The following is a 144,179-nucleotide window of genomic DNA, read 5'->3' as shown; positions in this document are numbered from 1 at the left end:
TGAGTTATAAAACTGATACATGGTGAACTTTTACCACATCCATTTCTTTAAGAGCACATATCCACCCTACCTCTTAAAAAAAATTTCAATCACATAAATAATCGGTGGAATCCGGCTGAGATGCCAATTTATGCCACATACCATCTTTCTTCTTCTGCCAAACTAACTTGTCATTCTTAGAGTACTCAAAATAGAATGGAGTTGGTTCATCGGAAGGAGGATAGTTCTTTGATTTCCACTGCTTTTCTGATTTTACATAAAAAAATATGGAATTCTTTTCAGAATAAGATGCGGCTGCCTTACCCATCCTTTTTTTTAGGTCTAAAAACAAATTAGCTAAAAACCAGAATTATGAAATTTTAACATCTATAAAAAAAAAGGTTTTAAAAAGGAAACAATTCACCAAAACACAAGTCTGTATTAGCCTTCATAACCACTAGCCTCCATATCCTCACACTAGCATTCACATATCCTTAAGGAATAAAATCAGCCCAAGCAATTCTATGCCCAAACTTTACTCCGAATGTCTTCTTATTCCTTGAGGTGTCACAGTTGCGACGTATGCAATATGGATTTGTCGATCTTTAACACTTTTTCTTAAGGAAGACTGATATGCTATTTTTAATACTTCTATTAAGTGTTGTTTTTAGGACTATTACATATGAGGAACAGAAATGGGTCATCATTTCAGTTGTCATGTTTTAAGATATGTTTGTTCTTGTGTGATGGTTGATTTGAGTTGAACTTTAGAATTCAAATATGCATTGATAAAACCGTTATTTATTGTAGCAGCTCACATTCAAGGAGCTATAGAAGACCTATGGGGTTAAATACAGACACCGAATCGATCAGAATGATTTTATTCATTAAGGTAATTCACTGCCTCATAAGTGTGTGTTAATTGTCTGTCAACAACTGTGTGTTATTATTTGCCAACAAGTGCTTGTCTTAATTCCTTGTGTTTTGGTGTTTGTATGAATATTTATGACAGCCAGTTTTTACTTTGTTCTATAGCGGTTTTGGTGTTTTATTTCGTGTTCACAAACCCGCTTTTATCGAGTAAATGATTAAGCTTCAGAATAAGTAAATTTATAGTCTATAGCAAATTTTAAATTGAAAATTACGCACCTCTAGTTTACCAAATTCTTCTTTCATTGCACCTTTGTATCTAAGTACACGTCACATTTACAATCAATCACGACAAATGAGGGTTTGGTAGGAATATGATGACTTTTTCCCTGAATGAGGTGGTGTTGAGTCCATTGTTGGTACTCCATGTTGTCATTGAGGTGGTACATGTATAGACTAAGGAGCAGGTCTCTGGTTAAGGCTAGTTAGTACTTGGTAGTGAAAATATCTTCCCCAATGAAAAGAGTAATTTAATTAAAGAAGCTATATACAAGAAGACTATTTCTTTTTATATGAGAGTACTTTTGCTTATCTCTGATTGATAAGTTTTGCATGGGTTTCACATACTCTTAAATTAGAATGTCGACCCGATTAGTTGGTCGTTACCTCCTGAAACAATTTGTTAATTCGATGTAGATACATCATGAACTCATACCAAATGGACCGGCACTGATATTTGTGAACAGTGGATTGTTCAATCGACAATGTAGGAGAAGTTGAAGAAAGCATTTGTAATGTACATGTTTTAGAATTCCGGACAGCTTTGCATACAATTTTTTTTTGTTCAAATTTTTGCCAAATTTGATGATCAGCCTTGTGTCCTTATTCGATCATAAAAAATACATAATACAAAAAAATGTTCCTCTCCACTCTTGTGAGTAGAGTGAGGTGATAATATGTACAATGGATGTGGTCTTTACTCTAAAAAGAATAGATTTCCTTAAACCTTTTGTTATTTTGTTAATCAATTGCTAAAAATGTTTAAATTTTAGTGGATATTGTAGATGAACCAGAAATATTGTCTTAATTACTACGTCTAGTGCTTGTTAGACCCTGAGAATTGATCTAACTAATATTTTCTTAAGAAATGCTTCATAAGCATATTTGATATGATAGTGGTTGTATTATTCCATATTTTTTGTAATTTGTGTTTATTGCTTTGCTTTGTGTGTATGGTGACTATGGTCTAGCATCATTTTTTATTCTTTTTTATATCAATACATTTTTTACTAAGTGCGTAAATTAGCTCTTAATTTACTTACCCAAAATATTATTCATAACAATAACTATTTTCCATAATAACTGAATGTTATATTAAGTCCCTACAATAAACACATTCAAGACAAGTGGTTTCCAGAAATTTATCGGCTATGGACTTTAGTTGTTCATAATCCCAAAGGTAAAGCTGCACATTTTCAAGTATGGACACTTCTATATCTTCAAATACTCAAATTAGGAAGACTCTTCATTTATTAACAAGAAGAAGATGGTGACGAAAAAGCTTCTGCATTCACCAATGATTCAAGTTTCAAGCAATCTCCAATCTCTATTCTTTAATAGTTAGGGGCATATGAGATGTAGTAAAATGTACAAGGAAGTTGCAAGACTCGATTTTCAAGTGTTACGTAAAAGGCAACAAATCAACATCTGGAAAAGATATTAGGATTCAAATAATTTGTTGTTGCTGAAGTGACACCAACTCTTGAACAAAGTGAGAAAGAGAGTTGCCATAAAGATCTCAGCTCCTAACAAATAGTAAACTTTTGATTTTTATTTTGTATAAAATATTCTCATGAATTCTTCTGGCTCAAATATAAACTCTGAAATACATGAAAGCTCCATAGACTTTAAGAACTCAACCGCAAGTGTTCATATCACAAATCAGGTAATAATTAGTAGTTCAAACTAGGGCTAGCAATGGGACGAAAAAACAAACCAACCAATTGTATACCAACCAAACCGAGGCTGTTGATAACCGAGAAACTCGATATTAGAGAAAATTGGTATGGTATACTGAACCGAGTAGAACATTGCGGTACGGTAGTGGTACATAATTTTTTATAATACATTAATACCGTATCGTACTTAATTTCAGTACATATATGTATTTTAGCATAGATACGTATAACTTGCAAAATTTGCTATAACTTTGGTAGATGCGATTGTTTTGTTGCATAAAATTTTTTGCAGCTCTATCGAAAGTTCAATACACTCCTTCCTAAACCTAGAATGAAAATCTTCTTCCTTCTGAGAACTCCTTCCTCCTCATAATTTTATCTAACAAAACTGAATTGTTTTTTTGAAGAAAACAAAAATGAAAATTCTAAACCCATACTTTAATTAGATCTTTCTTCCTCCACTTTCTCTTTCAATTTCCTTGTTCTTTCATCTTTTTCATTCTCCTCTAGATCTCCACCTTTGCGAAAAGTTGCATATCTCAACAGGGAGGTCTCTTTTTCACCTCTATCTTTGCCTCACCTCCTTCTCTACCTTCGGCTCTTCCCATCTCATCAGATGCACACCAACCAAAGCATAGAGTTCTCAATCAAGTACTTGTTTTTACTCTGGAACTTCAGTCAACCATTACACTTATTAGTCTGAACGTTTGCAACTTCCGGTAAGTGGTTACCGACCGATACCAACTAAGATATCGGTAACTGACAAAGTCGGTAAGGGATCACTTTGGCTCGGTTGTGGTATCAAATTTGTGATATCAACAAAAGGTCGGTTGGTAGGTGGTACTAGCAAAATGCGGTTGATATTGTATCGAACCCAACCCTAGTTTAAACAACCAATTGCTCACTATCATCATCACAAGCTTTGGGGTAAGCTACCTCTAAGTTTAATTGGGGCATGTGGAGATGAAAGCATTTTTTGGGAAAGAACTGTGGCAACATATCAAAAGTAACTGTTGCAGGTAAGGTTGGGACCAGTATGGTTCGGTTTGGGATTTGGCCTATACTGTTACCGATATTTTATTCAGTTTCAGTTCAGTTCAAGATCATAAATTTCAAGCATTGATAACAAACTGAACCCATACATATTGCTTACAAATTAAACACATAAATGTGCACATTTGCATGTAGTTCTATTGCTAATGTAATTTAATATTATAAGTCGATAAAAGTGCAATGAAAATCTAAAAAGCTAATGAAAACGTTAAAATTGGATAGATTTAATATATTCGGTACGAATTATAAATATATCGAACCGAACCGTTTACAAACTTTCGGTATTAAATTCAATATGGGGCGAGGAAATTTACTGATTGGTCCCGACCTGTTGGTATTAAGTACGGGATGGTTAGTTCCAGTAACAATTTGTCTGATACCAACTCCCAATCCTAGTTGCATGTACTTTTGCAGATTGGACACAAACCTCTAACTCTATCAAAAGTAACCATTTGCAGCCCGGACACAAACCCTCCCTTTGTTGATCATATTTTGGTGCATGCATAATATTGATTGCCTATAAGTGGGGGAAAATAAAGAAAAAGTTCTATTTACGAGAAGTGTAAAAAAAAATTTGAAGTTCGACACTCTCCAATGCCTAAAACAAGGATGCTGAGATTTGTCATGAGAAGTGGTGCAAAGGGATGTGAGGCTGCTTTCTTGAGGTTATTAGGGAGTCGGAAAGCGAGAGGTGGACTAGAGCATGCACGGTAGAAAGAGTGGTACTAGGATCATGGCATGAGATTGATATGAGGACCATGACTCGAGTAAACTACTGAACATGGACGGAAAATTCTACAATGCAGACTACTCTTTGTGTGTGTGGAAAACAAAGTCTAAAAAAAAATTTTGACAAAGTTATGTAATGAGGATTACAAGATTTTAGAAGTTTGAAATTGAATCAATTTTGATCAGCATACCATGTAGATTTGCACCCTAGACAAATCCAACATAGACTTGTATAATTTTTCATATATCATCCCTTATTCTAATATACCTATACTTCAATAATTTTTTGTGCAACTCATTTTATTGTTACGGGTCAAACTCTGACTATGGGGTAAAAACAAGTGAATATAGGGCATATCCATGAAGCTGGTTGCCAAAAAAAAAAAAGTTCACTGGGGCAACTGCCATTCACTCGCCCCATATTGCGTATGTCAATGCCCCTAGGAACCCCATCAAACTTACCAGATATGTAAGAATAAAGACGAGTCTTCGGAGAGAATTCGCCATCGATGATCAATCCACCTTATCTTCGAATCAGAAATGTGTATCTGCAAATAACCAACAAGAATGCATTACATAAAGTGAATCAATTTTGCCCGACTTCTGAAACAATCACCTAGATACTAGGTAGGCTGCCACCATTCCATCTAGTTACTTTCTTCTGGCTGTGGTAGAAATACAGTATTGACTATTGAGCATTTGGGAAATACAGTAGTAATTGCTTTTTCTCGAAGATAATCTTATCATTGATAACTCAGCTTCAGAACTGAGGGTATTTGATACATGCAAATTGATTCAGTACTTCTTCAGTTCTTCCCATCTGTCAACTTCTTTACAGCGTAAAATACCACCAAGATGGAATTCCATTGCATTTTCGACAATTTTCTTGGCAAGTACGGCATAAAATATAGTGGTCTGTTCTTGCAAACACTACTCGGCTAAAAGAAGCTTCAAAGCTTAATTCCCCCAAAAAAAAAACTTCAAATTGTAAACTTCACCTGCCCCAATGACGATGATAGTCGCATTCACATTTGCTTCATCTAGAACAGTTTAAAGTTTGTGATTGCCCTTCCCGAATCATCTTGAACTTCACTGAATCATCCTGATTACATGGTCGGGATGTGACTTTCCTGCATTTAGCTCTAATCATTCTTTCGAGATTGAAGTCAGCCTCGGGTTAAACTGTGTTCCATAACCAACCTTAAAAGTCTTTTCACCAATTTTACCCCCAAACGATAATGCTACCATGGTTATAGGTAAATGTTTCTCCCTGAAATTTGGAATTGTAGCCTGATTTTTATTGCAACAGTGGTCAGAGTTGCCGGAACCATATATAATCTTGGAAAGGCACAGTGACCGGATTTATGTTGGTTATGAAAAAGGTATATTTCCCAAAGCCAAAAACTGAGGATATGAACTCAATAGAAATACAGTAAACCAGAGTACATATGAAACTAATACACTTGGAAATTAGATGAGCCAACATCTCTAACAGCACAGTAGAAGTGAAATATTCTACCACCATCTCTACCCACCCTCTCCATTATTTCTTTCCGAATGAAAAACTGAACAAACAGCACAGTTGCCTGACCCTGAAAATAAGTTCATATCAGAACACCAGACATGAAACAAAAAATAAAAATAAATTTGGATTCAGTGCACATAATCAAGTCCACAAATGTTCACATACAAGTAAGCTTTTTCAACAAAGCTTTGCTTTAAGTTCGGCTGCGACGGCATCAATGAACTCTTCTGTGTTCAAGTAGTGGTTCCTAGCAAGCCTACACCACAGGAAGCATAGATAAAATCAATGTTTCATGCATAAACAGAAAAACAGACAAGAAGTGTGCACCCACACAAACACAAAGGTTGAACAATCAATGCTTTAATAGCTACTTACTTAGGTCCATGAAGAATTAGTGCAAGATCCTTTGTCATTTTTCCAGATTCCACGGTTCCAATGCAAGCCTCTTCCAGCTTCTGAGTGAAATCCAACAATTTAGCATTGTCATCCAATTTAGCCCTGTGAATGAAACAACATTCAAATCCAATTTAATTTTTCTTAATATAGGACCTTAAAGAAGATGAGATCTCAGAGAACAAGGCTTCATAAAATACCTGTGTGCAAGCCCTCTTGTCCAAGCAAAGATAGAAGCTATGCTGTTTGTGCTAGTTTCACCACCTTTCTGGTGTACTCTATAATGCCGAGTAACTGTTCCATGGGCAGCTTCAGCTTCTATTGTCTTTCCATCTGGGCACACCTGCACCCATTAACAGCTCTAGTAAGTGAATGAAAACAAAACAAATGTACAGAAGGATGGAATGATTGATAGGTTAGAGAAAGTAAACATCCAAAACAGCTATAACATACCAGTACTGAGGTCATCAATCCAAGAGATCCAAAACCTATAATGCAACCAGAAGATAGAAACTATAAAGCTCTGTATGTCAAATGTGATGATAGAGCAACAAATTATTGCTAGTTTGTCATACAAACCTTGAGCTAAGAAATCACTTTGCACATCTCCATCATAGTTCTTGCAAGCCCAAACATAACCCCCTTCACTTTTAAGCGCATAAGCCACCATATCATCGATGAGACGATGTTCGTACCTGCCAATTCAATCATATAACATTATGAGCTGAAGGCCTCAAAATCACTCATTGGAATGAAAAAGAACTAGAAATCCTCACCATATGCCAGCAGCTTCATACTTGGATTTCCAGTGGGCTTCATACACTTCTTGAAATATGTCCTTGAATCTTAATTCATGAACAAACAAGGGTATATACTTAGAGATGGCAAGTACAATCATAGTTATTTGAAACCATCTTCATAGAGAATATACTTAGAGATGGCAAGTACAATCATAGCTATTAGAAACCAGCTTCATAGAGAATCTGCATACCTTCCATCATATTTCTTAAGAATAGTGTTTTTTGTGCTAAGATAAAGAGGCCACTTTTTCTCATAAGCTGTGTTCATAGAAGCTTCTGCAAAAGCGCGGATTGACTGCATGGGGCAAAAAAAGTTACACCACTAGACGCAAAGAAATACTACCAGAAATCAAGCAGCAGTTTTAAGGATTATCAAATCAACCTCATCAGTATTGTACATGGCAATTGCTACTCCGCCTTCTCCTGTAAAGTTGTATACTTCCAGTTCCATCTTCTCATCCTTTCCTTCTGGGACTGCAAGCATTTTCAATGTAATCAGAAATTTCTATCTCCAAGTTAGGATATACAATCTTGTAAACTATCACACAACATAGAAGTTTACCAAACAGCAATTTCAGTTTCCCAGGTCCTTTGATAACTGTATCAGTTGCTCGATATTGATCACCGAAAGCATGTCTTCCAATGCATATTGGCTTCGTCCAACCTGATATAAGCACATGTCAGTAGGGTTCCACCTCAAAGAAAAAGTAAAGACACAATATAAAATTAGAAACCTGGGATTAGACGAGGAATGTTCTTGCAAAGAATCGGTTCTCTGAAAACAGTACCTGAAGACAGCCAGCGGCCCTTGTAATTTTACCCATTAAAATTCTCAAAATATAAAAAGGTTCAATGCTTCAAGTTTACAAACCATTCAGAATATTCCTAATAGTTCCATTGGGACTCCTCCACATTTGCTTCAAGTTGAACTCCGTCATGCGAGCTTCATCTGTAACATTATGACCACAATTTTACGAACTGGTATCCTCATATTTATGCCAGTAAAGTGCGACCGAAACAAAGTTCAACAAAATTTGTAGCACAAATGGAAGTATCTACCTGGTGTGATAGTCGCGCATTTGATTGCTACATTGTACCTACAGACAAAGTGAGAGATGCATCATGAATACCAGAATATAATATACAAGTACAAAGGAACTTTACGCACTCTACTTCTATTTCAAAATTAAGAGAAATACATCATTTTTGGAGCATTGAGACAAACTCAAAGAAACGTACTTAAGAGTAGCCTCTGCACTTTCAACGGTAACTTTATCGTCAGTGGCATCACGGTGAGGAAGGCCAAGGTCAAAGTACTTGATGTCCAATTCCAAAAAGGGCAAAATAAGCTGCAAATTTAACATGGAGAAACAAAAAAAAAATGAGTAAACAAGATCTTGACTTGAAAACCATAACACATGAGGAGAAAAATACGTTCACATTAAGATCAACCCACCTTATCCTTAATTGACTTCCAGAAAATCCGAGTCATCTCATCTCCTGTACCACATAACAATAAACTCACAGCATGAGAATTGAGAACGAGAAATGTTTATCCCCAACTCATCTATGTCCAAGATCACCGAGCAGTGTTAACCCTAGCCAAAACTAGAGTGTATTTGCATCACTCTCTAAGCCTCACTAAAAATGCAGCATGACCTAAGAAATAAAAGACTCGTCTTGGATCACTCGGTACTCATTTCAAAACATTTGAACTCCGAAAGTTTACTAGTTTTCTTCACAAGATTTCAAACGAATAAATGGAATAATCATAATCACTCATTCAAGAAATTTAAATATTCAAGCTCTCCAGAAATTCCAATCAGACTCTCTTTTATTCTTCCTTTTTTTTTTGTTCAGATTCACATATCACTCCCTAACCTACAGATCTTTATTAACCAACTCAAAGATTTTAGTAACGCGAATCGGTCAATTTCAATGTATATTCACTCCGATCACATAAAATCAAGCTCAAAGCTAAACAATTGGGATTGGAAAAAACGATCCAAGAAGCTCAAAATCGTAAGGAAAGAGTATCAGAGATCGGAGGAGAGGGTGTTACCGTCCATCTCGACGATGGGGTTGGCGACCTTGATCTTGTCGAACGCCATTGCTTGATTAGGGTTTGGTCGATTTGATTGGGACAGAGGTGAGAGTGGGTCGCTGGTTATATATTGACCAATGTGTGAAGAAGCTCAGGGACGCTCCAAGTTCGTATTTATAGTGTGAGCCAATTTTTTTCTCTTTTTTCATTTCTTATTTATTATTTTCGGGCGTCCACCTACCGCACTTTATATTTTTGGAATTTATTTTCTGACAATATTAGGACGTGACTGTTGAAGCATCTCTCTCTAATTTTTCTCAGGAACTTTGTGAAAAGGAAAGTAGGGGCCTTGTGCATCTGGACTTTCAGTTGGTATAGTATAGTGAGTGGTGGTTGGATCTCGTTGATGATGAAGTTGCAGAAACATTAATGTTGACAAATCTAGTATACTTGGTACATTTGGAGGAAGATAGTCTATACCCATGACTATGAGGAGTCTCCTTGAGTCTCTAGAAAGCCACGAACGACTATGGTGGCTAAACGAATTTTTTTAGAATGATATCTAGAATTTTATTCAAAACAAAAGTAAATTACAAAGCATGGAACAATCGGTGGTGGTCTGGTGGACATAGAAACCCCACTGATTTCCCTCCTACTACAATCAGTTACGGGTTCGGTTGCGAGTACAAATCCGAGGGAGCTTATTCATGTAGCTTGTATCCTTGTACAGTGGTCCAGGAAATCCTGCACACAAATCGGGGTTTAAGGTTACGGGTCAGCGGTGCGTGATCTATGACTCTCTGAAACTTAAATTAAATTCTAAAACTAAACTCAAGTTTGTAGGTTAATGACTTAGGAATATGTTACATTTTTAGGAGGTTTCTAGCGGTTTTTAAAGGCGCATCAGGGGGAAGTGTTGCCTCCATTTTCCTGATGTGGGAAAAAGTGCTCCAATGGCAACCCCCGAGCCGGAGGCAAAGAGGTTTGGCCTACCAACTCGGTGCTCATCTTTACTAGGTTAGCTCCCACCAGCTTGGTGGCCACAACGAGGAAAGATCTCGCTGGGAATTGCCCGTTCGGAGAAGGTATTAACAGGTTCGTCATGCAAAATGACATCTATGAGCCAACTGGGCCCAATTCCTAACCACAAAAAGGCCCCTCTACATGGGCTACAACCTGAGCTGCGGAATGAGCAACACCATTAGCACTTGAGGAACATAAGTAATTTCGGACATAAGAGCTTCTTTTTTTTTAAAGAAAAATGAATAACTTCATCGGTATCAAGCCAATAATAACCAACTATTACTAGGTCAGGCTGGAGCAAACACTAATACAACATACACAAATGAGCTCATTATTTCTATTAACTACAAAGAAAAAGCAAAATCAAAGTTCGAAGAAACTAACTCAAAAAAAAAACTGAAAACCTAAGAAAGCAATAACCACACACCGAGACTAGGACTTAAAACAAAGATCCTCCAGCCTATGCCCCAAGGTGTATCGTACATATCCAAATAAAAAGTGAGACCCTAAACCTCGAGTGTAGGGATCTGAAGTCCGAACTGAATCGGATTACTCCGTGCCATTGGCACCTATTCCAGACATAGAGCTTGGACCGATTATTTCACCTAAAAATATGAAAAACTAACTTGGAAATGAAAGGTGCATAACAAAGAAAGTTGGAGCTAGCGTCCAATGAATGAGGAATTTTTAATATAATTGGATTAATCTGTTACGTGCATAATGTAAGAGACAAGACCAGACATAGAGCTTTAATCACACGAAGAACATAGATGAACTTGATTTGATCTAATCACTTATTCAAAACCGTGAATGTACGTCTCTGGTGATCTCTAAATCTATTTCAGGTAGAAAGATTCTGATAATGATTATCAAATTATCAACCAAGTGTGTTTTGTATAGTTTATGAATGACAAAGATACAATATATTAAAGAGAGTGCTAACCAAACATCAACTAATTAACAATTCACCTATCACTCAGCATCCTTTAGAATCTGAATACATTCTGCAAAAGTGAGCCTTTGAGTCTTACGCAAGTACTTCAGAGCTATACATTCCCCCCCCCCCCCCCCCCCCAGCTCGAAGTTCCTTCTCATATTCTGTTCAAATATACAAACATATTAACAAACAACCTATTAACAAGATCGAGAACTTCGGAATAGCTCTTCGTCATCTCCATCTCAAGTTCTCAACATCGAGACCAGTACGTGAACTCACATATACCTCTCAGCTCTGCAAACATAACTGATCACGAAACACCTTGAAAGCAACCACATATGGCCATCTCTGCTTGTGAAGCTGCGGCGACTGGCCAAGGCAGGCAGATTGCCTCATGTAGTTGAGTTCAAACACTGAAGCCCCACCTTCACTTGAACCATAATTTATATTGGGTCGGTAGATTCATCTAAACCCTTAGGATTATAGGAACTGCCCGAAGAAATAGTTACCACCTAGTCCTCAATTTCGAAAATCGATTCCCTGGTTGGCCAGAGTTCGCAATAGTGGCGGATCTAATGTTCAAAAGTTACTCATCTGGAAAAAAATTTGTAATGTAAACTCTTGTTAAGGTAAAAAATTAATTTTACAAACTTCTCATCACTAAGAATCAAATAAGATAAATAAATCAAATAAGATTAATCTGAATAACAGTTGAAGGTATTCTTAATATACGTTGAATTTTATCTTATCTCAATCTCTTTTTTCATTCATTTTTCTTGTGTGAAGTGATGATAGAACTTCAGCCGTGCAAAAAGAGCAATAGACGTTTTTGAAAGATGAGCCATGTAAATTGAGAAGAAGAAACAATAGAAAGTCCAAACACATGTGTGTAGTATTTATGAGGTCTGCCTTATTAGGTCACAAAGTATGGTAACTTTGAAGGAAAATGTTTTAGCGTCATAATATGATGCCAGATCCGGCGCCGCAATCAAACGCGACATGTTACGTCACCTTGTCATATCAGCAATTACAATAATCACAAAATGTAACTTTTGAATGAAAAGATAATTTTATCCTTGTTAATCAAATGGATTTAGATTATTATAAAAAATTTGTAGTTCTTTTTTATATTATTTATGTGTTCCAAAATGCTTTCAAAATATAATAAAAAAATACGATATATATAAAGTATGCTTGAAATATAAGATATATGTGTATGCGTACGGGCGAGATATATATATGTATATATGCGTGTGTGTGGTGTATATATGGTAATTGTATTAATTAATATAGTCATTAATTAATTATAAATATAAAATTAATTAAATAAGAAAGTCATGAATCTTGACATATTTGTCACTAGAAATATTACCATCGACATAATTTTATTAAATATGGTATTAATTAAGATATGTATACTCTAGGAAAAATAACATTTGTTACCTTACATATCCCCTTAAATCAATTATACCCTAATAAAATAATATTTCTTTTCCGAAAAAAACCAAAGAATCTTATTAAAAGTTTCATTTAAATATAAATGTTATAGACTTGTAGTTACCTTACATCGTCTAAAATTTAAAAATAAATATATTTTGTGCATATATATATATATATATATATATATATCGCGCGTGCACACATATATTTCAAGCATATTTTCGTAAATTATTTTTTTAATTGTATTTTAGAAGCATTATTGTGATGAAAAATAACAAATGATAAAAAAAATAAAAAAATATATTTTAATAATAATTTAGAACCGTTGGATTAACAAAGATACAATAATTTCTTCATTTAAAATGACATTTTTATATAATTTTAATTGTTGATGTGGCAATATGACGTGGCATGTCACATAGGATTGCGGCGCCGGATTTAGCGCCGTATTATGACGTCGTAGCACTCCTCAACTATGAACTAGGCTTGGGTTGTAAAACAAAAACTTGACCAGCAAATAAATATTTTTTGCTCCCTCCCCCACCCCAACATCCTCCCCTGGGTAGGTTGCAGTGTGTGTGACTCGAATGCGACTCTACAAGTGAGGTTAAAATGCTTATTTAAGAGAACTTATACATATTAATATCATTTTTGAATGAATTTTTGCACAACTTATTCACCTTCATTATTACTTTCAAAAGTCAAATAGAGAAAAAATGGCCGGTAGTCAACTTGTGATGACATGTTTATTAGGTTGTCGTCGCCTTGTGCAGCAGCCATCAGCCTGATATTAACAAACCATTTCCTTTATTTCTAATTCATTTTCAACTTGGACACATTATAGTAATGTTTGTTCTATATATATATATATATATATATATATATATATATGCAACTCTTTTCTTGCTTTCATACCCAACTCATGTACTTCCATTAAGACTCATCACTTTACATAATTCATGGAGTACATGTGGGTCTCTCTGATTCTAGTCATCACTCTGCTTGGTGGTCATACATTCACACGCTCATATTACTCTTTGACTTCAAATGGGCAGATAGAAATCCCTAAAAAGTTACCTCAACTGTTTGAGTGGATGATGGGTATCAGAAGGAAGATACATGAACCACCCAGAACTTGGACAATGTAATATTCTTGTCATTTGTCAAAATCTGCTCAGCGGATGTAGCATATTAAGCCCAGCCTCCAAAATTTTCTTCCAGCAGTCGCTGAGAGCGCCGTCGCCTAGATCCGCCTATGGTTCGCAAGCTAGTCAATTACTTGGTACGTTCTTTAAGCAAATATCATGTTCTACGCGAAGAAAATGTTCATTGTATTAGGGTTCTCATGTCGAGCCCAATGATAGGTAAAAGAGCTACCCTACGTATACAATACAACTTTGTTACATGCAATTCTACTACTTCCTGCGTGTGAAGGTTGTGAAGCGCCTATGATTGAGAACAACAATCCCTTCGATCGACATAGATAATCGACTCGCTGGTCAACTTCACGTACTGGATCACCGGATGGCTCATTGCCTTCACGACACACTGAATGGTTTGAATCGTGACTCCATCGTCCTTTCTGACCAGGATAAACACCATCTGCCCTTTCGGTGATGAAGAGAATAGTTTGGTAAGTAGGTGTGATCTATTCGATTACTCAACATTAATATCAACCATGTAAGTATCATTAGTAGTATAAAGTAAGAGGGTATCGTTCACAAACCGGGGATCCAACCAGAGCCTGAATCACAATCAAATAACAACGAATTCACAAAAAGATATAAGTTTTATAGTTTTGGATACTAAGTATAAAAACAAAAAATAAACCTAATCTAATATATACATGTGATCAACCAACCAACACACAAACAATCACTAAACCAAATCATATAAAGCCAATGAAATCAGGTTTAATTCTCCCTAAGATTCATACCGAGACATCTCACAAGCAACTAAGGTTGGATCATGCAATTAGGGTTCTCAACGGTTATCCTAAACACATAGACACTAAACTCATTCAACTATTGCTCAACACCCTTCATTGAAATCTAATCAATTAATCCTAACATGCATACTCAACGCATCAAATAAGAATCATGGCATTCATCACAAGTCTTAAATCCAACAACCTAGGTGTCATGCTATACTCAATGCAAACACAACACATAGATACTTTCGAAATCACTTCAATAACATGCATGGCAGAAATCTAAAATCATAGGACAAAAACCTAAAATTCATCATCTTTATATAACTTGAAATCATACCACAACTTCATAGATAAAGTCAAAATAGATTAACAAAAACTAAACATTGTAATCATCCAAAAACAAGAAACCTAAAATGCGAATTGAAAATAGAAGAATCATGGTTACACTTTATGCAATCTCAACGCATTATCAAAGGTAGACCGAGACTTCTAAGGGAATGGATCTCCTTCACTCAATGTGCTCGGAATAAGGGAATGGTGAAGGGTGGAATTCGGGTTTAGGATTTCTTAATGGTGAATATGTGTTTGGGCAGAGATTTGGCTAGTACTTCTGCACAAGGTTGATGATGATTCTCTCCTCAATGTCGTGCCTCTATATATAGGAGTCAAATCAGCCTTCTTGCCGTCCCAATAAGGAGATAGAATCAGAATTAGATGTAGATATCTTCTTTGATATGGACTTTGATTTTTGAACTCCAAATCCAACTTGATGTAGGAAACCAAATCTAAATGGGAGACAACCAAGGGCTGTACGGTAACTCTCCAACTTGAGCTTAGAAATGCTAGGTCGGCCTCTCTTCTCCTTATCCAACTCGGACATGATCTCCTTGTCCAATTAGGAATGCATCACGTCTCCTCTACTCCTTGTCCATATAGGGTTTGTTTTTCCTGAAAAGAATCGACATGTTAGAAATATGAAAGAATGAGAATATGAAATTAGAATCATAGCTCAATAAAGATTTCTAACACTTAGCACGATTTCATCATCAAAACTCTCATAATCAATACAAGCTCTACCTAAACATACAAATCACAAATATGAAACTAAAACAACTAAATAAGAGATAACAAATAACAAGAATATGACATATATACATTAAGAACGTCACACTTTGTGCTCCTATCAACTACCCCACACTTACACTTTGCTAGTCTCTTAGCAAAACTATAAAGGGAAATCAAAACACAAAATAAAAATCAATACAACTAAACTAATGACACAACCTATATTGCCTTTAACATTTTGTCTTAGAGATCTTCAAACTCATAGCATCAAGAATAACACTCAATCGAAATAGATATGATGAATTCAATGGTTAATAAGCATGATATTTCGTTTAACAAGTAAGACATGGCAAAAACAGAGGTGATATTAAGCTCGACATGTTCAAAACAAGTTCAAGTTCAATTGACCAGAATATGCACTCCAAATCGTTTCCTCTCAAGAACATGACGTATGCTTAAAAAATTTTCACACACAAGAGTTATAAACACATAGCGAATTCGAAAACCTCATGAAAGATACCAATTATATGCACAAATGAACCCAAACCATATGCTTACTCACGAAACAGACTCTACAGATGAAGAGCTACTCATTTTAAGAATCATGCGGTTCTTTAGAAATTGTAAGCTTAGGCTCGGCAAGGATATCATTTTTCAAGGAAAATGAATCACAAAAAAGTCATCCTCAAGACTTAACAGAGCAAGAACAAACCACCTTATGTCGTCATTCACCATCAAGGACAAGGACTAAATATCATCATGTTGGACCAATCTTTCACTGTAAACATTGTGAAAACGAACAAAACTAAAGTATAACATTGTTGAGCCTTCAACAAGTACAACACAACTCCAAATTCACAAAAACAATATGCATGCCGTGACTTCATTCATTCTTTCATTCTTTTTCGTTTTTTTTTTCTCAAACCGTGTATATAGTTTTTTTCCTTCTTCTTTTTCTCACGGCATCTTTCAATATTTTTCTTCTCCATCATACTTTTCACGGCACAAATACATCATAGCATAACCTCACACTTGAATCAAATCATCACTCTCATTTAACATCCAAAATCGGATCTGCCAAGTCTCAAAGACAAGGGTAGAGATATAACTATACTAAACAAAGCTATCAACATGTTGGTAATGAAAGAAAATGCTCAACGTAGGCTCAAAGAGGTTCATACTAAGGTGTCTCAAGCATGGCTCAAAATAGGGGTACGGATTTTTGGCTTAAATGGTGGAATCGTAAAAACATCCAAACAATCACATTCAAAATCAAAGTACATTATGACATAAAGCTTCGAAAGTTTCACAAAGTAAGTTCTAGCATTCTCTAGTTCATTGAAATTCTATGACATATGAATTGATCAAAATAGATATAATGAGGTTATATAACTAAGAAACGATAGAATAAAACTCTCCATAGAAAGGCACATACATGACTCGAAACTCACATATGTTACATGAATTCAAACAAGTAAGGAACATGCACATTCTGTACCTAAGTTTTAAAATCCTCATCTACTACATGTTCGTACAATTTCTACACATCGATTAACCATCAAATAACAATGAAGTGCATTTCAAAATCGTGATCATCTATCAACCAATCATTCAAAGATAAACTCATTCTAGACAGTTAAAGACATACCTAGGACTCAAAACAAAAACAAAACAACATAACATAATATCAAAATCGAAAAACAAAAACAGAAAAACAAAATAAAAATCGGAAATCAAAGCAAGAAAATCAAAAAACACATAGGCATTAACAATAGAATACAACGAATGATGTATACCCTACCCCATACTTAAAACTTACATTATCCTCAATGTACAGTATGAAAAGCAACGAAAATTAAATAGAGAAAAAGGGACAAGAAAACGCAAACACTCATTGATGACTCCGTCATTGGCTTAAGTTTATAGTCTACAGCTTAGACTTCCTCCAAAAAATCACTTGCTAGCCATATGTTCAAGGAGAGAAGTCTTCTAAAACTTCATAGACAAAGTCGAAATAGATTAACAAAAACCAAACATTGTAATCATCCAAATATAAGAAACCTAAAAGCCAAATTGAAAATAGAAGAATCATGGTTACACTTTATGCAATCTCAACGTATTCACAAAGGCAGACCAAGACTTCTAAGGGAATGAAGCTCCTTCACTCAATGTGCTTGGAACAAGGGAATGGTGAAGGGTGGAATTCGGGTTTAGGATTTCTTGATGGTGAGTATATGTTTGGGCATAGCTTTGGCTAGTACTTGTGCACAAGGTTGATGATGATTTTCTCCTCAAAGTCGTGCTTCTATATATAGCAGTCAAATCAGCATTCTTGTCATCCCAATAAGGAGATAGAATCAGAATTGGATGTAGATATTTTCTTTGATATGGACTTTGATTCTTGAACTCCAAATCCAACTTGATGTAGGAAACCAAATCTAAATGGGAGACAACCAAGGGCTGCACGAAAACTCTCCAACTTGAGCTTAGAAATGGTAGGCCGGTTTCTCTTCTCCTTATCCAACTTAAACATGATCTCCTTGTCCAACTAGAAATGCATCATGGCTCCTCTACTCCTTATCCATATAGGGTTTGTCTTTCCTGAAAAGAATCGACAAGTTAGAAATATGAAAGAATGAAAATAGGAAAGTAGAATCATAGCTCAATAAGAATTTCTAACACTTAGCACGATTTCATCATCAAAACTCTCATAATCGATACAAGCTCTACCTAAACATACAAATCACAAATATGAAACTAAAACAACTAAATAAGAGATAAAAAATTATGGCATATATATATATATATATATATTAAGAACGTCACACTTTGTGCTCCTATCAAGGTGTGACATTGAAGAATAAAAGAGTGAATGTGATGGACAAATTCTGATTCGGACTACTAGATTCAACTTTATTTCTTCAATTCCAATTGTTTTATTTTAATCTCTCACTATTTTTCTTTCTTGTGTTTGAGCATGATTAACACACTATGCCATCTTGACACTTACGCGACCAACTCCATTCGGTTCGTTGCCTAAGATATTCTTACGCGACGGAAATAATAATTGTCGCTTTTATTCACAAATTTGTCGCTTTAGAGGATTTTAGGCGACAAATATATAACCACGTCGCTTAAGTTAAATTTAGGCGACCAACATATGATCTTGTCGCTTAACATAAACTTAGGCGATGAACGTTTCCTTTTCCGTTGCTTAAGTTTTTAAAGCTACTTTAAGAGGATTATCTTTAAAGCAGAACTCAAAACTGGATCTGAAAAATGCCAGAGAACTGCAGCTGTGATATTTATTGTTCACATAGAGAAATTTTTGATTTAGGAGTTGAAAGTTTGTTCTTTTCTCTTCTCTCATTGAATTGAGTTAGGTTAGTATGTAATCTATATATTTCTCCATCCTTTTTACCATATTTGACGTTTATTAGAGGTTGAATTTTGTGTTTGGAAATTTAATAAACTTGAGGTTCATTGTAGAAAGCATTTTGTGATTTTGTATTAGCTTTAGTGTAAATAAGTCACTTAATTTGTGTTAAAATTAGTGTTTGGTTCATAAATATATGTTGGATTTAGTGTTGGAAGTGGGTTTATAAATTATAACTCTAAGTTTTATGTTTTGAATATGATTAATTATGTCTATGATTATGAATTTAGTTAACTAGATTTAGTGTTGGATTTCTTAATTGCTTTTAAATTTATTTAGTGTTGATTTATGTGTGAATGTGGTTTTTATGTGTTTTTATTTTGAATTTTTTTTGTATGTATTTATTAATCGGATGATATGTGTGAGTGCATCAACTCTCACAATAATTCACCGGTTTGCTTTTAGCTTAGAATTCCCGTTCGAGAATCACTTGTACTGTATTTGATTCTTGAATTGTCCTATTTTTGGACAATTTGGGAGAACATGACTTTATTGAGCAAGCTTGCACTTCATGTGGTTTCGTTTTCTGTTTTGGGTATAGATTTCGGCAAGATCTCCCTATACTGTTTCCCGAGTGCAAACTAGGTTTAGATATTTTTTGCACTTGGGGAACTGTGGGAAGATGCTGTTGAAATTTTCCCAAAACCGAAATCGAAACCCATGAAGGCAAGAAGCTTAACAAAGGAAGTGTTCTCTTGAATGGGATATGACCCTAACCGGAGGCATAAGGTGAAGATGAACATCAATAAGTATTTTGTGTATTGTATTGTTTCCTAACTTAGTGCGTTTTTATTTTTTTTTGTTATAACAGAAAAAAATGGACAAGAGTTGGATGCAATACTGCCGCACTCACCTGAAGTACCTTGAGGGGATCCACCAATTTGTCAACTGGGTCAGGGAAGATGTTTCATAGTTGTTCGTGCACTGTTTGTCATAACAATCGAGATCCGGTTGATATATTAACCTTGTGTGCCCACTTGTCTCATTACGATATGTCGCCTAATTATACAATATGGAACAAACACGGTGAAATATCAAATGAGTCGAGAATTGATGAGCTTTGAAGACAAATCCTAGAGCAAAGAGCATCTTCTAGCGGTGGTGTTGACTGATTTATATGAGGGGACTCTTGAGTCTATATGAACCCTCATGAGTTCCATCTTGATTTAGAAGTATGAATATATGCATGATGGCTAAACGATTGATTCCTTCATCTAGAAATATGAAAATGAAAAACTTGGAAATGAAAGGTACATAACAAAGTAAGTTGGAGCTAGCGTCCAACGAACTTGAAGAAAATTATTAATTGATTTAGTAATCTGTTACGTGAATGATATAAGTCTAACCCGGAGATAAGACTAAATATAGATCCTTTTATTCACACGAAGAACATAGATGAACTTGATTGCTTCTAAAATGTTGATACTTTATTTGATCTATTCACTTATAATTAGAAACTATGAGAATGTCTCTGATGATTTAGGAATCATCTATTTCAGGTACAAAGATTCAAATAATGTACAATTAAAAAGAAGCCTTCAGGCAACAAAAATTTGCTGCTCTTTTAAGCCTTCCTATATTAAAGAGGAATTACGTACCGATCTTGCTCATATTACATAGATCAAATTATATGTACATATCTATCACGCTATACACCAAAACACTAGTCTATGAATTGACAAAGATACAGTGCGCGCTAATCAAACATCAACATTCACCAATTTCCAAACACGTACAATCAAAGTTGCTTAAATATTCTCTATATATTATTTACTTTGAGGCCCAAACTGGATCCTAATTTAGCGCATGAAGTCTTAGAATTTCTTATCGAACATAATAATTAAGTCACCAACTTTGGTCAATTAGCAAAATCTTAGGTGTTTTTTTTTTTATGTTTAGATGCTACCTCTTCACTTATCAATTGCGCAACAAATAATGAACGCTAATGCAACATTCTAAGCCAACAAAAAGCCGCCACAACGACCATTAAGGCATTAACCCTATGAACAACATTCATGCAGGTGCCGATGATCACCAGCTAGTACGTCGTTTGCTCATCTGAGTTCCGAGGTAGCTAACCCTTTCGGATCAGGCGGAAATAAGGAATAGTTTGGCAGATGTGAGATGTTCTTCAAACAACACCATATTTGATATTGTCTTGATGTCAATTTCCATGTGCTTCCGCATACGTTGTGAACCTTAATTATATTATCTCCACATCTCGAAGGAAAACATCAAACGAGTTACGACTGTATTCAGGATTGTCAACACAAGGTCTGACTGTATAGAAAGGCCGTGGCAGGTTTTCCCATGTTAACCTCACTTGTAGAGTCATATTCGAGTCACAGACACTACAACCTACCCAGGGAAGGATGTTGGAGTGGGGGAGGGGGCTAAAAACATTTATCTGCTGGTCAAGTTTTTGTTTTATAACCCAAGTCTAGTTATTTTTAAATTTCAGACGATGTAAGGTAACTAAAACATTTATATTTAGATGAAACTTTTAATTGTTCCGGGAGAATTACTATTCTACCATTGTGTGTGTCTTAGCCTAATAGGTTTCCTGTTAGGAGATAGATTAGCATCTCCGTGATATATTAGGACTCTGAATTCTACGGGATTGTGGTTTTGTAATGCCTATATATAGGCCGCCATATCATTCAATAATACACAATTATTTCATCCTGAAACACGTTATCACGCACTTTACCCTAAAACCCTGAACTTTTACAGCCATAGAAATTTTTTCTCTTCTCCACCGCCGGCCGCCGTAATCTCCGGCCTCCGGCATCTTCCCGTCGGTGTTCCTCGTCGGCGCAGCCCCTGCTCGTCGTTGCTGCAGCCCCCCCGGCTGCTACCCCCGCAACCCCGCACGCTGCCCCTGCAACACCCCTGCACGCACCCCTGCAGCCCCCGCACGCAGCCCCGCATCGCAGCCCCTGCATCCCCGCACGCAGCCAGCCCCGCAGCCCAGCACGCAGATCCTGCCCTGCAGCCCCTGCGACCCCCCCTGCTGCCCCTGCACGCAGCCCCCGCAGGGTCTCTTCCGCATTCGAAATTGCTCCTCCCGCATATCTTTTTGCCCCTCAAGACCCTGCATCAAAGGATTCGAAATTGCTCCTCCCGCATATCTACGCAAGAAACGCGAACTGCACAAGCAAACTCTTCGCTCAAGAGAAGCTACTCCCGTCTTCTCTACCCTTTTGGGCCTATGGTCTGCCGAGCACAATAGCCATTTGGGCTTCATACTATATTTTCTTTTCCTTTTTCCTATTTCATTTTTTAAATGTTCATTGGCACGTTTTTATTTCTAACGATATTTCACGTGCTCGTATAGGTAAAATCATTGCTCGTCGTACTATGGTGATGACATTCATGCAGAGATGGACGATACTTTTGTCATCTACATACGATTTTGATCGTATCCTCCCAAGATTTTTATGTCATCGGACGAAGATCGAAAAAGAATTCATCCAGCCACTTCATGCATGACAATCGATTTGCAGAGCAATTTAATTATATGCGGTCTATTTGGCAGACCAACAAGTATGTTTTTCTTAAAGTTGCTGCTTTTGAATATATATATATAAATTATCGGGCAATATTAGCCTTTTTCATGTCTTCTTTCCGGCATTTCTTATAACGCCGATGAGACCAAAGAGGGATATGATTCCCCTCTTGGTCGACATTTTTCGTGTGGCGGTCTTGGGGGAGTCACATTATTATTTAAAAGGGAAGATATCGATTTCGTGTGGTCGCCAGAGTGCACCGCTGTTTTGGGTGCGATCATAAGTATCGCCGATATGCATCGATTATTTTGTGACCATATACATCACAACCCTTCTAATTTCGGTTACATACTTGACTAGTTTCGATTATTCGAAACATATACAACCCTCGTTTTCTCATTGATGCGTCGTCATCACGACGGTTATTTGAATGTTTGAGTTTTCTTAAACTCATGTCTATAAATGATAATACCAAGGTCTACGTACTTATTTATTTGGGTTGAAATTCATTACTCTGAAGCAGCACTATTTGCTGACAAAAAATCCCGAAAATAACGAATTCTATGGGACACACTTCAAGTGATTTAATGAACGTCTATGACGTTGTATTATCAGAGTTGACCTTGATGCATACTCCACATCCAAGAAACGCATGCCATTTTTGGCACCTGTATCTATTTCTTGAGGGAATTTTGGAGATGGAAAAGTAACATTCTTCCATTCTCAAGTAAGCAAACATTTTGAGCCTCAGGATAAGGCTCCGCCCGATCCGATATGCAAGATTTTGTTGCTACAGACTTTTGATTAGTCAATCTATTTTGACTATGTTTTATGCTTACTATTTTTCAAATATGACGTTGGCATTGACATGTTTCTTGCTCGACTTTAGCTTAAGTCGTCTATTGGAATTGGAAGTTTGGTTGTGTTGTATTAAATATTGGCATATTCTATAAAATTTCTCGTATTTCTTGTTTACAAGATGGACTCGTGAGAATTTTATTTTCCTTGGCTTAGTATGCATGGTCAACGTTTGCAACTCACGTGGTTTTTAAATTGGCCGCTTTTGGGATATATGAGACCCCAATAGTACTACATTGTGAATTTGGACATTAAAATTTGGAAAACAGACCTCGGAACATCAAAATTGATGTCGTTTTCCCCGGTTACTGTTCCAGCGTTTCCGGAACGTTTTGCCGGCGTATTTGCCGCCTTCTGGCCATTTTCCAGCGTTTTCGGCACTGTCATCCTTTTCCTGCCGGCGTCCCCTATCGGACCTGAAGTTCCGGCCTCCATACCGGCCGGTTTTCCGGCGATCGGTGCCGCCGTTTTCCAGTAAGTTTTTCTGACGATTTTTTCATCGCTTCTCGTCATATTTCCAGCAGTCTTTGGTGTCATGTTTTCCTAGTCAAATTTCACCCGGTTTTGAGTTATTTCGGCATGGTTTTCCGGTTAATTTTCCGGTTTTCTCCAAATCGTTTCATAGCTCAAATGATTTTATTATTATTGGTGACCACCCACACCAATTGGATGGTTTTTACCACCCAAATTGTTTGGTATTCAACTGCTCTAATACCATGTTTTTCCAACTCTTAAGTTGAAAAATGTAATTCTATGGCCATGTGATACACTCGATGAGATTGCACATTTGTTTCAATCCCCCCTCTTACAATATCCTACGGCGTATTGTCTAAAGAAGTTCACCGCGTCGTTGACTCTCTTAATCTTCATTTTGAGAATGTCCCGCCGTGAAATCAAGTGTCTTGCTAATTACGTAACCACCCACACTGTCCTACGACACATGTAGTTGTTTTACGGATCTCGTGCGGAGATTGTGTTTTATATCTTCGTGCCTTGCTAAGTTTTAAAAGGCCATATATGCCAATGATACATTTTCATCTTGATATTTGTGTTAAGAATGGAGAGGAATAAATCTGTCAGATTTCATTGACAATAGCTTTTTCGAGCTTAGACAGTAGCTTTGTTAGCCTGCAGACATAGTTTTGCTTGCCTGCAGCAGTGACTTTATGTAACTCAAGATTCTTTGAATCATGGGTTCGGTTTTACTGTCTCCTCAGTTTTGACATGATCATTTTTTGGTCATTTTGAACGAAATTTGATGATTCGAGTTCTTTGAAATTTACATGATCATCTATTTTTCATGTTCATGAAGAGATTGGAGGACCATCTCACCCGTGCTCCACACGGTGAGGCCGTGCCTATCCGTGCCATGCATGGTGAGGCCGAGCTAGCCCCTTCCGGCGGCTCCATGGCATTAAGTCCGTCGGTGGAGGCATCCCCTCCTTCACAGGAGCGTGTGATGTCTCCCGTGTTTTCTAATACCTTCATAAGAATCTATGATGCCCATCGCTCATTTTGCAAAGCTTGTTCTTTTACTAGATTTCAAGGAAGTCCTTATTTGCTAAGGCTCAAACCGAGAACATTCCATTCTTACAAAGTATTTAAGGTGACATTAGTGTACCCTATCCAACCGAATGTGGACACTTTTCGGTATTTTTATGGTATTGGTTAAGAGCATCGACACGTTGGTGACACGTCGCTTTGCTTTCCACATTGAACGCTGCATTTGCTAAGTTTTTAGCTATGATCATCATACTAAGGGCTCACCACCCTTCCCATCCTCTCAAATTTATTTGATTGGATATTGTTGGAGAGTTCACCTCCACGACTTTGATGATTTCGTTTTCCATATCTACTGGGATCGTCGTTGAACATATTATTCCTCATGTTCATTCACTGCACGATCTAGCAGAGCTCGGACTTGGTTATGGGTACTAACCTACCAATTTTTGCATGGAGATATGTAATGATGTTGCATGCAGCGACACTTATTCGTTTTAGACCCATAACTTGCCAAGCGTTTAATGCGTACCAGATGGTTACTGGATATGATCCCAATGTTCTTTTCATTAAACGCTTATTTGGTTAAAGTTGTTTATGTGCCTCTATTGTAGTTATCTCAATGGGTCTACTTGAAACGATTAAGTATTCTAGTTGGTTATGATTTATGAATCACCAACACTTGTCCGCTATTTCCAATCTACAACTGTTGATCTATATCCTGCGATATTAGCAGACGGTAACTTTGATAAGACATACTTCCCATCATTAGGGGGAGATATAGAATGCTCCCATTCCGGTTTTAATGCCAGGAATTGACGTGGTGTGGCACTATGTCTCATTAAGATCTCGCACCACTCAAAGTGAGTAAATGTGCAACGCATTATCAACCTCCAGAAAGTCAAAGATTCGATGCTCAATGACTTTACCGATATTGTGAAAGTGACGAGATCGCACATACATGATGTGATGTGCAGGTAAGGTTGGAACTCTTAGAATATGAGAGAATTTCATATGAACTGGTCGTAGCACCGTTGGAACCATCCCTGACAGTGGGAAGGAAGCCGGCGATGGCACCATCGTACGTTGTGGTGTTGTCAGCGCCCGTGGTATTGCACCACAAAACAAGGGCGGCAAACGCAAAGATGGACTAGTAAGGGTCATAACTTCGGTCTTGGCTCCTACCTAGATGAGGGGGAGATCATTATTCTCTGGAATCAAAACTAGAAAGAAGCGAGATGCGTAGGCACAAGTATTTCTCCCATCATCGAGACATATTCTCTAAACATCTGTATTAATTAAGTTTTTGTGGGACGCTACAGACTCCTTTTGTTGATGTTAGAAAAGAATAGAAATCTCACAAATTGATCGTATACAGCACGCGCGTGTGTTTAATGGATTGATCTCCCATGATTGATGATGTATTCGCTTATGCTCTTATTCCGTTGTAAAGCATCAACGATGAGCAACTTGACCGAAGTGGAAAGAATCAATACAGGCTGAACTAGACTTGTTATGTTGGTCGTTGTTCATAAGTGTAATGAGAAAGATGAAGTCATGCGATATATGCAGGACTTATTGTGCGAAGGTTGTCTCATTATCCTAGTATTGACTACGATGAGTTATATTCTCTCGTTATGGACATAATTGTTTTCCGCTACTTGATCAGTAGTAGTGTCCATGAAAACTGATTTGCAGCATATGATAGTGGTCATAAAATATCTGTAAAGGGATCTTGACACAGATATGAGAGTGCTAGAGAGACTTTAAATGCCTTCAGACCACGGAGAGCTTATGTAATCAGATTGCGACGATCAAGAGAACGTAGTACAATCGATTGCAAGAACTCATACCCATAAGTGTTCATATGAAAGCTAATTCTTGATTCTCTATTTCGTCTAAGTATAGATGATGAAGAGATTCAATGAGCTATAGATTCATCTATGTAAGTGTTGTTAGGACACTATTGTTTTCATTATGACGTGATTAACTATGCGCATATGCATTGTCATTGGACTTGCATTGCTTTTTTGACATGGGTTTAGTTCTACACTTAGTGAACCAACACAAATCCTATCCACACCAACGCCGCCAGCAGCTCCAGCAACATCACCGTACGCCTTGGTGTAGCAATCAACACTGGTAGCGTAGAGGATGCGTACGGTTCCGTCTCGGACCAAAATCAGTCATTCGTTGGTCCATTCCTCCATTCTTTTTGCGAAAGACATATTGAATGTGACAAATCAGAATCTGTCCAGTTTCATAGGTCAACTTCAACGAGACCTATAGGACAGCTCGCTCAATGAAATATGACGAAATTTGTACCGTTGGAAAGGTCTATGTGTCTATTTTTCAGGGACACTAACCATTTGTTCATAGCTTTCATATTGAGTGAGTTATAGCCGTTTTAGTAAAGTAGGACAGTTCTGTCCGGAAATTTGCAAGTCATTCAACTTCGACAGAGCACTGTGAACTGCTCAGATCGGATTAGGTTATGAACTTTATGTCATTGGAAATCCAAGGGTGTCTACTTTACAGAACATTTTACGGTTCGCTGATACCTATTTTGACAAAGAAGTTATGGCCATTTAAGTGAGTGAAGGTCATTCTATCCGAGAATTTGATTTTCATTGCAAACTCTTATTTTGAGTTGTTATGCAATCTTGTTTCCTAAGATCTAAGTTTGGCTAAGTATAGCATGTATGATCTAAGGATGTGTGGCTAGATTAATAATTAATCATTGGCCCAAAACTACGTTTGAGAAGCATGTAATGAACGTTGTATACGTTGTTCTTTGTATTCCATGATTATGACACTAATCAGGGGGAGTTGTTTTTACATAAGAGGTTTTTATTTTGCTTGACAAGGTTTTAACCGAGGCAACGATGTGTACACCGTGCAACCTAGGCATGTGACCCAAGGGGGAGTGTTCCGAGAGAATTACTATTCTACCCTTGTGTGTGTCTTAGCCTAATAGGTTTCCTGTTAGAAGATAGATTAGCATCTCCGTAATAGATTAGGACTCCAAATTCTACGGGATTGTGGTTTTGTAATGTCTATATATAGGCCTCCATATCATTCAATAATACACAATTATTTCATCTTGAAACATTAATAAGATTCTTTTGGTTTTTTCTGAACGGAAATATTCTTTTGTTATGGTATAATTGATTTAAGGGGATATGTAAGGTAACAAATGTTATTTTTCCTAGAGTATACATATCTTAATTAATACCATATTTAATACAATTATCTCGATAGTAATCTTTCTAGTGACAAATATGTCAAGATTCATAACTTTCTTATTTAATTAATTTACATTTATAATTAATTAATGACTTTATATATATCGTATATTTTTATTACATTTTAAAAGCATTTTGGAAAAAATAAATGATATAAATGATCCGTTTGATTAAAAATGATAAAATTATCTTTTCATTCAAAAGTGACATTTTGTGATTATTGTAATTGCTTATATGACAATGTGACGTGGCATGTCATGTTGGATTACAGCGCCGGATCTGGCAACATATTGTAGCGCTAAAACATTTTTCTTTATAGTTACCCTACTTTGTGATCTAATAAGGCAGACCTCATAAATACTACACACATGTGTTTAGAGTTTCTAGTGTTTCTTCTTCTCAATTTACATGGCTCCTCTTTCAAAAACGTCTATTGCTCTCTTTGCACGGCTGAAATTCTAACATCGCTTTACACAAGAAAAATGAATGAAAAAGAGATTGAGATAAAATAAAATTCAACGTATATTAAGAATACCTTCAACTGTTATTCAAATTAATCTTATTTGATTTATTTATCTTATTTGATTCTTAGTGATGAGTAGTTTGTAAAATTAATTTTTTACCTTATCAAGAGTTTACATTACGAATTTTTTTCCGCTTGGGTAACTTTTGAGCGTTAGATCCGCCACTGGTACAAACGCTCTACTTATACAATACATGCACCTTTGTGACATGCAATTCTGCATTTCTGCTTGCTGTTAAGCGCCTATGATTCGATTCTCAGGTTTGAAAACAATTCCTTCGACGTCAATAATTTACTCGCCGGTCAACTTCTAGCAAGCTTCACGTACTTGAATAACTTCATCATCTGAGAGCTCACAGACTTCACGACGTACTGAACGGTTTGAACCGTGTATCCGTCTTTTCTGACCATAATAATTAAACACCATCTTCCATTTCGGTCTGATGGTCTCTGCACACCCCTAATTACATCCTAGCCTTCTGGTCCTTGAATGCCTCAGTTAGAGCTCCAATATCAATCGTACGTAGTTTGATCTTTAAGGGTTCCAGTGAAATCGCACGTAGCCGTAGCTGGTGTTGTTAGGATGTGATAAGAATTTGATTAGAAAAGTAAGTCCTAGTTGAATTTGGTTACTCTTCCTAATTAGACATGGTTTATGTCAAAATTTATTCTGAATTGTTGTTTTCTAGTATGAAAAGGTTTTGGTTTTCCAATGACCAATTGGATTGTAATTGATGTGCCTATATGTAGGAGACATAGGTAGTAAACCAAGGTGTGACTGTCATGACTTAGTTCGTGGATGTGGTCATCAGAGCTTGTAATGTTATATTTTTCATAATGAAGAACATGTGTCTCTCGGATGACGTAGACATAAGTTTATGCCGAACCTCGTTAATCTCAGTATTCTCTTGTTACTTATCTTATGGTTTGTTTATTTTTCTATCAGTATATCCTGTAAGCCATGTTGGGAGGGATCCTAACTCCCTAACAGCTGGTGGCGAGTGGCTCGGCGGACGCTTCTTGCTTGGCCGCATGCTTTGTTGTTCTCTGGCTTATGGTTGTGCTGATCGAGCACGGTGGCTGCACTGCTGCAGGCTTAGACGTACATTCTTGAGAATTTGATGAACTTCCCTGGGACGCCCATATATCCATGGTTGTTTCAGAATCAGAAAGTACGTAAATCCTGATTTGCTCTGATTCCCATGATTTCTTTCTTCGAAATGTGTATTCGAATTCCTACCCAGTTGCTTAAGATACCACTCATGAACCAGTGAACCACAGAGAGAGTTTAGTTGGCCAATGCGTGGCAGCAATTGTAGTGAGAGAGGAACCAACAAATTAAGCACCCCCATTCACGCACCATGCTTATAGAGAATTCCAAGATCCTTATATATGGTTTGTCAAGTGGAATCGGGATGGAGGAAGCTGGTTAAGAATTCTGAGATCCTTATTTGGTACGTATGCAGTATTTGACAGGATTTTAGTACGTACGTATTATATCCTCATGCTAATAATAAAGCTTTCTTAGAGTTCAAGCAATGTATCCTAAGGCAAATATTAGGTATTTGCATCACCAAGGAACATACCACCACATTAGTTGAAAAACATTTCGACTTCCATGAAATTATTGAAATTGTGACACATTTCTGGGATAAATTAAGTGATCTTATTGTTATGAAAAAGACCATGTCTAATTTCTTTCTTCTCGATCGGGAAGTCCATAATGACCCAAAAATTCAAAGGCTTCCAAAACTTGTTGCTGGATAGACTTGCTAATCTGGCCTCAAAATAAAATTACAAATGTTTTTCTGATCAAATGTAACGACAATTCATCATATATACTGCAACAACAACAATAGAGATTAGTACCTACAACTCATCGTCGATTGATCAATTCGCATATCCTCACCATGCCTTGCGATCGATTACATGAAGAACTGGTTCACCTGTGTCGAATCCTGTTTTGGCCATGCGATTTCCAACTTTTAAGTTTTAAAAGACTGATCCTCACCGATATACAATTTTCACTTTCATTTCAATTATCGATTAATTATTTTATTTTCCAACACTTATTTAACCATGATTAAGTCTGTAGAATATATAGTTAATTAGCATGCAGTGTGTGGTAATGTACGTGCCCAGTAGTCGACACACGGCCACAAAGACGACAAAGTCAACTTGGTTTAAGTTGTGAACTCAGAAGCTTTCCCACAATTTTATTACATCCATGCATACTATCTCATTCAAAAAGAAAATAACAGTATTTATCTAAAAAAAAGCGGATAAATATTAGAAGGTACGTAATGAAATCCACTGAAGCATTAAAAAATTCAATGTGATAGTTCTATGTTCTTGCTCAGCTCCTCTAGCTTCTGCAGCCTCAACCTTTCACTCTCAGTCAGAAGCTGGTAAGCAAGAGTACAAGAAATTTGAAAATTAATTACCAAGTGATCAACAAAGGGATATGATAATTATAATTCGGGGGTGGTAAGTGGTAACAATAAATTACGAAATCGATAGCACCTGAGCTTCAAGGACTTACCTCCATCATTGTTGTTACAAGTTGAGCCTTTTCTTTGTTCTTTTCATTGAAACTATCCAGGATTTCCTTGTATTCTTTTTCCTGTTGCAATGTGCAAATAATTCCTAGCTTGTTCAATTGTATTCAGTTTTAGGTGTAGATACATATGCAATGATTTGTATTGTTGAGTGAATGATGTAGGTGTAAGTATAATCTAAGAGAAAAGAGAATGTATAGCACCTTCTTCTGGCAGCTAGGTCCCAAAAGCTTCAGATCCCGGTTAACCATGTCGATTTTCTTCCTTACATTTGCAAGTTCTTTCCTATTGGGATCTGCCATTGCTTCAAGCTCCTACGACATGGTAAATTTAAAGTAATGTTCATAATAAAACTCATGCCCGCTATGTTATCATGTAGCATTTGAGATCTTGAAACTCTCTAGCACAACATGACGTTCTGGAAGTGTAAGTGACTACTCTAACGCTAAATCATAAATCTAGCATGGTTTGATAAGTGACAGCAGTAAGATCGATAAGCTATCCTCTATAAATTATTGGGTTTTTTGAACTTACTTCCCAAATTTGTGCCAAGCGCCTAGTTTCCTCCTCAGCACGACCTAATTGGAGCTCAACTCTCTCTTTCACTTCCATCTTCTTCCTCTCAATCTCTTCTTCTCTAGCTTGGAAGGTCGTTACAGCCAGTCTCGAAGTCTCTTCGTCCTCATTATCCTCCATTGATAACCTCCCACTGCTGCCATTTCCCCCAAGGCTCTTCATTTTCTGTATTTAGTCACGATTCCAATTTCACGTCCTAGTTCCTCTTATTGTACCTTCTCAAACGTTGCTTTTGCTTCAAGTCTGTTTCTCATCCCCCTTTTCTTGTAGGACACCTCAGAGAAAGCAAGAGAAGCACAATTAAAATAGGGAAGAAAAGATCTGAAAGATGTTTAATTATGCCTCTACACATTTACACCTTTAATTATCATATAAGCTTTCCAAACATCCAACACAATAAATAAATAAATACCATAATTAGAAGTTTAGGACAATACTATTCCATCTCACTAGCTTAGAGATAGATTAGGTAAGAAAACTATTGCACACATGGCTCAACATGACTTTGAAGCAAGAGCTGGATACAATTTCTGCTTGTTACTTTACAACCATGATCATACTTTACATACACGTCCGAGAAGAACAAGCTCACAAAAGCCAATCTTGGGTTGCTCCAAACAAAAATATAGAACGCATAATCAGAGACACCCCATCTTTGCGAACAAGCTTACTTGCAAAAGTTGGGGAAAATTGCAAGCAACACAAACGCAATCAAATAGTTGAACTGAAGGCAATAGCGGGGGTTCTCATTTCAGAATTTCATGTTCTCCTCGACCAAACTCCGGCAAGAGATACTACTTTATGTAAGAATGTCAGCAGCACCTGTCAAGCTTTGCGTTTTAACAACTACGAGTTTAAGCCAAGCTGTCAATGGAAGCACAAGCACACAAGGGCATTGCAAGAAACACTTGGTCCCGTAGTCCAAATAAGATTCATACCGCCCACTTCAAGAGAATATGGTTCTTCGCATCGTTCCGGGTCTTCTGTAGTTCCCTTCAGTAAGCAATCCATGCTTTCAAGAATGATCAGTAAGTTAGTTAGTCCCATAGTTGAAATATGAATCGACTCTGAAAGTGTGGTTCTTGCCTCCCATGCTTTTACGCTCTATTGTCCCGAGACCAAAACAAAAACTACTCTCATTTGACATCAAAAAGACGAAACTTATTCGGTATACGGGCCGTGTTTATACACGGGACATCGTGACCGTTGAAACTGTTGCGTGGACAAAGCAGTAGATTCGTTATTTTATTATTTTTTAAACCCCAGTCAACGGCGTTAGGTTATGATGGGGTAAGAAAGGCAAGAGAGAAACGTGTTGTGGGTGTCGTCGAGGTTGGGTTTGAAATCGGAGATGAAGAGGAGAAGAGAAACTGGGTTGGGTGAGATTTATCCTTTCGCGGTGGAGGCGGGTTCAACACAGTGAGTTAAACTCGGTGGATGGAGAAGCGTGCCCGTTGGACGGTGAAGGTGACTTTGGCGATTGTGATCTAGGTTGAAGACTTGTGATCCAATCGCGGTAGCATGTGTATTGGCTGGGTTTAGAAATCTTTTCTTACGAAATTCTCTAGATTTTCCACCAATCCCCAATATTGGAATATTGGAAGTTGTATGGTTGAAATTCAACACATAATGCATTTGCTTCATATTTTGATTTTTGAGAACTGGGTTGCTTAGCGTAGCTCTGGCGAAACCGAACGGGGGCGAAGCATCGAAGACTCTGGCGGTGGAGGAGCCGACGAAGATTGCGTCCAACATCAACTACCATGCGAATTTCAGCCCTCAGTTCGAGCCGAAGAAATCCTACTACGCCACCGCCGAGAGCGTCTGTTACCGTCTAATCCAGATAAACCGTGTTTCATACTTTGATTTGATTTTCTCTGTCAGGTTTTTTAGGTTTTGAATTCATTTCATGGATAGTGTTTGAATGTTGTTTTTCATTATGTAGAACTGGAACGAGAATCCCAAGCAGACTTACTACTTGTCCATGGAGTATCTTCAAGGACTGAAGCTTTGAACAAGTTGGCATGAAGGAGCAGGTAATCTCAGAGTTGCACTTTCTTCAGATCGTGTTTTTTAAGGTAATGTTTTCTCCTTGAGTTATATTCTGCTGGTTGAAAATGGTGTAGCTAGTTATGGTTTGTTCCGGTGTTAGCTTTTCAAATATACACCTTTTCAGTTTTTTTGGATCAATATTCAATTCTTCACTGTTCTTGGTCGAATTGGATTATTCCTACTATTTAATTTTAATTTTAGGGTTGCATGATAACAAATTGTAAGAAATTTCCTAGTTTTGCAACGACTGCTGAACTCTAAAACTAATGGATAATTTAGTAATGCACTATAAGTTGACTAAATACTGCATGAATGACTCAGAAGTTGCATAATTGCATATTGATGTGCAGACAACACTACTGTGGTTGACTGATATAGTGACTCCCCAAAATAAACAAAGATCAAAGAACAAAGCTTTTATAGTAAAACATTTTCCTTATAGTTCTCCTTTGCAATAGACGTTTATTCATTTGTGTTTCACTGGCTAGTTGGGTGGAGAAATTGTGTTCTTCCCTAAGGGACTTGTTGATTTAGTTTGCATCACTAGTCAAAATTTCATAACTATTAATTAATGTTGCTTCCGTTAGTTCATGAGCGAAAGTGCATATATTCCAATAAAACGGTTATACATCGCAAAGAAGTTGTATGCTCACAATTGACAGAGTGCATATTTCGTATTTTGTCTCTGATACTTTAAAATCATGCAGAAATTTAGTCTATGGGAAGTAGCTTCAACTTGGCTTAAGTTGTATGCTAACTCAGTTCAACTTTGCAACACAGCAAGTATGATGCTCCTTCTGGGATCATATATAGAATCTTACACTCCTTTGCTTGTTTTAGCTTAATATGCTTTAGTCTTTACCTATATAAGTGTTATTGAAAAGGACTCATTTGCAACACATTGATCCTTGGGTATTCTCAGTAGCAGGGGGAAGTATAAATCTGTAGAAGTAATAGTAATAGGTGCAAAGGCATTGATCTAGAAGCAATGGTAATTACTGCTTATTTTGCAAGCTTTTGTGTCTCCAAAACTTGGAGTGCAATTAAGGACTTCTATATCCACTATGCATCAACGCTTTCCCTAATTGTTGTTGTTTTTCGTTTTGCATATGATTCATATTCATGCTGTAGAAAGTTTATACCACTGCTAAACCTATTAAGATTTAGCTACCCATCTTCCAATGATTTTGAGTCTGAGATTATTCCAGCAGCTGTGAGGAGCCACAATGTCCAGGTGAGAATTCACACAAAATTTTATTCCTCTTGTTTTCTTCAATGAATTTTGTCTTCCTATATATTTTGGGGAAATATTTTTACTTCCAGCTTTATTTGTTAGCCACTAATACACTGGATGCTCTTGCATATCATGCATTTTTTTTCAATGACTACTGGGAGGATATTGGAACCGTAAAATCCTTATTTGATGCCAACTTGGTCCTCACATAACAGGTTGGTAATGAACACTAGGATTTGAGAGAGTGTCAGATAATTTTGATCAAGTTTCCTTCGGTTAACTAGTATATGACTGTATAAAAAAAACTTCTACAAATTAGTATCTAAAAAAGAAAGGAAAATTGTTAGCATACAAATTCATTGTTCTTTCGTGCAGCCTCCAAAGTTTGAATTCAATGATCCAAAGACACCTTTCTACACGTCTCCAAAATTCTTACCTCCTACTAAAGTTGAAAAATGCAGGGTATGTTGGAAAGCTAAATTTCCTTAGTGATTGTAATCTGTATCTTTGTAGCTCATTGCCAGTTGATCTTTGCAAATTATGGATGCGATAATTTCGCTTGGTTGCTTCTTACAAGAATGTAGTGTTCAACACTCCATGAGTTCAGGCAAGAGAATGATAGAATAACTAGTTGCTACCTAATTTAAATGGAATTATGTTTTTCTATATGTTATGGCCTATAGGCTACTCAATTATTTTTTGTGGGCTTTAATTTTTACCAACTTGTAGTTCCATATTATATAATGACTGCATCAAATTTACTAGGCTGCATTGAAGGATTTGAAGCCAATGTTTTTGAAATAGGTCCGAGTTACATCCTACCCAATCGTTATGATGATCAGTAGCATGGCTTCGGGGGATGACTTAATACAAATATGGACCTTTTAGTCGGTAATTATGACCTTCTTAAAGAATATGAGTGAGAGAGGTACATATTTGTCTATGTGAAGCAAGAGAGGTGCATTGTTCATCTCTTACACTTTGATAGTGATATTGCATATCTGAAACTATTATCAGGTTCCTCATAATAACCTGTAAAGCTTCATGAGTTTCTGATGTATTTGTCATTATGTAATTTATGGTGTCATCTTAGGGATGTCAGTTATATCTTAGTATTCCATATATGATGATCACCAACATTATTGCATGATCAAAGGCAATTGAAGGAGGTCGTCATCTCTTTAGTTGATTTTACCAGGAAAACAAAATGCTACTAGACCTTCTCTTGGTCTTCATAGTTCATACGATCAAATCCAGAAAATTGATGAACCCAAAATCAATCTGAAAAAATATGAAATGGAATGGAATGAAACTGAACAAGAACAAGAACTTGAATGATTGAATTTTCAATCTATTACTTAAGTGAGTTTCACAATGGCCGAACACAACCTTTTATAAATAAAGAGAACTAACCATAACCACTACACACCATAAACCTGTCTAACTACAACTACACCTTATTGTCTATTGTAAAATTAACAACCACTAATCATTGTACAATTCTGAGAGAAATCAGATTGTTATGAGCCTATGATTAGAAGCAATGTGATTTCGTGGAGGAAGTGAGGAAATGAGCATTGGGAGATGTCGGTGGCCGTCTGCTCCACACATGTTCAAGAGCTTCATTTAGACTCATACAATGTCTTTTCATCAGATAAGCAAGAACAATAGTCACACTGCACGGTTAGAGATAAATAAGTCCAGCTTCATCTCAAAAAGTCCCAAATTGTAATAGTGCTTAAGTTCCAGTTATATGGAGCAATAAACATGCAAACTTTTCTCACTCATAAGTTAATTAGGGTTGGGTACAATTCAACTCTGATCTATGTTCAAATAAAGTAAGGTCAAACCAACTAACTCGTGACCTTGATCAAGGTCAGGTAAAATTACACATAAATTTTGAGTACTAAAAAAATGTTTTGTTTTCATATGATGGGGAGAAATATCAAAGGTTAAATAAAAGTTGGGCAATTGAAACTACATATTGTTTTGATTTATATCAAAGGTTTACATTTAATAAGCATCAGTTTTCAAAGTTCATAAGAATAAGAGATACTCAAGACTATATTATAAACATAAAAGGCAAATTTTGTAGAGGTCATGTATAATCATATTTCAAGGGTACACTGTTACAGAATAGGATAGTGCTTGTTAGTAAAAGTGGTATTCTGTTCATACAACTAAGATAATGTGGAAATAATAGCTTAAACAGGGCGAGACAATTACCTCCTGGATTTTCCCACAAAGCAATGAACCAACACACTACCAGATCTTTTAGCTTCTTCAATATAATTGAAACATTCATCAAATCGTTGTTTCAGGTATGTCGATTCTTTGTCCACAACTACCTCAATTTTCAAAGAGCGCCAACAAAAAGAAAAAAAAATCAAATCAGTTCCACAATCTTCTATTCTTTCAACAATCCTCAAGTATTATGATATGCAGTACATTTTGATTAAGTGAAGGCATGGGGCGTCAGTACTTATCAAGTCCGAACAAAGCTGAACAATTATTACAACTATACAAAATAAAAGGACATATCATGCAAACTGGAGTTTAGCAACCTAGAAGAAGAGTGAGTAATATAAAATTGAAAGATGACAAGCAGTGATTACCATTCAAGTTCCTTATACACAAATTCATCTGCATAAGTAGGAGCCAATGAACTAGCCACGGTCAAAATGTGAGTGATGTGCAACTTGTTAAGTTCATCTCTGTTATGTGCAGCTCCAATTAAACCCAAGAAGAGACCCTGCGAATGAAGACACCAAAAGACCCTCAACTGCTGAATATCGAGCACTATAAAAACAATTCAAAAAATCAATAATGTAAATGACTGATAAAGTCAATTTACATGATCAAAGAACCTCTTCAATCTTGCTTCCTAAGGGATTCATCCGTCGGATGTCCCTACAAAGAGTACAACAACCAAAGTGAGCGAGATTTCATATCATCATCGATTCGTTGGGACAATTAGATCGAGAGTCGTGAAATTGAAGGGATTGGAACAACTCATAATTATAACCTAATCAAACAAACACCCAAGAAGATGATTCTCTAATCAAACAAAAACCCAAGAGAGAGAGACACCTGAGAGCCCAAGAAGATGATTCTCTGGAGGAGAAGCATAGTGTCGAGCTCTTCGAATCTGGGGACGTGTGGCAGACCAGCAGCAGCATCTGCGAATTGAAAATCCCAATTGGTGGACAAGGTGGGTCTTGTGCACGACGATGAAGCCGCTTTGACCAGACCGAAGCGCCATGATGCGGGGGTGGGAGAAGAAGGCGCCGATGGAAGAACCCAGATCTGAAGAGTGAGATTCCTTCAAAAAGAAAAGAAGAGTGCGATTTTTTTTTTTAGGAAAGAAGAAGTGAGATTAAATGAAGGAGGGTTTGAAATTTACCCTCAAATTTTGGGCGGAATCAAAGACCGCCATATTTGAGAGAGAAATTCCAAATAAGAAGTGTTGCGGGGCGCTATTCAGATCGTTAGATCTCGCCCTATTTATCGGCTTAGATAGTCAATCCGCGCCATGTCTCTTTACGAAACTTATTGTATACACTGGCCGCCCATATGGGCGGGGCATCTTCACCATCCAATCCGCCGCGTGGACAAAGCGGTAGATGGTTCAAAAAATTAAAATTTTCTCCCCATTGGACGGATTTTAGACGGAGTTAGGGTAAGTTAGGGGTGATTAAAGAAAGATTTTTGAAATCTCCGAAGAGATCATTCGAACTCTCGAAGTCGTGTTTTTCAATATGGGTTTTCAAATAGGAAATTGAAGCCTGTCTAGTTTAGATCTATCCATTCGCAGTCGAGATTGACCAAGATGAGCAGATGTAGATGCTTTGAGGTCCAACAACGAAGGTGGTTTCAGGAGCGAGATCTGGGTTCAAATAGAAAGTGTTGTTAGCGGGAGCAGGGGGAGCCGATCGAAGCCGCAAATCCCAAAACCAAGTAAGTATTTGATAGGAAAATCCTGGGCTGAGTCTGCTTTTTAAACGGATCCTCAATATTGTGATTTGTGAAAAATGAATCAATTGTATTGTACAAAGATTGTCTGTGATTCATTCATAGTTTCATTGTCTAGAGTTGGTATAATTTGTTAGGGGACCAGTGCTGCCAATATTATGGTTGATATGAATTTGTTATGAAACATCGAATATTCCAGTGGGCTGGCGAAGGAACCGACAAAGATTGTGTCCAACAACAACTACCACGCGAATTTCAGCCCTCACTTCAAGTTCGAGCCGGAGCAAGCCTACTACGCCACCGCCGAGAGCATCTGATCAAGTTCACCACCACTCCACCGTTTGATTTGATTTTTACTTCGGCATGTAGGTTATAGGTATTGAACTTTTGATTGGGGGAAAGTAGTGTTTGAATATTGTTTCTGGTTGTGTAGAATTGGAACGAGACGTACCTGCATTTCCACAACAGGAATCCGAAGGAGACTTACTACTTGTTCGTGGAGTATCTTCAAGGACGAGCCTTGACCAATGCCACTGGGAAGCTTTGAACAAGCTGGCATAAGGGAGCAGATAATCTGGGAGTTTTGTAGTGGCCTTAAAATGTTCATTTTAATGTTTGTGTCGAGTTTGTGTTATTTTTAATTGTTAAACTATGCACATATGTGTTTATATATTGCATGTTGTATGGGAATGAACTGTATTGGTTCATTTGGTTGTGTAATGACTTGTTCAATGATCATGGAAGTACTTCTTTTGTAGGAAAAAGATGATGCGCTTGGGAATGGTACGTGGCCTGGGAAGGCTTGCTTTGTGCTTTCTAGACTCTATGGCGAGATTGAATAAATTTGCCGGCTTGGGGGTATGGTTTGAGGTACATATACGGGCTGTTCAAGCAACAGATTCCCAATGACGACCAGGAAGAAACTGCTGAGGATTGACCTAAGGTAACAAGGACAGTTCTGCGAAGTAGTAGCAATAGGTGCAAGTGAGTTCAGGCAAGAGAATGATAAAATAGCTATGCATTGTGTAGTTGCTACCTAATTTAATTGGAATTATGTTTTTTTATATGTTACGGCTTGTAGGCTATTCAATTATTGTATGTGATTTTTTTTATTGACTTATAGTTTGATATTATATATTGACTGCATCAAATTTACTAGGCTGCATTGAAGGATTTGAAGCCAATGTTTTTGAAATAGGTCTGAGTTACATCCTACCCAATTGTTCTGATTATCAGTAGCATGGCTTCGGGGGATGACTTAATACAAATATGGACTTTTTAGTCGGTAATTATGACCTTCTTGAATTGATTAAAGAATATGAGTGAGAGAGGTACATATTTGTCTTTGTGAAGAAATAGAGGTGCATTGTTCATCTCTTACACTTTGATAGTGATATAGCATATATGAACCATTATCAGATTCCTCATAATAACCTATAAAGCTTCATGATTTTCTGATGTACTTGTCATTATGTAATTTATGGTGTCATCTTAGGGATGTCAGTTACATCTTAGTATTCCATATATGTGCAGGATCAAAGGCAATTGAAAGAGGTCGTCATCTCATTATTTGATTTTACCAGGAAACAAAATGCTACTAGACCTTCTCTTGGTCTTCATAGTTCATACGATCAAACCCATAAAATTGATGATCCTAAAATCAATCTGAAAAAATATGAAATGGAATGGAATGAAACTGAACAAGAACAAGAACTTGAATGATTGAATTTTCAATCTATTACTTAAGTGAGTTTCACAATGGCCAAACACAACCTTTTATAAATAAAGAGAACTAACCATAACCACTACACACCATAAACCTGTCTAACCACAACTACACCTTACTATCTACTGTAAAATTAACAACCACTAATCACTGTACAATTATGAGAGAAATCAGATTGCTATGATTAGAAGAAATGTGATTTCGTGGAGGAAGTGAGGAAACCAACATTGGGAGATGCATGTAGCAGTCTGCTCCGCTCATGTTCAAGAGCTTCATTTAGACTCATACCATGTCTTTTCATCAGATAAGCAAGAACAATAGTCACACTGCACAGTTAGAGATAAATAAGCCGACCTTCATCTCAAAAAGTCCCAAATTGTAATAGTGCTTAAGTTCCAGTTATATGGAGCAATAAATAGACAAACTTTCTCACTCAGAAGTTAAATAGGGTTGGGTACAATTCAACTCTGATTTATGTTCAAATAAAGTAAGGTCAAACCAACTAACTCGTGACATTGATCAAGGTCAGGTAAAAATTACACAGAAGTTTTGAGTACTAAAAAAAGTTCTCTTTTCATATGATGAGGAGATATATCAAAGGTTAAATCAAAGTTGGACAATTGAAACTACATATTGTTCTGATTTATATCAAAGGTTTACATTTAATAATGATCTATTTTCAGAGTTCATAAGAATTAGAGATACTCAAGACTAGATATTATAAACATAAAAGGCAAATTTTGTAGAGGTCATGTATAATCATATTTCAAGAGTACACTGTTACAGAATAGGATAGTGCTTGTCATTAAAAGTGGTATTTTTTTCATACAACTAAGATAATCTGGAAATAATAGCTTAGATAGGGCGAGACAATTACCTCTTGGATTTTCCCACAAAGCAATGAACTAACACGCCACCAGATCTTTTAGCTTCTTTAATATAAGTGAAATGTTCATCAAATTGTTGTTTCAGATCTGTCGATTCTTTGTCCACAACTACCTCAATTTTCAAAGAGCGCCAAAAAAAAGAAAAAAATTTAAATGAGTTCCGCAATCTTTTATTGTCTCAAGTATTATGATATGCAGTACATTTTGATTAAGTGAATGCATGTGGGTCAGTACTTAGCAACTCCATAAATGACAACAAAGTTGAACAATTATCACAACGATACAAAACAAAATAACAGATCATGCAAACTGGAGTTCAGCAACCTAGAAAAAGAGTAGAGCAATATAAAATTGAAAGATGACAAGCAGTGATTACCATTCAAGACCTCATATACGAATTCATCTCGATAAGCAGGAGCCAATGAACTACCAACGGTCAAAATGTGAGTGATGTTCAACTTCTTAAGTCCATCTCTGTGATGTGCAGCTCCAATTGAACCCAAGAAGAGACCCTGTGAAATGAAGACACCAAAAGACCCTCAACTGCTGAATTGAGCACTATAAAAACAATTCAAAAGGTCAATAATGTAAATGACTGATAAGGTCAATTCACATGATCAAAGAACCTCTTCAATCTTGCTTCCTAAGGGATTCATCCATCAGATCCATCACTAGTCCCTACAAAGAGTACAACAACCAAAGTGAGCGAGATTTCAAATCATCATCGACTCGCTGGAATAATTAGATCGAGAGTTGTGAAATTGAAGGGATTGAAGAAGAACTCGTAATTATAACCTAATCAAACAAAAACCCATGTAATAGATTCTCTAATCAAACAAAAACCCAAGGGAGGGTGAGACTTGAGAGCCCAAGAAGATGATTCTTTGGAGGAGAAGCGTGTTGGTGGTGTCGATCTCTTCGAATATGGGGACACGTGGCGAAGCAGCAGCAGTAGCAGCAACATCTGCGAATTGAAAATCCCAATTGGTGGACAAGGTGGGTCTTGTGCACGACGATGAAGCCGCTTTGACCAGAACAACGCGCCTTGATGCGGGGGTGGGAGACGGAGGCGCCGATGGAAGAACCCAGATCTGAAGAGTGAGATTAAATGGAGGAAACGAAACTTCTGCAAATTTGAAATTTACCCAAATTTTCGGCGGAATCAAAGACCGCCAGATTTGAGAGAGAAATTTCAAATCAGAAGTGTTGTGGGGCACGATTCAGATCATTAGATATGTCCCTATCTAACGGCTTAGATAGTCAATCCACGCCATGTCTCTTTATTGGCTGAAGTGTTGTTTTGTTAAATCCATGTATTTTTGATGTTATCTTTTCGATTTTATTCTTATATTTTCACTTTCATTCAACACAAATTTCTCTTGATTATCCCTCATTCCCTCGAGCCACTTAAATAGAATGAAATTATGAAATTATTGCTTAGACTATAATGCTAAGATACATGTTGATTTAACAATTTAAAGTAACATATTTGTTTTTTCTAAATTAGTCACAATCTTAATTCAATTTTACTCATCTAATTATTTTACTTAAATTTTAAATTTAATATTAATATCATTGTCACTTAATTAGTTTTGAATAAGACGAAAGCATGCTATTTAGCTTTTTTTATTTATGACCTTCAATTGAAATTAGGGATGACAATGTGCATGGTAGGGTAAGACCGTAAGGGGATCAAAATATCATACCCATACCCAATTTCAATTACGTCAACATACCCGCCCCAATCCCCGTTAGAAAGTAATAGGTATTCCCCGTCCCTAAACCCGCTGGGGATCCGTTTCCCATGGCTCAATACCCGTTAATAATATTTTGTTATATTATATAAAAATTTATATGAGTATAGAACAAACGTAAAATCTAAAATGAAAACTAAATATCATGATGAAATTAGTTTTTTTTACATTAATCCAACTAAAACCAATACAAGTCTAGTTCAAAATAAAATTAACTACAAAAAAGTATTTATTTACATAAATATAAATTAATTAATTAATATTAAAACATATATAATATATATTTTATTCTTATTGGGTGGGAATAGGGATGGGGATGAGGATCAAAATATCAACCCCACCCGTTACCCGATTCCATATTTCGAATATAGGGGATCTGCATACCCGTTCCCCATTTTTAACCATTACACAGCCTTATTAGGGTCGAATACCCGTGAATACCGTACTCAATGGATAATATTGTCATTCCTAATTGAACTACGCTATTGACCCATTTAAAAATTTTGAAAAAGTTTTAAACGCCCACGCGACTCCATTTAGATATGTATTATGTGAATTAGGGTTGACCACATAGATCGAGACCCAAACGAATATGGAAATCGGTGAATTTCATACCGTACTCGTATTTTAGTGTGACGATCACATCCAACGGTCGGAGTTTAATTTTGAGAATATTGATCACGTGAATCACAACGTGCCCCCTAATGTTGCATACCATTTCTAGTTTGTTTTGTGAAAAAGTATATGTTTACAAATTAATTATACTACCGAAATAATATTTTCAAAAATCGACTGTGTGATATTGTCACCATTGTTTATAATGTATGTGGTAGAAAATTCATCACTTTTCGTTAATGTTTGGGTCTCGATCCATACGATTAGCTCTTTATTTCTCATTTCTTCCTAAGGGCATCTGTGTTACCCATATATAATTATCTTCAAAATTTAGATTTAGTCGATAGAGCGTGTCACTATGAGCGTGTGGTAATTTTTTTCAAAATTTTTCGGGCAAAGTGAAAAAATGGGAGCTGTTGTGTTGTCGAAAAATTGAGAGAGAAAGAGTGAGTGGGCTGACAAGCTTAAGAGATGAGAGAAGAGAGTTGGGTTAATCGATTGGGCTCGGGTCTTCAATTTTAAAAGAGGAAAGAGCTGGGCTTGGGGTTTCTCAGAGCCAAATAGGCATAATTCATCTCTTTAAATCAATAAAAAAGAAATTGGAAAACATTCTCAAAAACGTCATATATAGATTTGAGTTTCGGAATACAATCGATCGACACCAGCCGATGTGATCGGTATATATATGTACACACCCCGTAAAAATTTCATTTGATTTAGATGTCGTTGGACCGTCTGATGCATCGGTCAACAATAATATCATGTTAATATCCATATTTGACCGCATTTGACCGCAACTCCCACTTTAGGGGTTTCGCGAGGCGACACCACATGTTGTATGGAAAAAATAGGCCGTTTCAAGTGTACAGTCTGCGGCCATCCGGTCCCTTCCAGGCACATCGTCCCCTTCAGGAGGGTTGAAGGTGGTTTAGCGTTTGTTGAATAGTCCGACGGCCGAACGAGTCCGTATTGGGACCAAATTTTTACATGTCACCCATGTAATAGGAAGGGAAGCATCGACTGGCCCCGATCATTGACCTCTCTTCCGTAATTGAAAAGTATTTCAAGATCTCCCAATTTCTTATTAAGCAAGCTATTTAGGTTAGTAAATATTAGGTCACACCCTGGGACTCGTGATCCCGACGGCCGGATATGGTCGATCGGCACCAGGCGATATGTTCAGTATATCTACTAAGGATATCCGGTGAAATTTCGTAGGATTTGAATGTCGTTGGACCGTCCGATGCATCAGTCAACGGTAATATCATGTTAATATTCATATTTGACCACGGCCTCCGCTTAAGTGGTTCGGTGAGGTGACGCCGCACGTTGTACTGGAAAAAATAGGCTGTTTTAAATGTTCTGGGCACGCCCCTCCGCCCCACTCTGAGCACATCGCCCCCCTTAGGGGGGTGTAGGGTAATTTAGCGTTGACCGTATAGTTAGACGACCGAACGAGTCCCGATTGGGACCAAATTTTTATACGTCGCCCATGTAATAGGAAGGAAGGCATCGAATGGGCCCGATCGTTGACCTCTCTCCCGTAATTGAAAAGTATTTCAAGATCCCCCAATTTATTATTAAGCAAGCTATTTAGGTTAGTAAATATTCGGTCACACCTTGAGACTCATGATCCCGACGGCCGGATACGGTTGATCGGCACCAGCTGATACTTTCAGTATATATACTAAGGATATCCGGTGAAATTTCGTAGGATTTGAATGTCGTTGGACTGTCCGATGCATCAGTTAACGGTAATATCATGTTAATATCCATATTTGACCGTATTTGACCGCGGCCTCCACTTAAGGGGTTCCGTGAGGCGATGCTGCACATTGTACTGGAAAAAATAGGTCGTTCTAAATGTGCTCGGCACGCCCCTTTGCTCCCCTCTGAGCACGTCGCCCCCCTTAGGGGAGTTTAGGGTAGTTTAGCATTGACCGAATAGTCCGACGGCCGAACGAGTCCCGATTGAGACCAAATTTTTACATGTCGCCGACATGAAAGGCAGGGAGGCATCGACTGGGCCCGATCGTTGACCTCTCTTCCGTAATTGAAAAGTATTTCAAGATCCCCCAATTGATTATTAAGCAAGCTATTTATGTTAGTAAATATTAGGTCACACCCTGGGACTCGTGATCCCGACGGCCGGATACAGTCGATCGGCACCAGGCGATATGTTCAGTATATCTACTAAGGATATCCGGTGAAATTTCGTAGGATTTGAATGTCGTTGGACCGTCCGATGCATCAGTCAACGGTAATATCATGTTAATATTCATATTTGACCACGGCCTCCGCTTAAGTGGTTCGGTGAGGTGACGCCGCACGTTGTACTGGAAAAAATAGGCTGTTTTAAATGTTCTGGGCACGCCCCTTCGCCCCACTCTGAGCACGTCGCGCCCCTTAGGGGGTGTAGGGTAATTTAGCGTTAACCGTATAGTCAGACGACCGAACGAGTCCCGATTGGGACCAAATTTTTATACGTCGCCCACGTAATAGGAAGGAAGGCATCGAATGGGCCCGATCATTGACCTCTCTCCCGTAATTGAAAAGTATTTCAAGATCCCCCAATTTCTTATTAAGCAAGTTATTTAAGTTGGTAAATATTAGGTCACACCGTGGGACTCGTGATCCTGACGGCCGGATACCCCAATCGACACTAGCCGATATGTTCAGTATATATATTAAGGATATTCGGTGAAATTTCGTAGGATTTGGATGTTGTTGGACTGTCCGATGCATAAGTCAACGATAATATCATGTTAATATGCAAATTTGACCGTATTTGACTGTGACCTCCGCTTAAGGGGTTCCGCGAGGCGACGTCACACGTTGTACTTGAAAAAATAGGTTGTTCTAAATGTTCTGGGCACGCCCCTCCGCCCCACTCTGAGCACGTCGCCCCCCCTTAGGGGGGTGTAAGGTAATTTAGCGTTGACCGAATAGTCAGACGACCGAATGAGTCCCGATTGGGACCAAATTTTTACACGTCGCCCACGTAATAGGAAGGAAGGCATCGACTGGGGCCGATCGTTGATCTCTCTTCCGTAATTGAAAAGTATTTCAAGATCCCCCAATTTCTTATTAAGCAAGCTATTTAAGTTGGTAAATATTAGGTCACACTGTGGGACTCGTGATCCCGACGGCCGGATACCCCAATCGACACTAGCCGATATATTCAGTATATGTATTAAGGATATTCGGTGAAATTTCGTAGGATTTGGATGTTGTTGGACCTGCCGATGCATAAGTCAACGGTAATATCATGTTAATATGCAAATTTGACAGTTTTTGACTGCGGCCTCCGCTTAAGGGGTTCCGCGAGGCGACGTCGCACGTTGTACTGGAAAAAATAGGGCGTTATAAATGTGCTGGGCACACACCTCTGCCCCCCTATGAGCACGTCGACCCCCTTAGGGGGGTTTAGGGTAGTTTAGCGTTGACCGAATAGTCCGAAGGCGGAATGAGTCCCGATTGGGACCAAATTTTTACACGTTACACATTTTCTGCGCTTATGGCGATGTGTAGTTTAATATCGACTTATTAATTAGTCCTAATAATATTAACTTTTACAGTTTGTTTTGTAGAAATGTATATGTTTACAACTAACTATACTACCGAAATAAAATTTGAAAAAAATAAACCATAGGATATCGTTGTTGTAGTGTACTATAACTGCGGTAGAAATTTCACTAGTTTTCACTTACTTGGGTTGTTGATCACCGAAGTGGCCATGAATACATCATAACCTTTATAGGCATTATTCAGACAAGAGGGTTATCTGGTGCCTATTGTGTGAATTTCCCTTTCAGACAACATTGTTTTGTTTCATTAGTTGTTTGATACTCTGATTTCCCTCACACAACCGGGGGTTACCTACTTGTACCGTTGCATGACTCATAAGAAAGTACTGATTTTCCTATTTGAGATTTTGGTGTGTGATAGTCATTTCTTCAATTTTTGTATTATTAATACAAATGATTTGATTTTATGATCTTCTTATCAAATGAGTAATCAAATCATACTATAAACCCCTTATTAAAAAGGAGCATTCTGACATCATTATAGTGTACGTACATGCCTATCTACTTCGGTACATGCCTATCTACACATATTGTCCTAAATTCATGTCTCTTGTGAAGCCTTCATTGATGGTTGGAATTTTTTTTAATCAAGTCTTTAGCATCTTAGCTTTCATGGCCTTAGTATCTTGCAATCCTTCTTCAATCCATCCTTAGCTCGTGTAATTTGCAACGTGAACAAATAAAATCTTAATACCATTGGACAGAAATGACATATGAAAGCTTAAGTTAAACTGAACTACGAGCATTCATATTTTTGAGTTCATTCACTACTCTAGTTTCCAATAACATGGTTGTTGCACAGATACGAAACAAAGAACATAAAATACACAAAGCATTGAATATAGCCTATCCTAATGTGACAAAGAAAGGTGCATAAAGACTTGCATACATTTGAAATCATCTCATTCCACCATCTACCATTTACTAACAATAAATAGAACCTTTTCCTTGAGCCTATTGATGGTCTGCATAAACATTCAAGGAATTGCATTAGTAAAGACTAAAGAGTAGCATAGATTTTGAGGCTACATATATGTGGAAGAAAAGTAAACATGGAAAAATTAATGCATATATAGTGATATACCATGAGCAATGGTCAAAAGAAGCAAGAAATGCAACAAAGAAAATGACAATCACAAATGGCATTTGAAAGCTATATATATATCTTGAACTCTTGAAGTACATGTGATACTTGAGTATATTGTAACTGCTCTAGATGTAAAGAGGGGGCATATCCATGGCAAGGTATATAAATGCGAACTCTGTCAGATAAGTGAGGCAAATACATATATATACATTACATAATGACAAGTACATCGGAAAGTCATGAAAATCTACATGTTATTATGAGGAACAACCTGATAATGGTTCAAATATGCAATCTCACTATCAAAGTGTGAGAAAAATGCACCTCTCTTGTTTCACAGCGACAAAAATGTATCTCTCTTGCTCATATTCTTCAATCAATTCAAGAATATCAAAGTCCCCTGTGTAGTGACAGTCCCGGGGTGCCACGAACCTTGAAACCCTTCTTCCTCACTTGCAAAATTTAAGAACATTAAATTGTAATGAAGAGAGAAACTCTTTCTCTTTACTGTAAATACATGAATGTTCCTCTTCTTATGCTTTTGCTTCTGATATTGCTACTTTTTTGTCACCTATCTCAAAGTAGGAAAACACCATATATATAAATGCTTTACCAGGATTCATTTACCCCTTGACATGATCATCACCTCCGTACCAGTGGTGATGCAAGAAAACAACATATAGTACATACTACATATGATACAAGCTACATATATATATATATGCTATCATGCCAAGCTGGTTTTGATTTCTTTGTTCCCTAATATGATTGGCTATGATCCTATTCTATCATGCTATAAAACTATCTCACCTTTCCTTGCAATATTACATATACAAGCAATATATTATTGTTGTATTCTGTGTATGTTTTGTTACTTGTGAGATCAAATCTGAGCTATAATTTGCGTCACCACCTACATGGCATGCTACATTGGCCTCTATCAGGAGAATCAGTGGGGACTTTACATTAATAACTTGTCTTCGTGGGTATTGGCATGGGTAGCAATAGAATTTTATAGTCTCAATATATATAGTAAAGTTACTTTTCTCTACTTATATGAGAATAAGAAACAATGATAATAACATGGGTAGCATTTTATAGTCTCAGTTTCCTTTCAGGCCTCAAAGCATTCAAAGACTCAATATGCAATGCTTCTGGGAAGAAACTAATATATATATATATGTATGACACATGAAAAACCACATTCACAAGCTCCAGAAAGACTATACAAACCCAAGTAAACCAAACATAACTTTCACCGAACAAGCAGCCTACTATCCCCTACAGTACCGATACATAGAATTCACAACTTGAGTAATACGAAATCTTACTCTTTTTTTTCTCCTGATAAAGAATTAGTTAGTCACATAATTTGGATCCAATTACAACATAGGCAAAACACAAAATACGAAATCTCCGGTAAGGGTTATTGACAAAACATAACACAATTCTCAAACCCAGATCTCAGGGAAGAAAAAAAAGTCTATTATCAATTAATTAAAAAAACAGAAGATGGGGAGGAAGAAACTAACAACTCAAAAAGATTTGGATTTTGATTCCAAAATTGGAATACCATGCTCCTAAAGTCCCAAATCAGCCCCCTCTTTTTGTTGGAATTAATCATCCTAACATCACCTCCGCCACCATGGTACCGGCATAACCACCTCCACCACCCTCCACCTCCACCACCCGAATCTCCAAATTAGCGTCCCCTCCGCCAATCTCCTCCTCAACTTATCCCTTACATTCGCTGAGATGCCGAGCTCTTCCGGTTATCCTCGACGGCCAAAGCGGCAGCATCTTCTAAGTCGCCTCCACTCAACCACCACCTTGATTCAATCATCTCGCCAAAGGGAGCGAAGGTCCATTCACCAAAATCTCAAGGGCTTAGAGAAGAGTAAATTAAGGAGGTAAGAGGGAAGAAATTTTGCTTGATGGGAGTTTGGGTGTCGGGGGTGGGAGTCTCGGAGGAGATTCCTCAGATTTATAAATCTCCAGTTTTCCACTTGAGTTGGGGTGATATTACTATGGGTAAAAGCAAAATTAACCTAATTTGACCTAATGACTAACAACCTTTTTTTTTTCCGTTTCCTCACATTTTAACTGACACGTCCCTTTTTTTGACCCGTGTATACACACGGGCCATGTATGGAATAGGCTCTCGTCTCTTTATTGGTTGATGTGTTGTTTTGTTAAATCCATTTATCTGTTATGTTTTCTTTTCGTTTTTGTTCTTATATTTTCACTTTCATTCAACATAAATTTCTCTTGATTATCCCTCATTCCCTTGAGCCACTTAAATGGAATGAAATTATTAAATTATTACATAGACTATAATGCTAAGATACATATTGATTTAATAATTTAAAATAACATATTTTTTTCTAAATTAGTCGCAATCTTAATTCAATTTTACTCATCTAATTATTATACTTAAATTTCAAATTTAATATTAATATCAGTGTCACTTAATTAGTCTTGAAGAAGACGAAAGCATGTTGCTTAGTCTTTTTTATTTTGTGACCTTCAATTGAAATACAGTATCAATACTATATATATACATAGAGGAAAACTTGAGTTTTCAATCAGAAAAGTGGGCTTTCAGATTAATTAACACACCATTGAATGTCAAAATGTATGTATATTACAGTACACTGTTAAAATTTAGGATGGAACGCTTTGACCCCTGCCCTTCAAAAATATGTTTCCGCGACGGATAGGGGGTCGGTATAGAGAATTGACCATCCAATATCAATTCTTGGTTAGATCGATGTAGATATCAACGTTTAATACAATTCTATTGTAAATGAACGAAGATTAAAAGTTTCCTTATTCGTCGATTCATATATTATTAATAAGCTAAATAATCGAAGTAACTATATATGTATTCCCTAATTAGATTTAGAAAATTGATTATTGAATATCGATCCCTAATTAGATCGATTTAGATATCAAGATTTAATATAATTATCTAGTAAAAGAACAAAGGTTTAAAGTTGTTTTCATATTCATCGATACATATATTATTAAGTAAAATCATTTTTTTTAACTAAGGCTACATATTTTGGGTAAGTTCGTCAGCTCAACCTAATTCAACTATTCAAGCGATGAGATAAAAAGTCGTCGCCTCAATCTAACATTGAAGTGACGAAACCCAAAGTTCGTCGCTTAAACGTAATTGAGGTGACGAAAAAACATTATTCCGTCTCCCGAGTGATTGAGGGGACGAAGCCTAATTCCGTCACCGGAACGTAATTCAGGGGACGAAAAAACATTCTTTCGTCGCCCGAGTGTAAATCCGACCTTCAAAAAAAATTCCAAAAATGACCACGGTCTCATGATAAGTTGTTATACTAACGCATGTAGAAAATCTTAAATAGTTTTAACGGTGCACACGGCTCTATATAGGTAGGTATTGTGTTAATTATGGTTCACCACGTGGATCAAGACCCGAACGGATACGGAAATCGGTGAATTTTGTACCGTACCCGTATTTTAGTATGACGATCACATCCAACAGTCAGAGTTTAATTTTAATAATATTAATCACATGAATCACAAAGTGCCTACTAATGTGGTATAACCTTTATAGTTTATTTTATGGAAATGTATATGATTACAAACTAACTACACTCCCGAAAACAAAATTGGAAACATCAACCATAGGATATCGTTCCCATAGTGTCTTATAGCTGTGGTAGAAAATTCATCAATTTTCGCTAACGTTTGGGTATCGATCCAGACGATTAGATATTTATTTGTCATTTCTTTCTAAGGACCGATGTATCACCCATATATAATTATCCATAAAATTTAGCATGAGTCGATATAGCACGTCACTAAGAGTGTGTGGTAATATTTTTTGAAATTGTTCGGGCAATTGAACTATTTTTAAAGAGTTTTTAAGGTTTTGAAATCAATTGAAAAATAAATCAGAAAATATATGGACAAATAAATGGCCTTAGACGCGTCACGTGTTATATCTTTGACTTTTTATCTTTTTCAAATGAGTTGAAATTTTCTTACAATCATAATAAATAGGTCAGGCGATCAAAAAAATTACAAAAATTACCACGTTCTTGTGACATGCGCTCTATTGACTCATTTAAAATTTTTGAAAAAGTTTTAAACGCGTACGCTACTCCATTTGGAGAGGTATTATGTCAATTAGGGACCGCATAGATCGAGACCTGAACGAATACGAAAAGCGGTGAATTTCTTACCATACCCATACTTAAGTGTGACGATCACATCCAACGGTCGGGGTTTCATTTTGAAAATATTAATCACGTGAATCACAACATGTCTACTAATGTAGCATAACGTTTATAGTTTGTTTTGTGAAAATATATATGTTTACCTAACTATACTACCGAAATATTATTTTGAAAAATCAACCTTTCGATATCGTCGCCATAGTTTACAATATATGTGGTAGAAAATTCATCAGTTTTCGTTCACGTATGGGTCTCGATCCACACTTTACTCTTTTTTCTCATTTCTTCCTAAAGGCGTATGTGTTACCCGTATATAATTATCCGCAAAATTTAGCTTTATTCAATGGAGCGCGTCACTGTGAATGCGTGGTAATGTTTTTCAAAAATTTTCGAGCATTTGAACTATTTTTAAATAGTTTTTAAGGATTCAAAATCAACTGAAAAATAAAAAAAATAAAATAAGTGGACAAATAACTGGCCTCAGACGCGCCACATGTCATATTTTTGACTTTTTAAATGATCTGAAATGTTCTTGTAATTGTAATAAATAGCTCAGTTGCTCAAAAACTTCTACAAACATTACCACGTTCTCGTGATATGCCGCTCTATTGACACATATAAAAAATTTATAAAAAAATTAAATGCCCATGCGACTCTATTTAGAGAGATTATGTTTGGGACTCGATCCACTCAATCAACCCATTATGTCCTAACATCTCATCAATGGCAACCATGTTACGTGGGTACAAATATCCCTAAATTCAAAATGGCTGCCTAGAGCGCATCCACATGAAAGCGCGTTAATTTTCAGAGACCATTTTGGACACCAAGACCATTTTTAAAAGTTTTTTGAAATTCTGAAATCATTTAACAAATGAAAAGATAATAAAGCAACACGTTTCGGCCTGAAAAACCACCACGTGTCCTAATTAACAAGTAAAATCTTTTTAAAAATAATATATAAAATTTGAAACTCTTAAATAAAAATAAAAAATTCTGAAAAAAAAGGTTTTTAACCCTAACCTTAATCTCTAAACCATAAATCTAAACTCTAAACCCAATAAATATAATTAAAAAACTAAAATCAGTACCGAGCCCAATCTCAATACTACCCATCATTCATCATCCAAATCCAATATCCTAACTAATTTTTACATAAATAAATGGATACATGTAGCGTCAAAAACACAACACGTGTCCATATATGGATTTAAAATTAAATTTTTATATTCTGAAATTTTCTAAAAAGTATAAAATAACTCCAACGACAATAAAAATCTCCATATATTACCACATTCTCATGGTAGTATGCTCTACACACCTATGTAAAAGTTTGGAGACATTTGTAACCGCGACATAATGCTCCCTTAGAAATGTAGATGGGTCCAAATGTTTAACAATATTGATCTAGACCCAAAAGACAACACATATATGTGAGTTTCGTGCCATATCCATATTTTAGTGTGACGATCACATCCTACAGCCAAAGTTTCATTTTATAATTTTTAGTCACGTGAATCAGAACATGCATACAAATCTAGCATAACCTTTATATTTTGTTTTGTTGAAATATATATGTTTACAATCTAACTCTACTGCCGAAATAAATTTGAAAAAAAATTAACCGTAGGATTTGTCGCTATAGTGTACTATAACTATGGTATAAAATTCATCAGTTTTCAATAACATTTGAGTCTCGATCCATACGATTAACTATTTATTTCTCATTTATTCTTAAGGGTGGTTGCATTACCCGAATTTAATTGTATTCAAAATTTTACATGAGTAGATAGAGCGCATCACTAAGAGCACGTAGTAATTTTCGCGAAATTTGTTGGGCAACTGAGCTATTTTTAAAGAGCTTTTAAAGTTGCAAAATTAATTGAAAAATCAAACATAAATGAGGTGTATAAATAAGTGGTCACAGACACGCCATGTGTCCCTTTTTTTTACTTTTATTTATTTTCATATGACCTAAAATCTTCTAAAATCATCAAAAAAACTCCATTGCTAAAACAATTCTCCAACAATTATGGTGATTTCGTGATACTATCCTCTATCGATGCATGTAAAAATTTTGAAATAATTTTAACTGCGCAAACGGCTACATTTGGAGAGGTATTATGTTAATTAGGGTTGACCGTGTCAAACTATACCCAAACCAAGATGAAAATTGGTGAATTTTGTACCGTAACCATATTTTAGTGTGGCAATCACATCCAACTGTTGGAGTTTCATTTTGTGAATTTTAGTCACATTAATCAGAACATTCCTACTAATGTGCAATAACCATAATAGTTTGTTTTTTTGGAAATGTATGTGTTTACAATCTAACTAAACTGCTGAAATAAAATTTGAAAAAAAAAACAGCAATAAGATATCATCGCAATAGTGTAATATAGCTGTAGTATAAAATTCATCAGTTTTCGATAACATTTGGGTCAAGATCTACCCAATTAACTATTTATTTCTCATCTCTTTCTAAGGGCGGCTACGTTACCCAAATATAATTATATGCAAAATTTTACATGAGCAGATATAGAGCATCACTAAAAGTGTGTACTAATTTTCGCAGTTTATGATCTATTTTTAAAGAGCTTTTAAAGTTACAAAATCAATTGAAAAATCAAATAGAAATGAGGTGTACAAATTAGTGGTAATACGCTCACAACGTGTCCTTTATGTGACTTTTATTTATTTTTATATGGCCTGAAATCTTCTAAAAATCATCAAAAATAGCTCCATTGCTCGAAAAATTCTCCAAACATAATTGCGATTTCGTGATAATCCCCTATGTCGATGCATGTAAAAAATTTGAAATAATTTTAACCGCGCACAGGGCTCCATTTGGAGAGGTATTATGTTAATTAGGGTTGACCGGGACAAATGAGACACGAATGAATATGAAAATTGGTGAATTTTGTACTGTAGCCATATTTCAGTGTGACTATCATATCCAACTGTTAGAGTTTTTCATTTTGTGAATTTTAATCACGTGAATCAGAACATGCCCACTAATGTGTTATAACCATTATAGTTTGTTTTCTAGAAATGTATATGTTTACAATCTAATTATACTGCCGAAAAGTTTTTGAAAAAATCAACCGTAGGATATTGTCGCCATAGTGTACTATAGCTGTGGTAGCAAATTCATCAATTTTCGGTAATGTTTAAGTCTCGATCCACATGATTAACTCTTTATTTCTCATTTCTTCCTAAAAGCGGCCGCGTTACTCGAATATAATTATATGCAAAATTTTACATGAGTTGATAGAGCGCATCGCAAAAAGCGTGTACTAATTTTCGCGGAATGTTTCGGGCATCTGAGCTATTTTTAAAGACCTTTTAAATTTGCAAAATTAATTGAAAAATCAAATATAAATGAGGTGTACAAATTAGTGGTCATAGGCGTGCCACGTATCCTTTATGTGACTTTTATTTATTTTTATATGGCCTGAAATCTTCTAAAAATCATAAAAATAGTTAAATTGCTCGAAACATTCTCCAAACATTATGGCGATTTCGTGATAATCCCCTCTATCGACGTATATAAAAAAATTTAAATAATTTTAACTGCGCACAAGAGTCCTTTTAGAGAGGTATTATGTTAATTAGGGTTGACCGTGTCAAACGAGACCCAAACGAAGACGAAAATTGGTGAATTTTGTACCGTAGCGATGACTATCACATCCAATGGTTGGAGTTTTATTTTGTGAAGTTTAGTCACGTGAATCAGAACATGCTCACTAATGTGCCATAACCATTATAGTTTGTTTTCTGGAAATGTATGTTTACAATCTAATTATACAGCTGAAATAAAATTTGAAAAAATCAACCGTATGATATCGTCGCATAGTATACTATAGCGGTTGCATTACCCGAATATAATTATATGTACAATTAATGTGCCATAACCATCATTAAGAGCGCGTACTAATTTTCACGAAATTTTCCGGGCATCTGAGCTATTTTGAAAATGCATTTAAAACTTGCAACATCAATTGAAAAATTAAATAGAAATGAGGTGTACAAATTGGTGGTCATAAGCGTGCCATGTGTAATTTCTTTGAATTTTATTTATTTTCATATGGTCTGAAATCTTTTAAAAATCATCAAAAATAGTTGAATTGTTCGAAAAATTCTCCGAAAATTATGTTATTTAGGGTTGACTATGTACACGTTTATGCATCAATAATTTTTAACTATGCACACGGCTCCGTTTAGAGAGATATTATGTTAATTAGGGTTAATCGTGTCAATCAAAACCTGAACGAATACATAAATTAATGAATTTTATACCGTAACCATATTTAAAGGTGACAATCACATCTAATAGTTAGAGTTTGATTTTTTAAGTTTAGTCACGTGAATCAAAACATACCTACTAATGTGGCATAAGATAAAATATAAATTTGTGAAAATGTATAAATTTACAAACTATTTATTTCATTTTCAATAGATATTTATTTCATTTTCAATAAAAATTACTTTAGAATCAGAGAAATCCATTATGGTCACCCATTCACATCCTGGTCTTTATACTTTCGGAAAATATTATTTAATATATTTTCTTGAATTTTATTTTGCAAATATAATAAGTCAGATTAAAATCCATTATAAAAAAACAAATTTTCAAAGATGGTTTGGGTATTGAGGCCCAATAGGTAGGTAAACCCAAACCAAAGACCCAGCCTCATCTTTTTTTGGTTCTGCACCCAATCATCCCTGCCCCCTATGAAATGCATCGCCGCCGATCTCGTTCGACGATCATCTTCCAGAAGGCCACCCCTGATCAGCTCCCCTTCGCGTCCGGATCTTCCTATTGGGTCCCACCTCAGCCATTGATGCTCGTTGTTAACTACTTAGTCAGCAGATTGGCCGACATGCTCTCCGATGAGAAGTCCCTCTCCGTTGCCACCAACCATGGCTGGCCCTGTTCAAGCTTTTCATCAATGGTATGGTTTCAAAATCGACCCCTTCAATATTCTAGTGCTCATGGCACCGAAATCGGTGTACTTGAGCTCGATCTTCGGTGGCACGAGGAGCTTCTCAATCAGGATTTTTAATTGGGTGAGGAAATCTTCGAGTGCTATTTTGATGGGGGATTTTGGTAGCAGATGGGCTCTGAGATTGAGAGGGGTGGATTTGGCAATTTGGGGGAGGAGAAGAAGATGGAGATTGGAGAGCATAGTGTCACATCCCGCCAACTTAAGCCAAATTTTACCTTGAGCATTCTAGACGGATCCGGAACATAGCGGAACACTTTGGAAGATCATAGAAGATCCTAAAAGGCGTTAGAAGTCTCAAGAAGCCTTGGGACATTTCCGGATATCTCTAGAACCTTGGAGAGGCTAGGTGAACTAGACCACTCAAGAATTCTCTAGAACACTCAAGGTTCCTCTTAGAGTTATGTAGAATTGTATAGAACTCTCTAAAGTCATCTACATTGTACATAGTCCTAGAAATCTCTAGAACTAGCCAAGTAGGATGAGGATGCCTATAAATAGCAAAGTACCCCTCTCATTTGCTCCATCAAGCAAGAAGCAAGCTATTAAGCATACTTGTAAGTTCTTTCTTGTTCAATATAAGTTCTCTTTCAAGATACTCTTCTTTGCCTTTCAATTGTTCTAGCAGAGCGTTTGCAAGAGTAAGGCTGACGTAGCATAAGGGAGTTTCTAAGGCCGCACGAGTTGCATAGCGAAAGAAGTAAGCTCGTGACAGTTGGTATGAGAGCCGAAGTTCGATCAAGAGGCTAGCTCGACACAATGGCAAAGAATGGCAATCATGTTAGTAGTGTTTCCGACGACACGCAAGAGAAGGGTCATGAAGAACTTGTCAACCCGACAGTTCCAAAGAAGGAACGAGTGAAGGACATGTTAGCTGCAATCAACTCACGACTAGCTCAAGTGAAAGAGAGCATGAGTGGCATGGGAGCCCAGGTGGAAGACTTGGAGGCGGAGGAAGCCGCAATCCACACTGCGATCAAGGGCATGATGCTCAAGCTAGAGGAGTCATTGCGGGAGAGATTGACAAGGTTCGCGAGGAGTTCATGGGGCAACTCGCCCGGATGCGTGAGGTGCAAGAAAGGGAGCACAATAGCATGCTTGCACGCATAGAGGAGATGCAGGCAGATTTTGCACGCATGGAGGTAATGCAGGCAAATCTTGCCCTATGCAAGCGCGCACTAGCCGCGGGGGTTAGCACCAGCAGCAGCGTAGAGACCAAGTGGATCGAGGTGCCAAAGCCAAAGAGCTTCGGAGGCATACGCAACGCTCGAGAAGTATACAACTTCTTATGGGGGCTAGATCAATACTTTGGGGCCATAGGCATCATAGAGGAGGATGCCAAGATAAAGACCGCGACTCTTTATCTCACTGACACCGCCATGTTGTGGTGGAGGAGAAGGCGAGGAGATGTCGAAAGAGATATATGCACCATCTCTACCTTTGATGACTTTGTTAAAGAACTCAAGAAGCAATTTTATCCCGAGAATGCCGAGGATGAGGCAAAAGCTCGCTTGCGAAGGCTCAAGCACACCGGGCCTATTCGTGAATATGTTAGAGAATTCACTAACTTGGTGCTTGAGATCCCTGACTTATCCGACAAGGATGCTCTCTTTAACTTCATGGATGGTCTCCAATCATGGGCCAAGACGGAACTAAGGCGACATGGAGTGCAAGACCTTGCTAGCGCCATAGCCGTGGCCGAGGACTTAGTTGATTTCTCAAGTACAAGGGAGTCCACCAAGCCAAAAGAGAAAAAGAGCAACTATGCAAAAGGTGGGGGAGACAAAGTCCAACGCAAGGAGGAGCCACGCCGAGAGAGCTACTCGGTAAGATTCAAGGATATAGGTAAACAACGGGACATGCGGAGCTGGGACATGCCTAATGACAACAAGTGTTTGTTATGCAATGGTCCGCATTGGGCTAGGCATTTCCCACAAAGGAGAGCTCTAAGCGCACTCCTAGGAAGTCATCAAGGCGAGAGTGAAGCTGAGGGTGGCAATGGAGGTGCACACTTGGGATCTTTGCAGGTGCTTAATGCTATCCGCTCAACACCTAAGGTCCAAGCCAAAGGTTTGCTCTACACGGACATCACCATATGTGGGAAGCCAACAACGGCGATGCTCGACACGGGGGCAACTCACAACTTTATTTCCGTTGAAGAGGCACACAAGCTTGGACTTAAGGCAACAAATGGAGGAGGTTCCATTAAGGCGGTTAACTCACTTGCCCGCCCAATACAAGGAGTAGCTCGAGGAGTCAAAACAAGCGTGGGAGCTTGGTGTGGGAACCTAGACTTCTCGGTTGTACCGATGGATGACTACAAGGTAGTCTTGGGGTTGGAGTTTCACGATCAAGTCAAGGCATTCCCGGTGCCATTCGTCAATAGCCTATGCATAATGGATGGCGAAAGATCGTGCGTGGTGCCAACAACCCGAAGAGCAAAGCAATACATCAAGCTATTGTCGGCATTACAATTCAAGAAAGGCATCAAGAGGAACGAGGAGAGCTACTTGGCCATCCTTAATGAGTTCGATGACGAGGAGCCAAGGCCTCAAGATGACATGCCCAAGGAGGTAGCAGCAGTTCTTGAGGAGTTCAAGGATGTATCACCCGCGGAGCTGCCGAAGAAACTACCCCCAAGGAGAGAGATCGACCATGAAATCGAGTTGGAACCAGGGACAAAACCACCCGCCATGGGTGCATACCGCATAGCGCCACCGGAGTTAGTGGAGCTAAGGAAGCAATTGTAGGAACTTTTGGACGCGGGGTTCATTAGACCTTCAAAAGCCCCGTTCGGTGCCCCGGTATTGTTCCAAAAAAAGAAGGATGGATCTCTACGCATGTGCATCGACTATAAGGCGCTCAACAAGATCACGGTAAAAAACAAGTACCATATCCCTCTCATTGCCGATCTCTTTGATCAATTGGGTTATGCACGCTACTTCTCCAAGTTAGACCTTCGTTCGGGGTACTACCAAGTGCGCATTGCGGAGGGAGATGAGCCGAAGACCGCATGCATCACAAGGTATGGATCTTATGAATTCTTGGTCATGCCTTTCGGTCTAACTAATGCACCGGTGACATTTTGCACCTTGATGAACAAATTGTTCCACCCCTACTTGGATCTGTTTGTGGTCGTCTACTTGGACGACATAGTGGTGTATAGCAAGACCATGCGGGAGCATGTGGAGCATTTGCGGGAAGTGTTTAAGGTATTGAGGGAAAACCAGCTATACATCAAGATGGATAAATGCTCATTCGCCAAGCCGGAGGTGTCGTTCTTGGGGCACAAGATCAAGGACGGCAAGCTTATGATGGAGGATTGCAAGGTGCATTCCATCCAAGAATGGGAACCACCCACCAACATACATGACTTAAGATCTTTTCTTGGGCTAGTTAACTATTATCGCCGCTTTATCAAGGGATACTCGGCGAGGGCTGCACCATTAACTGACCTTCTCAAGAAGAACAAGGCATGGGAATGGACATCGGAGTGTCAAGAAGCCTTTGAAGACTTGAAGAAGGCGATATGCGAGGAGCCCGTACTTAGCCTACCCGACCATGCCAAGCTAAATGAGGTGCACACTGATGCTTCCGACTTTGCCATTGGCGGAGTACTAATACAAGAGGGACATCCAATTGCTTATGAGAGTCGGAAGCTTAATGACACGGAGCGGCACTATACCGTGCAATAGAAGGAGATGACTGCCGTCATCCCTTGCCTTCGAGTGTGGCGACATTACTTGCCCGGGAAAGCGAACGTGGTGGCGGATGCATTAAGCCACAAGGCGGAGTTTGCATGCATCTCTCAAGTCACTAGCCCATTGCTAAGCAAGATCAAGGAGGAACTAAGGGTAGACCCTCAAGCACAAAGTCTCATTACCTTAGTAAAGGAAGGTAAAACTCGGAGGTTTTGGCTAGACGACGACCTTCTCTACACAAGAGACCGCCGCATCTACGTACCGAAGTGGGGCAGCTTACGAAGGGAGTTAACCAAGGAATGCCACGATTCCAAATGGGCCGGCCACCCAGGTATGAAATGCACACTTGCCTTGTTAAAGTCCATGTATTATTGGCATAAGATGCGAGACGGGGTCGAAGAGTATGTGCGGACATGTCTAGTTTGCCAACAAAACAAAGTAGTCCAGCAGCAGCCGGGGGGCTTGCTTGACCCCTTACCCATACCGGAGAGACCGTGGGAGAGTGTCTCTATGGATTTCATCACTTGCCTACCGAAGTCCGAGCTGTTTGGGAGCATCATTGTGGTGGTGGACAGATTTAGCAAGTATGCAACTTTCATGGCCGCATCAACCGACTGCACAGCGGAGGAGACAGTAAGGCTATTCCTACGCAATGTAGTTAAGCTTTGGGGAGTTCCAAGAAACATTGTCAGCGATAGAGACCCGCGCTTAACAGGGAGATTTTGGACGAAGCTGTTCAAGATGTTGGGGTCAGACTTGAACTTTTCAACAAGCTTCCATCCACAAAGTGACGGTCAAACGGAGCGCGTCAATGCACTCTTGGAGCTATATTTACGGCACTACGTGAGTGCCAATCAAAAGGATTGGGCCAAGCTTCTAGATGTGGCGCAGTTTTCCTACAACCTGCAACAAAGCGAGGCCACCAACAAAAGTCATTTTGAGATTGTGTTGGGACAGCAGCCTACAACCCCTCTATCCCTTACCACTCGCTATGAAGGAAAGAGTCCAGCCGCGTTCAAGTTTGCCAAGTCATAGCATGAGCAAGCAGAGTTAGCTCGAGCGGCATTGCACAAGACTGCCAAGAGGATGAAGAAGTGGGTGGACAAAAAGAGGAGGCATGTCGAGTTCAAGGAAGGTGACCTTGTACTTGTGAAACTCTTGCCGCAGCAGTTCAAGGCATTTAGGAAGGTGCACAAGGGCTTGATCCGCAGGTATGAAGGACCGTTTGAGGTAATCAAGCGCATAGGCAAAGTTTCATATAAGCTTAACCTCCCGCCCAAGTTAAAGATACATCTGGTCTTCCATGTGAGTATGTTAAAGCCTTACAATGGCACCTACAGCAGTGATCACCAACTTCGACAAGGAAGTCAATGAAGTACTCGCAGATCAGGTCATTCGACGTCGAGGCGTGCCAAGTTACAAAGAGTACCTCATCAAGTGGAGAGGTCTGCCCGATACGGAAGCAAGCTGGGAGTTCGAGGATACGCTTTGGCAGTTCAAGGACAAGATCCAGCAATACAACGAGGCGCGATGAGGGTATCGTGGGATTTGGTGGGGGAGAATGTCACATCCCGCCAACTTAAGCCAAATTTTACCTTGAGCATTCTAGACGGATCCGGAACATAGCGGAACACTTTGGAAGATCATAGAAGATCCTAGAAGGCGTTAGAAGTCTCAAGAAGCCTTGGGACATTTTCGGATATCTCTAGAACCTTGGAGAGGCTAGGTGAACTAGACCACTCAAGAATTCTCTAGAACACTCAAGGTTCCTCTTAGAGTTATGTAGAATTGTATAGAACTCTCTAGAGTCATCTACATTGTACATAGTCCTAGAAATCTCTAGAACTAGCCAAGTAGGATGAGGATGCCTATAAATAGCAAGGCACTCCTCTCATTTGCTCCATCAAACAAGAAGCAAGCTATCAAGCATACTTGTAAGTTCTTTCTTGTTCAATATAAGTTCTCTTTCAAGATACTCTTCTTTGCTTTTCAATTGTTCTAGCAGGGCGTTTGCAAGAGTAAGGCTGCCTTAGCATAAGGGAATTGCTAAGGCCGCACGAGTTGCATAGCGAAAAAAGTAAGCTCGTAACAATAGGGTCAAGGGAGAGGACAAGAAGAAACGTTCACCCACCTTTAAAGAAACATCACAATGGTAAAACGCTAAGTAACCATCCACTAACGGGATCAGTTTTCCCCGTCTCTCCACTTGTTATGTGACACCTCAGCTTTTTTGACCCGTGTATTTACACGGCCAGTGTACCAAATAAGATCTCAAAAAGAGGGCACACACGTGCCGACTTGCCTATCTCAGTAATAGCAGCTACACAAAACAATTTAGTTCTCAAAGGAATGAAACAACAGTTACAAGGACATCAAATTAGAGCCAACCTGTCTCAAGTATGAAGACTGAAATAAATAATATTATTTTCACAGAATATGTGAAACAAGAACATATCATAAGCAAAAACTATCTTTTACATTCCTCGAGGAAGAATTGTATCTCACAGGATTATGTATTGCAAATTACAAGCACTTAGAAAATGCCACTGCTGCATATATATCTTACGAAGGCAGACGAACACGAAATCTGAGAGCAGACGGTAATTGATGATAACACGTCTGCTGAAAGCCAAATTGGGATAATCAAAATGGTCGAGGAATTGAGGGGAAAAAATCACAAGAGCAACACACTGTTGTCGTTCAAACCAAATTCAGGATGCTAGGCTATAGTATAAACACTTGGCACAAAGTGAAGACAGAATCAGGGTACAAATGGAATATCTTTGAAGTATTCATGCTCAAGAGCACTCCTGGCTGTAATCCTTTTGCTGGGATCCAAGCAAAGCATTTTCTGAAACATAAGAGACGAGATGCCTTCAATTTAAGGATTTTGTATATGAAAAGTCCAACCAAGTCCACAAAATACTAGAAGAAATTAACTATGTGCAAATGTAATTTGGTCAACAAGAATCACCGATAGATACTACATCCTGCTCTATCTAAGCCCATAAAACTCTTTTTCTTGCTTTCTAAAATATAGAATTTCACCAAAGAAGTGGGAGCTTATCTCAGGAACAAGGAGAAAAGGATATTTACAACAGAACAATATATAAATTCTCAAGGATTATGGACCTATCATCTCATCTTCCAGTGGAAGCTGAAGAACTCCCAATGGACCAGAAAAAAAAAGAACTTAGTGAGACTGACCCAGGATACATGTAGACCCGCTATTAAATCACAGAAGTAGTGTTTGTAAGCAACTTACACAAAGAAGATCGACACCAGCTGATTCAAGATTCGGAACTTGAATTGCCAAGTCCTACAAAGTAAAGGATGTTTCATGCACTGTTTCACTAACATAAAAAATAAATGAGAATTTACAATGGGAGTAGATAACAAATAAAGTATAATACCTTAGAAGGCCACTTAGGAAAAGAAGATTTAAAGTCAGGCATACTACTCACTCCAGGCCACGTATCCTCATTTGGAGTACCCAAGATTCTTCAGATAAAAAGCAACAGTGTAAGAATGATAGCATAAATTACAGATCCCGCTGCATGTCTTCCAAAAAAACGGAAAAAGAGAAGAAAAAAAAGGGAAGAAAATCACAGAGCTTGGGAATATTTCACCTAAATATCTTGAACAATTCATCAATCTCAGAATCCCCTGGAAATAAAGGCTTTTGGTTTATCATCTCAGCAAATATACAACCCACAGACCAGACATCAACTGGTGTAGAGTAATGGCGGGATCCAAGCAATATCTCCGGTGCTCTGTACCAGAGGGTCACCACCTACACAGATCGTCAATCATACATAAAATATTCCTAGAAATGCTATGAGGAGTGAACATGTATTGTTTAGTTTTCCCTGATTCACAAGTGGTACAGACAGATAAGAACTGTGTCGTCATAGGCGAACACATAACTAAGTCCAGAACTCTACATGCATTGTATTTTTTTGTTCTTTCCTTAATGCATCTCTTCTTAAAACAACAGTATAAAGTACTATACTATAAAGCATACTACTACCTTCAATAATTGTTTGTTACCAACAAACAACTACGTCTCAATTAGAAATTACCAAAATTATATTGATCACACAGCTATCTATCTGCATAATAAATTAAATGTATGAATCACATCTAAAACAACAAAAGGCCCTGTATTTGGTCAATTATTGAGACATCAAGCTTCCAGGTGGTACCAACCTTCTGTGTGAGTTTTTTGTTTCTTCATAAAATAGCTGTGTATTTATTATTGGTACAAGCTGCAACTTATGTTGTACTCTTTTTCATTGCTATTGATTAGATATAAGAGGAATGCTATGGCAAAAACTGAATATCAAGACCTAGTAGAGAGATAGTCAGACCTCGTGAGTAAATGTCCTAACAGGAATACCAAATGCTCGGGCCAGTCCGAAATCTGCAAGTTTGAGTGCATTAGTACGACGATCTATCAGCAGATTTTGGGGTTTCAGATCTCGGTGAAGAACTCTATGAGAATGACAATAAGCAATGCCTCGGAGAATCTGATAAAGGAACAGCTGCAGAAAGGGGACATGACTGAATGACATTCTGTTGTATGTAGTATTGCAATAGCATATTATCAGAATGGGGATAAACTATATCACAAAGATACACTAGATAAAAGGTGACAGCAGTAACAATAGAAGTAAGCATAACAATCAATCACCAATCACAATATTTCATTTGGTCCTCCGGACTAAGCATAAGGTACACACTGAGATAAATGACAATAATGAAATCACACAGCCAGATGAAAATTCTCCAGCTGATAGAGCATGAGTTTAAAAGCATCACCCCTACAATGATTCTAACCTCTCATAACATATTCACAAGGAGAACAATCAAGAAATTGCCTTCATCTGACATGTAATACTAATATCCCTAAACTGATGTCACACAACTACGAATTCTACGGTATAAGTCTCTAGCATAACTACTTCACTTCATTTTTCATCTTCATTCATTTCTCATAGTCAAACTATTCCATAACTTCACTTGTATACACATTTATTCACTTTGCAAACCACCCAACTACAAAGCAAACTGACATTTCAGCCAAATCATCGGCAGTGGAATTCAGCCTAGCTCACAAAACAGTCACACAGCAGAGAAAGCAATGCCATACTTTGATTTGGCGACGATCCTTTGCGAAATCAGGAGTAGAATCCATATGTTTCTTCAGATCCAAGTCCAGGTACTCAAACACAAGATACAACCGCTTCTCGCTGTGCACCACATCCTGTAACCTGTCACACGAATCCCCACCGCAAATAAAACACGACTACAAACTCCAAACAATGCACCTTAAAAACAACAAACAACGACAAGCTCAAACAGGAACTCATCGGAATCGAAATGCCCAAAGTGTGATAATACCTGACAATGTTGCCGTGCTGCATTTCTTTGAGGAGAGAAATCTCACGAATGGCGGTGCTAGGGACGCCCTCGTCTTCCTGCTCCAACCGAATCTTCTTCAGGGCTATCGTCTCATTCGTGACCCGATCACGCGCCTTGTACACCACTCCATACGTCCCTTCCCCAATCTTCTCTACTTTCTCGTACTTCAACCAAATCAATCAATCAATCAAATTTCATCGCAGAATCAGATACAGATTAAAAGATGAACAAGAAGAAGGAAAAGCTTGGGATTGAAATCAGAGAGACTAACCTGGTCCATTGTGAAACCCTGAGACGAGCAAAAATGGAGCAGTCAATATAGCATTTCTGGCTATACCCTAAATTCGCGTAAACTGAAAAAAAAAAAAATATATATATATATATATATATATACATAAAGCAGAGACAGACAGACAGAGAGTCGCTCCCAGTTTTCTCGTAGATTTTCCGTCACTAACAATTGCGGGTTTACTCGCCACACTGTAAATTTCTCTCTCTTGTAAGTTGTTAAATAGTGTTTAACTGTTTACCCATGACAAAGGAGGCCTCGATAATCATAAGTGACATTTGCTCTCTAAACTAAACAACAAATGTCACTTTTTTTTTGTATTGTAGCAGAAAATCATATGAGAAATTTTATATACACTCCACTAATCTCTTAATACAATTAATTTTCGTCCAAATTGGTTGGAGATGATAGTGTATAACATAAAGGGTGCGTATTAAGATATTAAGATATTAGTGGAGTACATCATGTAGTTCATTAGTTCAAAACAACAACATTTGAATCATCATATTTCAACTTTACACATGAATATAGAAAAACTAGATTTTAAAAACAGAATGTGGTTCTTACATTAGTGCATGATAGAATCAATTATGAGTTGGCTAGACTCTCAGGTCGAAGCTCCTCTTCCATAGGAGTATAGTACCAAGGCTGTTGTACTGTGTGTGAGGGTAGTGCGTAGCAATTGATCCATATATCCACCTTTGTCCTTGCACCTTCTTCTCCCTCTCACACGTCCTAATATTATGGCGCAAATCAATCAGCGATCTCCAATTTGTTTGCTTCAATATCTTGGCGCAACTCAGAAATTTCAAATTTCTTTGCTTCGATCAATATCATGGTGCAATCTAGCAATCTCCAAGTTCTTTGTTTTAAATCCAGGCGTAACTCAGCAATCTCCGAGTATTTGGCTTCAATATGCTGGCCCAACTTAGCAATCACCAACTTTTTTGCTTCAATCTGATCTTCCATTTTAGCTCTTGCTATGACAATCCCAATAGTATTTGATACAAACCTGGGAAGATAAAAGTTGTTGACAAGCTACTCATGCTTTGTATTGCTCATTAGTTCCCCATCACCTCTGTCAAGATGGTGATCGATCCTAGATGATAGAGATTGGAGAATGTAACATTCAATTCCCTCTTTTGCTTCTTCGATGAACCTTTAATTTCAAGAATATATGGTACATCTTCATTATCCCCCCTACACATCATTATACCAATGCATATGGGGAGAGTCCATTAATCTTTGCACAATTTTTCAAGAACATTGTCGATATGCGAAAACACATGGCAGCCTCACGTGAGAGAGTCAACCCATAATGATTCAAACCTCTGAGATCTTCATCTGAATCACTACAACAATAATAGTCATTTCTAAGGGAGCCCTTTGGTTTAAAAAAAACTACTTTTCCCCTTGGAAAAAGTTATTTCTGATGGTTAGTTTCCTTCGGTGGTCGTCAGAAAGTCTTTTTCTAACCAACCCTCAGAAAAATAACTATTTTCGACAACTGATCTTGGTCGGAAGTAACTTTTTAATGGTCAGAAATTGTGACTTCTCAATGACCAGAAATATTATATCTGACAGAAATTGATGTTGGAAATAACTCAATTGGTTGACATAAAAAATGGGTTCACAACCAATTCACTTTTCTCCTAATTGTTTTTCTCTGACAAGTAGCAAGGGATCACAATTGTTTTTTTTTTCCTCCCATTCAATTGAATTGTCAACTTTCTCTTGTAAAATATAGTTGAGTGTCTCTTTGGAGTAGCATTGTTTAGCTTGAGCCCAAGAGAGTCATTCAAATGTACACTCCTCAAGGCTTTGAGGAAAACAATATACATGGTCGATCGGGACAAGATCCATCTCATCTAGCTTGACATGCTTGACATCAGGAACAAATCCATGTGGATGATTGAACCCACTTTCAACACATTGCACCATTAATGTAGGGGGAATTCCCGAGAACCCTATAATGTCTTCATCATAGCCACACCTCCGATCCAATATGAATGTTGCAACTTCATTTGTTGATCGAACATCAATTTTTGAACCTTTTTTCAACCCCACCCCTGTCTGTGGTGCCATTACATACTTGTTAGGATTGTTGGCAGCAAATGGCTCTTCATCACAAGGCTTGAATACAGAATATAGGAATTGGAAGATGGCATTGTAGTCCTTCATCTACCAAGCTAATCAATTGAAGCAAACCAAGAGAGATATCAACTTCTCTTGGAATAAGTAGTTTCAACAATGGAGGTTGGGGCGCTGGAGAAGACGCTAACCCCTTTTCTTTGTCTGAGAGACTAAAGGATGGAACAACGAACAAGGGGATAAAAGACTACTGATGAGTATTTTTGTTAAATGACATTCAGATGAGGAGTAATTTTTTCAATTTTAATAGTGATTCTAATTAAAGTTAATATATAAATACATGTTGAGCCAATTTTTTTTAATAATACAAATAATTCAATTTTTTAAAATAAAAGATTTAACACAATAGATTAACACTTTGTAAATAACATATTCAAAACTTTAAAAGATAATAAAGTCAACACAAACAAGGCATTTAGGGTAGTCCTTTTGGCTGATAAAAAGATGTATATGTTTCTTAAAAAAAAAACTCTTGAAAAACAAAATACTATACTGTTGGTGTAGATTTTAAGTTGTTTGTGAAGCCGAATTTGATGATGGTAGTGATTTGATGGATGTTATTATCAGTTAGTTGAATGTGGGTATACTTATAAGACTCATTAAATCTGATCGTTTTAACGGAGATTTACCCAAGTTATGGTTCAACAAGTTAAGTAGTAAATGATAAAAGCGGATAGAAGTGAGCAGCTGGTTGATGCAAGTAGAGGAGCATGTCAAGCTTAATATTAATGACAAAGAGGAGCTTGAGAAGATATGGAAAGCTGCCTAGTTTTCAGATACTGTGATGAAATAACTTATGATTCCTCAAGTTAACCAAGTCCTGAAAATGGGGAGAAACTTTATCATTCTTCTTTGAGTAAAAATACAATTAATGCTATGAATTAGTGCTCAGATTGGTTTACCTTGTATGTATACTATAGTAACATGACATGTTGATCATTTTTATTCGATAATTGTTTTTATAATAACTACTGTAGCTAATATGCTCGCATATTGACTATAAATTGTAGAAAATTATGCGTAATTAATTGTTTAGCGTAACACCAATATCAATTTAAATTCAATTTTTGCCCATAATCTATTTGAGGAAATCTCATCCAGGATCATTAGGTGTTATATATGAGGTGATGGTCCTAACTAATGAAATGTTGGCACACGTGCAATTTTTTTCCAACACTTGAGCGAATCAATAATGCCTGCTAGAGTTTTTGGCTTTGATTCATCAAGTTCGCCTGCGTTGATATAGCCTTTCCATTTCAATAGCAAAGAATATGGTATCAAGTAATAGTTACACCCCTGAGAAAGAGGAACTGCAGCTAATGTATCCTTGTGGGCTTGGAGGAGGGAAGTTTTGTACAAATGGTGAGAGTAACAAAAGTACACATTAGACGATCGGTACAAAGATAGTCATAAATGAACCTAAGTTTACTATTGTAGAGGAAATCGATTTTAGAAAAATGGATTTTTTTAGTTATAAAACAAACACATCAAACATGTTCTTACCGTGGTGTGTGAAATTCTGGGATTTCCTGGCGTGTGGCCCGAATCTCACAAGAATGGCTCCTCTGTGATTCCACCTGAGAAGTAGTAGCAACGTTTTTGCCTTAGGGATGAGTGGTTGGTTGCATTAGTTGGGTAACAATATATAGAGTGTGAGAAATTCAAACCCCTCATTTCTTACAAGCTCTAGCTAGCTACCTTACCTAATTTCATTTACTCTAGTACCAAAAAAGGGCACACTGAGATGCAGTCAAAACTCACTTAATATATCATTTACCTTGTTGTTAACCTCCTCAATATGTCCAATCCTTTATATTGTGCAGCGTTTGTTCTTCGTCTTCATGCTCATATTAATTCTCAATTCTTTTATCCATTTTGTTTACTTGATCTTCTCCTCCAATCTTTCATTTAACTTATAAATTATTAATATGAATTATAAAATATGGGTTTTTTGTATTTACACTGGGCATGTTATTCACGTTCAACACTTGAAATCCATATTGGAATCATGTTATAGAAGAGGAAGTTTCAAGCACAAGGGAAATAAGAGAGAGATCGAGCTCAAATTCCTCAAATACATTTGAATAAGATTATTAATATATATATATATATATGCATATCTTGTGATAAGGTATTAATGCAAAAATGAGGACTAAAGCTTAGCACCTACTATTAATTCAGTAACATGGATTTCTTAAGCTATATATACTAATCTCACTTTCCCATAAATATATGTTAAGCTAGATTCATATATATACACAAATGTTTTTTAAAAAAACAAGCCACTAAACCCAAATTATAATTTGTTGGTATATATTAGTTCTACTGAGGTATGAAGATGAGATGATTTAAGAATTTATGAGAATGGATAAACAACCGTTAACTCGATCCTTAAGTGATGTATGAACAAATTACCACATGTCATAGATTTATTGGTCGGGAGTTGGGACCATCACCTTAGTATTGGTCCCAAATCAGGTAATAATTTCTCACTTTATTGGACCAACTCCAGTGATATAGTCTTTTGTCAGATAGAGGCCCAAGAACTATAAAAGAGTAAAAAGACAACTCAAGCACAACTCCAACCCATCTGCTATATGCCTATATCCATGTGTCTCCACATGTAATTGACCTTGGCTGAGACGCTATCAAATTTGACATCCCCATAGATTTTGTTTTTCACCTCTTCACACACACACACACTCTCTCTCTCGCTCTCTCTCTCTCCCAAAATTTCACCTATCTCTTCATGTCCTCACTCTCTCACACCCAAAATTTCCAGAAATAAGAACCCCCAATCCCCCTTCAAACTCTCTCATCGATATTAAATAATCAAGACCACTTTCTCTCTTCAAATCTTTCTGGTTGAATATAGAACCTAATTCTTCTGATCATCTTTACATGTTGCTAATGAGGAACTCTGGAGACTGGCCAAATCATCTTTAGATGAAGAAGAAATCGAAAAAGCCGATTATTGTTGTAGAAGAACTGCAATAGAATGAGAGGAGAACACGTCGGGTGCCCTTAATTCTCTCTCTCTCTCTCTCTCTCTCCCCCCCCCCCCCTTTTCTATATGATATTAGGGCAAAATAGTATATACGATATGATCTACCTTCATTTTTGGGTCATTAATGATATTGAGACTAAGTTGGTATCTTAAGAGGTGAAAGGTGGTTGTTTCTTAATCAAGTTTTGATGTTATGTGATTAATATGATATTGTTTTCTTCATATATATATATATATATATTTGTTATTTAGATCTGGGTTGATGTGTTTTATTCGTCTTAGGATTTTCGTATGGTTATTTTCAATTCATCAATTCGTTTAGTAATGAGATTCTAGACACGTTTGGAACTTGGGACTATGATAGCTAGGCTTAATTTCTACCTGTGTTCAGCTCTCCTCAAGCCAAGCTTATTCTACAATAAGAAAAATAAGAAAAACCCATGTTTGAGAGCAACTTGATTATGATAACAATTAACTTAGTTTTTGTGCTTTAAACATGTTTGGGAGCAACTCTTAATTGGGCTTCAATAGCAACAAAGTTTTTGGGGTCACTGTGTAAGCCGAGTTTTTTCCCTTTTTGGGATTCCTCTGGCATGCTCAGCATAGCCCCATGTGTCACCAAACATGGGTTATGTTTATCTAAGGAAATAAAACAATATAATAAGGATAATCCAACATTCCAAACATCCCTTCTGTATCTGTTGCAATTTTGGATAATTTAGAATTACAATTGGGTTAGGTATATGTTGCCATTTTGAAATTATGTTGGCCCATACACAATTATGTTGATTAAACCAAAAGACCCAAAACCTTTTGTGGTTGAGCATAATTGAATTTGAAGTGTTTTAGGTGCACATTCATGTCTGATGTAAGCAATGAACTCATATTTCAACTTATGAGTTGTTACTCATGTTAAGATGCACTCGATTGTAATTGATTAACAACTAGTCTTTTTCATATGTTTTTAAAAACATATACAATACTTGTATTGCTTTACATGCCATGTTGATGACTTGCTCATATGAATAACATGCTGAGAAGTTTGGTGGAGTAGGCACTTACTGAATTAACATTCTTATGAGTGTTGGAAGTCCATTGAATGATATTTATAACTTACAGAAGCCAATATACTTCTTTAAGTTGCAGCAACTATTTTCTGTAGCCTATGTACCAATTTGCTAACACGTGAAATTTAGTTGTGTTGATTTCTATTTTTAAGTTATTATTATAACTTGTAAGATCGTAGCCTTTGTTAGTTTTGGTTTTTGTTCCTTGTGTTTAGATTATGTTTCATGTTTTTGTTCAAGCTGTTAGTTTTGTTACAGCTACTATATGTATGAAGTTGTATGATGAAATGTAATATTTACAATAGCAGCCCAATTGAATTCATATGTTGTTTTTACTTATTTACATTTCTAAATGATTGTTTAATGCTTGGTAAATATTTAAATTTGACATCTTCATTGGAAATGGATTAGTCAAATTAGAAAAATAAAAAAATTTGTTTTTTTTTGTTTTGTTTTTGTTTTGTATCTTATGTATGCCTTTAACTATCTACGATGAGTTGATCTTTGAACGATTGGTTGATAGATGATCACAAGATTGGAAAATTGAACTCAATTGCTATTTAATGGTTAATTGATGTGTAGAAATTGTACGAACATGTAGTAGATGAGGATTTTGAAACTTAGGTACAAAATGAGCATGTTCCTTACATGTTTGAATTCATGTAACCTTTGTGAGTTTCGTGCCATATATGTGCCTTTCTTTGGAGTGTTTTATTCTATCGTTTCTTGGCTATATAACCTCATTATATCTATTTTGATCAATTCATATGCCATATAATTGCAATGAACTAGAGAATGCTAGAACTTACTTCGTGAAACTTTCAAAACTTTTATCATAATATACTCTGATTTTGAAAAGGATTGTTGGATTTTTTTAGGATTCCACCACTTTATGCCAAATAGCCGTATCCTTATTATGAGCCTTGTTTGAGACACCTTAGTATGAACCCCTTTGAGTCTACGTTAAACCTTTTCTTTTCATTACCAACATGTTAATATCTTTGCTCAGTATAGTTATATCTCTACCCTTGTCTTTGAGGCTTGGTAGAGCCGATTTCTTGGTGTTAATGTGGAGTGATGATTCGATTCAAGTGTGGGGTTATGCTATGTATGTATGCCGTGTGAAAAGAATGAGAAAAAAATAAAAAGATGCCGTGAGAAGAAAAAGAGAAAAATACATGGACACGGCTTGAAAAATATATATATAAAGAAGTTACGGCATAGCTATGTTTGATATGAATTTGGAGTTGTGATGTATTTGTTGAAGGCTCAATAATGTTGTACTTTAGCCTTTGTTCGTTTTCACAATGTTTAGAGTGAAGAATGGGTCCAACATGATAAAATTTGCCCTTGTTTTATGGAGTATGACGACATAAGGTGGATGATTTTTACTCTGCTAAGTCTTGAGGATGACCTTTGTGATTCCTTTTACCTAAAAAATGATATCTTTACCGAGCCTAAGCCTACCTTTTATAAAGATCCACATGATTCTTAAAATGAGTAGCTCTTGATCTGTGGAGTTTGTTTCATGAGTAAGCATATGGTTTTGGTTCATTTGTGCATATGATTGGTATCTTCATGAGGTTTTCGAATTCACACTGTGTTCATAACTCTTATGTGTGAAAAGCTTTTAAGCATATGTCATGTTTTTGAGAGAAAATATTCGCAGTGCATATCCCTTGTGAGTTGAATTTTGAACTTGTTTTGAACATATTGAGCTTAATATCACCTATGTTTCTGCTATGTCTTACTTGGTATGCGAGATCTCATGTTTATTAACCATTGAATTCACTTTATCTATTTCGATTGAGTGTTATTCTTGATGCTATGAGTTTGAAGATTTCTGAGACAAAATGTTGAAGGCATTATAGTTGAGTTGTTAGTTTAGTTGTATTGATTTTTGTTTTATGTTTTGGTTTCCTTTTCTAGTGTTTCCTAAGGACTAGCAAAGCTTAAGTGTGAGGTTGTTGATAGGAGCACAAAGTGTGACGTTCTTAATGCGTTTATGCCATATTCTTACTCTTTGTTACCTCTTATTAGTATGTTTTAATTTCTTTTGTATGAATAATTGTCTAGGTAGAGCTTATATCGATTATGAGTGAATTGATGATGAAATCGTGCTAAGTGTTAAGAATCCTTGTTGAGATATGATTCCTTGTTGAGATATGATTCCTTGTTCGAGTATGATTCATCATTTCCTATTTCTTTATTTCTAACATACTTATTCTTATTAGGAAATACAAATCCATGTTGGAGAAAGAAAGCAATCCTAGTTTCACAAGGAAAGAGAAGAAGATATGCACTTAAAAGCCCAATCCATACAAGAATCAAAATGCTGTCAAGATTCGTAGTCCAACTTCAACGGGCTCCCCTGGATAGCTCCGATCAAATTATAAGACACACCCTATATAGATAGAAATTTGTGTGAGTCTAGATTCTGCAGGATTTGGAATCAAATCAATATCTTATTCCTACAGGGAGATATGACCGAATCATTACTCGGAGGTCCAGTGAACTCGGCGGAATTATCTCAGCCATTGATTTGCTTTTGATCCAAGGGTCACGGGGGATCTTGAGACCTTGTTTCTCCTACATATAGAGCAAAAATCTATATCAGAATCACCATAAATTTCTGCACCAAAGAATGTCAAAGAAGACATGCAACAAATTAAATGAGAAGATGTAAGAAAGTCAAAGAAGGCATATGGCAAATTAATGAGAAGAGATAAGAAAAATCAAACATGGCTGCAACAATTAAGACTCTTGCTGCCTCTCTAATTCAAAGGAAAAAATTTGTGCAAAAGAAATCAGCATTAAAGGAGGAATACGATATGCAATCAATGTCCAATCCTTATAGAAATCACAATTATGGCAGTGCAGATCATCCAACTTTGACGGGCTCTCCTGGACAGCTCACAATGATTTAGAAAATGCATGATATATGGGTGAAAATATATGAGAGTCTATTTTCAAATTCCGTTGGAATTAGCTCAATATCTATTTTCTAAAGAAAGTTATGGCCAGAACAAGGCACAAAGGTCAAATCCGCCTAATTGAGAAAATCTAAGAAACCTCAACCAATTTGGTTTCAAATTTGTGGACTTTGTGGCCAGCCTCCCTTGGGTTTCTTCCTCTATATATAACACCTAATTTCCACAGAAAAACATCATCAACCTTGCACACAAGTATAGCCAAAACTTTGCCCAAACACTTTCATTCACCAAGAACCATAGAATCCAAATTCACCACCATTCACCATATTTTCTGTCTAAAGCTTGGGAGCCTAGGATACCATACTCTTGAAGATTTCGTGCTACCTTTGTAAAGAACCTTGGGAGGAGAATTATAAAGTGCAATCTATGATCTTTATGTTTAGTTTTCGGGTTTTTATGTTCTTGTTCTTGGATGATTTCTGTTTAGGTTTTGTTAAAGTTATTTTTATTCTTGTCTATGAGATATTTGTAACTTTCGAAAACATGATGGATTAAGGTTTTCGATTTTTATTCAATGATTTTAGGTTTTATGCCATGAGTTTCTATTTATTTATTTAAATGATTTTCTGTGTGTTCTTACTTATGTGTGTGATTGATACCCGGAAGTTGACGTTGCATGTGTAATAATCCAAAGTTATAAAATTTTTGATACTTAGGAGTTGATTAATTGTTTGTTCTTTGTCACCTTCACCGATTATTGCCTAGGTTCGGTTAGGTTTGTGCTTTTGAATATGTTAATTTTTTTATGTGACTGGGATTGCATGATGGGTTAGTATGTTAGATTTCAAATGACGCTGGGGCTGAGTTCGAATGTGTTAAAGTGTCATTGAGTTAGGAATTTTGGGAGGAACTTAACTACATAACCGATTTTAGGATATAATGAACCTTACGACATGAACTTAAATGAGAGTAGATTTCGTTACCTTTGTTCTAATGTTATTTGTTTGGTAATTGCTTATGTGTTGGTTGGTTGATCACATGTATATATTAGTTTATGTTTATTTTATGTTTAATCCAAAATATATCTCAAATCTTTTAAACTCTTATGAATTTGTTGTTAAATGTTTGTGATTCTTTACCTTGGTTGGATCCCCGGTTTGTGAACAATACCTCTTGCTTTATACTACTAACAATGCTTACAGGGTTAATATTGATCTCGAGTAATCGAACAGATCACTAACGGGAGCGAAAGGGTGAGTAAACCTCACGTTAAGCTAGTTACCCATGACGGTAACTAGGCGTATTTAGTATGCGTTGATTATTTGTATGTCGTGAGATTAGTATATATATATATACGTTTAAGTGATAATGAGATCGTGCATATAATTCCATTGTTTATATGTTGTTGTATTTTATTTGTTGCTTTGAGATATTGTGCACATTTTGTTGGATTATATTTATTGTGGAGGATGGGACCGAGAGGAAATAAAATGTGCATCTCGATAAATTGGAGGTTTTTGGAGGATAATTGTATAGTTGAAGTGTATGTGTGTTTTGTTTGGTCGGAAGGGAAAAAAATATACCTTCCGGTATATTGATGTTTGAATCCAATGGTGTGAGTAGTGTTGATGTTATGCTTGTGTGGTTTCGCCAAGTGGCAAGTGGTGAGTGTCAAGGTGTTTTGCCTTTAGCGGCGGCCTTAATGGTAAAGTGTTTGTGTGTGTGAGTGAGTCTCGCATAGTAGCGGCCCAATGTTGGATTTTTTTACATTATGTTAGTGTTGATGTACCTGTTAGCAGGGTTCTTAATCCACCAACCTTAAAATCATTCTAAAAATATAATTGTTTTGAAAATATATGGACTTGATCGTCAACGGTCCATGGATAAGTAAAAATGGAATTTTAGTAAAATGGTTTGAAAGGTTGTTAGATAGGAGGGCCATGTTAAAGGTAAGTTGTTTTATAGTATTTGTTATTTGTGGTAGTGAGGGTGTTGACATAGTCTCAGGGCCATTAACCTACTAAATCTTGATAAATATGTTTTGTTTTCAAAATATATGGACTTGATTGACTACGGTCCATGGGTAAGTAAAACATAATTTTATTGTTATGGATTTTAAAAGGGTTAATGGTTAAGGACTATGTTAAATGATTGTGATGTATGATTCTTATTTCTTAGATTTAACTGTTTGATAAGTGATTTCCTGAACTATACTATTATGTAGGAATCACTAATTGTTCTTATGTGCAGTGTAATCTCTTGAACTAAGTTATTATGCAGGGATTACACTTTTCTTATCTTATTTCTTGTGATGTGATTTCCTGAAGTACGCTTTCCTGCATGATTCACTATTTTGTTTTCTTGTATGTTCTTTATGGTGTGAGTGTGTATTATGGGTTGACGTTGTATGTGTGAGTCTTGTGGTGACTATTCTGGGGAGTGACTTCGGGTTGCCATAACCTCAGGAATAGCTTTGTGTGTTGCTTGAGTGTTGACTATACTGGGGAGTGACTTCGGGTTGCCGTAACCTCAGTAATAACTTTGTGTGTTGCTTGAGTGTTGACTATACTGTGGAGTGACTTCGGATTTCCGTAACCTCATATATAGATTAGAGTGAGTCGATTGGTTGTTGATTATACTGGGGAGTGACTTCAGGTTGCCGTAACCTCAGGTTTAGATTAGAGTGAGTGGTTTGGTCGTTTGTCTATTATGAGGAGTGAATTCGGGTTACCGTAACCTCAAGAGTAGAGTTGTGTGTGTGGGAAGTGATTACCGTAGTGTGGTGTGTACATATATCATGCGTGGATTGATATATATTGTACATGTTGTTTGTGGTGTGCATATATGTCATGCGTGGATTGATATATATTATACGTGTTGTTTGTGGTGTGCATATATGTCATGCGTGGATTGATATATATTATACGTGTTGTTTGTGGTGTGCATATATGTCATGCGTGGATTGATATATATTGTACGTGTTGTTTGTGGTGTGCATATATGTCATGCGTGGATTGATATATATTGTACGTGTTGTTTGTGTGCATATATGTCATGCGTGGATTGATATATATTGTACGTGTTGTTTGTGGTGTGCATATATGTCATGCGTGGATTGATATATATTGTACGTGTTGTTTGTGTGCATATATGTCATGCGTGGATTGATATATATTGTACGTGTTGTTTGTGTGCATATATGTCATGCGTGGATTGATATATATTGTACGTGTTGTTTGTGTGCATATATGTCATGCGTGGATTGATATATATTGTACGTGTTGTTTGTGTGCATATATATCATGCGTGGATTGATATATATTGTACATGTTATTTGTGGTGTGCATATATATCATGCGTAGATTGATATAAATTGTATGTGATGTTTGTGGTGTGTGTATCATGCGTGGATTGATATATTACATGTACTATTGAGTATCATTTAGGATGATGATAGTGGTATTGAGCAGAGTTTGTATGTTCTTCTGTTTGTGTTTTGTTGTGTTTGTTGTTTGTTGTTTATCTGTTGAGTAGTTATATTCAGTTTACTTATACCAGTTGTGAAACTGACCGGGTTTGTGTTTACAATCCCGGTCTACCAATCAATGATGCAGGGAATAGTACCGCAGCTTGTGTGTAGTTGCAGTTGGTAAGTCGAGCAGCTGTCAACAGCGTGCTGTTTGATTCAGTTCTTTAGTTTTGGTGAGTCTCGAGTGAATCCTACAACTGTAATTTATACTTAATTGTAAACAATGCGTTTGGATTCAAGTTGTAACTGAGTTTGTTATTTAAACTCAAGATCGATATTCAACAGCTGTATTGTAATTTCAATTACATTGAGATTATTGTAGAGTGTTAGCATTCTAAATTTTGAAAATTACTGTTCAGAATTTAGGATCACTACACACCATGAGGATGAGTAACCAATACCTGAAACCTCTAATGTTTGATTGCTTGCTGGTTTCTACCCTCTTTTATTTATTTTACTGGACCAATGCCTATTTTGCTTAGATATGTTGGATTAGTATTATTTTAAGACTTATTGACAAAAGATGTTTTTATTGAACTCATTTTGTCAATATAAATGAGTTCAATAAAAACATCTTTTGATGTAGGTATAAATAAAGAAATGTTTCACTCGACATTTTGGTCATTAAATTTTTGATAATTTCATTTTGATCATCTAACTATACTGACATATACATTGGTCATTCTATTTATTTCCACCATTTTCTTTATCAACTTGAAAGGTAGTTTTGAGATTAATGCAATCAAACTGACATTTTCTTCTTTTCCTTTAGCACAACCGTTTAATCATTGTCTAATTAGAAAGACAAATATGATCTTACATACTAGGACTTAACTTTCAATTAACACATAATATTGATAAAATGACCCCAATGTGAATTACGGGTAGGCTAGTTAGATGACCAAACTAAAGTTTTAAAAAATTTGATGACCAACTCACCAAATATCTATCAAAGCATACTTTGATCTAAAGAAATATCAAATTAGCGTTTCATTTATTCCGATGGACTCGTCTCTCCCTCGTCCCGACCGAGCTTCCCTATAGTTAGTTAGTTACAGTGATTTTGTGACTGCGCCAGACTAAACAAAAACAGTAAAAAAGAGTAGAAAGAAAATAATTTACCCAGGTAGAGCAGCTCGACCTTTAGCCCTGAGACGCAACAACGCAAGCATGACGTTATACACGGCGTCACACTGCTTCCCGACTCCTCTGTCGTTCCAGTCTCGCCGTCGCTGCTCTCTCCCACAAGGCCGGTGGAGAGCAGCAATGGCCCTGAGAGGGGTGAAGGTCCGGTCCGAGCTCCAGGTCAACGTGAACGGCGCTCTCGACTCCGACCCGCTCTTCCTCGACCGCCAGAAAGCACTGGAGGCCGCCATGAACGACATCAACTCCTCCTTCGGCAAAGGAAGCGTCACCCGATTAGGCAGCGCCGGCGGAGCCTTGGTGTAATGGGCTGTCTGCTTCTTTCAATGTGTTTTTAGGGTTTGCCAGTAGTGTTGTTGATTCGTGGTGTGTTGCAGCGAAACATTTCCCAGTGGTTGCTTGACTCTGGACCTTGCATTGGGCGGTGGGCTTCCGAAGGGGAGAATCGTAGAGGTGTGTTCTCCATGAACCTGCATTATTTGAGTTTTGGGATGTGTTCATGTTTATTTAAAGTGGATTATCTTAATCAAATTGTAAATTAGCTTAAAGTGAATGAGTACAATTGACTGGCAATGTGCTCGACATCACTGGGAATTATGTGGGTGATTAGAAAGAGCTAGTGCAAGGCCTTCTCTAGTGTTAAGACAAACTACCCCTGAATGCAAAAGCCAATTGAAAGGATTTTGGATGATAGAGGACATGTCCAAAGTAGTCTCGTTGAAAGAATAGGCGTAATGGGGCCCTATATTACTAAATTCCAGACATACGGGTGCATGATCATTCTTCGACATGTAATAAGTCATGGTGGGCAGATATTCCAATTCATGGATGGGAAGGATTTAACGGGGATTAAGTCTTTTCTTTACCAATTTAAGCCAGAGTATTTAATATAAACAAAATGTATTGATTCCAATTTGGAATATTTAAATCATCCGATGAATGCTACGGGTGTTAATGTTTTTCTAGAAGGCGGTTGAAACTTGGTATAATCATAGGTATCCTTTCTCTTTTGCTGTCAATTTGCAAATCAGTTGGACAAAACTTGGGAGTATTGTCCCAAGGAAGTGTTCCTCCTTTTTAATCATCCAAAGTTTGCAAATTCTTGTTTTCCTGTGTCACTTTGCTATAAGAGTTTGAACTCAAAACACCAATGGAGTCTGTGCGTTTCTTAGAAACAGCTTAGCGCTCTTCATACTTAGATTAGGTAGTTTCTTCAACAAACGGCTGATGTCTATGCTTGTATTCATTACCAGATATTTGGTCCAGAAAGTAGTGGAAAGACAACTCTGGCACTCCATGCAATCGCAGAGGTGCAGGTACTTGTATTTCATTTGACTCATAGTTTATGGTAGATTAAGTATCGCTTCTTCAAGATGGGTTTGTGCTGGAACCAAAGTTCAGCTGTGTAATGGTAATATGCAGAGACTTGGAGGAAATGCTATGCTTGTTGATGCAGAACATGCCTTTGATCCAGCATATTCCAAAGCATTGGGAGTAGATGTAGAAAACCTGATTGTCTGCCAGCCTGATCATGGAGAAATGGCACTTGAGAGTAAGATACCTTTTATCATGTGCATATTCTGTGGGAACAATGTAGGTATTTTGGAAGTAATAGGACGTACTAATAGATTTCTATCACCTCAGTTGCAGATCGTATGTGCAGATCTGGTGCCATTGATCTTATATGTGTTGATTCTGTCTCGGCCCTCACTCCACGAGCAGAGATTGAAGTAACAATTTTTTTTTCTGCCGGTAGTTTTTAATGTCAGATATGTCATTTTGCATGTAAGTAAAATGACTTTCTGATCTTCTACATAGGGTGAGATTGGAATGCAGCAAATGGGTTTGCAAGCACGCCTTATGAGCCAAGCTTTGCGCAAAATGTCAGGAAATGCATCAAAAGCTGGATGTACTCTCATATTCTTGAATCAAATAAGATACAAGGTAGTTTTTGTCAGCATCATTTTTATGAATTTTTTTTTTGCCAATCTTACACTTTGGATTAGTTGCTGAGTTTGAGTGCCTGGATCTAGCCACTTGTAGCTGTGCCATAAATTTCAGATATACATGATACATAGTAAGATCCATTGCAATCATTTAGATTGCGTGTCTAGATCCAAGAAGTTGAACTCAAGTATATCTATGTATGGTGGCAATTGTTATGATAGGATCCATGGTAATATATTTCCCTTAATAATGATTCCGAAGTACTTCGAACTTCCAAAATTGCCAAAATTGAACGATGCTAACATTCATTTTGCAAGATTGGTGTGTATTATGGGAATCCATAAGTGACATCCGGAGGAATTGCATTAAAGTTTTTTGCATCAGTTCGCCTGGAAATACGATCTACAGGGAAAATAAAATCTGTAAGAACTAAGCACAAGCCAGTTCTCATGCATTGATTATTCTATAGTTTAATGAATTTATTTTGTTTTGATCTCTTTTCCATTTTGAGGCTTTGAGCTATGCTATTTTCTCTCTGAGTATTCTTTTCTATTCTGATTAGGTAAAAGGAGACGAGGAAATTGGAGTTCGGGTCCGTGTACGGGTGCAAAAGAGTAAGGTACTTCTTGAAACATCTGAATACATTCTGCCTCTTTGAGGGGTCTTCAATTTTTAATTGATAGTAAAGCAATACAGTGATACACAGTCTTGGTGAAAACTTTTAACTGGTAAGAAGCTTGTATATAGTTGATCAACTGTAGTGCCATTCTTAAATGTTAATGTCTTATATCACGAAAATCTTTTTACTGCATCTACCCACTGGTCTAACAGCAGTTTTGACCATGAAGAAAAACATTGATCTAACAGTCAATAATCACTCACTCACACTTGTGTTTCTTGCTGAACCGGATTTTTGGGAAAAGCCAATTGCTTCTTCAGATTTCTGAGAACTGCTTTTATTTTTTTGAAATTTTGAAATTTTTTTATCAACTGATTATCTGATCTAGATATTTGGCGAAATGTAGTAAATATTCATAGATCCATTTAATCACGTCTATAATTATATTAGTAGTCAAGATTTGTTACACTTATAATTGATGCTGCTCATGGGCTGAGAGATCCTTATCCTAAGAAGTTGCTGTAGGTTTCGAGGCCATACAAACAAGCTGAATTTGAAATTGTGTTTGGAGAGGGAGTAAGTAAATTGGTAAGTATTACCACATATTAGACATTCCCCTCTCAAAGGTGTAAAGAACATTCCTTTTTGACTCTTCTTTTTCTTTAGGGTTGCATTTTGGATTGTGCTGAAATGATGGATGTAGTAGTGAAGAAGGGATCTTGGTATAGCTTCGGCAACCACAGGTTTGTATCTGATCTTCTATTTTCATCTTCAAATTCTTAAATGCTGGCCATCAGCAATGAAGTGCCGAGCATCTGTAATTTGTTTTAGTCTAAAGTTGGAGCGGAGTTTTACTTGATTTAATAATTTATTAATGATTGGAAACAAAACTTAATTAATAAAATGATATATTTTACAGCATTGTCGTTAGAATCCTGGATTTAGCTCTACAGACTAATATAACTTGAATAAAAAAATCAATATAACTGTTCCTCTTCCATCTGTGTTTATGCAGTTGAACTGCCTCTTTACGGTGAAATTAGAAATTAATTAGTAATGGTCTCGTCAGAAACTCAGAATCCTAGGCTACTCTATGAACTAGTAAGCTTGAATAAGGAAATCAATGATTTCGCTTCCATCTGTGGATAAAATTGAACCAGCTCCTTTCTCCTAGCTTCCTCAAATGATTCTTTTGTATCATTCCATCACTCCAGCTAAAGAACTGTCAATGAGAAAGAGGGTGAAGTCTAAATTGTGTGGTTTTCAATTTCATTCTCTGTTATTTTTTTCTTTTTTCTTCTGCAATGAATGAATGATATTATGGTAGTATGTGATGTGAAAGGACTATATATTCTCCCTGCAAACAGAGAATATGATTAGAATTCAAGCTTTTGTTCGTCGGACTTTCTCAATAAAGTATTGTCTCTGTAACTGTCTTAAACTCTTTTTCTATCAACTGTACAACTGCTGCAGCTAACTAGTGGTATTTCTTGTATTAAAAAGGTTGGGACAAGGAAGAGATAAATCATTGCAGTACTTGAGGGAGAACCCTGTTCTTCTTGATGAGATAGAGCAGGTATGGAACACTGATAGCTACAATGAACTTTTGATTTCTTGTATTGAACTTAATGCACTTTTCTTCTTCTCCACACTAAATCAATCATATTTATCTGCTTTCTTTTGCAATTATAGTGGTCAACACCTGCTTTGTTGTTTGGATGGTTATTCTTTTACTTTCGCAAAAATTTCACTAACCAAATGGTGTTATATTCATTCACATTGTTGAATTGTCTGGATGTTTTGGGGTCTTCTAATCTTTTTTGTTCGTGGTTTGCTTTGACTCGACTCTATGGATTAGAATTTAAGCTAACAGTTAATATATCAGAACAATTATAAATGGAAAGTAACCAATACCCTGCTTGCCGCCATCAGAAAAACATATTTACTAGTGGTTCTGGCTGTTACTTACGATAAGTTGGTTGACCCAGAAATGTAGAATGGGATTGAGGAAGGAATTGTGAATGAGTCTGCTTTTTTGTTTTATCTTTTTTTTTTTTTTGTAACCTAGAGTTGAGTAGATGAGGCTTAAGGAATCGTAGTGGTGGTACTGGAAAACCAATATGTTCCTGATGGAGTAAGGTGATGGCTAAAATTTGTTGAAGGTAGACAAATGACAGCTAACCTAAACAAAGTTAAGAGTTTTTTGTTCAAAGAGGAAAGATTTTGGAGTAATCAAGGGGATTTGAAGGTAGACAAATGATAGATCTCCTAAACAAAGTTAAAGAGTAACTTTTTATTATGAGATAAAATTTTGCTAGTCCCTTTAGCATGCTGTCATTGAGAATAATTAGGAACGGCTGCAAATGGCTGGATTCCAATATTGTTCAAGCAGATTTTATCGATAGATAAACGATGCAATCAAGAAAATGGGACAAGGTGAAACAGAAAATTGAAATGTTTCATCAAAAGCAATTTTGATTCATACAAACCACTGTAAGGAAACAAAGCCAAGACAATTGCTGCCTTCCAGTCTAACAGATTCTAAGAAAGACCATAGTCTTTCGATATGGTGGAACATGCACCCAAAAGTGCTGACCACCATATTACTCTCCCAAATCTTCCCCACCCTGCACCCATGTAGTCTTGAGAAATCCTAGTAACGATTTTCAATTCAGAGCACCTGAATATTGTGATCAGCATTCAGCTGAAGTATATAAAAAGCTAGCTCACAAGAAATTAAGTTCTTCTGGTGTTGCCATTTTATAGCGGAAAATTGAGAAAGCGTCATGTTCTGAGATTGGTGGGGTAATAGCTTCTTGCCACTCATATCTATGTTTTTATAGATTATAACTGTATTGGGGGTATACCACTGCTAGGATCTGTACAGAGAGTTCTATAAATTTCAGCTGGACTTTTCTTTAAATAGGGGTTTGAACTTGGGACTTGGATCTCATATAGATCAATTAGGAGGATATTGGGCATTGGCCTAATTTCTTGCTAGTCTATCTCTAAGGTGTTGACGGGATCGCATCATTCCATATTCTGTAATTTGGAAGCCAAAAATCCCTCATAAAGTTTGAGTTTTTTTTTTTCTGGTTATTGCACATGCAAAGGTTGATATACTAGTCCTTCGGTTTGAAGGAGAAGGATTGTACCCAGTGGTGTGCAATGTTCAAAGAAAGGCTGAAAGTACATATCATCATTAGGTAATGCAATTTGAGCTGTTATCTTGTACCTGATTTTGTGACTTAGTGCGAAAGATACAATTGTGTTGGATCATATGAGCATCTTTATGGCCTTCAATTTCTTCTTTGTTTGCATAATTTCTTACATTTGCCATTCTGCTGTTCTTCTGCTTGGTGTTTCTTTTTTTTTTTTGGTGCTAGTGCTTTTGTTTCTAGTGGAGTTCTCATAGATGTCATGTCCACTTTTGGTTGGTGGTCAGCAAATTTGGAATTGTATCATGGAATTGTAGCTGTTATACATTTTTCTATTGAAGACTTTCTCATAAAATACTAGAACGTTCGTACTTATATACTACAGATAACTAGGGAGTAAGGAGCGTTGCCAGTACCCACTGGTATCCTATGAGTAGGGACTAGACTTCTAAAGTACAGAAAATTGTTTTTGCATACTTGCACTTGGGTGCTCTTTACTGGGATTATGAACTGACCTCTGTTACCTATTAGGTGGTCAATGCTATGAAGTGTGAACATAATACGGTGTTTTTTTTTTTGGGGTAGAGAGCTGATGAACTTCTGAAATGCACCTGCAGATTGTTCGTTCCGCAATGACTGATGCAACTGGACAGGTAGACTCATTGCATACAAGAAGCTTGCCTGTAACACATCAGATTGAAGATGATTTCGAAGGTGTCTAATGAGTGGAAACAGATTTTGGTTGCATCACTGTTTTCTACACTCGATCAAGGCAGATACAGTGCCAGGGATTGCAAAGAAGCAGCAGCAATTGGAAGCTCCATGGTGCATCGATGTTTGCCCAGTTGACATGATTGTCTACCTCCAAATTAGATTGTGGGTATTTAAAGGAAATGAGTTTATGGGAATAGAGTTGCTTTGTATTGACAGACTCGCTAGTATTATTCTCATCTAGGATGTAACTTCGTGATTGGAAATTTGAAAGTAATCAAAACACTAAATTAAAAAAAAAAAAAAAACCCTTCGACTAGTGCGAAGAAGACTAAAAAGTTTGTATGCGTTATTCTTGGGGTCTAACCTTGATCTCGATTTTTGGGGGTATTAGTTATTGTTTAAAAATATGCAAAAATTTAATAGATCTCATCAATCAGATAAAAAATTGTTGAGGTGAAGCTATGGAAAGTATTCCAAAATATTTAATTATGGGCTTCTTATAAAAAAAAGTCTATATTGACAAATGAAATGAGAAAAAAGTCATGAAAGATTTCAAAATTAGAAAAAAATCGAATTGCTAAAAGCTTAAAGCGTTGCCCTTGAATTTCATGATATTTACACGCTGCCACTGATTTTTATTATTTCACGAAAAAAACATACATGAGCTTCAAATCCTGACCGAGCCTCGGCGACCAAGGCGGGGAGGTGGATGAGATATGCCCGGCGTCATCTTCTTCTTCGGTAACACAGCTAAAGCACTAGTCGTCAACACCTTTGTGCGTGTAAACAGTATGAACCAATCGATATTTGGACCTTCTTCTGTCTGAGCTCTTATTTGAAAGAAGTATAAGAGCTCCTCCCATCCGAAATAAACAATTTGAAACGAGCTTTGAATGATAGTTGACAATCAAGATTCCAATGTCCTTGGGTTTTACAGATGTCCTGGCAAAAAGCTCGTCAATGGCACCATACATCAGTGCCTCAGTTTCTTTCCTGGCTTCTTTCATTGAGGGATTCGGAGGAATGTTGAGTACAGCCTCTGGAAGATATGTTGAATCACCAAGCCCGGATCTCTCAAGGATCCTTCTCTAGAACTGTAGATTCTCTTATGTGAACGAACCAGTCATCGTAAATTGACCCATAAAAATCTTTTTCGTACATTTTCGAGTTTCTCCTCTGTGAACGAAATTTTTTGTTGTGATAGGTAGTGTGACTGGTGACAGCAGCTGTGATAGGTAGTGTGACAGCGGGTGTGACATCATTTGTGATAGGATCTGTGACAGGATGTTTGATAGGTATGTTTGACTAGTGCTTAAAGCGTTGCCCTTGAAATTCATGATATTTACACGCTGCCACTGATTTTTATTATTTCACGAAAAAAACATACATGAGCTTCAAATCCTGACCGAGCCTCGACGACCAAGGCGGGGAGGTGGATGAGATATGCCCGGCGTCATCTTCTTCGTGGGTAACACAGCTAAAGCACTAGTCGTCAACACCTTTGTGCCTGTGAACAGTATGAACCAATCGATATTTGGACCTTCTTCTGTCTGAGCTCTTGTTTGAAAGAAGTATAACAGCTCCTCCCATCCGATATAAACAATTTGAAACGAGCTTTGAATGATAGTTGACAATCAAGATTCCAATGTCCTTGGGTTTTACAGATGTCCTGGCAAAAAGCTCGTCAATGGCACCATACATCAGTGCCTCAGTTTCTTTCCTGGCTTCTTTCATTGAGGGATTCGGAGGAATGTTGAATACAGCCTCTGGAAGATATGTTGAATCACCAAGCCCGGATCTCTCAAGGACCCTTCTCTAGAACTGTAGATTCTCTTATGTGAACGAACCAGTCATCGTAAATTGACCCATAAAAATCTTTTTCGTACATTTTCGAGTTTCTCCTCTGTGAACGAAATTTTTTGTTGTGATAGGTAGTGTGACTGGTGACAGCAGCTGTGATAGGTAGTGTGACAGCGGGTGTGACATCATTTGTGATAGGATCTGTGACAGGATGTTTGATAGGTATGTTTGACTAGTGCTTAAAGCGTTGCCCTTGAAATTCATGATATTTACACGCTGCCACTGATTTTTATTATTTCACGAAAAAAACATACATGAGCTTCAAATCCTGACCGAGCCTCGACGACCAAGGCGGGGAGGTGGATGAGATATGCCCGGCGTCATCTTCTTCGTGGGTAACACAGCTAAAGCACTAGTCGTCAACACCTTTGTGCCTGTGAACAGTATGAACCAATCGATATTTGGACCTTCTTCTGTCTGAGCTCTTGTTTGAAAGAAGTATAACAGCTCCTCCCATCCGATATAAACAATTTGAAACGAGCTTTGAATGATAGTTGACAATCAAGATTCCAATGTCCTTGGGTTTTACAGATGTCCTGGCAAAAAGCTCGTCAATGGCACCATACATCAGTGCCTCAGTTTCTTTCCTGGCTTCTTTCATTGAGGGATTCGGAGGAATGTTGAATACAGCCTCTGGAAGATATGTTGAATCACCAAGCCCGGATCTCTCAAGGACCCTTCTCTAGAACTGTAGATTCTCTTATGTGAACGAACCAGTCAATCTAAATTGACCCATAAAAATCTTTTTCGTACATTTTCGAGTTTCTCCTATGTGGACGAATTTTTTTGTTGTGATAGGCAGTGTGACTGGTGACAGCAGCTGTGATAGGTAGTGTGACAGTGGGTGTGACATCATTTGTGATAGGATATGTGACAGGATGTTTGATAGGTATGTTTGACTAGTGCTTAAAGCGTTGCCCTTGAATTTCATGATATTTACACGCTGCCACTGATTTTTATTATTTCACGAAAAAAACATACATGAGCTTCAAATCCTGACCGAGCCTCGGCAACCAAGGCGGGGAGGTGGATGAGATATGCCCGGCGTCATCTTCTTCTTGGGTAACACAGCTAAAGCACTAGTCGTCAACACCTTTGTGCGTGTGAACAGTATGAACCAATCGATATTTGGACCTTCTTCTGTCTGAGCTCTTGTTTGAAAGAAGTATAACAGCTCCTCCCATCCGAAATAAACAATTTGAAACGAGCTTTGAATGATAGTTGACAATCAAGATTCCAATGTCCTTGGGTTTTACAGATGTCCTGGCAAAAAGCTCGTCAATGGCACCATACATCAGTGCCTCAGTTTCTTTCCTGGCTTCTTTCATTGAGGGATTCGGAGGAATGTTGAGTACAACCTCTGGAAGATATGTTGAATCACCAAGCCCGGATCTCTCAAGGATCCTTCTCTAGAACTGTAGATTCTCTTATGTGAACGAACCAGTCATCGTAAATTGACCCATAAAAATCTTTTTCGTACATTTTCGAGTTTCTCCTCTGTGAACGAAATTTTTTATTGTGATAGGTAGTGTGACTGGTGACAGCAGCTGTGATAGGTAGTGTGACAGCGGGTGTGACATCATTTGTGATAGGATCTGTGACAGGATGTTTGATAGGTAGTGTGACAGCGGGTGTGCCAGGTAGTGTGATAGCGGCTGTAATAGGTAGTGTGACGACATGTGTGATAGTGGTGTGATAGCAAGTCTGACAATTAGTGTAAATAGATATTGTGATAGTGGATGTGATAGCGGTTGTGACAGTAGGTGTGATAGTTGAGAGATACTGTGACAGTGTCTGTGACAATGGTTATGACATGAGGTGTGACATGCCTAGAGGAAATGTGGAAATATGCGAAATTTTGTTAAAATTCAAATGAGATTGGAATAAGTATGATCAGAATGAAGAGAATAGCTACAATTAGGGAACCTTGAGCTTCGGTTTCGCCGGAATTACTTGGAGCACCTCCATCGATGGCGACAACCCTTTGCTATGGTTGTTGCGCCTTGTACGGTTGGCTGATTCGGTGTGGGTAATATATCAAATGAAAGAGGGGAGTGAGATCTTTCTAACGGTCTTAATTTCGTCAAAATCTATCGTCGGACGAAAAAGTTATGGTCGAAATTAGAAAACAAAAAGAAAAAAAAGAAGAAAAAGAGTGAGAAATGGAAAAACAGTCCCTACAATATTTTTTAAGTGATTTGTTTTCTAATTTTGTTAACATTTTTTTAATTTTCACTTAAATGTGATGACTTTTTTATAATTAATTCATAAGTAGTGACTTTTTCTAATATAAGTTGGGAGATAGTACCTTTTTATAATTTGCCCTTTAATATTATTTGGAATAGACTATTTCAGTTGCAAGCTAAAAGTTCAACCATGTTGCAATGAAAGTTTTTTCATGACTTGAATTCGAGGGCAAATTCTTTCCAAGGAAAGGAGTCTAATGCAGCAGTATCCAAAAAGAAACAAGACTGCTTCATTGTATAGAAGTTTATTCCCATTTATTGTTGTTTTAAGTCTTTACATTCTTGCTGGTTTCTCATTTATATAGGCTTTCATTAGAATTAAAATTACTGGGTTGTTGTAGGAGAATCATCTCATATTCATACTTGGTGTATCTTGTCCTAATTAGTATAGCCTAGTTAGATAAGGAATGTTATCTTTTCCCTGATTCATCAGGATGTTTGTTGTAATGCCTATATATAAGGCTCTATACTATCAATAAAATCATAGTTATTTCTCTCGAATTCATTCTACTGTTTCACGTTATCAAGCACGTAGCTCTAGCCTTAAAAACCCTAGGCCAAGAACCCGAAAAAAAAAACATAAACCCTAGTTTTTTTTCCCGACCGGCTGCACCTTCTCCTAGAGCCGCCGGCCTCCTCCCTACCCCCCCTGTTCGGCCACTGCCTCTCGGTGGCCCAACCCCTTTGCCGTCGCACCAAGTTGAAGACCAAGCTTCAAGATTGTTGCCGAGCCAAGGAAAGGAAAAGAAGAGAAGAAGAAAAAGAAAATTTAAGATTTTTGCAATTCAAGGTAAATTTATAAATTAAAGTTCCTTCTTTGAATGAAATTTACTTTGATGGGATTTTTGTTTTGCATCAGGGACTTTCAAACTCCATTTTCTTGTCAACCTGATTCTTCTACTTCTCGGGTGATACACATGGATATGACTCCCCTGGTATCGAGTTTTAGGAGCGGCTTGGAGTGCCGCTGTTACCATTCGGAGTTGCCGCTGTTACATGTGAAAAAAAGGGAAGAACAATAAAAATTTCGATCGTGGCAGTCATAGCCGCAAATTCACATTGATTTGACTTGCACAATTGTTCTAAAATAGTTTTATTAAATCAAACTTGTTTCGTTAATTCGAATTTAACATCTTCAATGTTTTTCTTGTAGATACCTGAAAATACACGAACAAAGTTTGACATCCTAGATTCTCATGGAACTGAGTATCATCGATGGGTGTCCGACGTGCAAATCACGTTCATCAGAAAGATGTTTACTGCTACCATCAACCCTCCAAAAGAAAAAGCGAACCAACCATCTGATGAGGTGAAAGCCCAGGCCTTCATGTTTCTCAGGCGCCATATGGACACGGTGCTCAACAAACAGTGCCTCAAGTATACAAATTCGAGTGTTCTTCGGGAAGCTCTCAAGGAACGGTTTGATAATGTGCATGACACACAGTTGCCAATTCTTTTGGCGGAATGGAGATATGTTCATCTACTGGATTTTGCCAAGGTTCATGATTACCATCAGGTGATGTTAAATCTCCAGGCATACTTAAATGTGTGTGGCAAGGAGAAAACTGACGATGACATGATCGAGAAGACCCTAGAGACTTTCCCAAAATCTGCGAGTGAAATAGCTCACCAATATCGCCTTGATTATGAGGCCAAAATAATAAAGAGTTTTGGAGATTTGATGAACCTTCTCAAGAAGAAGGAACGTCATCATGAGATCATTCTCAACAACAACAACCTAAGACCTGCAGGGACGAAAAGAGTTCCGGAATCTCATCAGACAGGTAAGGGAAAAAGTTGTAAAGAAAAATCAATTGATCGATCTACACCGTATCAAACTAGAGGAAACAGAGGGCCTCGTCGCAACATGACTTGGACTAGGGATGGCGCCACCGATGGCCCCCTAACCCTCGAGGCCATGATGCCTCCCGTCCCCCCAAATCTGACAACTCGGCCAAGGTTCCAAATCCGAACCTTCCATGCTACAAGTGTTGTTCAACTAAGCACTTCCATAAGCAATGTCATACTCCCAAGGTGATTGGTCGCACTCACAAGCAGTGCAAGCAATACTTGTCCAATGAAAGCAACTATGTTGAAGATGTGGAAATGTCTGATGCTAATGTTACCATCAAGCACAAAGTTAAAAGACTTTCAGACAAAGCCGTTCCTGAGGCTCTTTCCAATCCTGATTTTGAATAAGATCCATGTCGATTGATTGTTGTTATATTGCTTATTTTATTTAAGCCTTTAAGTTTGATTTGTAATGGCAGTATCGCCTTAATAAGACTTTTTCAAGTCAAGTGTTTATTTTTTAAGAACAATGTTGATGTACGATTATTTTGGCAATTAATAAAAGTTTCGTTTTTGGTTCTTTGTTATAAGAATGTATACAAGTGTTACTTTGTCTTCCTTAAAGCATGAATGGTTTGGAATCTATAAACGGAAGGATTCATATAACTAAATTTCACCAATTTTTGGTGATAATTGAGAATTAATGGTTAGACAATTGAACAAACACATGAGACTTAGGGGGAATGTCAAACTATAACAGGTTCACGAGCTACGGCCTTGGAAATTCACCAAGATGTTCCGTCCGCCATCCGGTTTACCCCCGCAAGACGTTTAAAACTGTATGGCTGGACCTACACGGCCCCCGCATAGCCACCCCACATACCTGCACGACCCCTGCACGGCAACCATGCAACCCCGCCATGGCCATGCGACCCTGCAGTGCTACGTTTTGTCTTTTGCCGATCATAGTTACTTGATTCAATGGCAACGTGCTTACTCTTTGGCACACATATGTTTCTCATGTGATTTCTCTAAGTATCTATGATATATTTATGCACATTTAAGAGATCACAACTTGTATGGGTGGGCACGGGACGGGATGGGACGGGACGAGGCTCATCCCACGTACCGTCCCACTCTTTTGAATCGGGACGGGACGAAGGTTTTTAAGAATGCATCCCACTCGGGATTAATCCCAGTTGGGATGGGACGGGATCGAGACGGGACGGGACAAATTCCACCTTCCTATGAAGCTAAATAAAAACCTATATTTTTACTTTTTATAACAAAGTAACATTCAATAATGAAATTTTAACAAAAAAAATTCATATTATGTTCAAAATATTATAATTTACCATTATTATTTCAGTTGATATAATTTTGGAGTTATTAAGAACATAAATTAGTTTCATTTTGATATAAATATATAAGAATTTTTAAGTTTTCATTAAATGTGGGACGGGACGGGACGAAGCGGGATATAAATTATTCGTCCCACGTCTCATCCCACTATTATGAAATGAGACGGGATTGGGACGAGACGAACGTTTTTAGACCTCCTTCCCGTTCCGTCCCTATGAATTTCGGGACGGGATAGGGATTTCCGTTTTTTATGCCCACCCCTAACAACTTGTTTTAACCCTTTATATTATCGTTTTCTCTTCTCTTAGAGAACATTCGCCTTGTCTTTTTGAAGACTAATTATGTTTTACAATTTACTTGTAGATGTCAACCGGCGAGATATAATGCTTAGCAAATTGCGGGGACGACCCACACATTGTTGCAGGATAAGCAACTCTTTACACAATTTGTGCCTTACAAATCCTCTGTGACTTGTTTCATTGGGACTCACCAATTGATCCAAGGGCGTGGTATAGCACAGTTCTTGCTACCTAATGGTACTCCCATCATAGTTAAAGATGCACTTTATGCACCAGAGGGGAACTGAACCTTGGTCAGTTTTAAGGATATTCGTGTCAACGATTATCACCTGAACACCAAAGTTATTAATGGAAAGGAGTATCTCTGTGATACCTCTTGTTATGGACGTCACCGTCGCACCCGAGAGATGTTTGAACGTGTTAGTAGTGGGTTGTAATTTACCAATGAGATACTCTTTACACTAGGTGCAATTGAATCCAATGCAGTTAGCAAGTATTTTTGTGATTCTGATGCTTACAAGCTATGGCATAATCGTCTAGGTCATCCTAGACGTGATATGATGATTCGTATATTAAAAACTTCACACGGTCATCCATTTTTCAAAGCCAACAGGTATGTGGGAACCCCACAAGCCGTGAATGATGCTAGCACGGCCGTGGCACCTGTGTTTGTCCATGGCTCAGCCTCTCGGCCTGCCAAGGCTTTTCCACGGTCCTCTTAGGCCGTGATGGAGCCCACTGAGTTATGCGATGCCTTTTGCGCGATCTCTAATGCCCATAAATCATTTTGTAAAGTTTTTGCATTCGCAAAGATGCAGGCAAAGGCTTCCTTTGCAGTTGATAATACACAGAACATTTCATTCTTACAAAGGATCCAAGGTGATATATGTGGACCAATACATCCATAATGCGGACCATTTTGATACTTTATGGTTCTGGTAGTTGCATCGACACGCTTGTTACATGTCGATCTATTGTCCACACGCAATGCTGCATTTCCGAAGCTCCTTGTTCAAATAATTAAACTCAGGGCTCACCACCCTGACTATCCAATTAAGTCTATTAGACTCGATAATGTGAGAGAATTCACTTCGAAGACATTTGATGATTATTGCATGTCCATCGAGATTGATGTTTAACATCATGTACCCCACATTCATTCTCAGAACGGACTGGCAGAAGCGACAATTAAGCGGTTACAGCTTATAGCTCAGGCTTTAATTATGCATTGTAACTTTTCCATAACTGCTTGGGGATATGCAATCTTGCATGCAGGTGTACTTATTCATTTCAGACCCACCGCCAAACAACCTGTTAGTGCATACCAATTGGTAGCTGGATATGAGCCTGACATTTCACATTTACGCACGTTTGGTTGTGCAGTTTATGTGCCTATTACGCCTCCATTGCGTAATAAAATGGGTCCACAGAGACGAATAACAATTTATGTTGGATATAACTCTCCAATGATTATCCGCTACATTGACCCTCAGACAGGATCTCTCTTTACTGCTAGATTTGCATTGTTACTTCGATGAGACACACTTCCCGCATTTAAGGGGACATAAGAACATATATGTTTAAGATGAATTGATGTGGAATACCTCCACTATGTCTCATTGAGATCCCCGCACATCTCATCCTGAGATTGAAGTGCAACGTATTTTGTAGTTACATAACGTGGCAGATTCGATGCCTGACGCCTTTACGGATATTGCAAAAGTGACGAGATCAAGTATACCTGCTGCAAACTGTCCTGCGAGGTTAGAAATCCCGAACTTCGGGCAAGATGCCGCCGTGCCGGGGCAAGGCTCGGCCGAGCCTACCCTAGGTGGAGGCACGGCGACGGTCACGGCTCCTCCCAAGAAGAGGGAACAAGAACATGACTTATTTTTTTAAAATTTATATTAATAAAATAAATAACTGAATTTATATAATTCTTATATATGATAAGGTATAATGTATAGAAGAGTGTGTTGTAATAGTTTATAGTTATATATATATATATATATATATATATATATATATATGATGTAAAGCCACATTACTGGTAACATGTTTCATGTAGACAATTATTAACAACCAAAATAGGAAAGCAGAAATCTGAATAAGAAAAGTTTCAAATATAAGTTTCTACTAATATCTCAATACACATTCCTTTCTTAGGGAGTTTTTACATTATGTTGTTATTCATAACATGTACAACTTGGTAGCTATATGTAACACCATATGGTTTTGATGTAATCTAGATAACTTGGGTTGAACATGTGGAAATTGATGATAAGACACAAACTCATCGACTCTATAGAGATCTTGTTTGTGGTAACAATGCATATGGAGCACAAAGATGGATTGCTACTCTCGAAAGAATGTGTCAAAGATTTGATACCTCAATTAATGAAAATTCATCTCACAGTTAATTTGACACAAATAAGTTATCATTAATCAGGTTAAATTGTTTATATATGAAGTAGACTATGATACTAACAGGAAAATTCAAATATCTCATGTTATAAAAGGATTAAAAGCATATATCATGTCTTCCAAAATTTATAATAGTTTTGAATTTTAATCATGATATTTCATCATGTTATATAGATTTTTGTATGCCTGAAGGCAAGAGTAGCATATTGAAGCCTCTCCCACATGATGGTCAAGAGCTTTTGTGGAATGTTGAGCATGTCTAGAAAACTTGATTTCCCACAACTAACATAAGTGAATAATATCGGGGTCCGAATTAACATTCGTGAAACCAACGAACATGGCGAGCCCAGTGCATGGTTGTCATTGCTACTAATTCTGCATGGCTTCCTCTACACTTCTAAAATATTTTCAACTTCTTGGCAAATGAAAAAACAAGAGAGCATGTACACTTAGCAGATAACTGTTTACAAATACACACATGTGCAGACATTTATAAGAACTATTCATCATGATATACTTACAGGATTTTTTAATGTATCTTTTATAAAAGTACTTAAGTAATAAATCCAATTTTATTTTCTTTTTTCACCTAGTGGGATGTCCTTTCTGATAAAAATCAAATGAGGGAGATTGCATGCATTCCAACGGGAACAGATCCAAGGAATTGCATATCTATTATTCGGGTTATCTATTTTTTTTTTACTTTCATTTCTTATCTTATAGATTCATTTAACAAGAAATATTAGAGAAACAACTCCTAATCATATAGCATATACTTGATATGAAAATTTAAATAAAAAAATTTAGCCATTTATTATTAATACACTATATTTTATTTTTAACACACCCCTTGTGCTCTTTTGTTTGCATATATACTACCCAAACTGTCTTTCTAATTTAAGACTTAGGGTGTGTATAATCATATATCAAAAGGTGTACTATGCATAGTGTTCAAACAAAAAAAACTACATGATGTGTGTTAATAACAAAATAGGATATTTCCAAAAAAACAAAAAAACAAAATAGGATGTGCTAATAACAATCCCCAAGATTCATACTATCAAAACACAAGATTATATAAAATAATAATAATATGAATTGTTAACAACTTAACATACACATCAAAATTGGCTGAAATTGTCAATTTTACCTCTTAAACTTGACAACAATTGCTGACTTGGGCCCTCCATTAACTACATTAAGTTTAATGATTGCCATTCAATTTTCACATCACATATCATACACGTGAGAGGTAATATTGTCTTGTTGCATTTATTTCTATTGAATAATAGAAAAAAATAAAAATTTACAAGAAAGAAAATTTGGTTTGAGGAGAAACGAAACGAGAATAATAATTACATGGTGGAACACAAAGACCAATTTATTATTGATAATGAGACATTTATATTAACATTACATACATAGAGAGTATCTTGACGAATCAAATATTCATATATATATATATATGGGGGATCCAGAGTGGACGTCCGCAAACCAAGAAAAAGTGTGAACATCGCCTCACAGAGCTTCAAGCCAATGCCGATGGCAGCTCCGATTCCGTCCTCATAGACCTTAAACTTCTCAGACGTCATCACTATCAATGACAGGCCCCGCCCCAAAATGTACCCTAATATCGAGGCAGATCGTACGAGGACCACTGTCAAAGGAGATATACCGAAAATTTCGGCATAGTCTCCCATGAAAGTAGCTAACCTTACCGACACAAAAGACACTCTCAATATCTCAAATCCAACCTCAAAACCTGGATCCACCATACTCCCCAAAATTTCCAACTCCATAATCACAATTCAAAAATATAATTCAAAAAGTATGATGAAGTATGCAATGTTCGTTACCTAATATCATTGGACCCCTAGAGCTCGTAACTCATCTTATTCCTCAACCGCCCACCTCACTAAGACGACGAGGTCACTAACAATTATACAATATTCTAAAAATATCGTAACTGTGTAAATTATATTTAAAACACGTCCCTTCGGAAATCAAACACGAGACCATCCAACGCTTGATGGGTTACCCGTCCTCTCCTTTCTAAGCCTATTTCGGGAGTCTACTAGTACATCACATCTCTTCTAGTGACTCGGTAACATCGATACTGCTGCCCCTCTCTTCTGATTCCATACTCTCACTGCATTGTCGGTTCATCCCCTCTCTTCTCAGTTCTACCCACTAACCTCAAAGGATCTGCCGTAAGCCCCATAACATAACCCCAAATCTCACTCGTAAACAAATATACAACCATAATGCCAGAACCGACATAATAACGCATAACAGCTCATTCATCAACATAGATAAGTTAACCGATGTCTAATTTAAAATAAACGTGGCTACACACAAACCTTAGTCGGGTTGCCTACATACCCTTTTGAAAAGGGACCAAGCCATTTGTAGTTCAACAATTCACCAACCCAAACACTCCAACATACTGAAACCACAGAACCCACAACCACCAACTATCGAGGATAAATGTCAGTATCACGAACCCTCACATTTACCACAAACCTACAACATTCACCATAACAATGTAAACCTTATAACCATTCTGATTCGTATGACAAAAACACAACATCACAACCAACACACATAATTAATATCATAACCATCACCCATCAAACACACCAACCCACATCCATTATCAATCAAGATAATCACATAACAACAAACATTAAATGAAAACAATGTTTAGGTCAATAACACATTATTCCTACAAATAATTATGTAGATTAACAACATCATACAATAATCTAATTCTTCGATTAAGATGTCGATAAGTTCGTATTGACGAATGCTACTCATTGGAGTAACTCATTGCTCTAAAAACTACCTCACAAATGATTACCAAACTTCACCATCACAATATAAATGACATTTCTAACAACTTTCTAGTTCACAACAAATTCCAAATCCAAGCCGAAACAGTCCAATTCATGAAGAACACAAAATCGACACTATTCACAAACCCTATAATTAGAATTTCTTGATTTGAGTACTTATACTTCGATTTGGCTCAATTCCTTTGAAGAGATTGTCAACGACGCTGAGACAAGAAAAACCTCTCAAGAAATTCCGGCCATGGCGGTAGGAGGAGAGAGCTTTGACTGAAAAAGGGTACGGCAGTGGCGAAACTTTCGGGCGGCACCGCTCCTTCACGACGGCGAGACAAGTGCTGCCACCAACCCAGAAATGTAGGGGATTGAATCACCTTTCATTTGGGACTAGTGCACCGCCCTAGCTCGGCATGACAGGGGCGAAATCGGTGGAGGAAGGCGATGGGGTCGGGGGCTCAGGATGAACAGTGGCGGGAAGGAATTTGAATTTCTGAAAAATTTGATTTTCTCTCTTAAAAACACCCTATTTATACTAAATTTCCAAAATACCCAAATACGCTTTTTGATTCATAACGTTTACATACGAACTCCGATTTGGGTGTGTCGTGTGTCTACAAATTCGTATCGACGAGCCTGACAATTTTCGTGAACGAAGTTTTCTCGAAAAACTTACGTCTCAAAAAGTCAACTTTTAGACTCGTCACACTTAGTACGACTCTCGATCCGAGTAAAAAGATCAATGTAAAATTGTAAAGAATTGTAAAAGATTCGGGATATAACAATCAAGGTGAAGGCCAACATGAGATAGATGGATGGTATAGCTAGGAAGTTTACCGGAAAACTTCAAGCACTTTCGGGTGAACTTCGAGCTCGTTGATGAAGAGTCCACGGGCAAGAAAAAGGTAAGACTGGAGGTCTAGTGCAACAGTAGCAAACCATTGACGCCATCGACGCCGGCTTGAAGCTCTATGAGGCAACGTTCAGATGTTTTCTTGGTTGTAGACGTTTGCTCTGGATCCCCTTTATATATATATATATATATATCAATAAAAGTATAATCTACTCTAATAAGGAAACATAATCAGACTAAGGTCTAGTTTTAGAAACAAGTAAATAACACATGCATCGCACGGGTATAAAACTAGTAAATATAATGACAAGACTAAAATTATATGGAAAACAATAAATTTAATGAAGGGGTGCGAATCAGCAATTCTTGCTAAGTTTAGGCTACAAAATAACCTAATTGCAAATTGATGATGTAAACTGAAAATTATGGCCAATGTAAATTGACAATGTTTCCTATAAATGTATGTGTCATTCAACGCTTTATATATTAAGCTTATATTTAGGTTATTTTAAAATCAAATAAATTGTTAATTTTTTGGAATGGTTTTCATGAAGCAGCCTTTTGCACCAACTGAGAGTAATATGCTTCTTTTACAAGAAAGTTATATAGACCTTGAAGGGTCTATGATTATCTATGCTCATGTTGAGGTAGCTATTATCAATATCGCATTGAGCAATGAGGCCTACTCTTCCAATATTCCTGTACTTCCATCAGGGTTTATTATCTCGCATGATGGTCGTCATGATAATATTTACTTCTTACGGTGGCATTTCAAATATTAGTTCCCTTCCCTTCACCATCACAAGTGCTGAACGTCGAGTATGTCGCAGATGTCAATACCCTTTTTAGTCTGACTATTCAAAAAATAAAAGATGCTCTCAACTTCACTGACTTAGATTAAAGGGTCATTGTTTTGTACTTGTGGATTTTATGTGAAACAAATTATCCTATTTTGAGTGACATTTATTCAAAAATAAACCTTTGCTATGTAGGAGATGAGTAAAAAACAATTTTTTGTGACAATATCTTTAATTATTTTGTGACTAATTTTCTAATTTTGTCATATTGTATCTTTGGTTTTGATAATTTAAAACTAGGATATAACACGCCCGTCGGGTGTGGGAATTGAAATGCAGATTAATGGATAAGTTAATGCTGATTAGTGGGTATGTGAGAACTAGGAAGTTACTACAGATTTCACTTTATTTATTTATTTATTATTATTTAGTTTAGATTTAATAATTTACCTTATTATCCCTTAAAAAATAAACATATATTTTAATTAATATATTATGTATAGACATATACGTGTTTTCCTATATATTTTGGTTGACAAAGTGTGTTCTGATTATAAGAATATAGATAATATTCTTTAGTTCATTTATTTGACACGTCCTTTTTCTTTTTCAATTGATTAATTTAGTGTGTAGGAAATTTGGAATAAACCTTATGTAGGTATGTGAAGTAGAAGCTGCTGGCTTGTCCTGATTGCATATTAGGCCCTTCCGACCCTATCTGTTTATTTTTTTTATTTCTTATGTTTCCTGTAAAAGAAAAGAAGTAGAAGTTGCTGGCTATCAATTAATATTAACCATAGCATACTAAGTATTAATTTTTTTTATCAAAAAACTCGCACAATCTTACATATGTCAGTGAGGTTTGAACCTATGATCTTAACATTGTTAGTTGAGCTACTTAACCAAACAAATTGGTCACAGCTCACCGACGTGTGAGTATTATTCTAGTATTGCTGGGACTTTAAAAATAAACGGTAAATTTCTCTAGTGTTATTTGAAGTGAAAACCCTTGGACACTTTGGCACCCAAATGAATAAAGAGGAAACTTTGGTTTCTTCTCTGTATGGTCTTATAGTACTTTGCTAAGTTTGTTGTTCAAATTGATCATGTGGCACACATATGCTCTTACTGGTTAACCTCATTCATGTAACTTTATCAAAGTTAAGCTTACTCATCCAATTTAATTCGATGGAGGTCAACTTTCTAGAATTATTCCTATGGTATTTGAAGTGAAGACCCTTTGACACTTTGGCATCCAATGGAATACCAAGGAAACCTTGGTACTCCATCTCATCCAATCTGACTTGATGGAGGTCGAAGTTTTTAGAATTCGGTCCAATCGGCCATGGAAATCCAGATCGACCCAAGATTGATGCATTAGTATCTAACTTTTATTTTGAGTTTTTGGACGCTCTGAAAGTTTTAATTTGTTTTGGTAATATTGAGGTAAGAGTCAGATTTGATTAATACTTTCCAATATGTGTAATTGCTAGGTTTGGTGGAGAACTAGAGATCACAAATCAAAGCTTTACAGGTATCCTCTAAGGGGGGTGGATTGTGACGCCAAGCTAGCAAGCAAGTAGATCGCACTCGAATCCCACATCGCCCGTGAGAGAGTGAAAACTGTGCTTATATAAACAGGGTCTGTGGGGTGCTCCCTCAAGAATAAAACTATGTGGGCATGTGGGCCAAAAAACAGACAATTTCCTCAGCTGGGCTTAGCTGTCACAGTTACTCATCATGAATCTTCTGTAACCCAATTCCTACAAACCTCTCTTTACCTAGATTAAAAAAAAAAGAGGGTCTGAAATCATTTCATGCGAGAAAAGGACGAGATGGAGTACTATAATTGTGTTTTCTGATCTTTTTAGTTCACGGGTAAAGACCCCCTCCCCCTAACAAAGGAGTATCCCTTCCTTTTATTAGGTCGATTAGAAAAATTAGAATTGACGAATTTTTGGATACATAAGTTCAACGAATCGATGTGAGAGCATCTCCTCGAAGTCTCTGGATCCTTTTTCTCTTGTTCTCCCTTCCTATTTTGTATTTATTTAATTAGGATCCAACTTTCAATTAACACTCTTGGCAAAAAAATAGTGTTGACTAGTACATGTATTTCCCGGAATAACTCAATTACACATGTTATGTGAAGATAGAAAATATAGCGGACGGTCTTAACCGCAAAATTCTTCTCCCGGGTATATATTTTGATTTCTCATGACCTCTTGATCTTTCTTTTGTAAATAAAGTTGTGATAATTACTTATCACAGATTTAATAGGGCTTTTGCTATTGGGACATCCAAAATTTCTCATTTGACCTCCATGTATTTAAATTATTGAATTACATATATATTATTTTGTAAAATGACAATTCAGGACAATATATCTATAAAAGAGATATTATAATTATATCCTATAGAGTTTTGAATTCAATAATGATAGACTTCCTGATTTATTACTTTCCTAATCAATTTTTATTTTTCCAATGAATCCACATATTAGATTGAATTTTACGGGGAGTGAAATTTGCACTCCAAAAATTACAATTCATACTCCCTCTCTTACTTTATACTTTGAAATGCAAAAAATACCCTTGCTCAAGCTGCAAAAGCAGATCATGTTGTCTGTCATCACTGTACCCGCCACATTCCTCACCCTCAAGGCTTCAATGGATATCACCCTTCATATTAAATCCCAAGATATAAAGAAGTGGTTTTGTAATTATTTTGATCAATTGGGTGATCAAAACTCCATCACATGATACCACAATACCCATACACACATCCTTACAGAGGATTGTCATCTTCAGGATGCATCACTATAGTAGATTTGGACACTAAGGACATAGAATTCTCAATTTTGTGTTGATCAATTTGAAGATTAAGATGAGTTCAGCAAAGGAAATATGGAGAAGTTCCCACAAGATATTGATACCCTGGAAATTGTATAATTGAGCGAATTTGTATCACGTTTTCATGATGAAAGACTATAAAACTCAAGGGCTGCATTGGAGGCAACCCATTTCAACTGTATATGTGGAGGAGTCGTCTACGGGAGTTTGAATTTTCTAATCCCTTCACTCTTATGGTTGAATTGTATATGTGTTGATATGTGATATTATTCTATGCTTGTGAATTACATGCTTATTATTGAGGACAATGTAATTTTCTAAGTGTGGGGTAGGATTGCAAGTTCATTGATTGTTTGTGTCATGATATAAAAAAAATCCAAAAAAAATGAATTAAAAAAATTTATTGCTTTATTGAGTCTTAGGATGCCCCTAAAGTCTAGGATGATTATGTCTCTAAAATACATAGATGATGGTTTTGCATTTCATACGAATTGAATTGTAAGTTTCATTGATGATGTGGATTTGGTATGAACATGTGAGATTTAGATTGATTGATTATGATATAAATGTTTTGGTCAGTTTAAAGTCCATAACAACCTGTGAGTTTTCGAGCCTTTATTTACTTTCTTCATGAGATGTAATTTGAAATTTCGTGGTTGTTCATAAACCTCACTATTCTTTACATATTCAATAACTATGTATCATAGCTTTTAATGGACTCTATAATTTACTAGAACTCACTTTTGTGATTGTTGAAACTTTTAAGTCATAAAATGTTCTGATTTTGAAAATGATTTATGGTTCATTTCTAGGAATACCACCACTTTAGCCAAACAACCATGTATCCCTATATGTGCCATGTTTGAGACCCCTTAGTTGAACCACATTTGAGCCTATATTGAGCCTTTTATTCATCACCTATGTTATCTCCATGCTTAGTATAGTTACATCTACCTTCTCCTATAGATTTGGCAGAATTCTTATTGAGATGATGTTGTGATGATACATGAAATAAGTGTGGGGTGGAAGACATTTGAAAAAAAATTCAACAAGCTTTTAAGCAAGCATTGCTGAAAAAAAAAACAAGAAAAAGAAAAAAAAAAGAGAATGATGAACTCGGCAAGAAAAGAAAAAATGTTATGTTATATTCCTTTTGTGATTTGGAGTTGAGTTGTAATTGAAGGTCTAAAAATTTTTACTTGACCTTTGTCTATGTTCACTTTGTAGTTATAATGATGATTATGCCCAACTTGTTATATTCTGCCCCTGATGGTGTGTGGTGTCATAAGGATGATGTTTACTCTGCTAAGTCTATAGGATTACTTTTGTGATTCCTTGATATTCCATGCCTTTAGCTACGCCTAAACATTTACCATATCTAATGATCCTAATGATTCTTAAAATGAGCAAATCTTGGTTTGTGGAGATGATCACAAGAGTTGAGCATATGGTTTTGGTCCATTTATGCACTTAGTTGTTAAATGAGGTTTTCCTATGTTATTCACAAAGTGCCTTCATTTGTTGAAATATGTAAGTTATTTGATGCCTTAATATCCTTTCTCTTGCATATACTTATGTGTGAATGATAACCATGAATCTGAGTGAAAAGAAGAGAGTATGCCTTGTGAGGAGGATTGGATTGACTAAACATGTTAAATGTTTATTATCTTGTATCTGACTAATTCATACTATGAAGCATGTTTATGAAACTTGGAATTTATGTGCTTACATTCAAATGCTTGAAAACTATGTGTTTTAAGATTCTGAGACAATCATTTAGGGGCAATAGTGTCTCATTTAGTTTTGTTTTGCTAAGGGACTAGCAAAAACCAAGTGTGGGGTAGTTAATAGGAGCACTTTGTGCGACGTTCTTAACATGTTTTTACCTCAATTTGTACTTTTCTTAGACCTTATTGTTGTACTATTGAGTCATTGAGTCGTAGTAAGAGTCTTGAGCAGTATTAGATGCATTTTTGTACTTACATGAGTTAAAACGCATAATTAATTTAGAGTCCTAGTTTGACTAGGAATCCTTGTTAGGTTTTGAAACTAATTATCTCTTACTTATGATTTTATTTTCTTATTTTTAAATTGGATTGAAGAGATAATTAAAGAAAAAAAGATGGAGCCAAGTCATGCAACAATTAAATAGAAGATGATCATTAAAGGCATAAAACATGGCATGTTTTAGAGAATAAAACATGGCATGTTTTAGGGATTAAAGCATACCATGTTTTAGGGAGTAAAACTTTCTATGATTTAAGGGATTAAAGCATGACATTATTATAGGAAGAAAGAATTAATTTCAAACCCTCCATCTTTCCTCTATATATACATGGCTTCACCTCAAAAATATGATAACTTCTCATTAGCATTCAAGAGCCAAAACTCTACCAAAACACCACCATAAACTTCACTCACAAATTAGCCAAGTCGTCCACCCAAAAACCATCATCATCTCCACCAAGTTTCACCATTGAAGACACACCTTCAAGGTTCCTACAACGTGTGATTCTCGCAACTCATCTCCATGGCTTCGTCTATTTGTGTTAATCTACAATTCTTTGTCTATGAAGATTGTAAGTTGTTGTTTATGTGGAAATATTGGTTTTGTATTTGTTTTAAAATTTTTAGATTGTATTTGATATTTTTTTGAGACTATGTCGAATCTATGTTCTTATAATTAATGAGTTTGTATTTCTATTGTTGTGTTCTAATCATCTTTCTCATACTTTTAGATAATTTTCAGATATGTGCATATGAATTTAGTGGTTGGATGCAATCCTTAAGATTGTGTTTGAGTGCTAGATTCATCAACCATATTGACACAAATCGAATCATGCCATAAGTAGGTTCGGTTTGTGTTGATTAAAAGTGGTAAAAATTCTGGAAATTTGCATGTGAAACCATGGTGGGTGACGCCACACATGAAACATGTCTCTAATAAAGATTTGGTGCTTAAATGTAATCTTGTTTGATTTCTACTCTAAGTGTTATTGAATTTGATTGCATGCAAATTTAGATTAGGCCCTAAGTCAATCTAAATGTTAATTGAAATCTTGCATGATTAGATGATCCCCTAAGGCTCTAATTGTATTGGTGTCTAAAAAGTATGTAATTGGTCGAATTAGAATGCATGATAGGTTCGAACTTGTAATTATGTGGTGTAATGGTAAATTTGGTTTAAGTTTGTTAAAGAGAAGTCGATCATGTAAATAATAATTTAGGTTTTATTTTAGTAGTTAATAATCAATCTCAAACCCCCAATTATTTGTTAACACTAAACGTTTAGAGTTCCATTCAATTTCCCGGACTGAACGATCCCTGCTTATTCTATACTAACAATGATGTTTTACAGGGTTTATTATAGACGTTTTAATAAAACGCTCTATCAACTTGTAAATCTTTATTTTGGTTATATGTAATTTTCTTTTTTGATGAAGCTAAAACCCCCAAAATTTATCGGAGCTTATTCGATCCACGGTCTGTGGAGCTTCACAGCATAAAATCACCACACATGTTTCACACGCGTAATTTGTTAAAAGCCACACATGGCACATACGCCCTCAAAATTACCATCATCTTGTCCCTCTTTCATCATTATGTGGAAGAAAAAGATGGAAACATCTTCATGTTCATTCATCCCAATCCCTTAATTATTAGTCTCCCTCTTTCAACTGTCTTCTTCTTCTTGTTTCTTCTTTGTGCTTCAGCTCTGTGCGGATTCCATAATTGGAGATTGAAGTCCAAACTGGCTTGGCGCTTGGAGAAACTCGACGTCGCCGTCTTTGAAGTTGCCTAGTTGGGCTGCTATTTTTATAGTTGAACAAAGACATGGATCGGTGGAAGATGAGATTCTCACTTCAAAAACCTCAAATACAAGCCGTCTTTTTCCCAAATCGAATTTGAGACAGTGTTGAACAATCAGATGATTTCCAGCGAAACTTGGGCTTTTGCGAGCTTCTTTGAATTCCTTTCGGTAACCTTGGCTTTGTATCTTCATACCTTACTTAACCAAGCCTTCGATTTCACCGATTTGGAAATAACCCAATTTTCCTTTTTGTGTTCTTCACCACCATCGTGTCGCCCCTCGTTGACTTTCATTATCTCGGTGAGGTTCAGAACTCCTTCACCTCTGGGTAATCTCTCATTCCTTCTCAGGGGAGATTGCTGCAGGTTTTACGAACTCCCAAGATCAACCATGTAATAATACCCTATTAGAACTTTGCAAATTAAGTCTATCAATCCCACGCGCATCAAAGTCTTTTACCTTTTTTTACTAATTTCAACTGAAACAACCAATAACCGCCACGTGTCTTTTACCTGGTGCGACCCTCCACGGCCATGGGAGAATAATTTTTGAAAAATTCATATATATTACAACTTTTCAAAAATTGTTAAATAAATAGAGTTGTGTAGACCGTTAGACGAGCTAGAAACAAGTAGCCAATATTCAAAATATCAGTATCGGGGGATATATCATTTTTTTTTGAAAAAAAATGAGATATCGGATATATCGGGGATATTAGAAAAAAAATATCGTTTCTCTTCCGAAATTATTTATTTATTTATTATTGAATTACATACAAACAAATACAATTATTAATTTTATCTAGTACTCAAAAGAGACTCTAAGTGCTTGACAAGATGCATGTTGGTCGATAAAACTACAATACTATGCCCAAGACATATGAGCCATATAATACAAATTGTAATGGTTAACATGATAGTCATATATCTCTTTTGAGCTACTAACAATTTCTCCGAGAATGAGATAGTAAGGATGAACCCAACTCGATAATTGATCATAAACGTCTTCAAACTTACCATAATTGTAAATAAGATGACCAGATTGATAGTCGACCTCATGTGATTTGCTTGACATCCTAATGTGCTCTATGCCTAAACTGATAGAATCAAAACTTAAGGCAACTGAATTAACATCAGATGAAATACTTTGATCATCAATAACTCCTCTTGTCCTCCTACCGCACATATTTTGTTGTTGCGCACCGTGACTCTCATCTTGGGTAGCATGATCAAAATTACTTTCACAAGTAAACTTCTCAAATCCTCCACCTACATAAGATTGTCCATATTCAAACCTTGTATCTCCACCATCTTGTCGACTTCAACCACCACCACCACCATCACTATCTGAACTATCTGGAGTTGCTACACCGCTCCACACACTAGTATTATCAGAATCATTTCCCGAGTCTCTAACTTAATCAGATAATACTTTATTTACATCAGTTCTAAAATTAGTTGCATTTTCTATAACATGTGGATGAAGGTTGTCATTTTCATCATCGAGATGTAGAAGCATAATCCAATCATGAAGAGGATCAATGACATTTTGAAGTGGTTCACATACAAGCCATATAATACAAAAATTGTAATGGTTAACATGATAGTCATATATCTCTTTTGAGCTACTAACATAGATATATCGTTTAAAAAAATAGAAATATCAAATAATGTATCAAAAATATCGGAAAAATTTGGTATCTTGCGAGTAGCAGAATACCTGGTGGCAAAATGGCATATATATATTATTGGCCATCCGGAATTCTCAATAGACCGCGGGCTCCACAGGGGAAGGAAGCACACAGTTCAGATACTTAAATGAGGTGTTGTCCTTGGCGTAAAATAGGCGCGACTCTTTTACCTTTTTCTTTCCCCCCAGATCAAGGATTCATAAACCACGTGTCATATTCCCCTGAATATTCGTTTTTTATTAATTTTCCCTTATTTCTTTGTCTTTCTTTTTTTTTTTTCAAAAAAGAAAAGAAAAAGAAAAACGAAAAAGACAAATTCCTCCAAATCTCGCGGTCACTCTCTCTTCCTTTGAGCTTCACTCAACTCGGCTATATATATATAGTGAACCGCATCGCGTTATCTCAGTTATCTCTTCTCTCTCTGATCTCTCATTTCACCTCTCTCCTTCTCTCTAGAAATCTCTGAAGAACAAGAAGCTCAGCAATGGCCGCAGTCGCCACTGATCCGATCTCCAAGCTCAAATCCGAGGTCGCCGCTCTCAGCCAGATCAGGTAATCTATCTCTCTCCAATGTATCTCTCTTCGTTTCAGTTCTTCGCTCTGATCTGACGACGAGTTTCGTTTGATTGATTCTGTTGTGTGCGCCGCAGCGAGAATGAGAAGAACGGATTCATCAACCTCGTCTCTCGCTATCTCAGGTAAAAGTTGAAATCACCAACTCTCTTAAATTTTGGTTTGGTTTGAGAAATGTGAATCTGAATTGTGATCGGAATCTGTGTGGCAGTGGAACGGAAGCGACGCATGTGGATTGGAGCAAGATTCAGACTCCTACGGAGGAGGTTGTGGTTCCTTACGACACCTTGGCGCCTACTCCCGAAGGTGGTGATGGATCATCATCATATCGTTTTTGCGAGGTTTCGATTTGTATGCTTATGATTGTGCTTGATCCATGCAGATCCTGCTGAAACCAAGAAGCTTCTGGACAAGCTTGTTGTGTTAAAGCTTAATGGAGGCCTCGGAACAACTATGGGATGTACTGGTCCAAAGTAAGCATTGCTATCTCTATTTGTTTGAGTATCAGTCTTCAAGGTGGCAATGATTTTTTTTATATAATTTTGATTTGTTAAGAATCATTTTTCTGCTTAAAATGTTGAGATTTGGATATTGTGATCGTTGAGGTGATCCATGGTCGCTCTCCTTTGCTTCTTGATGCTATTTTTAGTTTTGGAATATACCTGCGCAGAGAAATCGATCTTAAAAAGATCAAATTTGGTGTTATGATTAACTCTGCGATAGAGCTTAGGATTAGTTTGATCATCTGTTTTTCTCCATTTTGTGTACAGGACTAATTTATATGGGGCTCGCTTCATTTTGCTATTTTTGAAAGATTGCGGTGTTGTTTACTGTCTGAAGTTCTAACGCGGCTAAAATTTGATCCACTGTCAAGTGCGGCGATATTAAATTTTTAATCTACACTGATTTAACTCGATGAGGTTCAGACTTGGCAAAAACTGGGTTCTGTCTTAAATTAAAGGCTACACTTTTTTAATATTAGATCCACAAAAACGTGAACAAATGTTGAACATGGATTCATTGGATCTTGTTTGGATTCGTTCTCTTGTTCTTTCGTGGATTCATGAGACATGAATGACTGTAGTGTATACTATTATATATATATATATTTATATAATCTAGTTAGATTTAAGATCTGTCTTGTCTGCATTGCACTTGACCCAGCCTTCTAATTAGTCTTGTTACTACTTCAATGATATTAACTTCACTTCTTCTGGCTTGCAGGTCAGTCATTGAAGTTCGAAATGGGTTGACATTTCTTGACTTGATTGTCATCCAAATTGAGGTTTTCTTCCTCTCTCTCTCTCTCTCTCTCCCCTTTATCTACCTCTACCTTCTTTGTCATATCAGCTTACCCTGCCTCTATGTTCAGACTCTCAATAACAAATATGGGTGCAATGTTCCTCTGCTTTTAATGAACTCATTCAACACTCATGACGATACATTTAAGGTTTGAGAATTTATGCCATGTTGTTAATTAAATTTTATTTGTATTTTACTAAAAAAAAAACTGCTTCTTGTTTCCATTAGATTGTTGAGAGATACACCAAGTCAAATGTTCAGATTCATACCTTTAACCAGGTCTGTAGACCCTTTCTTGATCCTTGCTTTGTTGAATTTTTTTTTTCATTGCATAATACAATGAACCTTAATGTCAAATATTTTTGGATATGCAGAGTCAGTATCCTCGTTTGGTTGTTGAGAATAATTCACCACTTCCATCTAAAGGTCAGACCGGCAAGGATGGATGGTAAAGTCTAATTTTCACCATCAATTATGCATAAGGCTCTTCCAACATACTTCTGAGTATTGATTATAGAATGCATTTTCATAGGTATTGAATGTTTCAGAAATAGTTAGTGACCTTTTTTAAGGCTCAATTGAGGAAATTAGTAATAGAACCAAAGGAGTTTCATTCATGCTCCTTCCATCATCTTCCAAACTTATGTTGCAATATTCATACTTCTAATAAACAGGACAGGTGATGTGTGACCTTGATGTTATATCATCATGACCGTGTTTTATGTGTGCTTGCTTATGCTAGATGAAGCTTTACCCTGTTTCATAGATACTTTTTGGAATAATATCTTTAGGATCATTGTTACAATACGCAGTCTGCTATTGTTTGTCATAAGATTTTGTTTAGTTGAAGAATTCCTTAGCATGCATTTTGCCTTAAATACTGGATGTTCGATTTCATTTGCAACTGTTAATAGTTCCTTTTTGATGTTAGCTCTCAAATGATTATTTTTATCTGTGTATTGGTACCCGACTTCAGTAATTCAGTTCTTACCTTTCAAGAATGGCACGTTGTGAATGTTGCATTGTTTTGGTTGTCAGTTGATTACATAAAATTTCTCAAGTCTTTTGTACTAGGAATCCACATTTATTTTTTATGACATGCAATATGACGTCCCTTTATTCTCATGATCAATACATATAGGTATCCTCCCGGCCATGGTGATGTGTTCCCATCCTTAAGAAACAGTGGTAAACTGGATATGTTATTGTCGCAGGTTGGTGCCCTGTTCCTTTTTTCTGAACTCTTTTCTTAGTTTCTTTTGTTGACACCTCAGGTATAACTCCTTCCTGTGTTAAAATGTCCTTTTTTACAGGGCAAGGAGTATGTCTTTATTTCCAACTCAGACAACTTGGGTGCTGTAGTGGACTTGAGTATCCTTTTTTTTTTTTGTTACTGAAAATTATACTCTCTCCTGAGGCATGTGATTAACTTTTGATGCAGCAGCAATTAAAGGAAAAAAATTATTAAATATTGGAATATAAAGTGAAGCGGCTGATTTAGGTCGTTTGCGGTTTAGGATAAATTATTGTCCCGTTTACTACTATACTACATTAGCAAAGAAATCATTTAGAAGTTTTATCCTTGACTGGATGCAATAGAAATATTGAATCATTTGGTCGAGAAAAAGAATGAGTACTGCATGGAGGTACTATTGGAAGTTCCTTTTGTCACCTCATTCATATGCTTTATACAATTTAAACTCAAAAGCCTACATATATTTCTTATTTATTCAGGTGACACCGAAAACATTGGCCGATGTGAAGGGTGGCACTTTAATCTCTTATGAGGGAAGGACTCAGGTATAAGCTGCACATTTATTCCTAAAGTACCTTTCTTTATAAGTTGTTTTGTTTTCATTTGTTGAAAAATATCTTTTTTTTTAGGCTCAAATATGGATTTTTTTTCTTAAATGATGGTAATCAGTATTTATTTTATTCTATGGTTTCTACTTTCTATGTTGTTTACTAAGTGTTATGATCAATTTCTGATAGAAGTTAACACTTTGATTTGAGACCAATGTTGCTCAGGCTTGGTTCACGTGGGCTGATTTGTCATATTAAAGGTTTACATAACTTCAGGGGAAACAGTTTGTTAGAATGACCCTTTGCAATAAATAAACCACATTCTGAATAGTTCTCATGACAATAGATACAAATAGACTAAGTCAACAAAAAAATATAATACATCGAGTATGAATACAAGTATTACAGTGCGCTGAGCTGTTTCAAGGTTTAGATTCGCTTTTTACAGTTTCAAAGTTTGATTTGTGTTTCCCCTTATTGCTGAAAATGATAGTAGGCCTTTATACTTGAGCTTATTTTGTTCCAAAGAAATAATGTTGCGAATTTTGACTGCGCTTGACATTTTTCTGGTTTCTGATGTTCTCATGCAGCTCCTGGAAATTGCTCAAGTTCCTGATCAACATGTAAGTCCTATTTCCATTCTTCCTCCTATTCCCTCCAAATTTATTTCATTTGTTATCTCAATGTGGATAGTTGCCGCATATTACTTAGCTAGATTTCTGATTCGTTGTAGGCTAGGAACACTATGTAGTGGAGTCGGATGTAAACTCTAGCAATTGTATGCTATAATGATTTAGATATTATTTTGATGGCACATCTATGTAAAATTACATTTTATTTGATTTGGTTTTTTTCCTTATTTTTTCATCAATCAAAAGAAACTAGTTAACTTCATTTTAGATTATGACCTTATCACAAACAAAATTGACATTCACTCTCTCTCACACACACACGTGTATTTTGTATGTACCCAAATGGGTTGACATAATATATAGCACATGTCATTATTAAAGATGTAATGTAATGAGAGAACAACAACGTGACTTTTAAGGTTGATCGGGGTAGAGTTTGCTTGGGCTCTTTTTTTTCCTTATTGTTTTGAAGACAGCCAGTTTGCAAAAGCTGTTGTCATTTGTTACTTGTTGATTTTCTTCTTGATGCTCTAGAGTTTGTTTTTCATCCCATATATTTTAATTTATTTTTCTCTTATTGTGTCACTTTAGTTTGAGTTTATATTAAGTTTATGCAATATATTGTCACCTGGCATTGCTCAAAACAAGCAGTGTTATTGACAAGTTCACAACCTACTCATTTCGTGAGTTTATTACTGATATCTGAATGGTTTCTTGGCGACAGGTCAATGAGTTCAAGTCAATAGAGAAGTTCAAAATTTTCAACACAAATAATTTGTAAGTCACGTTACACATTATCCTGGTACTGTTGTAAACATTTAATGATTGAATTCTAACAACTATCAGTACAGGTGGGTGAACTTGAGCGCGATTAAACGTCTTGTGGAAGCTGATGCACTTAAGATGGAGATTATCCCAAACCCAAAGGTATGCGTTGGACACTTACATCTATTGCCTCTTGGGTGGTGGCAAGCAATGCAGCTTGCATTGCGGGAGTTTCCTGCCCCTCTTTACTAAGCCTCCTTGAAACAATACGGGTTCATTGATTTTTTTTTCTGCTTATTTATTTTTATCTTATGTATCATTTATTTACTGATGTAGGAAGTGGAAGGAATCAAAGTTATGCAACTTGAAACTGCAGCGGGTGCAGCAATCAGGGTATCTAACATACACAACACCTCACTAATGTGCTTGATTTTGTTTTATCGTCAGAATATTTTTTCTTTGATGTTTAGCGTTAATACTATTGCTGTTATAACCAGTTCTTCAATCATGCTATTGGTATCAATGTGCCCCGATCTCGATTCCTCCCTGTGAAGGCATCTTCAGATTTGCTTCTTGTCCAGGTAGCCTTCTTGTCTTGAACTAGTTGTAGGATCTTTGTAATAATAGACGCTTTTCTAAACTATCCTTTTGACCTTCTTTGCAGTCTGACCTCTATAATGTACAAGATGGGTCTGTTACCCGTAACCCAGCAAGGAAAAATCCTGAAAATCCTTCTATTGAATTGGGGCCTGAGTTTAAGAAGGTAAATGTTTAAATTATGTGATCTGATGCCTGTTTGATGCCAGATAATTACGGTGTTCTTCTCGTTCCTTATAGGTCGCCAATTTCTTGAGTCGCTTCAAGTCAATCCCCAGCATTCTTGAGCTGGATAGCCTTAAGGTGTCTGGTGATGTGTGGTTCGGTGCTGGTGTTGTTCTCAAGGTATGCATGTCACTGGAGTTGCACATCTTTCAAATTAGTGTTGTTATCAGTGTCTTGTGGGTTGGCTCACCAAGTATAACCTTCTTATGTTGAACACAGTTTATTCATGTTGATAGTCCTGCTACAAATTTCTCTAGCAGATTTCCATTTGTGAAGCCAATGAATTGAATCTGGAAACACTCTTAGTTCACTAGTAATTATTGCAGGCTTTACATATGTTGTATTATTGTACTGCAATTGTTTTTGCTCATATTGTATTCTTTTGTACAGTCTGGTAATACCGTCTTACCATTTTGGTTTTTTATCTAATGAAGGGCAAAGTAACTATCACAGCGAAACCGGGGGTGAAGTTGGAAATTCCTGATAAAGCTGTCTTGGAGAACAAGGTAAAACAACAAACCATATAGACTCTTGTTTTGCTATGTTTATGTTTGTTTTTCACTGCCTTAAGTTTGCTAATTGTACCTGTCCAGGATATTAATGGTCCTGAGGATCTCTGAGTTACTTGCCATGAAATATACGGGAGGACTTGTTGAAGTTGTCGAGATACATGGTCATAGGCCATGCTTGTCTAGTATGATAGGATAATAAATGTGTTTTTGTGCTGTTTTGCCTTATGCTGCGCCTGAGGTTGATATACTTTGCAGCGTGCCATGGTTAATCCTTTTGTGTATGAATGAACAATGCCAAAGGTACAGCGTGAAGTTTTTGTTATATATTGCGGGCTCTTCCATTATTTTTCTCTTTTCATTTTAATCAGTGTCTCGATGCGACAGTTGATAGATGCCCTAGCCTTGTAGGGACTTTTCATAGATAAGGATTGATGCATGTCGCGAGCTTCAAAAAGTAAAATTTTACAATATTTCCCAGTAGAATGTAGAGCAAGTAAATTTCAGATGCTGTCCTTTTGGGGACCTGTTTCCTGCTCATTTCCCTTTAAGATTACGTAGTTGCACACTCACAAGTCACACCACACAAACACTAGGTTGAATCTTTGGTCTTATTATTCCCAGTTAACAGACTTGGACATATGACTTCATTTGGTCCTTGATTTCGGAGAATTTCTTGGTTTCTCTCCAATTAGGTTCCTCTCGGGTTGGTGCCACATTGATGACCTCGCAAGTCGAGGACCTGATGACAATAGAAACCTCAATGGTGCAGGTCCTGGTACTTCCGAGGCTCCAGACTGGCAAAGTGGCAAACCAGTCGACTACGAGACTGCCGTTCTTATCTCACGATCCAAGAAATAGAGAACAAAGACGCTCCATTCATCTGGTGTGCCTCATATATACGTTGCGAACTTGATTGGGTAGGGTAGGAGTAGATGTCGTATTCATATCATAATCTTTCTGTGGGATTTGGAGTTGAAATCAATTGGTCCATGCAAAATTCAACACATTCTTACTAGCTGTAAATGCTACTGCATTGTTGGTCTGTGTTCTGAGCATCATCTCCTGTTTGTGGACATCACCCTCCTTCCTGGTCAGGTATAGGTATACACTTGTTTAGCTTAAAGTATAAAACAATGAAATTAACCTTTTTGTTTACAACAAATTGTCATTTCTTAAATGCTCAACTCCATACGCCATTTCTCGTTTGATACGTTGTGTTAGGTGACTGAAAAATCTAGAGACGAAGGTGAGGTGATGAATGGTGAACGGTTCCGCATACTAGTAGTAAATCTACAATTTTTCTCAGTAGTGTGTGGAAGTGTGGAACAAGTCAAATTCAGATTCAGATTGTTTTGGAACCAAAACACTTGGGACCTGTCTCCTGCTCATTTCCCTTAGACTGGTTCTTTGGGAATTGTTGGGATTGCATCATAGGTTCTAAGGTTCCTTACCTATATAGGAGCCTCAAAATGCAACCGGAAAACCAGTCGACTACTACGTACGTACCTTGTTTATAGAAAATACAGATATTCCTACAAGCATTCGCACTAAAACTCAAATGGCACTGCATTGCTTCAGAAATTGGAACTACTCCTACTGGCATAAGGTTGGTTTTACTTGGTTGTGGCATGACGGGTGTTTTCCGATTACCATGAAACCATCACAGATTTTTTGAGAACCATTAACAGTTTTTTCCCCCTCATTTAGTCTTAATGAAATTGTGTGTTAGCATTTCATATAGAGAACTTCTATTCATACTTCTAAAAATGGTATTTAGACCTTCTTACTTAGTGAACATCAATTTTGCTTTTATAGATACTTAAAATACTATTTAGACCTCCATAGTTTTCCTAAAATGCCCAATATCTAATTTGGTATATTAAATCAGACTACTATCAATTAATTTCTTTCCTACTCTATTTCAAATTCATTTATTATATACAACTCGGAAAATGTATAATAATCATACAAACTATCTTCTCAAATTAATTCACTTTTTCACTTGTTTTCTAAATTCATGAAAAAATTGGTAGACTAACTTTTTCATTCACTAATATATATATATATATATATACTCACCAAGAATTAACATCAACGTATATAAAATATTCTAACCTCTAATGAACGAATTTTGTTCTTTGACTAAAATCAAAGTTTATGAGAATTTTTTTAGATAATCATATAGTTTTTACATTAAATCGTCTACATTCAATTTGATGTTAATCATCTACATTTAATTTTTGACTTATGATGTTTACCAAAAAAGAAGGTAATCAATTAAATCATTTTATACAATTTGATATCCCATTTTGGGATTTTTCTAGCAAATAAATATAAATGATAATTATCTACATTGTAGTTTAGAATAGATAAGTTAATAATTATTTTTTGGTAATTTCATACGCATTGACTAAGTCAAAACTATATAGGAAAAAAATAGGGGTCTAAGTACCATTTTGAGAGGTATGAATAGAAACTCCCTTTCATATATCCAGTTCCACATGGAAAGAAAAGTTTATAAGCGCTTTAAATCAAGACTTATCTCATTTGCATCTCATTCTATCAACAACCACGTACTAAAAACTAATTGCTTGAAATGATGCAAGTTAAAACTTAGAACAAGCATATGCAAAGAATGATAATTAAAGTCGGTAGAAATTCAACATACAAAGGAAATATTTCATGCAACAACAGTATATTGAATCACACTGACAGGAGCCAAAGTCTCCATGTAATAATCACCATCATCTAAAACTAGACAACCCTTCGTTGAATCTCAAAGGTGCAATTTTCTTTTCCTTCTTCTCCTTATTCCATCTTTAGGTGATTGTGTTCCCTCTCTTCATGTTCATGCTGATCTTCTTTGCTGAGAGCCAAGACATACAAGTAAAAGTTATGTAGACCAAGCGCCCTAATATTTACCAAATTAAGATCAACAGGGTACCTGACAAACCAGCCAGAGTAATCTCTTGCCATTCCCATCACATCAAATTGAGTGTTACTGTGGCTATATATGTCAATCAAATACAAATGGCCACTAGACTCTCCAAAATATCTACAAATGTACTCCGGAAACGAGTCATCATCTCTTTCAAAGGTTGAAATATGACCAGCTACTCCCATACATTCTTCACTTATTTCATAGTAGAGCAACAAATGGTAATCCGTTACCGATTTTCCACCTTCATAGCTGATTCCCCACTTGATGAGTCTGGCATCCAATGAATTGCATCATTACAGTATACCCCTTTTTCATGGTACTGCTAATGCCAAAGCAGAACTTGTCCAGACAGTTTCTTGAGGCAAAAGAATGCTCTAGCTAGAAGGTTCCAAGTTCGAGTCTCCGATGAATATATCTCTATACGCTCGTTAGTGAGGGAGACCACCTTGTAATGACTTGATTTGGAAGGGTCAAAAGTCAAATCATAACGTACAATGTATAGATCCTGCCCTTCGGATAAGAAAGAGCCAAGAATTGAATAGTAAAGTATTACTTGCTCGGTTTGGTTTCTTGGAAATGATCACAAACTTGAGATTAGGTTTCTCCCATTTGTCTGAGAACCCATCATTGGTACTTCAAGTCCTACCCAACTTGAAAAGGTTAACCCTTTGGCAGGCTTATGATGCAAAGCAAATCGGGAAAGAGTTCTGCACTGCTGGTGGGTTTCCCAAGCTTTAGGTTCTCATAATTGCTTCTCATGTTCATGAGGAGTGGACAGAACTCGAAGAGGGAGCACCACCTAGCTTGAAGTATCTCCACTTCCACAGTTGTCTGCGGCTTACCATGTTACCTGAAGGTTTGCAATCCCTCACCACACTGAAGCAATTGCATTTGCTGCCTCTGCTGGATTATCATGCAGAACCGTTGAAACCTGATGGTGGAAAGGAGTATTACAAAATTAGGCACATTCCAGAGATATCATACATCACCAACTCTATGGTACAAAATTATGTGAAAACTGGGTAAAAGAGGAAAAGCCATGATGCAGGGATGAATTTCTTGACATGTCATTGAAATACAATTTCACAAGTGGAGTTTTTATTTTTGTAATGTATGCAGAAAAAAAAAAGTTAAAACCTTTTAAGATAAGCCTTTGAGGAACCATATTGATGTTGTTAACTTATAACAATGATTTTCATGTCTTTACATATCAATGATACCTACCCACATACCCTAATCACTGGATTGCAAATATACATCAAATTTAAGCAGATGGTCCCTTAATATTATGTTGAACTCCCTACTAAGTACTAACCCTCACTCACAGTAACCAATCAATCAGATTCATCAACTTAGTTATCATTCTTTATGAATCACCATAAGCGCTGCATATAAGCCAGAAGGTAAAGCAAGCAGTATAATAATGATCTAAATAAATTGTTACGAAGATGTCAATTAAATGTCAATAAATTATTAGAAAGTTGTCATTCAACAGCGTATCAGATTAGAGTGGCAATGATATCTTCTTGTTCCTAGCACAAGATAGAGTGTTAAAAATACAAAGGAAGATATACCTTTAGTCCAGCAAAGCCCAGTTGTCTTTCTCAATTGGCCTTCTGTTATGTAATCCCTTACCTTCTTTGAATCATCCCACCTTCCATCAGCAGCATATATATTCGAAAGCATGACTCTGTAAGAAGTTTTTTCCGAATTACTTTCAAAGAGCTTCTGAGCTATAATTTCTGCCAGCTCAGTATCCCCATAGGCATCACAGCCTGATAAAAGGGCTCCCCAAATGCCACTGTCCACTGGTTCTGGCAAGGACGAAATCAGATTGTAAGCCTCATGCAAACTGCCCTCCATCCCAAGAAGCTTCACCAGATGAACATAATGCTCTGCTCTAGCATTTATGCCAAACTCTTCTCTCATTTTTCTGAAAATTTCTCGGCCATCTTTGACAAGCCCGGAATGGCAGCATGCCGAAAGGAGAGCAGAGAAAGTAGCTTCATCAGGTACTAATCCGTTTTTCAGTATCTCATTGAACATCCTAAATGCCTCAGCGGCAAGTCCATGCAAACCAAGACCCAATATTAACGTATTGTATGAAACAATATTCTTCTCTGGCATAGCCTCAAAAACACGAGTTCCCATTCCCATGAAACCGCACTTTGAATACATGGCTATGAGAGCAGAGGAAATCATCACATCTGATACAAGTCCTCGACGAAGGACATAAGCATGTATTTCACTACCCGGCCCTACATTTGCTATCTGAGAAGCAGCAGCCAACACACTGGCAATCAAAATAGGATCTGCTCTGTTGCCTTCCATGTTCAAATACTTGAAGAAGGACAAAGCCTTTCCATAATCTCCAGACTGAGAGTACCCGGTTATCAAAGAAGACCAAGTAACTAAATCAGGCTCAAACAAACCACTAAAAACTTTATGTGCAGAGTCCATACACCTGCATCTTGAATACATGCTCACGAGTACGCTACACACATGATCATTATAATCCAAACTACATTTCAAACAAAGACCATGTATTCCTTGGCCAACACTTAACAAGCTTGAATGTTTCAAACCCGAAAGCAACCCAACAAATGTATATCCATCAAGCACTACCTCCATGCGTCTCATCATACTAAATAGCTCCAGCCCTTTATCCCAAAACCCAAAATTCCCACAACTCAAAATCATAGAATTCCACATCACCAAGTCTGGCTGTGGTGTCACATAAAACACCCTACTTGCTTCATCAACAAGACCCAATTTTGAATAAGCAGAAACAAGTGAACTACTACAAAAGGAATCCAATCCCAACCCAGAAACTGTAACTCCACAGTGCACAAGCTTCAGTCCATTTATATCATAGCTGTCGGAGCAGGCACGAATAAGACAGGCATAAGTGAAGTTATCAGGCTTGGTTTCACTTCTAACCATCCTATTAAACAGAGAAGATGCATGCTCAAATCTGTGAGCTTGAGCGTAGGCTCGAATAATGGAGTTCCAGAGATAAACACTTGGGCTGGGACTTGCGTCGAACACCTTACGTGCATAGTGAAGGGCACCACTGGCCGCATAGTATCTGACTAGTCTAGTTGCGTAAAATGGGTCATGCGAAAGATGGGTCCTGATGATCAAAGCATGCAGTTGTTTGGTTCTTGATAGAGATTGGTAAACCTTGGACAGTTCCAAACAAAGCAGTTGGAACTGAAATAACATCGAAGCTCTAATTAGAGGCTTGGAGCTTGGGTTGTGACTTGTGACCAAGACGCAAACTTGAGACGTAAGCTAACTTGGAGCTTCAAATTGACACATGGGTTATGACCAAGAAGAAAACTTGAGGAGGGAGTTGTCTGCCGTGACTGGTTTAGAAAATTTGGTAACGATGAAATCGCTGTTGAGAAGCTTTGATGATCAGATTTGTGACAGTGGTTTTTCTTTTCTTTCTTTATAACATCATGATCAGTCGGACAAAGCGTCAATGCTGGATGAAGCAATTGAGTACTTGAAATCACTTCAGTGTTGCAAGTACAGGTATGATGTGTTTTATTTTCAAGTACCTTTTCACATGAACAATTGTTGGTCAAGTAAAACTGTGAGTGCAAATCAATGGAGCCACCGTATTTAGTGTGGCTACGGGTATTGCAGAACATTACCTACAACAATAAGTTACGAATAAATCTTTATCATTCCAATGGTGTCTTTGATTCAATTTTTGTCATTAAATTCTACATAATTCCTTATGTAGCAGAAATAATTTTTTAAAGAAGATCTAATTTCAGAAATCTATGTAAGAATTGTTTCTCTAATTTTTACATTAGATTTTTTTTTTAAAATAGATCTTTTACATAAGGAATTATTCCAATGTAATACTCATTGGTCTGAACTCTTGTCACCAGAAATGGCGTTATTCTGGTGTGCTAATCAGTCCTTCTCTCCCTTTCTTATTTTCTCTTAGTTCCTTAGGATTTCCCTTTTGTATTAAATTCTCAATCTTCATTGGCAGTGGTTGATATTATCCGGTCTTGTCAGCTCAAATAGATAGCACAAAATCCTACTTGTGATTTCCTTATATTTAATGGTTGATGCGTTTCAATAACATGCTATTGCTGATGTTGAGAAGGCGATAATAGATTCCTTAGACAAGCAATATGCATATGTACTAGCTCCTTTGAAGGAAAATTTGGCACCAAAGAAGTTTAGCCTTAAATATGTTCAGAAACTTGCCATCCGATCTGTGTGCCCATTTAAGACATTAAACCTTAAGGTGGGAAATAATCTAAATTCAGACATAGAAATTCTTCAAGCTATACATGCAGTCCACCCTAATTGCTCTTTTAACTTCGATGCTAATGAAGGGTATATGACTATACGTCCAATGAAGCTACCAACTTCTTGAGAAATTATATGCTAAATGATACAATCTAAAACCCACGTTGCCATTGAGCAGAAGTGCTCTGCATGACTCAAAATAGAGATTTTTTTTTCATAAAATTAAAATTATAGTGGTGCTGAAATTTTTTCTTTTCCTTTTCTGCTTACAGAGGTGGGAGTGAGGCCAGTGCTCTTTGAACAGCCAGTTCATAGAGATGATTGGGAAGGTCTTGGATATGTCACTCGTATCACTAGAGAGAGATATGTCGAAGTATAGTTGATGTTAAGAAAATAGCAGAAGAAAATCTTGCTAATGTCATTAACATAAAACTTACTAAAGTTGAGGTTATTGGTGCCCTTGAAATCATTGAGGTTGCAAGAGCATCAGGATTGGATTTGATGATTGGTGGTGTGGTTGAGACTAGACTTGCCATGGGCTTTTCTAGCTACCTGGCTGCTGGCCGTGGGTGCTTTAAGTAGGTACTGTATGTAAAAAATTGATACCGATTGAAGTTCTTTGAAGTGAAGTTTTCACTCTCTAATTCTCTATCTCTTGAATCTATTAGTAAGTATCAGTATTTCCTTGTAGGTTTATTGATATGGATACACCCCTATCGCTGTCAGAAGATCCTGTTCTGAAGGGTATGAAGGTATTTGATTTTTACATAAACACTCTGTTCGATGAAGGTTTTGGCTATATAATGAAACTTGAAAGCAATTTATCATATCAGTACTTTTCATAATGATTGTGCTATAAGTTTTTTTCTCATCCTTTTGGCTAGTTGTTTTTTTAAATGATTGGAACTACTTGAATTCAACTAGACATCCTAGTTATTCTACCAATGCAAACTTATTTGCTGATATGAAGAATCTGACTGTTTGACGAACATTTTCAACTCCCCACTGCATATAATATAAATTAATAATTCATTGCGACTGAGGACATGGTGGATAGAGCAGCGGAGCTTTTTTAATCCAGTTGTTTGGCAGCGGCTGTGTTTCATATATGTTCGATACGATGCCAAGACGGCAATGACTAATTTTTTGAGACGGAAGGACCTTCGCTAAGATCAATGTGTTATGATGTTAAACGCGTAGATTCATGGATAAGATTATATATAGCCACTATGCCAATAATGTCTATATACGACACATATCAGACAACATATTTCGGGTTAAGTGTTGTCCGGAAGTTTGGAGTAACATATATTTTTGTATATGTCGTTTCAATAGTAAATGTATATACAAGAATATATATATATATATATATATATATATATATATATATATATATATTTGAGGCCCTATGCAACCGCACGTTTGGCACACCCTCCGAGCTGCCCAAACCATTATTGGTACAGGGGGTAGTTGAGACGGAGGGTTTGAGCAATGTGACAGCATAGTGTTGTTTTTGTTTTCTGTTCATTTTTCCTATTTTCGGTGAGGCTTGTGAGAGATGAAAACAGTACATCTTTACATTCGTGTAATTATGTTTATGTTTACAATTTATAATCCAAGTGGTTTGATAAACTTGGTAAAGATATTCAGTTGTTGTAATATAATTTCATTTATTGAAGTTATATCTGAGTATTAGCACCATTAAATTTGATTTTTTTACTATTCAGAATTTAGGAATGTTACACTTATAAGAGAAAATGGCAACATTCAGAAGAGAAGGCGGAGATGAAGATGACAAACGAAATCCTAGGAGCAGGAGATCGGAACCTCAAAGTCTTTGGAACAGATACAAAAAAGGAGACAAGACTGCTAGACCTCTACATGACGGGCCAGGTTACCAATTCATTGTGTCTTATGAAGCAGCTGCATGGGCTCTGGCTAAGCCTAAAGACAAGATTCAACTAGGGGGTTGGGATCAAAAGTCCGAGAAAGGTACTGAAGGTTGTGATGAAGAAGAAAAACATGGAAAAGAATAGTTGTTGTGTCCCAAGAATACAACCTTAACTGATCGGTCTCAGGGTAAAAGACCAGCTAGCCTGTCTCAAACGGCAGACGGTAAAGACTTATCAAGTCCGTTAAAAGCTGCTATTTTGCCAAAAAACATAATAACCCTTTGTAGGGGAAAAATAGTTGAAGTCATTGGAAAGAAAAACGTTTATGGCTATCCTTTGAAGATATTCAAAGAACCAGCTTTCAAGCATAAGATCGTTATGGATAATGTTCTACAAGCTTTCTATGAGAAAGACGAAAAACATCTGTTAAAAAGTCTCAATGCCCTGACAAAAGAATTGTATTGTGTCCATGCAAAAAAAAAAGAAAAAGGAAAAACAATTCGAAAGGAAGGCGGGGCAATGATCAAGTATGTGGAAGGTTCTGAAAACGTGCGAGCTCCTATTTCAGCTCTAAAGGAATTAGCTTGTGGGAATTTCATTATAAAATCGGAGACGGTAAAATGCTTCCTTCAACCTTTCCAATAGTTTATGGCTCATATTATGAGAGATATCTTGTAGATGTTCAAGCCGAACACCCTCAGAAGCAGAAGCTATGGCTCATTGAGAATGGATTTGTACACAATCTTTGGACTAAGTCAAACGAAGACCTGGAGGGTTTTCCAGAAATCATAAATCAGGCAATAAAGAACATTCGTCCAGATGGATGCATTTTAAGACTAAAATTTATTTCTACCCCTCATGAATGGAAAGTGTTGGATGGACGCAGAAGTTACATTTCTCCATATTATTATGTGAGAATTATCCAGAGTCCAATCAAGAGTTCAAAAGATTCAGGAAAAAATGGTACCTCAACAATAGCATTTCGTGGATGAAAGCCATGGTCATTATGTGCATTAAAAACATGGTTCGAAGGGATTATGAATCTAGTCTTTTAGCTAGTGGAGAAAAAATCATAGTCGCATGCTACAATCATCCTCCACCAAATGCCTGTGATTTATTCTCTGTCATCATGAGAAATGAAATATATGGAACTCCAAAAACCACTGCATGGCTAAAGCGAGTAGAGAAAGATAAAGGATACCAGATTCCTTATCCCTATGACTCAGATCTGGATGAAAAGGAACACACATAGCAAGAAAGTGACCATAAAAGCCAAGATTCTTTGGCAAATTATGACTGAGCAGATGAAGAATATTACAATGTCACAAACTTGATGGAAAAGTAAGAGCTGCCGATGCATCCAAACAAGGAACGTGAACTGCCGACTCATCCAAATAATAAAAACATCTCTTTCTGCTTTTGTGAAATAGTTTGCCGATGCATAATGACAACCAACTTTAGAAAAAGAGAAGATTCTTTGTGGTTCATTTTCGAAAAGCGAGTTCGGTTTGATGCCTAGAATCTGAGCTCTATATAAAAAGTAGGAACTTCTTTGGGAAGGTAGAAGTTGGAAGGGAGAAAAATCAGAAGATTGTGGCAGTCTCAGAAAGAAAGAGTGTCATTCTACTAAGTGTTCTGAGAATAAGAGAGTATAGATAGCTTGAGTGTGAGTGTGTTTAATAATTGTGTGAAATATCATTCTGCTGTATAAAATCTGGTGTGGAGTGCATTTTTCAAGTAAGTTTGTATTTTTATTATGAGTAGCTAACCTAAGAGGAAGACTCTGAGTTTTTATATTTGTATTTATGTTGAATAAATAAACTCTATTTGGTGCCCTAAAATCTGTAATAAAAATATTTAGTTTTATTTGAAATATTCTATTCTTGCATATGAGTATTTGTATTTTTTATCTGTGTTTATTCTATTTGATTGGAACTCAATTTTTTGCTTTCTAGGACAGTAGTGATTCCACCAAAAAGTAATTGTTTAGACAATGAGGTCGATTAGATGAAAATTATTGGCATGTTGAAAATTAGTTCCTAAAAATACAAAAATAAGTTCTAATAATGTTTTATTATCTAGATTTTTCATTTTTATCACTATTTAATTTTACTGTTCGATACTATTCATAGTCAACGCATAGAATTTTCTCATTTTTATCACTATATATTTTGACCGTGAATGTTCATTACTGTTCATTACTGCATACAATAGAGCGCTATATATAGAATTTTCCCGACGAAGACCATCTTCTTCTATAAAGCAGAAACAGTAAAGCAGTAAAGATGGTGATTCAAAGGAATCGGAGGCCGAAGGTCTATGGGTTCCATGCATTTGGGGAACCCGGTTAACCATTGGGTCCGTTCCGCGATAACATTCGTCGGTTTCTTGCACAAGGCGCAGAGCTACTCCGTTCGGGGCATGCCCGTCTGGTGTACTCTTCTTCTTCACGACGAAGACCGCAGCCTTGTTCTTCCTCTCTACACCATTGAAGAGAATGTGGCGGAATCTGATAACCCTCTCTGTGATCATTCCCATTGCACTAGTATTTCTTCCTCCCCTTGTTCTATTTTGACGTTTAGGGTTTTGCATAGTTGGTTCTTTAATTTACTACAATTTATCTGTTAGGTAAATCAAGAAAGATTGTTCCTTTTCCTTTAATGGTGGCCGGTTGCCTTTAATTTTCAGTTCACTTTGGCAACTTTTTCTGTTTTGTGAGTTGTTCTGTGTGAATTGCTTCTGCTATGTTGATGGGGCTTCTGTAATAGTCGGGTTCTGAAGAATGTTTGTTGAAGAACATATCCAAGAAACTAAGCTAATATGAGCAAGATGATAGAACAGGACCGTAGGGAATAATAGTAGTCACTAATGGTTGGTTATCGATTCTGTATCATAGCAAAATAAGAGTTCTTTTGCCATTCATCTGTAGAAATCTGTTCGTTGAGTAAGATGTCACTAACATGACATATCATTATTGTTCTTTAGGTTATTGTAACCATTTTGTTTCGAAGAGAAAGTACCACATGATAATCCAAATGGAGAATAACTGGAATAAGCCTTTGGATAATGGTGTCTTTGAGAATTCAACCCATCTCTTACATGTGATGATTCACTGTAATGGGATTGCTCATTTTCTGTGCATCAATGGACTTGAAGGTGGTTCTAAGCATCTTTGTGGCAGTGAGCTCATGGACTTATTGGACCGGATTTGTGTGAATCTTCGAATTGGGTAATAGAAGAAATACTTATCTCATCTCCTGCTGTTATATTAATGCAAGCTGAATCATTATGTAATATCTTTTGCAGGAAAATTACAGTCTAAGATGTCACAAAGAAGCGGTCCATGGAACTTCGCCCGCTCCATGGAGTTGCTTATAGGCATCCATGGTTTGGTAGATGGGGTTACAAATTTTTCCATGGAAGCTGTGGGGTAACAGAGCAAATTTACACTTTATCAACTAAGATTCTCAGCTCACTAGAACTTGAAAACATATTACATGATTTCAGGGACATGGACCAATTTGAAGAGCTGAAAAAAAAATTGTCCATTGGTACAGGAGTTTGAGTGACACAGTGTTGGTGACCCTTAAAGATCTTATCCGATTTATGCTTACTGTCACAGCTCCCTTCTCTTCATATGGAGTATCCCTACTTCCTAACGAAAAGCTTGCAGATGTGGTGGAGAATGCAAACCCTGTAATCAGAGAATCTCTCAAGATCAAACCTCTGATGAGTGAGAAGTCTTCAGAACTGTTTGCAGCCGTTGTTTCTCATATAGATGGCAGTATTGAGGATGGGGAGAAAGTGTCTGAACCTGAAAAGAGATACTTTCTCCACCCCCTCCACCAGCAGCCTCAGTTCCTGGAACTGATGTCTATGGTGATATTCTTTTCCTGTATGAGCAGGTACTGCTGCACGATCCAAAACATGGATCGGTTAACTGGGCTGCAGAAGCAATCCTGGACACAAAACACTTGGTTAAAGATTTTTTCTTTAATGATGTTATATCTCAATCTGGGGCTGTGGACAATGATGGTGAAAGGAAGGTGGCCGATACTAAACATCAGCATACATGCTGCTCGGGAATGGAAGATAGTGAGGAAGTCCAACATCTGAATACAAGGTAGTATTAAGTGTAAAAAAAATCTTTCTTTCATCTCCTGGAATGGAATATGAGGTTGTTATGATGCAATTGTTTATCATGTTTTGCAGGAAAATCAACGTTGACGATCTAGAGGAACGAGAACATGGGTCAACAAATATAATCCTTCGTTTACCTGGTGGGATGATTGTAGGCGCTGCTGATACATGGAGCAGCCGGACTTTGCCCCTTTTTCCTGGTCAAAAGGAAGAGATAGTGCTAGTAAGTACGTCCCTAATGTGACATGGTTTTTATTTTTGTGTCTTTTTTGTTTTGTTGTGGAGAATATCAATTTTTTTTAAAAAAAATTTCAGCCAGTGAAGAACGAGATAAATTGCGGTTTTTTGGGGCTGTGGTTGCGACAATGACTGGGCTTATCAAAGAGTGTACTGGTATTTGGGAAAGAATTGGCGAATACTTGGTAGACAACCCAGGGAAAGGATCTGTGTCTGAAATCTCTGATGCAGCATATGAGTATGTCTGCTCACTTAAAAAAGGGAGTTCTGAAATGTTTATAGCGTCAATTGAACAGCGGGGTTAGTGACAATTCGATTTAACTACTTATAATATGATTCTTTTGTTTACTGGTTATAAATTGGTGATTAAATTCAACACTTTGCTTTAGGTTCTTGTTGCTTATGTCTTAGAGAATGAGAATAAGGCAGATTTTCGTCTTAAGAAGTTGAAGATTTTGAAAGAAGACGAATTGTTTTATGTCATTGGCTCTGGAGCCGAATATGGTTGAAGTGAACTGATAAAATGGGACAAATGATCAGCAGTGGATGGTTTGGAGTGCACCTTACGTGCACTTCTCGTTGCAGCTCTCAAATGTAGATACAATGGAGGAAAGCTCTACGTCTATATCTGGGATACAACAACGAATACTTTCAAATTGGAATATGAGATCGGCATGATGGATTGCTACAGAATAAACTTCAACTATTGTAAAGCGGACCATGACCAAAACATTTTTGTTTTGTACTCAGGATAATATACAAGAAAGTGACATACGGTAATTATTTTTAACATTTTTAAGATATTGCACCATCTCATTGGTATTTATCTTTTAATAAAGGTTCCCTATAAAAAGTAATTACCTTCCGTATTGAAGTAACTTGCCTCTTATGTTACTCTAGGGGTTGATTTATGTTGCTTGTATTATAATTTTGGATAATAATTTTGTTGCCTCTGCATATTTATCTCAGATCCATACCAGATGTCGTCCATCATGGGCATCCTTTAGCAAAGACAAGATCTGGCCTGCTCATCCGAATCCTGAGTTTCACAGACACCAGGGCAAGAAACAACTTCTTTATTGGCTCAAATTGGTGCAGGGAACTGCCAGGCAGATTTTACAGATATGGGTCCTCAGTTCTTGAGGAGAATTATAAGCATTTCGAATGAATGTCATATAAAAGAGTTAATGGTCAGATCATTTTCATGAGTAAGCCATCTCTGGATTTTTTGAATTCTTTTGAAACTACACTGGTGACAGAACCAGGTCTTTTTCCTGTAAATCTCCTATGTTGGCCGTAGTTGTCTTTGCAAGACAGTAGGGAGAGCCAAGGAGAGTCATTGTATTGTACCTGATTCACAGTATTAATTGAATTCTGTTCATTTTGGTTTTCAACTGTTCAAGATTATGTTTCAAACACTGAAGTTTCACATCTTTCAAATATTTTTTGTTATCAGTGTCATGTGGGTTGGCTCATCATGTATTACCTTCTCATGTCAAACACAGTTTATTTATGTCGAGTGTACTGCTACATATTTCTCTAGCAGATTTCCAATTTGCGGCTGATGAATTGAAATTGGAAGCACCATATGTTCACTAGTAACTATTGCAGGCCTTACATGTGCTGTATTGTACCGCATATTTTTGCGCATTATGCATTGTTCTGTACAGTCTAGTAATACTGTCTTACCTTATTGGTTTTTATTTAATGATGGGAAAAGTAACTATCACCGCGAAACACGGGGTGAAGTTGGAAATTACTGATAAAGCAATCCTGGAGAACAAGGGAAAACAACATATCCTATACCTATAATCCACTTGTGTGTTGCCATTTGTCTTCTTTTTTTTTTCACTTCTTTATGTTTTGCTAATTGTAGTTGTCCAAGATATCAATGGTCCTGAGGAGATCTAAGTTTCTTGCAGTGAAATATACTGGAGTGGAGGACATGTTGAAGTTGAGAACCATGGTCATAGACCATGCTTTGTCTAGTATGACAGGATTTTTTTTTTGGTGCAATAGTATGATAGGATTATAAATGTGTGTTTTTGCTGTTTTGCCTTTTGCTGCGCCCGAGGATATACTTAGCAGCGTGCCATGGTTAATCGTTTTGTGTATGAATGAACATTGTTACCCATGGTGGCAGTTGTAACCTCACTTGTGCAGATTGAGTTCTTAGGCTCCTTAACGGTAGTATGAAAAGGTGTGGGTGGTTTGTTTGTTTGTTTGTTTTTTTCTCATTTTGGTTTCCATGTTGGTTGTCTGGTTCTGATTGAATATTTTGTTGTCTTGCAGGGTTTTTGGCTTTGGCTGGCTGTGGTAATTCGAGGTTTCTCTCAGGTATTTTGTTGTCAGCTTCTCTCACTAAATGAGTTGTTTGGTTGTTTTCTATTCTGCTATCAGTTGAAATTTCACTCTAGGAACAAATATTTGGATTATTGTGAAGGCATGTACCTTGCTATGATATGATTGATACTGGATTTTAATTGCATGTGTTCTGATTGTTTTTTAGATATGTTTTCTCGATTTCTATGATTTCATTGCAAGGGTTCCTTCTAAACTGACGTTAATCTGAGTTCATGCTTTTATTTGTAAATGTTCTTAGTTTGAAACTTGAATGACGACTCCAGTGGTTCATCCTCCCATTGACATTGAGTGGGTTTGGTTCTGTCACACAATCCGGTGAGCTAAGTTTGATTAAAAAGCTTTGATTTTGTTGAATTTGGGTGTTTCTGAAGTCTAATTTTGATGATTTGGGTTCTAATTTGGTTCCTGTCTCTGATATAATGATATAATGGTAATGCTATATATCATCATGACCATGTTTTATGTGTGCTTGCTTATGCTAGATGAAGCTTTACCCTGTTTCATACATACCTTTTGGAATAATAGCTTTTGGATCATTGTTATGATATGCAGTCTGCTATTATTTATCATAAGATTTTGTTTAGTTGAAAAGTTCCTTAGCATGCATTTTGCCTTAAATACTGGATGTGCTATTTACATTTGCAATTGTTAATAGTTCCTTTTTGATATTAGCTCTCAAATGATTTTTAAACATCTATGTATTGGTACGCTACTTCAGTAATTCAGTTCTTTACCTTTCAAGAATGGCATTTGTGGATGTTTGATTGTTTTGATTGTCTGGTTGATTAGATAAAATTTCTTAAGTCTTGTGTACTAGGAATCCAGATTTATCTTTTATGACATTCGATATGACGTCTCTTTAGTCTCATGATCAATGTACGTACATATAGATATCCTCCCGGCCATGGTGATATGTTCCCATCCTTAAGAAACTGTGGTAAACTGGATATGATATTACCACAGGTTGGTTCCCTGATCCTTTTTGCCTAACTCTTTTCTTAGTTTCTTTTGCAGACACCTTAGGTATAACTTCTTCCTGTGTTAAAATGTCCTTTTGTACAGGGCATGGACTATGTCTCTATTTCCAACTCGGACAACTTGGGTGCTATTGTGGACTTGAGTATCCTTTTTGTTTTTGGCTACTAACAATTATACCCTCTCCTGAAGCTTGTAATTAACTTGTGATGCAGCAGCAATTAAAGGAAAACAATGATTAAAAATATTGGAATATAAAGTGAAGTGGTTGATTTAGGTCGTTTGCTGTTAAGGATAGATTATTGTCCCGTTTACTACTATACCATATGAGCAGAGAAGTCATTCAGAGGTATTATCCTTGGCTGGATGCAATAGAAATTTTGAATCATTTGGTGCCGAAAAAGAACAAGTTCTGCATGGAGGTACAAAAAATACCATTGGAATAGTACCTTTTGTCGCTTCATTCATATGCTTTATAAAATTTAAACTCCAAAGCCTACTTATATTTCTTACTTATTCAGGTGACACCGAAAACATTGGCCGATGTGAAGGGTGGCACTTTAATCTCTTTTGAGGGAAGGGTTTTCATAGACAAGGATTGATGCATGTCGTGAGCTGAAAGTAAATTTACAACATTTCCCAGTAGTATTTGGAGCAAGTAAATGTCAGATGCTGATCCTTTTGGAACCAAAAACACTTTGGGACCTGATTCCTTTAAGACTACAACTACGTACACTTACTGACTTACACCATACACAGTCGCTATGTTAAATTGGGCATATGACCTCGTTTGGTCTATAGCCATGGAAACATCTTTGGTGTGTTTTGGAGAACTCTGTCTCTCTCCAATTAGGTTCCTCTCGGGTCAGGAACCTCTTTCGGTGCCCACATTGATGACCTCGTAGGTTCAAGTCGAGGACCTGATGGGAATAGCAACCTCAATGGTGCAGGTCCAAGTACAAATAAGATCAAATAGCAACTGTGCATTGGCAAAGTGGCAAACCAGTCGACTACCTACTTTTGTTTGTTAAATTACTGATATTCCTACAGGCTACAGGCATTTGAAATAGAACTGAGTACGGCAGTCTCCTATCTTATCTCACCTCATCTTCCGTATATTGTATCATGTATAATTTGCGGGATATGGAATTGAATCAATACGTCCATAGAAGTGAAATATATTTTTACTGGCAGCAGCGTTTACAGTATTATGGTTACAGGGGTGTCTTCCGATTACCAAGAAACCATCACAGATTTTTTTGAGAACCATACAGTCTTTTTCCTCATTTTTGTCTTGATGAAATTGTGTGTTGCATTCCAGTCCACACGGAAAGAAAAGTTCAGAAGCAGCGCGCGCTTGAAATCTAGACTAATCTCATTTGCATCTATGGACATAATATTCGATCAACAACCACGTACTACAAACTAAATGCTTGAAATGATGCAAATTAAAACTTAATTATAACAAGCATATATGCACAGAATGATAAAAGTCAATAGAAATTCAAAATACAAAGGAAATAATTCATGCAACATCTGTATATTGGATTACATGACAGGAGCTAAAGTCTCCATGTAATAGTCACCACCATCTAAAACTAGAGAACCTTTCGTGGAAATCTCAAATGTCCTATTTCTTTTCCTTCTTCTCCTTTTTCCATCTTCAGGTGATATGATTTTTTGATAACGAGAAATGAACAACACTCTGTGTTCCCTCTCTTCATGTTGATGTTGATCTTCATCTTTGCTGAGAGCCAAGACATACAAGTAAGAGTTATGTAGACCAAGCGCCCTAATATTCACCCGATTAAGGTCAACATGGTACCTGACAAACCAGCCAGAATAATCTCTTGCCATTCCCATCACATCAAATTGAGTCTCACTGTGGCTATATATGTCAATCAAGTACAAATGGCCACTAGATTCTCCAAAATATCTACAAATGTACCGCGGTAACAATTCATCATCTATTTCAAAGGTTGAAATATGACCAGCTACTCCCATACATTCTTCACTTAAGTGATAGTAGAGCAACAAATGGCCATCCGTTACCGATTTTCCACCTTCATAGCCGATTCCCCAACTTGATGAGTCTGGCATCCAATGAATTGCGCCATTACAGTATACCCCTTTTTCCATGGTACTGCTAATGCCAAAGCAGAACTTGTCCAGACAGTTTCTTGAGACAAAAGAATGCTCTAGAAACTTCCAAGTTCGAGTCTCCGATGAATATATCTTTATATGCGTGTAACTAAAGCAGACCACCTTGTAATGACTTGATTTGGAAGGATCAAAAGCCAAAGCATAAGGTATTAAGTGTCCGACCGTGCCCTCCGGAGAAGAAAGAGCAAAAGACTTGATGAGTTGTGGGATTGATAACATAGATGGGATCATGTGTTGGTTCATGTCCAAACTTGAAAAACGTCTGTCTCCGAACGCAGAGGAAGAGACCATTGCACGACTGAATAACCTTCAATCCCAAACCAAGGAGAGCTTTGAAGGGATTACCAGACAGATTACCATGAGTACCAAGACGAATTGAGTCAAAGAATTTTTCATCATCGATATTGCAGCGGAAGAAGAAAGCAGAGATGTTGGGGTTTGGATTTTGAAGGGTATGGCGGTGACAGAATTTAGGATCGGTGATTAGAGAGTACCAATGCTTGGAGACACACTTGAAACGGACCAGTGATCGAGCTGGTACCAAAACAAGGATATCTTCCATATTTACTATGTTTTCTGCCGCTGAGCAAATTGGCCTCTGCATGACTTTCCGGTGAAGGCAGTTTATTTAATTTATTCTTCTACCAGAATATATAACTATACTCCCTTTTAAACTCGATTTACAGTTACGATTAACAGCAACCATTTGTAGGGGAAGAGAATTCGGGAGTGTGTATTTCATTACTAATAGGGTATTCCAGTCTATAGATTATGAGGAATCCTATTCAAATTAGGATAAACAAACCTGTTCCAGTCTGGTTGGCGCGGTGTGAAATTCACTGGGCAAATACCAAATCCTTGTGCCCGGTGGCTTGGAACAAGGGTGGGGTCAGGCGTTGAGGATTGAGGTCATGCGTTTAAATCTTCATTTCAAGAAAAAAACAAAGATGCAGATGATTACATGGATTCTACCAAAAAAGTGGGTACTATAGCTTGTGAAATACCACTACGCTACCGGTCGGCAACTCAATTTCATCTCTTGAGCTCTGATCTCTATCTTTTAGCTCCATTTTCGATCTCGCATGGATATCTTCGAGGTGTCGTGTGGACCTTTTGTAGATAATGTTGTGATCGTCAGAAATTAAATCGACAATGTGGATTGTGTACTTGGGCTGGGATAGTGCAACATTGATAGGTGCAAGTCGAGGACCTTATGGCAATAGAAACCTTACTGGTGCAGGTTCTAGGAGTTTTAAGGTTCCTTAGCTATTAGAGTCAAAAATGCAACCCGCAAACTAGTAGACTACGCACCTTATTTCAGTTATTTGTTGTAATAACTCGATTTTTCGGAACGATTTATTGGATTGATTTTAAATTTATAAGTTTGTGAAATTCTTTAAACGTGATGTCTCGCGTTGCGACGTCGGAAGTCGAAAACGGAGACGTTATCGGAACGTTTATTTAGAAAAACGTTACGTTTCCGCGACGTGAGATTCGACTTTTGTTCCGTCGTTCATTTGTGAAAACTTCCTTCACGGAAGTTGTAGAGCTCGTCGATACGAGTTTATGGACACATCACGCGTTTGAATCGGACGTCGGACGTGAAAGTTATTAACGACGTAAGTTAGTTTCCGATTTAGAAAAGAGTATAAAATGAAACTTTTCTGAAGTAGGGTTTCCATTTTCGGAAACCCACTTCTTCACTCATCCCCGCGCCTCCCTCCTTCTCTCTCTCTCTTCCCCCGACTCTCTCTCCCTCCGAAAAACGCACCACCGGCGATCTCGCCATCCAGCCCTCCGTGGCTTGCACCGCCTCGCTCTACAGCCTCGCGAGGCCTTCTTCACCAAACTCCAACCTCGGCGCACCTCCCCCTCGCTGCCGGGAAGCCTGCGTGGTGACCCAAAGCTCGTGCGTTCCTCCGCCGTGCCCTCCGCCGACTCCGTGCTCAAGGCAAGCTCGCCTCCTCTCACCTCTGGAGCCTTCCACGACAAGGGGTGAGCCTCGATTCACCGCATGCCCTCGCCTTTGCACGAATCGACGTCGCCGGCCTCTCAAGCATCACCGACGACGAATCGAAGACTCCAACGTACGATCTAGGTATGAATTGAATTGTTGTGATGTTGATGTGTGATTTTTGATGGATTTGGGTTTGATTGGTGGCGAAATCGGAGGAGGAGGAGGGGGGGGGGAGGTACCGCCCCTTAGGGCGGCGTGTGTGAGAACATGAATAGGCTTGGAGGTGGCCTTGGGCCGTGTAGGGGTGGAGGAGGAAGAAAAGGAGAGGATTTGGGCGGCGGTGGCGTGCTACGCGCCGGTGTTATGCTTAACATGTGGGCCCCATGCGCTGCCACAGTGAGTGGCGCGTGAGCGCCACGCGCGGGCTGCCGGAGGTGGCGCCTGTACCCCACGCGCCGCCACGTGCAGCGGTGCGTGAACAATGTTTCTGAAACAATAAATTTGTAAATTTATTTTTACGTGCGGTAAATGTAAAAGTGATTTACGTACGGTAAATGTAAATTTATTTTACATATGATAAATGTAAATGTAAAATTACATTCAGTAAATGTAAAAGTAATTTCGGAAGGGTAAATCGGTAATTATTATTGACTGAAACAGTATTTACTTTTAAATAGTATGTATACGTACATAAATATGTAAATAGTATGTACACGTACATAAATACGTAATTAATATGTATTTGTACAGTAATACATGAATGTCGGCGGCGTACTAAATGAGAGGTAACAGAGGTGTATCAGCACTCATGAGTACCCGTATTATAAATGCATTTGGGTAAACAGAGGGGTTGCCCAATTCTCATGAGTACATATATTTTCACATTATTAGACAACCAGATGGGCCGTCTAATTTGTCATGAGTGCATTTATATTTGTTGATTTGTGGATTTTCGTATATATTGATATGCGAGTGGTATTTGTTATTTTACTCATACGAGCTGTAAAGCTTACCGGGTTTGTGTTTACAATCCTGGTGCACCTATTCGATGGTGTAGGGGATAATTCTGCAGGTGTCGATTAGTGGAAATCGAAGGACAACTCTGAAGATTTGAAGTCGTTTATTTTCCATATTTTGGTGAGAACTTTGTGTGGATTTATGTGAGGATTTTTGTGTGGATTTATGTGAGGATTTATACATTTTCATTTGTTATAATATTGAATTATAAATTGGTTTTGTAATAATCAGTTTGACTGAGTTGTATTTTTGAACTCAGAGATGATCTGCTGTAGCATTTAAAATGATTTCGATTCATTGAGATTGTTTTAATGATTTTCATGACTTCGAAATTTGAGTTTCATGCTCGAAATTTTGGGGTCGTGACATTTGTTAAATACGTACATATTCGTTTTTTTATTGAACTAGCATGACAAAAGCTGAAAGGTGGAAGGGGAGAAATTGTTGGTGATTAGGGTGGAGATGGTTGCATAAGCGAAAGAATTTCAAACGAAAATAAGTTCTGCAAGATGGAGTTGAGTTCCTAGCTCTAGCTGCTCTACGAATTTCGTTACTCTAAGGCCTCGTTTGCTATTCGAAAATGACAATAGTTCCTTTGTAATTCTCATGGGAATGGAACTTAAATAGAAAGTGAAGTTTTCTTTTCGGTGTTTGGTAAATCAATGGAAGTTAGCATGAAAAAAAAATGTAACTAATTCAAAAAATAATACAGTGAGTAATGAATGCAAGGAATTGAGGAGGGAAGTTTGTTCCATAGATTCATAGAATGAAGTATTTTAATTTCCCTCATATTTTCCCCTCATTTAGGAAAGTAATTCCTTTCGTTGTGCATACCAAACATTAGAAATGAATGATAAAATGGCATAGCCCTCCCAGTCACTTTGTTAAATTAAACTTTGATTGTTCTGTACGTTTGAATGATAATGCTGGTGGTGGTTTTGTCATCCGTGATGATCAAGGTTGTCCTCTTCTTGCTTCTACTAAACGTTTAGGAAAAACTATTGTCCTCTTGGCTGAAACTTTGGGTTTACGCGCTGGTCTCTTTGCATGGTTATACAAGAATTCAGGTTGAAGGTGATTCTAAGATCCTCATTGACTCTATCAGCAATGATATTAGAAGACTAGCCGACCAATTTATCTCTATTAGTTTCACTCACATATGGCGTGAAGCAAATTTTCTTGCTCATTTAATTGAAAGTTTAGGTCACTCACCGGGCAGAATATGCTCTTTTTCCCTTCTTCCGGGGCTTTTAATTTTGACTTACATGGTTTAAATTGTTTTAGAAGTTTCTCTATGTAATTTTGTTGTTGTTCCGGGAGAATTACTATTCTACTCTTGTGTGTGTCTTAGCCTAATAAGTTTCCTGTTAGGAGATAGATTAGCATCTCCGTAATAGATTAGGACTCCGAATCCTACGGGATTGTGGTTTTGTAATGCCTATATATAGGCCCCCATATCATTCAATAATACACAATTATTTCATCCTGAAACACGTTATCAGCACGTTGCTCTAAAACCCTGAACTTTTAGAGCCCTATTTTTTTTTCTCTCCCTCTCTCCTCCGCCGGCCGCCGTCGATTCCAAGCTCCGGCATCTCCTCGCCGGCGCACCTCCTGCAGCTGCCGCATCGCTGCCGCCGCAACGCACGCAGCCCCTGCACGCTGCCCCCGCAGCCCCGCGCGCAGCCCCTGCACGCTGCCCCCGCAGCCCCGCGCGCTGCCCCTGCACGCTGCCCCCGCAGCCCCGCACGCTGCCCTGCCCTGCAGCCCCTGCGACCCCCCCCCCTGCTGCCCCTGCACGCAGCCTCCGCAGCCCCGCAGGGTATCCTCCGCATTCGCTCCGCAAAAACATCTTTTTGCCCCGACAAACCCCGCATCAGAGGATTCAAAATTGCTCCTCCCGCATATATACGCAATGAACGCGAACTGCACAAGCAAACTCTTCGCTCAAGAGAAGCTACTCCCGTCTTCTCTACCCATTTGGGCCTTTAAACTATTTCTCTTTTTTCCTTTTTCTTTTCCTATTGCTTATTAAATCATTTATTTGCACGTTTTCGTTTTCTAACTCTGTTTCGCGTGCTTGCATAGGAAAAGTGATTACTCGTCGTACTATGGTGATGACATTCATGCCGAGATGGACGATACTTTTGCCATCTACATACGATTCCGATCGTATCCTCCCACGATTTTTATGTCATCGGACGAAGATCGAAAAGGAATTCAACAAGCAACTTCATGCATGACGATCGATTTGCAGAGCAATTTACTTATATGCGGTCTATTTGGCAGACCAACAAGTATGTTTTTCTTAGAGTTGCTGCTTTTGAACATATATATATAAATTATCGGGCGCTATTAGCCTTTTTCATGTCTTCTTTTCCGGCCTTTCTTATAACGCCGATGAGACCAAAGAGGGATATGATTCCCCTCTTGGTCGACGTTTTTCGTGTGACGGTCCTGGGGGTGTCACGTTATTATTTAAAAAGGAAGATATCGATTTCGTGTGGTCGCCTGAGTGCACCGCTGTTTTGGGTGCGATCATGAGAATCGCCGATATGCATCGATTATTTTGTGACCATATACATCACAACCCTTCTAATTCCGGTTACATACTTGAATATTTCGATTATTCGAAACCTATACAACCCTCGTTTCTTATGGATGCGTCGCCATCGCGACTGTTATTTGAATGTTTGAGTTTTCTTAAACTCATGTCTATAAACGATAATCCCAAGGTCTACGTACTCATTTATTTGAGTTGATTCATTACTCTGATGCAGCACTATTTGCTGACAAAAGATCTCAAAAATAAAGAATTCTATGGGACACACTTAAAGTGATTTAATGAACGTCTATGACGTTGTATTATCATAGTTGACATTGATGCATACTCCACATCCAAGAAACGCATGCCCTTTTTGGCACCTGTATCTATTTCTTGAGGGAATTTTGGAGATGGAAAAGTAACATTCTTCCATTCTCAAGTAAGCAAACATTTTTGAGCCTCAGGCTAAGGCTCCGCCCAATCCGATATGCAAGATTTTGTTGCTACGGACTTTTGATTAGTCAATCTATTTTGACTATGTTTTCTGCTTACTATTTTTCAAGTATGACGTTGGCATTGCCATGATTATTGCTCGACTTTAGCTTAAGTCGTCTATTGGAATTGGAAGCTTGTTTGTGTTGTATTAAATATTGGCATATTCTATAAAATTTCTCGTATTTCTTGTTTACAAGATTGACTCGTGAGAATTTTATTTGCCTTGGCTTAGCATGCATGGTCAACGTTTGCAACTCACGTGGTTTTTAAATTGGCCGCTTTTGGGTTACATGGGACCCCAATAGCACTACATTGTGATTTTGGACCTTAAAATTTGGAAAACGGACCTCAGAACGTCAAAATTGACGTCGTTTTTCCCGGTTACTGTTCCGGCGTTTCCGGAACGTTTTCCGGCGTATTCGCTGCTTTCCGACCATTTTCCGGCGTTTCCGGCACCACCATCCGGTTCCGGACGGCGTTCCCTGTCGGACCTGAAGTTACGGCCTCCATACCGGCCAGCTCCGGCCGCCGCCGGCCAGTTTTCCGGCAATCGGTGCCGCCGACTTCCGACGAGTTTGTCCGACGATTTTTTTTCCGTCGTTTCTCGTCATGTTTTCCGCATATTTCAGCAGTTCTTGCTGCCACATTTTCCCAGTCTAAATTTCACCCGGTTTTGAGTTATATTGACATGGTTTTCCGGTTAATTTTCCAGTTTTCTCCAACTCGTTTCATAGCTCAAATGATTTTATTATTATTGGTGACCACCGGCACCAAATGGAAGGTTTTCCACCGTAATTGTTTGGTATTCAACTGCTCTAATACCATGTTTTTCCAACTCTTAAGTTGAAGAATGTAGTTCTATTGCCATGTGATACATTCGATGGGATTGTCATTTGTTTCAATCCCCTCTCTTACAATATCCTACGGCGTATTGTGTAGAGAAGTTCACCGCGTCATTGACTCTCTAAATCTTCATTTTGAGAATGTCCTGCCGTGAAATCGAGTGTCTTGCTAATTGCGTAACCACCCACACTGTCCTACGGCGCAGGTAGTTGTTTTACGGATCTCGTGCGGAGATTATGTTCTATATCTTCGTGCCTTACTAAGTTTTAAAGGCCATACATGCCAATGATGGAATTTCATCTTGATATTTGTGTTAAGAATGAAGAGGAATAAATCTGTCAGATTTCATTGACAGTATCTTTTTCAAGCTTCGACAGTAGCTTTGTTAGCCTACAGACATAGTTTTGCTTGGATGCAGCAGTAGCTTTATGTAACTCAAGATTCTTTGAATCATGGGTTCGGTTTTACTGTCTTCTCGGTTTTGACATGATCGTTTTTTGGTCATTTTGAATAAGATATGATGATTCGAGTTCTTTGAAATTCACATTATCATCTATTTTTCATGTTCATGAAGCGATTGGAGGACTACCTCACCCATGCTCCACACGGTGAGGCCGAGCCTATCCGTGCCATGCACGGTGAGGCCGAGCCTACCTATTTAGGCGGCTCCATGGCATTAAGGCCGTCGGTGGCGGCATCCCCTCCTTCACAGGAGCTTGTGATGCCTCCCGTGTCTTCTAATGCCTCCATGACAATCTCTGATGCCAATCGCTCATTTTGCAAATCTTGTTCTTTTGCTAGATTTCAAAGAAGTCCTTATTTGCTAAGGCTCCAACCGAGAACATTCCATTCTTACAAAGTATTTAAGGTGACATTAGTGGACCTTATCCAACCGAATACGGACATTTTTCGATATTTTTATGGTATAGGTTAAGAGCATCGACGCGTTGGTCACACGTCGCTTTGCTTTCCACAAGAAACGCTGCATTCGCTAAAGTTTTTAGCTATGATCATCATACTAAGGGCTCACCACCCTTCCCATCCTCTCAAATCTATTTGATTGGATACCGTTGGAGAGTTCACCTCCACGACTTTGATGATTTCGTTTTGCATATCTACTGGGATCGTCATTGAACATATTATTCCTCATGTTCATTCACTGCACGATCTAGTAGAGCTCGGACTTGGTTATGGGTACTAACCTGCCGATTTTTGCATGGGGATATGTAATGATGTTGCATGCAGTGACACTTATTCGTTTCAGACCCACAACTTGCCAAGCGTTTAGTGCGTACCAGATGGTCACTGGATACGGTCCC

At 37.3% G+C, this 144,179-nt stretch overlaps 9 protein-coding genes and 1 pseudogene across 10 annotated transcripts; 4 read left to right on the top strand and 6 right to left on the bottom strand.

Moving 5' to 3' along the window:
• Window positions 1–5,909: 5,909 nt before the first annotated feature.
• On the bottom strand, window positions 5,910–9,511 carry LOC126786703 (isocitrate dehydrogenase [NADP]). Its single transcript, XM_050512612.1, has 16 exons — window positions 9,370–9,511; window positions 8,764–8,807; window positions 8,547–8,656; window positions 8,367–8,404; window positions 8,179–8,256; window positions 8,042–8,095; window positions 7,870–7,971; window positions 7,690–7,781; window positions 7,499–7,602; window positions 7,284–7,352; window positions 7,087–7,202; window positions 6,961–6,995; window positions 6,708–6,850; window positions 6,490–6,612; window positions 6,280–6,370; window positions 5,910–6,181 (listed from the first exon to the last, which is right to left on the bottom strand). The coding sequence occupies exons 1-15, from the start codon at window positions 9,416–9,418 to the stop codon at window positions 6,292–6,294; spliced, it is 1,236 nt and encodes a 411-aa protein (XP_050368569.1). The 5' UTR covers window positions 9,419–9,511; the 3' UTR covers window positions 5,910–6,181; window positions 6,280–6,291.
• Window positions 9,512–31,055: 21,544 nt separating this feature from the next.
• LOC126803534 (uncharacterized) lies at window positions 31,056–32,116 on the bottom strand. Its single transcript, XM_050531327.1, has 4 exons — window positions 31,913–32,116; window positions 31,582–31,692; window positions 31,363–31,443; window positions 31,056–31,225 (listed from the first exon to the last, which is right to left on the bottom strand). Exons 1-4 carry the CDS (start codon window positions 32,114–32,116, stop codon window positions 31,151–31,153), a joined length of 471 nt encoding a protein of 156 aa, XP_050387284.1. The 3' UTR covers window positions 31,056–31,150.
• Window positions 32,117–41,059: 8,943 nt separating this feature from the next.
• LOC126803525 (dual specificity protein phosphatase 1B-like) lies at window positions 41,060–43,631 on the bottom strand. The gene is made up of 5 exons (XM_050531320.1): window positions 43,562–43,631; window positions 42,788–42,916; window positions 42,202–42,363; window positions 41,816–41,933; window positions 41,060–41,264 (listed from the first exon to the last, which is right to left on the bottom strand). The coding sequence occupies exons 1-5, from the start codon at window positions 43,629–43,631 to the stop codon at window positions 41,123–41,125; spliced, it is 621 nt and encodes a 206-aa protein (XP_050387277.1). The 3' UTR covers window positions 41,060–41,122.
• Window positions 43,632–64,169: 20,538 nt separating this feature from the next.
• On the bottom strand, window positions 64,170–67,624 carry LOC126786748 (cell division control protein 2 homolog). The gene is made up of 8 exons (XM_050512671.1): window positions 67,488–67,624; window positions 67,196–67,380; window positions 66,945–67,065; window positions 66,163–66,336; window positions 65,422–65,585; window positions 65,206–65,293; window positions 65,058–65,111; window positions 64,170–64,643 (listed from the first exon to the last, which is right to left on the bottom strand). Exons 1-8 carry the CDS (start codon window positions 67,494–67,496, stop codon window positions 64,554–64,556), a joined length of 885 nt encoding a protein of 294 aa, XP_050368628.1. The 5' UTR covers window positions 67,497–67,624; the 3' UTR covers window positions 64,170–64,553.
• Window positions 67,625–81,295: 13,671 nt separating this feature from the next.
• On the top strand, window positions 81,296–88,044 carry LOC126786711 (DNA repair protein recA homolog 1, chloroplastic). The gene is given in 12 exon segments (XM_050512625.1): window positions 81,296–81,637; window positions 81,713–81,788; window positions 82,589–82,651; window positions 82,758–82,887; window positions 82,980–83,065; window positions 83,154–83,279; window positions 83,600–83,704; window positions 83,845–83,901; window positions 84,427–84,489; window positions 84,568–84,644; window positions 85,405–85,477; window positions 87,677–88,044. Coding segments are annotated over 12 exon segments (1,236 nt in total). The 5' UTR covers window positions 81,296–81,362; the 3' UTR covers window positions 87,782–88,044.
• Window positions 88,045–88,531: 487 nt separating this feature from the next.
• On the bottom strand, window positions 88,532–90,234 carry LOC126803510 (3-ketoacyl-CoA synthase 11-like). Its single transcript, XM_050531308.1, has 5 exons — window positions 90,102–90,234; window positions 89,907–90,007; window positions 89,375–89,588; window positions 89,180–89,280; window positions 88,532–88,861 (listed from the first exon to the last, which is right to left on the bottom strand). The coding sequence occupies exons 1-5, from the start codon at window positions 90,232–90,234 to the stop codon at window positions 88,532–88,534; spliced, it is 879 nt and encodes a 292-aa protein (XP_050387265.1).
• A 6,789-nt stretch (window positions 90,235–97,023) lies between these two features.
• On the top strand, window positions 97,024–102,355 carry LOC126803504 (homeobox-leucine zipper protein HDG8-like). Its single transcript, XM_050531302.1, is given in 7 exon segments — window positions 97,024–97,179; window positions 97,581–97,746; window positions 97,806–97,869; window positions 97,968–98,106; window positions 98,349–98,438; window positions 102,012–102,201; window positions 102,204–102,355. Coding segments are annotated over 7 exon segments (957 nt in total).
• An 8,643-nt stretch (window positions 102,356–110,998) lies between these two features.
• On the top strand, window positions 110,999–117,357 carry LOC126786655 (UTP--glucose-1-phosphate uridylyltransferase). The gene is made up of 21 exons (XM_050512549.1): window positions 110,999–111,156; window positions 111,255–111,302; window positions 111,389–111,483; window positions 111,560–111,650; window positions 112,402–112,462; window positions 112,550–112,627; window positions 112,708–112,758; window positions 112,854–112,927; window positions 113,621–113,693; window positions 113,793–113,850; window positions 114,079–114,125; window positions 114,214–114,279; window positions 114,873–114,905; window positions 115,639–115,691; window positions 115,766–115,841; window positions 116,016–116,072; window positions 116,177–116,260; window positions 116,344–116,442; window positions 116,517–116,621; window positions 116,936–117,007; window positions 117,095–117,357. Exons 1-21 carry the CDS (start codon window positions 111,089–111,091, stop codon window positions 117,119–117,121), a joined length of 1,416 nt encoding a protein of 471 aa, XP_050368506.1. The 5' UTR covers window positions 110,999–111,088; the 3' UTR covers window positions 117,122–117,357.
• A 2,175-nt stretch (window positions 117,358–119,532) lies between these two features.
• Window positions 119,533–123,388, bottom strand: LOC126786610 (putative pentatricopeptide repeat-containing protein At1g64310). Of its 2 annotated transcripts, XR_007671205.1 has the most exons (3): window positions 121,529–123,388; window positions 119,958–120,885; window positions 119,533–119,879 (listed from the first exon to the last, which is right to left on the bottom strand). XR_007671205.1 is itself a non-coding variant. In XM_050512479.1 (2 exons), the coding sequence occupies exons 1-2, from the start codon at window positions 123,177–123,179 to the stop codon at window positions 120,866–120,868; spliced, it is 1,671 nt and encodes a 556-aa protein (XP_050368436.1). In that variant the 5' UTR covers window positions 123,180–123,388; the 3' UTR covers window positions 119,533–120,865. The 2 variants fall into 2 exon arrangements, 1 of the variants encoding a protein (XP_050368436.1); XM_050512479.1 differs by having other exon boundaries at window positions 119,533–120,885.
• A 4,990-nt stretch (window positions 123,389–128,378) lies between these two features.
• On the top strand, window positions 128,379–131,819 carry LOC126786695 (PHD finger protein MALE MEIOCYTE DEATH 1-like; annotated as a pseudogene).
• The last annotated feature ends 12,360 nt before the right edge of the window (window positions 131,820–144,179 follow it).

Source organism: Argentina anserina, chromosome 1 (assembly GCF_933775445.1).
Source record: "Argentina anserina chromosome 1, drPotAnse1.1, whole genome shotgun sequence".
Lineage (NCBI taxonomy): Eukaryota > Viridiplantae > Streptophyta > Magnoliopsida > Rosales > Rosaceae > Argentina > Argentina anserina.
This window is presented reverse-complemented; position numbering and strand designations above follow the sequence as displayed.

What these genes read in the sequence shown, in the direction of transcription:
- LOC126786703 (XM_050512612.1), bottom strand. Translation starts at nt 9,418, where the DNA reads ATGGCGTTCGACAAGATCAAGGTCGCCAACCCCATCGTCGAGATGGAC. An exon ending in ATGCGCGACTATCACACCAG is followed by an intron (nt 8,257 to 8,366) that starts GTAGATACTTCC and finishes ATAATGTTACAG; the next exon opens with ATGAAGCTCGCATGACGGAG. An exon ending in TATGAAGCTGCTGGCATATG is followed by an intron (nt 7,203 to 7,283) that starts GTGAGGATTTCT and finishes TTGAATTGGCAG; the next exon opens with GTACGAACATCGTCTCATCG.
- LOC126786610 (XM_050512479.1), bottom strand. Translation starts at nt 123,179, where the DNA reads ATGTTATTTCAGTTCCAACTGCTTTGTTTGGAACTGTCCAAGGTTTAC. An exon ending in TGGGCTTTGCTGGACTAAAG is followed by an intron (nt 120,886 to 121,528) that starts GTATATCTTCCT and finishes TTCCACCATCAG; the next exon opens with GTTTCAACGGTTCTGCATGA.
- LOC126803525 (XM_050531320.1), bottom strand. Translation starts at nt 43,631, where the DNA reads ATGGGAAACGGATCCCCAGCGGGTTTAGGGACGGGGAATACCTATTAC. An exon ending in TCTAACGGGGATTGGGGCGG is followed by an intron (nt 42,917 to 43,561) that starts GTATGTTGACGT and finishes CTCACTCTTCAG; the next exon opens with ATCTGGGTTCTTCCATCGGC. An exon ending in TTTGTGGGAAAATCCAAGAG is followed by an intron (nt 41,265 to 41,815) that starts GTAATTGTCTCG and finishes CTAACTGTGCAG; the next exon opens with TGTGACTATTGTTCTTGCTT.
- LOC126803534 (XM_050531327.1), bottom strand. Translation starts at nt 32,116, where the DNA reads ATGAAGAGCCTTGGGGGAAATGGCAGCAGTGGGAGGTTATCAATGGAG. An exon ending in GACCTAGCTGCCAGAAGAAG is followed by an intron (nt 31,444 to 31,581) that starts GTGCTATACATT and finishes ACATTGCAACAG; the next exon opens with GAAAAAGAATACAAGGAAAT. An exon ending in TTGTAACAACAATGATGGAG is followed by an intron (nt 31,226 to 31,362) that starts GTAAGTCCTTGA and finishes CTTGCTTACCAG; the next exon opens with CTTCTGACTGAGAGTGAAAG.
- LOC126803510 (XM_050531308.1), bottom strand. Translation starts at nt 90,234, where the DNA reads ATGAAAGAAGCCAGGAAAGAAACTGAGGCACTGATGTATGGTGCCATT. An exon ending in GCCTTGGTCGTCGAGGCTCG is followed by an intron (nt 89,589 to 89,906) that starts GTCAGGATTTGA and finishes CTACAGTTCTAG; the next exon opens with AGAAGGGTCCTTGAGAGATC. An exon ending in TTCAAAGCTCGTTTCAAATT is followed by an intron (nt 89,281 to 89,374) that starts GTTTATATCGGA and finishes TACTGTTCACAG; the next exon opens with GCACAAAGGTGTTGACGACT.
- LOC126786748 (XM_050512671.1), bottom strand. An exon ending in CAGCACGGCAACATTGTCAG is followed by an intron (nt 67,066 to 67,195) that starts GTATTATCACAC and finishes TTCGTGTGACAG; the next exon opens with GTTACAGGATGTGGTGCACA. An exon ending in GAATTGTTCAAGATATTTAG is followed by an intron (nt 65,294 to 65,421) that starts GTGAAATATTCC and finishes TTTTATCTGAAG; the next exon opens with AATCTTGGGTACTCCAAATG.
- LOC126786655 (XM_050512549.1), top strand. Translation starts at nt 111,089, where the DNA reads ATGGCCGCAGTCGCCACTGATCCGATCTCCAAGCTCAAATCCGAGGTC. An exon ending in CTCAAGTTCCTGATCAACAT is followed by an intron (nt 114,906 to 115,638) that starts GTAAGTCCTATT and finishes TCTTGGCGACAG; the next exon opens with GTCAATGAGTTCAAGTCAAT. An exon ending in ATTTTCAACACAAATAATTT is followed by an intron (nt 115,692 to 115,765) that starts GTAAGTCACGTT and finishes CTATCAGTACAG; the next exon opens with GTGGGTGAACTTGAGCGCGA.